The following is a 144179-nucleotide window of genomic DNA, read 5'->3' on the forward strand; positions in this document are numbered from 1 at the left end:
CGACCGCCATGTGGTAAACAAGTTAACTTCCTTAAGAAATCTTAAGAAATTTTATGTCTCAAATGAGTAAACAAAACAAGCACGTTTTTTCGCGGGAGATACAAATATGGACGCATTATGTTATGAAAAGTTTGCAAACATAAAAACTTTTTCAACTTACTATTTGAATTTAATGTAATACCCACCATATTTAAACCCACGCGCATTACTAACCAATCATCTTCTGTGATTGACAATATTTTAACAAACAGTTCCCTAAATACTAAATTTGAATCAGGCCTTTTTATTGCAGACTTTTCTGATCATTTTCTGGTTTTCCATATAGCACGCGAAGTACTATCTAATATTGACAATAAAAAAATCTTTGTGACTTACAGAAATCTTTCTATAAAAAACCTGAATAATTTAAAAAAAAAACTCCAAATAGTACGATGGGACAACGTTTATTCATCAACAGATCCTAATACTGCGTTTGATAATTTCTCAAGCACATTTCAAAATATCTTTGATAATATATGCCCAAAAATAACTACAGAAATAAAAAACAAAGGATATAAGAATCCATGGATGACAATAACGTTAATTAAAGCATTAAAAAGAAAACAAAAACTTTACGTAAAATTTTTAAAATCCAAAAATAAAGATGATGAAAAAACCTACAAAAATTCTAAAAAGTTTTTTCAACATAATATAAAAGAAGCAAAAATAAGATATTTTTCTAATCAGCTTGATAACCATAAGTTCGATATAAAAAGGACTTGGGCTGTTATAAACCAACTAACAGGAAGAGAAAAAAAGAAGCATACTTGCTTACCACAAAAATTAATTTCCGATAAAAAAATTATAACAAGTAAAACAAATATATGTCAAGAATTTAACAAATATTTTGTTAATGTAGGCCCCTCTCTTGCTTCTAACATTGCGCAACCAAATAAAACATTTAATAACTTTTCGGGAGAAAAACCCAACACTAGTATAAATAATGAAAAGATAACTAAACTTGAATTTAATAAAGCAATTATTGAACTTAAACGCAACAACTCATGTGAATATGATGGTATTTCCAGTAATGTAGCTATTTATGTTATGGACAGCATTTGTAAACCATTATTTTATTTAATATCATCTTCATTTGAAAATAGTATATTCCCTGACAAACTTAAATTAGCCAAAATTAATCCCATTCTCAAAAAAGGTGATTGCAATAATATTTCTAACTACCGACCTATTTCTCTACTCCCAGTTTTTTCAAAAGTATATGAGAGAGTAATTTATAATAGAGTTAATAAGTACTTTACATTAAACAATTTATTATACAAAAATCAGTTTGGATTTTAAAGCAATTGCTCTACTGAACATGCTATTATTAAACTTGCTGACAAAATATATAAGCCGTTTGATAGAGATGAACTGGTATTAGGAGTTTTTATTGATCTTTCCGAGGCCTTTGATACAGGTGATGACATAATATTTTACTTTCCAAGCTAAAATATTATGGCATAATAGACTCAACATTTAAGTGGATTCAAAGCTACTTGTCTAACAGAAAGTAATTTGTACTACTAGAAAAGTCAGGAGCCCTTGATATTACGTGTGGAGTTCCTCAGGGTTCAATCCTAGGTTCATTATTGTTTTTAATATATATTAACGATATGCATAAAGCTTCCCAAAAAATATCTACAATTATGTATGCTGACAATACAAATTTATTTTTTAATCATCTTGATGCAAAGACTTTGTTTGAAACTATGAATATTGAACTCAAAAATTTTAACCTCTGGTTTATAGCAAATAAATTATCCCTAAATTGTAAAAAAACTAGCTTTACTCTATTTCATAAAAAAAAACAATCAATTAATCTTCCGTTAAAGCTGCCTAAACTGTTTATTAATAAAAATCAAATTAAACGTGAAAAATACTCAAAATTCTTGGGAGTACTTTTTGATGAAAATTTGTCATGGAAAAACCATATTAGTCTTCTTGAAACAAAGGTGTCCTCTGTAATAGGTGTTTTGTATAAGTCAAGACCTTTTCTCGATAGTAAATCACATAATATGCTTTACTTTAGTCTTGTACATAGTCAGCTTTTGTACACAAATATTGTTTGGGCCAGCACTCAAGACCAAATTGCTAAAATTGCAAAGCCTGCAAAACCATGCATGCAACGCAATTAATTATTTATATAGGTTAGTAAACCCGGCCCCAGTGATGAAAAGCGTGATGGTTCTAGATATTGAGAAACTTAACACATTACAGATATTAATTTTTATGTATAAGTATAAAAACAATTTTCTACCAAGCGTTTTTTGAGATAACTTCCTGATATCATTTTCTGAAAAATATAATCTGCGTTCAAATACCAGGAACGACTATCAACTAGGAAAAACTAATCACAGGAGTCAAGTTTTCTAATTACAAACCGTGGTCGATCAAATTGGAATCGTTTCCAAAATAAAAATATTAAGGATCTAAAAAGCATTGCATTTTCATAAACAACAAAGTAAAATGCATCTCCTTTATTCCTGACATATATATTATAGTTTACAGTATTTGTTTTCAGATTTTTTTGTATTTTTTCTTTTTCTTTTTTTTTTTTCTTATACTTATGTGTTTGAATTTTTTTTTGTTTTTTTTTTGTTTTCAATTTTTTACACAAAAAAAAACAAACGAGCTTTGCTTTATTAAATTTTTATTTTACTTTAAAAATTAAAGTGTTTTTTTATTTTTATTTTAATGAGTGACTAAAGGGGCGTCTATGAAAAGGTTGTGATGATAAACGCATCATCCTTACCTTCTTTGTGTCCCTGACTGATTATAACAGTATATATATATATATATATATATATATATATATATATATATATATATATATATATATATATATATATATATATATATATATATATATATATATATATATATATATATATATATTATAAATTAAAAAGATTAAAAACGTTTTTTATAAAGGTTTTTTATGTTTACGATGTTATTTATTTTATATGAAAAATTGTAATATTGTTTAATCAGCGAAATAAACGTTAAATAAAAAATAAAATAAAAATGATTCTTTTAGTTGTAGTTGTTATTCTCAAGTCAAGTGTCTCATTTTCAAGATGTTAAAAAAAGCCCAAACTAAGAAACTCTTTGCAGACCTCATGTCCAACCTGCATTAAGAGTTTAATATGAACACGAAAGTGTGTTGAAGCAATTTATTCCAAAAACTGTCTAAAGATAACCGTTTCTAGTTTCAGAATTTATTTTGTAGATTTTAAAGTGTTTTCGTCGATTAAAGTTATTTTGCATAAGTAAATTACTTCAATCAGCGTTTTGTAGATTTCAAAGTGTTGTTGTCGATTTAAGTTATTTTGCATAAGTAAATTACTTCAATCAGCGTTTTGCAATAACTACAGACATTTGTTCAAACAATGTTTGCACCTGCAACAAGTTTTGTTTAGTTTAATAACAGAGAGAGAGGAGAAGGTGGACCTTGAGCAGTTCAACTCGACGCCTTTCTTTTTGGTGGAATTTCTGGAAAATTGCAATGATGATATCATTCTGTCAAAGCACCCTTGTTGTGCAGCTCTGACTATTGTTACTATTATAATTATTGTTATTACAAATATAATTGTTATTAATATAATTAATTAACAAATAATAATTAAATAATATAATTATTATTATTGCTATTACTATTATCGTAATAAACATCGTTCTATCAAAGCACCCTTGTTGCGCAGCTCTGACTATGACCTTCCTGACTAGTATAGATGGTGCCAAGTTTAAATTTGAACACCAGGCCACTGTTTTTAAAGTCAGCTGCAAAGACTCATGAAACATGGAATGTCTAAAATAGGCGGACTGTGATGGCAAACAACATTAAAGCAGCCCTGAGGTTGACGACACTAAAGATCACCACTTTGAACTCCTGCAATCAGACGTTAAAATATTCATTTCATATCAAATATCAGTCAAAGAACATAATTTTCTATATTTTTTTGTTGCATATAAATATAACAACCAAAATTTTCAATAATGTTTATTTTTAAACAGTATTTCCATTGTTTTGCGCATCCATATTACAAGCTGTCAGTTGTCAGCTACATCTGCCATGAATATGGCACAGTGGACGAAACTTTAATTGAAGTAAAAATATTAGGGACTTTTTGCACGTAATCAACACCAAGAAATTTTATTTAGTGGTAGAATCCAACAAGATTCACAAGGCGGATGCTAGCGACATTGATGTAGATTACCATTAACTCATGAAAATTAGCAACACTTAGTAAATTTAAATTTAGTGAAAACACGAGAAAATGTGTGAAACCATAAAAAAAAAAACGTCACTTTAAATCATCTCAAATGGATATCAAAAACTTAACGTGGGAAAAGAGGAAATTGAGTTTTTTGCTTTTGGATGAAAAAAAAAATAAGAAGAATATAGTTTTTTTTTATTTTTCGTTTTTTCGTATAGCATCTTATCAAAGGTAATTTTTCGCTTATGTAGATTCCGTAATAGCAGTAGTCCTATGCAGGCCCTTAGCAACCGGGAGAGGGGGAATGAGGGAGAGGGGCAGCAGGGGCATTTGCCCCCCCCCATCCTTTCTAATAATTTTTCAAATAAATAATTTTGAAAAATTTAAATGAAAAAATGACTAAAAAAAAAAAAGAAAAAAGGTCCGTAAAACTATTGCGAGGTAGATCTGCCCCCACTCTCCCATAACATTTTTTTGTTCCTACGGCCCTGGTCCTATGTGCTCCTTTAAAAACTGTATTCCTAAGGTTCCAAAAATTCTTATTCGTCTAGTTTTTTTTCTAAAACATTTCAGTTCTTTAGATTTCGCTCCCTTCATCTTATTTTCCTGATTTATATAACTTGGAATCTTTTTTCCAAGTCGTCTGTTAATCGTTATCTTGCTTTATGAACTTTATCTTTTCTCTTCCAGTAACTTCCAACTGCTTGCTGCTTTGTTGAAAGTAAAGATGTTTGAAAAAAAAAAGTCTTGTATTTCAGCGAACAACCGTAATTAAGATGTGCAATTGAAGAAACTTAAATTTTTTAGTTATTTAGAAAAAAAAAATTTTTTAACTTTTGGAAAAATGTTTTAGTTGTTAATTTAATGCTTTGTCATTATTCAAAACAATGAAAAAAAATTAACAAAAAAAAACTTTTAAAATAAGTAACTATCATCTTCCTTCAATAAAATTAATGTTCAGTAACTGAAACTGATAATTCGTAATGTTAATGCATAAAACTAAAGAATATAATTTTTTTAATGAGTTAATAAAAGTTATTTTTAAACATTAGTTACGCAATTAATACCGCAAGGACTTAAAGCAAACTTTGATATTTGAACTGAAGTTTACTGCTTTCATCTGTTTTATACTTCCATTGCTTGATTAGCTGGATTAATAAAAGGTTTGACTTTATTAATGAAAATTATTAATATAACGTATTTATAATATTTTTTAATATCTAGAAACTGACATTTGGAGCATTAATTGCTAAACGAGTTTTTGTAACTCTATTCTATAATTACATTTTTTGTAACATTTCAACATCTGAGTTCGCGATATCGATAATCGAAAAAAAAGACGACTAAGGAAATAAGATCTAATGTTTTATGCCGAAAAATTAGTACGAGGTGCATGTTTTACCATTGTTTAACTGATAACTTTAAGTAACTTTTTAATCTTTTTATTGCAAAAAGTAGAACCACAGCTTAACAATAATAATAAAACTGTTTTTTTTAGATTTTTTTTTTCAGAGATAATTTGATTCAAAAATTAAGGTCAAGAAAGGTTCAAAAACTAAAAGCAGTTTTAATGATTTGTTTATTTTGTTTGTTTTAGTATAAAAAAAACAAAAATAAACAAAAGGTTTTAATTAGGCACTTCAGTCACGTGACAAATTCCGTAGACAAAATTTGCAAACAACAAAGTTTTTTATATATAAAGAAAACTTTTTCAGATTAAATTTAGACCGATTTTTTTAATCTATTATGCCATAGTAAAACGTTTTACGAAAAGTAAAATGATTAATCTTTCATAAAATATCTGCTAGAGTTTTCAATATCAATTTTAGCTTAAAGTTATTTTATTTGCGTTCTGGCATCCTTTAAAATAATATATAACTATTTTTCTTTGTTTCTAGTTTTTTATTTTTTTTGGTTTTGCGATGAATAAGTTGGCCTAAAATAACTTTAAAAAAAGTTTTTGCTATTATTCGGGTATTCAGCTTAATTTTTAAATTTAAGTTAAAACCTGCTAAATCCCGTCCTGTTCTTCCTTTAAGTCCGTCTTAATATTGTTTCAAAAATTATTTCGGTAACTAATTTGCAAAAACAATATAATAATTTAATTGTATACAGTATTTGTATAAAATTAGCTGGTAAAGCTACAGTTAAGCGGCCTAAAATAATTTTATTTTTTCGCTTGTTGCGCTCTCGTCAGAGGATGCTTTTTAAACATTAGAAATATTAAGTGAAATAATAATAATAAAAAAAGATGCTGCTCCATGCCAAACCCTTAGTCGATGTAGCAGCACTTCCTTGTAGCAACAGGCTATAAGATAGTCGATGTAGCAGCACTCCCTAGTAGCAGCAGGCTATAAGATAGTCGATGTAGCAGCACTCCCTTGTAGTAGCAGGCTATAAGATAGTCGATGTATGTACTGAAGCCAATAAATATTTCTTATGTTTATATTAAAAAGTCACTACTTTGAGCAAGGCTTCACACGAGAGCGTAACAAGCGAAAAAATAAAATTATTTTAGGCCGCTTAACTGTAGCTTTACCAATTAGCCTTATCATAATGAATAATAAAGAATTATATGATTGGTATCTATGCTTCAGTGATAAATCTTTGAAAATGGTGTGCTCGAATTTCAGAAGCCGGTTCTCCAATTTTTGTTTTCAGTTACTGAAAATAATTTGAGCTTGTACAACAAAATAAAAATTGTTGTAGATAAATTTAAATCGTTAAAAAAAAACAATAAAAGAAGAGATATATATAAGCTGATGCTCTTTAAACCGCCTATTTCGGAAATTAGTTGTGAATTATGAAATCAAGTAAAAAAAATAAAACGAAGGGTAAAAAAAAAAATTGAACCAACAAACCTCGAAAAACTGTTTTAAAAAATTGAAACTTGTTTTATCTGGTTGTATAAATAAGTTCAAATCTGCTAATGTTCGTATTAGTAATATGAAAAAAAAATTACATCTAACGAGCCTAGAAGGACATATAAACTATTACATGCAAGTAATAAAGCAAAGATTCATCAATTAAAAAAGAATCAAAATAAGGAAATAAAAGAATTAAAAGATTTTTATAATAAAGTCATTAAAATCCTAATAAAAGAAATAAATTTTTGTTAGTTAAGCTTGAAAAAAGTGACAATAAAGTTGCACTCCTTCATGAGAAAAAAAGAATTACATGCAAAAAATTGTATTATGTAAACAAGAAGTTTAGCATGGTAGTAAATAAGCATGAAAATTTGTCTTCTAACAGTTTAAATAATCCTGAAAAGGATACTGACTCTCCTAACACTAGAGTATTAAGCAAAGAAGATAAAGATTTTAATTTAAGTTGTCTTCTACATGATCGCAGAATAATAGCTTTTCTAAACGGAAGGTATTCAATGGTATAAGAGAAGTTATTATGGAGTTAGTTTCTTTGAATGTCAGCATGAACAAAGTTATTGAAGTTATCACAATTGTTTTAAAAAAACTAGCAAAGATAGATATAGAGAAGCTTCCCTCAATTGGTACAAAATCTCGATTTATGACTGAGGCTTTAGCACTTGCTCAACTTTAAGTTGCAGAAGAAATAATAAACACTGTAGAAATTAATTCGGGCAATTATCTTCACAGTGACGGTACCACTAAACATCATAAACATTTTCAAAATTTCCAAGTTACTACCACAAATGGAAATACTTTATCTTTTGAATTATGTGAAATGGCTGGCAGTGATGCAGATTGTACTATTAATGCGTTAACCAAAACATTAGATGATATATTTGATATTTTAGAAAATAGCAGCAAGGAAAACGATTTTTCTAACCTTGTATGTTCTTTTAAAACTACCATGTCTGATCTTGGGCCAGTTTTAAGCACTAGTTATGAAAATATTTTTGCATTCAATACTGCTGAATCAGGTGCCACTAGATTAATAAGAACTACATGTAAAGCTTTTCATGTAAGGGGAAGTGATGAAGCTGGAGTTGCTGGGTATTTTAATGCATTTCTTGCTGGTAAAGGACAAAGTAAGTGTATGCTTGCACCCTTTGTTGGTAACAGATTTAATATATTATATTATAATGCTGCAGCTTTGGATTTTTATTCAAAAGATATTTTAGAGTTTCTTCAAAATTGGCCAAATCAAAATATTCTTTTACTTGCAGTTAAAGAAGATATTAGCAACAAATTATATTCAGCAGAAGTGCGGGCTCTTTGAAAAGTTGATAAAATAATTACAGGTCCACTTTGGCTGAATCACAAAAGAGTATTTTTGATATGAATCCATTTTTGTTAACCCTAAAAATGAAACTTTTAGATTTGTGTAAAAATGTATCATCAATTATGATCTCGAAAACACCTATATTCAGTCCAAGTGATGTTAATATTCATAAAGATATTTTGTATGATAAATTATTTGAAGAGACTAATGACACTGATTTAAATATTTTAACACAGCAGACATTAGAAGTAATTTGTCATTCTTTGTTAGTTGTTCTGGAAAGACAATCTGCTGATCAACTTCCTGGAGGTAAATATTAGAATCCTTCTGATAATATAAGTAAGGCTGCAAAGAATGTTCCAACAACAAACAAAGCGTCAGAAAGTGACTTTGCGGTATTGGATCTTTTAATTCGTACAAAGTCAAATGCCAAAATACAAACTATACAAGCTTATACTATGTGGTATAAAAAAAAAACTAGATTGGTTGGATAAAAAGACTTTAGATAAGCGTGACTCATTGCTAAAAAAAGCTTCAACAAACTTTAATAAAATGATAGATAATTACAAACAACGTCATTTAGAATTAAAGTTTGAAATGAGTGAAAGGTTGTCTGAAAAGCATAAAGCTAAAAAAACAGCTGAAGATAAAGCCTTCTTAAAAAAAGCTAAATCGGTTAATGAGTTGTTAAAATTGAGGACAAAGGTGTGGTTGACCTCAAAAGAAGTAGGTGATGAATATGTTTTGTTAGTTGACACATTTAAAAGCAAAAAAATATTAAGAGCACAGTTGGATTTTTATAGGTATGTTATGGAAGTTAAATGCGAACCTAAATATCTTTACAAAACTAAAATGCATGGTAGTAAGCGAATAGACTTAACAAACTATGAGTTGTTCACTAATTTACAATCAGTTATTAGAACAAGGACTTTTCCAGAGCCTATTGAGAGAAGAGTTATTCTTATTGAAAGAAAAGAACGAGATATTTTGATTGAAAGAAAACAGAAAGAAGAGTTAAGTGAAAAATTAAAGAATGCAAGACTGTCTCAATTAGCAAATCAACAAAAAACAAACATCTTGGCTGTCATTCTAAATGATGTTAATTATCTTGTTGGGAAATTTATTCAACATAAAATAATGAAAATCGACGCTAAAAAATACTTTTGGTGTACAGGTGAAGTTCTTCGAGTAAACAAGTCAACTCCTAACTTAAAAAAAACTTTGTTTGATGTGGTCTATGAGACTGAGGAAAATCAAGTATGGACTTTTCCATTGCTTGTTGACCTTGAAAAAGGAAAGGTTATAGTTTTGTAAAAAGCCTATTTTACAATTTATTTGAAATAATTACTAGATATATATATATTATTAGTAATATTTTATTAGAAATATATTACATATATTATAAATTATATAATATTATTATAAATTAGTTGTATATATTAATCTATAATATTTATATTTATAATGTTTATAGTTGTTATAATGTATCGTATATAGTTATTATATATCATTAGTAATATTATATTATAAATATATAATAAATTATATAATATTATTATGAATTAGTCGTATATATTAATCTATAATATTTATATCTATATTGTTTATAGTTATTATAACGTAATATATATAGTTATTATATATATTATTAATATTATTATAGTATAAATATATTATAAATTATAACATATTATTATAAATTGATCGTATATATTAATCTATAATATTTATATCTATTTCGTTTATAGTTATTATAACGTATCGTATATAGTTATTATATATCACTAGTAATATTATATTATAAATATATTATAAATTATATAATATTATTATAAATTAGTCGTATATATTAATCTATATTATTTATATTGTTTATATATATATATATATATATATATATATATATATATATATATATATATATATATATATATATATATATATGTATATATATTTATATATACATATATATATATATATATTTATATATATATATATATATATATATATATATATATATATATATATATATATATATATATATATATATATATATATATATGTATAGATATATATCGTTTATATTGATCTATAATATTTATAATATCGTATCTTTAATATTTAAGAAAATTTAAAATTGGGCAACCTTGTGTTTTATTTTTTCACAATTTAATGTTGTAATAGAGATATGACTATATTAATGTGTAATGTGTCTATGACTATATTAATGTATATATATTTTTCTGCTATATATATTTTTTCTAAAGATTAGTTGTGAACTGAAAGTTGTTTTATTTATCATTACTGCGTAAAATTTTTTATCATGCCTACACGCTTTTTATTTAGTTTTTTTTTATCATTACTGCGTAAAAATTTTATGCTGTAAAATTTTTGGAGAAAAACCAGAAGTGCTACAAAACCAGAAGTGCTACAAAATTGGTTAAACCCATTTTAAAACAAGATTAACATTTTTAATGCAATAAAATTAAAATTAACATTTTAGCTTAATTATATTACGAGATAATAAAATGGACTCAAGTGCCTATTTTAATTACTTTTTTTGTTGTAAAACCATTTTTGTATTGTAATTTTAATGTAATAACATTGCAGTTGTAGTGGCAATTGCAGTGCAGTTGCAGTAACAATAGCCATTACAATTGCAATTCAAATATATATATATATATATATATATATATATATATATATATATATATATATATATATATATATATATATATATATATATATATATATATATATATATATATATATATATATATATATATATATATATATATATATGGACGTAATAGAAATGTTTACTTGATTTTTAAAAACGTTAGTTGCTGAAAACATCAAAAGTCATTAAAAAAATCTTAAACTTTGTAGTTTATAAGTTGCTTTACTTTTCATATTAATAAACAATAAGTTTGGTATTTTTGGAACGTTAATATTTAGTTCTAACTTATGGTAAATGTATTGTTTTCATTTCACATTTAATAAAAATTGATGAAGTGTTTAATTTTAAAATTTTTATAACTGTATTATAGACGATGGGGTACACGCACTATTGGCAATTAAAAAAGGTGATTGAACCTTCAAAATGGAAAGAGTTTTTAGTTGGAGCCCATAAAATTATTGCTGCCGCTATCATTCAAAAATATCCCATCGAGGACAAATCTGCTGGAGATGTTATTTTTATCAATGGCTCAGGTGATGAGGAATACGAAGATTTTAAAATTACTTCCGATAATCTCAACTGGACTTTTTGCAAAACTGCCCGTAGGCTATATGACCCAGCAGTAACTGCGATCCTTATTTTGCTAAAAGAAATTGTCGGGGAGGATGTCAAAATAACATCTGATGGCAAATGGGACGAAGAAATGTGGGAGTGGGGTAGAGAACTTTATAAAGATGTGTTTAACAAACAGCCTGATTCGATTTTGGATTGACAACTTTAATCAGTAACCAACGATTATTTCTTAAACTTTTGTTTTTTCAGTATCAATAATAACTGTAGTGCATATATAAATAATATAAGTACATAAATGTTATGTAGGTTTTGTATATGTATTAAATCTTGTTTTAAAGCTTTATGCATTAGACGTTTTACGTACGCATTTCAAGCAATGTAAAGTTGGGTTTTGCGTCACAAGTTTATCAAAAAATTAATTTCCGCATTAAAAGTTTAAAAAAAAACTGTTTTTAAAATGTTAATTATTATTTTCTATACGCGTTTTAATCTTCAAATAAAAAAAATTATCAAAGATCTATTTTTCTTTGTAAAGTAAATATTTACATTAAATGACGGAATAAAACTATTGTCAAATAATGAACTCACCCGAGGCGCAGTGGTTAAAGTTCTGCCTCAGAACACAAAGGCCCAGAGTTGTTAACAAGGCCAAAAGTAGCAAAGCCAAGGCCAAGGGAAATAGTTACACGGCCAAGGCCAAGAATAAGAGTTTCAAGGAGATTCAAAAGAATTTTAATTGCTTACGCAATCATTTTTAAGACCAAAGACTTAAATTTTTGCCTAACGTTTAGGTTCTGTAGGTAACAATTGCTGTGACAATAAACCACATGTTGTAGAAATAAACCAAGGTTATGCGCAAAGTTCTACGAAGTCAATAAGAAATGTATGAAAACCGAAAACAAAAATACATAAAAGTATTTTTACATAAAAGAATTAAAACTTTTAGTCATCTAATTTCATGTATTTTTTTTTTTAAGACCAAGGCCAAAATTTTAAAGCCAAGACCTAGACCAAGGTCAACAGTTTCAAGGCCAAAATCAAAGCCAAGGCCTTAATTTTTAATCTTAAGGCAAGGCAAAGCACTAACAACTCTACAGAGACCCCAGAAGAAAAAAAAAACTAATAAGAAATAATTGCTAATGATTTGGGATTACCTTTTTGTTTTTAACAATTTATATTGAAAATTTTATTGTATTGTGTCAACTAAAATTTCATAACTTAGCTTATATGATCTTCTTAGATAGAATGTGTTCAGCCGTATTTAAATCTCTCCGTTAAACTAACGAAGAATTTGAACGTCCGTTAATAAAAAAACTCTAAACGGCCGGTTATAAAACGGAGAAAAGTAAATGGTATTCTAATCCGTCCGTATAAGCTCCGTGTATTACTCTCTCCGATAATTTTTTCAATTAAAATTTCTCCGTTAGCTAGCTCCGTTAACTAGTTTCCGTGCTGTTTTTATTACTGCATCTGAACGTTGCGATGCCAACAGACGATGATTTTGTTTATTTGGTAAATCGCAGCCGGTTATATTTTAATTTATGATTGCTGAGTAATGTTTGAAATTTAATTAAAACACGCTACAATAAGAAAAATTTTATGATTTGATAAAATATGATATGATAAAATTTAAAAAGTTTAAATTTTATGCTTATGGATTTAAATCTTATGGTTACACATTTTCTCATAACTCTATTTTCTTCAAATTTTGCCAACGGATCCAAATATTAAAACAGAGTAAATTTATTGTGACACATTTCAATAAATCGTGATCTTCTTTTTCGCACCAAAGTAGAGGTTTTATTCTCCTTGTGTTTAAACTATATATTAACCCCAAAACGAGTTATACCACTGTGTACCTTGAACTGTCTCTCTGTTTAAGAAATTGACAACTAATTATTCAAAATAATTTTAAAACTTTAAAATGAACATTTAAAATCAACTTTTCTTAGTTTAAAGAAGAAGAATAAAGGGTTAGGTTAAAAAAGAAGATTAAAGAACATTTCTTAGGCTAAAAAGATTTTTTCGTTTTTAAATGAAATTTTCTTAGGCTAAAACAAAAAAAATTTTAAAATGAACTTTTCTTAAGCTAAAATAAATCATTAGTAGAAAACGTACTAAAAATGTTATTCAGGTTTTTAATTATAATATATACATATATTCTCTAAAAACCAAAGTAGCACTTGGTTTTTAAGTAGCACTTGATATATTTATATATAACTTATCTTTTTAAGATCATCTTATTGTAAAATAATTATTAAAGGACGCAAGGCAAAAATCCATGCTGCTACCTTGGTTGCAGCATAGAGATTTTACAAAGGGTTTGTTATAAAATACCCTTTAGCATGTATCTGTTATAAAGTTGGTATTGTTAATTTTTTTATTTTATTTTATTGAATTTACATACAAACTAAAAAAAATTATGTATATTCAGCTTATATCATTTATTATAAAACCAAATGCAAACTTATTGAGCTATAAAATGTTTCAAAAGGAAAAATTTAACTTTTAAGTCATTACTATCTAAAAGTTTCTATATATATATATATATATATATATATATATATATATATATATATATATATATATATATATATATATATATATATATATATATATATATATATATATATATATATATATATATATATATATATATATATATATATATATATATACTCTTCCTGATGATCCAGCAATGGTGAAACTTCAAGTCGAAGATAAAAGTTAGATAAGTGTTTTTTACTAATTAATTATTGCTCTGTTCTTTAAGAACATTGAGCACTCTATTTGTAAAATACACTAACATCATTTACATATATATATATATATATATATATATATATATATATATATAATATATATATATATATATATATATATATATATATTTATATTTATATATAATTATAATCGTAATATAATTTTAATCAATAGCATTATTCTTAAAAAATTTAGCTTGATTATTAACTTAGAATCTCATTTACCAATTTGGCTTAATTTTTATTATTACATGGTTATCAGTTACTGTAATTTTTTCAAAAAGACTCACTTCATGATCTATACTTTTATTTAATCCACATAAGAATACATTTGTTTGAATTTAAAATATCCATAATGGACCAGTACTCATAAGCTATTAGTGAAACATGGGGGCTTATTTACTTCTGTGGTAATTTGTAAGTAACAATACTTCCCATTGTCATTGTTGCAAAGCAGTGAGAATCTTATAAATAATTGAAATCTGACATATTCATTTGAAAACATTTTAGTGACAATAAATTGCGTCTTTATTATCTTGGTACTAAATAAATAAATGGGGGCACTGTTTCTTAAAGGGGGCACTGTTTCTTATCTTGGTACTAAATAAATAAATGGGGCACTGTTTCTTAAAGCGCCCTTTTTTAAAAAATAATTTTACTAAATAAATAAATGGGGGCACTGTTTCTTAAAATGGGGGCACTGTTTCTTATCTTGGTACTAAATAAATAAATGGGGCACTGTTTCTTAAAGCGCCCTTTTTTAATAAAATTATAATCAAAAGAGGTACGTTAGATTTTTAATTATGAAAAAAAATATTGAAAAAACAAAACAAAAAAACTAATGAATATCCGGGTTTGACGAAATATTTTTACAACTGTTTCTAAATCAATCTCAACTGACATCAATTGTTTGGTAGTTTTGTTGAATCTTTCTAGCATATTACCCCATAATGTGACCATTATAGCTGTTTCAAGACTGTCCAATTTTAAATATAGTCCATAGTTTCTAATCTTATGATTAACTTTTCTGGTTTATCATCTTTTATAAAAGACAGCCATTAATTATTTAATTCCAATTTTTGCTTTAACTAATACTTGCACCAGATCATGCTGAGCACCTGGTATATGACTTGCACCAGATCATGCTGACCACCTGGTATATGACTTGCACTAGATTATGCTGACCACCTGGTATATGATAAGTTTTTTAAGTGACATTTTCTGTTTTTATTAAATTGTCCTGAAGTATTTCCCATCTAAATGTAGAAGCACTGAAAAATTTATAGATATTTTTAAGCAGAATGAAAAATTCAGAAGGATTTCTACAACAGTCCGCAGCGCATTCTCCTACAAGATTTAAAGATTGTGCCAAGCATAGTACAAATGTAGCTAAAAGATTAACTTCTTTAATGCGAGCTTGAAGTCCTGAATATCTACCATAAATGTTAGTCGCATTGCTGTAACTTCGACCACGACGATTGTTTATGTTTAATTCATGCGGTTCTAAAACTAAAAGTGTAGCATTTGCTAATTCTTCAGATTTATGACCAGAGTTGGGTAAAAACTCTAAAAATCTTTCTACCGGACAGCCATTCTTTTGAACATATCCAAAAATGAATACATTTGATCTATATGGGTAATATCAGGAGTAGTATCAATACTGATGGAAAAATTTTAGTTTCCTTTATTTCTTTTACATATATATATATTAAAAGATAGTACGATGTTGAATCTTTTCCTGTATTGCCAAACTTTTACAATATGCTGTGCTAAAAATGGATCAAACTGAGCAACGTGAATTTTTTATCAAATCAACGTTTTTTGCATAAATAATTCGTGCATAACTATGAATAACTTGCATGATTGCCTTTTGAGTCATAATTTCTTCTGCTAACCACACACACAAAATACATTTATAATGCTTATAGAGATGAATTTCCAATTTTAACAATCTCTTTTAAAAAAAATATGCGCGCATACACTTGTAGGCAGAAAAAACAAATAATTGAAAATTTCGCCGCAAAAAACTTGGGGATATTTAGTAGGTCTATGAGTCGGTCAATGCATTAAACATAATCTTATAAAATCGTCTGAAAGAATGCAAAAACTTTAAATAAAATTTTAAAATTAAAGGATAAAAGTGATGAAAAAACATGCAAAGCCTATAAACACTTTTATTCAAAAAAATATTAGGCAAGTTAAAATAATGTGTTTTTTTAAATCTGCTAAATAAAAATAAATTAGACATTAAAAAAACGATTATAAACGAAGTAACTGGTAACGAACTAACTAGTAACGAAGCAACTGGCAACGAAGTAACTGGTAGAGAAAAAAAGTTATCCTATAGCATACCTCAAAAAATATTTTGTGATAGTAAACACATTACAAATGAATCAGATATTTATCATGAACGTAACAAACACTTTGTAAATCTTGGTCCCAGTTTAGCTTCAAAAATAGTGATGCCAAATAAGAAGTTTAATGGCTTTATTGGAGAAAAATCCCTATCATGCATATCAATAGTAAAAATATCTTATAACAAATTTAACGAAGCTCTGACTGAACTAAAGCGAAATAAGTCATGGGAATATGAAGACATTATTAGCAATGTAGCAATACACATCATTGAATGTATTAGAAAACCCTTATTTCATTTAATATCATCGTCTTTCGAACACAGCACTTTACCTGATAAGTTGCTAAAGTCAATCCTGTTTATAAAAATGGAGATTATGACAGTATGTCTAACTACCGTCCAATTTCCCTCCTACCAGTGTTCTCTAAAGTTTATGAAAAAGTAATCTACAATCGAATTTATAATTACTTTAAGATAAACAAACTTTCATTTAAAAGTCAATTTGTTTTCCAAAAAAGTTGTTCAACAGAGCATGCTATCATTAAACTCACTGATAAAATATTTCAACTTTTTGATAAAGGAGATCATGTACTGGGAGTATTTATAGACCTTTCAAAGCCATTTGATACAGTTGACCACAACATCTTGCTATCAAAATTTAAACATTATGGTATCAAAGGATTAATGTATAAGTGGGTAAAAAAAATCTGAGTAAACTGAGAAAGCAGTTTATAATAAACAAAGAGTCAAGTGTTCTTGATATTGAGTGTGCAGTCCCTCAAGGCTCAATATTTGGACCGTTATTGTTTTTCATTTACATCAATGATATGTATAAAGCATCATCTATAGTATCTTCAATAATGTATGCTGATGACACAACTTTGTTTTATAATCATAGTAATTTATAATCGACGTTTGAAACAATGAATACTGAACTGGAAAACTTAAATTTATGGCTTAGAGCAAATAAACTATTCTTAAACTGTGAAAAAACTATCATTTTATTTTATAAAACAGGTCAATCAATGTCTCTACAGTTAAAAGTTCCAGAGTTGCTCATTAACAACATAACAATAAAATGGGGAAAATATGCAAAGTTTCTTGGAGTTCAAATTGATGAAAGTTTATCATTGAGAAATCATATTGGGCACATTGAATCATAAATTTCATCTGCAATAAGTATTTTATACAAATTTTGCCCGTTTCTTGATTTCTGTTCAAGAAAAAACTTTACTTTTGTCTAATTCATAGTCATCTCACATATGCTAATATAGTGTGGGCTAATACACACAAAACAAAAATAATCAAACTACAAGGCTTGCAAAACCATTTTTGTAAATCAATTCATTATCTAAGTAGAAAATTAAGTAAATTTAGAAAAATTATTTCTAAATTTACTTAATTTTTAAGAAAAATTAAGTTTACTTAAATTAACTTTTTACATAGATGTACGCCAAATGACGCTGTTTAGCGAAAAGTTTTTTTGTGTGGAGTTTTATACCCAAAAATACTGAATCTTCTTTGATTTCCTTTTTTAAGGTATTAAAGTTTGGAAAATTAAATATATATAATAATTATTATACTTTTATATATATGTCGAGTACAAGATTTGAGTAGGTGTCGTCGAATACAAGAAGAGCTGACATTTTTTCCATTTGCTGTGTTAATGTCTTTTGTCAACTCGGTTGATGCTTTTTTTTTATTTCTCAAAGAAAAGGTTTTTAAATATTTATTGTCATCTTTTGTTAGCTTAGGAGGTTTACCACTTTCCTTTGTATCTTCAAGGAGCCAGTTTCTCTAAACATTTTAATGATTTCTGTAACAGCAGTCTTCGAATATCCTGTTTTGGATGAAGATATTATGACACATCGTTTTAATAAATAAACAAACAAATCCCTCATGTTTCCTCGTCAATTTTGTTTATTTGTTCAAAATAATATATTCTTTCAACTTTTCTTATATATAATTAAACTTAAGTACGCTTAAAAAAAATTACTTAGGAAAAAATTGTAAATAGATCTAATTATACAAAACATACTCACAGTCCTGTATATATATGTATAAATGTATATCTCGATTTATCAAAAATAAGCTTTTAATTTATTTCTCACCAAAGCAGAATTGTTAGTCCTTGGCCTGACCTTAAGGCTGAAAATTGAGTCCTTTGCCTTGGTCTTGGCCTTGAAACTGTTGGCCTTGGTCGTGGCCTTGAAAATTTTGGCCTTGGTCTTGGCCTTAAAAAAAAGTACACATTTTCTGATTGACTTCGTTTAACTCTGCGCATAACCTTAGTCTTTTTTTACATAATAAGGTCGTATTTTTACAGCACTTGCTACTTACAGTTTTGTTAATAATTGGACTGAACAACTCGCCACCTCACCCTTTTATTCCCATCCTCCTTTGTATTAAGGTTCAAAAGTACACGCTTTGCTCTAATATCTTTGTTTTGTTCTGAACATCTGTTTAATATATACTTTTTTATTCTTTCTCTTATCCTAATTTTTTCATTATTTCACTTAGGCTTGACAGCTCGGTCCTAGTCCTCTGATGCATATTTTTGTATTTTTTAAAAATATTTATGTTGCGAATAAGAAGCCATGACTATTTTTTTTAAAAATATTTATGTTGCGAATAAGAAGCCATGACTATTTTTTTTAAAAATATTTATGTTGCGAATAAGAAGCCATGACTATTTTTTGGACTAGACTAATATACACATCTATCACGATTATGTATTTTTTGACTTATCACTTTCTTTGTTTCTTCATATTTAATATTTATATAATTATCTTTTCTTATCAGTGTTGCATGATGCTTTCAGTATCATTATAGCGTATCACTTATGCGGTTTTTATCACTATTTAACAAGCCCTCTTAATCGTCGCACAGAACGCAATCTAAGTTGCCACGGGTTGGAACGTTAATCTAATATTCTATATTTGGTGTATCAGAAATGAAAAAATTTTTGACTAGTGAGCAACGACTATATTTTTATACGCTAACATGTTATTTTTTCAAGGAACATACATACCCAGCGGGTATACTGACGCTCTAAGGACGTCCATAAGACGTCTCATTTATCGTCCATAAGACGTTCTGATTAGAGTGTTTCCTATTTTATCAATTTTTGAAATTGAACTTGCAAATCAGTTTATAAATTGACCATTTATATGAAAATAAGTTAGAGCAAAAAAATGTATATATAATTTTTAGGGTCCCCGCCACTTCGATTTTGGGCAAGAATGTTGGGTGTTTTAAACGGGAACCTTAAAATTTATCCTATAAATTTTTTATTCTTTTAAATAATATATGATGGACTGAATATTAATTACATAAAAGAAACATGTGGAAAAAATTAAGAAAATATTCTACAGAATCTTCTGAAATTGGTTAAAAAAAAATTAAATAATAAAACACCCAACATTTTTGCCCAAAATCAAACTGGCGGGTACCCTAAAAATTATATATATATATATATATATATTTTTTGTTCAAACTTAAAAGTTTTTTAAGTTTGAACAAAAAATATATATATACAATTTTTAATATATATATTTTTTGACCAGAATATAAATGTATGCTTTAGTGTACCTAGTTTTTGTTAAAACTAGGTACACTAAACATACATTTATATTCTGGTCAACTGACTTATTTACAAAACTATATGCAAGTTAAGTCAGACCTGAATTAGAATTTTGTGAACCAGTTTGAAATTCACATTTGAAAAATGAAATAAAAAAATTTGAAAGAGTTCAGCAAAGAGCTACAAAGCTTGTTCCAAGTTTAAATCGCAATTCATATGAAAAACTTAGGGTTAGGAAGTCTCGAAACCAAAAGAATTAGTGGGGACCTCATCCAATAATTTAAAATAATAACTAATCTAAAAAAAATACAGATACACAAAATATCATTATTACTCTATAATATACACAGTGAAATGTCATGTTGCAACATTTCACTTTTATCTTTTATCAAAATTGTCTCACTATACTGGCAACTTATTTACACTTATTAACTAAAGTCAGTTTTCTTTTATTTAAAAATTGTCTAGCAAATCGGAAAATAGCTTTAAATAATAAACAACCTAGCAAAATTAAATTAATCAACCAAAATAAGCAGCCATTTTTAATTACCCAATTTAGCGCATAATATTTTATGCGCTAAGTTTGTATGTAAATTTATCTATTAAAAATTAAATTTTTTTTAAGACGTCCTTTAAACGTCTTTTAGACAACTTATCTCCGAGGTAATTAGGACGTCTAAAGTAGGTCTTAGGGACGTCAATAGGACGTCTAAATATGGAAGTCCTAATAACGTCTTAATGTTGACGTCATTAGGACGTCCTAATAAAGACGTCTTCATTGAACGTCTTTAGGATGTCTTTTTTGGTCTGAGACGTCGCGACCTAATCAAGACTTCTTTAAGACGTCTGATTGACGTCTGTGCCCGCTGGGTATGCACAACATCGATTATTATTATGTATTTCGCCATGAAGAAAATATTTACAAAATTAGACTTGAATAAAATGTATATGCATGGCTAGGGCAAGAAGAAGATAAATTTAGCCCCTTAAAAACAAGAATATTAGTAACAAAAAGAAATAATATCGTTATCACAATGTAATATATATGTAGTACATATATAAATGCAAGTATAAAGATACTTTTTATATATATACAGAATTTTTTTTTTTTTTAAACTTTTATTTATTAAGATTTCGAATTTAAAAATATATAAAAATGCGATAAAATATGAACATCAAAGAAAGGTAATGGTTCAAATAAAAATCAAAAATAAATATGAGCAAAAATAAATTAAATAACAAATATAAAAACAAGTGATTACACTATTTCAAAGTTTCAGAAGAACTCCCGTTCGTTGTCAATTGTCAAAAGTTTATTTTTATTATTAAGTTGATCAAAGGTAGAAATTTTTTTTAACTCATTATCTAATAGCGTGTTCCATAATTTGGGTCCCCTGATTGCAATCGAGAACTTAGTCGCAGAATAATTTGCTTTTGGTTGAGTATAATTGTTATTTGAAAATCTTGTTGGGTATAAATGATTTATTTTTTCAAAAAATGAGTTGAATAAAATGGGTGCCATCCCAGCAAACTCGCCATGCTTGGCCTATACAAGACCCACTATCGGCGTCATTACTGGCCCACCATCGGCCGACAAGCATGGTCCAATCCACGTCTTGCTCACCGTATTAGGCATGGTCCATGCATAGCAGCCGTTTTTCGAACGGCGTTTAGCCGATGCTTTGCCATTGTCTTTTTTTATGCTACTTTTTACTGCTATTTTCATAAATAACCAAAACTTTAATAAACGCGAGATTTTAACTCAGAGACTTTTGGGAGACAAATGCAAAATTTTAACTTAAAGATTTTAAATTAAAACAAGTCAGAAAGAAAAAGGTGAGGCGGGGTGATGTTTGCCTACCTGAAAAAGTCGCATGGATGATATAAAATGGAATGTGGGATATTTTAAACTATATAAAATATATAAGTTTTATATTACCGAATATTTTTATTTCAATAAAATTGCCTTGCAATACAATAAATATAAAAGTTTAAGGTTAGCGAACGGTTAAACCTCTACCATCATTTTAATTTGATGCTTGCATGAATTAACGTTTGGTACTTTTCGATATCCATATTTTTCTGCCTGTCAAGCTGATAGATTTAACAATTAGCTAAAAGTAAAGTAGTTGTAAAATAAACTATAAAAGTTAGTAATAAGATTGAATAAGAAAGTAATAGATTTATCTTTTTTACGTTAATTAAGTAATACATATTTTTATAAGAAATACAAAAAAAATAAAAGAAGTATGAAAAATAAAATAAAACAAAAAAAAACTTATTAAGTGCATATATATATATATATATATATATATATATATATATATATATATATATATATATATATATATATATGTATATATATATATATACACACTTAATGAGTTTTTTGTTGTTGTTTTCTTTTATTTTATATATCAATTTCTATATCAATGAAATTTTTTTGGGATGCAATATAAAAAAAAATATCTTATGTTGCTTATCCACTAAATCAGAACTCTTTGACTACATAATAATATTAGACAATCATGTTGTTTTCGAAAAAATACTCTCAATGAAATAATACATATAAAAATTATAAAAACATATTCTAATATCTTAAAACTATAAACACATTGTGATCTACACAAATGTAACTATAAATATTCTGTATTTCAATAAAAGATTTTAATACATTAAACACGTTTAACTTGCAAAGGAATAAAGCAAAAGCATAAAGGAAGATCATCATTACTATTTGATGTCTTCATGTGCTAACGCTTGATACTACTCGGCCTCCAATTTTACTGCAATCTTTTTCTCCTGACGATGTGCCAGGTGATTTAAAAGTCATTTAAACAGCTTTGCACCTAATTTCTAATAATAAATAGATATTAAAGCACTAAATTTACATTAAAAAGTAGCAATATATTTATATATTATAACTTATCTATAGATTAAAAAATTAATTAACCCACAATATTGTGTTATCTTTATTTTACCTTTTTACATTACTAGTTTTCATCATTCTTGATTACATTGTTAAGCTAACATCACTCAATTTAATTCTAATAACATTATTCAATTTAATTCTAACAATTAACTCAATCACATTGCTTTTTATGTATGTAAAAATATTTTAAAAAAACTGAACAAATGATAATAATGATGATGAGAACAATTATGATTCTACACTTATTGGCATAGTTAAAAGGAAATGTTTAATCTACATATGATTTAAACCCAGTCAAGCAAAATGAATGTTAGGTCAAACTCGTAAAATAAGTATGATATTGTAACCAAAATAAATAAAAATAAGTGAAGTAAACGAAGAAATAAAATATAAAATAAACTGTAAAAATGAGTATAAACTATAAAAATTAGTATATAACTATAAAATATATAACTATAAAAAAAGTATATAACTATAAAATCCAATACTCTGTAATGCTTGACTAATACAATAAAAACATTGTAACAATAAAACATTTTATTTCAAGAAAAATATATAAAATATCAAAGAAAAGTTAGAACAAATAAAAAACCATCAAGTAATTTTAGCTTACACATTTTGGCAAATTTTGCACAACCACCATTTCTGTCAGAAGCTTACTTTACCCATCGCTGTATGGACCTCTTGACATCTGTATTACATGCTCCTTTTTCATGTTTTTGAACTGCAACTGTTAAATTTAAAACAAGGTATTTAGATGTGATCCACTTAATTACCACAAAGTAATTGTCAATTAATTTACTTACTGTTGATTATGCTAGGAATTTATTTTAACTACAAGGGAGTGCTGCTACATCAACTACCTTATACCCTGCTGCTGCAAGGAAGTACGCAACATCGACTGAGGGTTTGGTTGGGGCAGACAGTCTATTAAATAATAAAAAAAAATAAAAAGTATATTAAAATATTCCTTATGTATATGTTATATATATATATATAAAAAATTTTTAAACCAATGGAAAAATACCACTGATGCAATCAAATGGTTTGAAAATATACCAGATAAACAACATTGTGTTTTCATTCAATTTGTCGATTTTTACCCAACTATTACATCAGAAATACTAAGTAATGCAATACTGTTGGCAAAAAAACACACAAGTATTAGCGAAGAGAACATCAGAGTCATTAAACATTGCAGAAAGTCCTTGCTATTTTTTAAAAACGAAACATGAAAGAAAAACTTAGCACACGACTGCTTTGATGTCACAATGGATTGCTTTGACGGTGCAGAAGTTTGTGAACTGGTGGGCCTATATATATAAGACTCACTATCTAAAATAATAAATAAAGAAGACGTTGGACTATATCGTGACGATGGTCTGATGATACTTCGTAAAAAAACTGGATCACAAATTGATAGAATACGAAAAAACATAATTAGAGTTATAAAAACGATCGGTTTTAAAATAGAGATCCAAACAAACCTACCCACAGTCAACTTCTTAGATGTATCCTTTAACTTAGAAAAAAGCTCCTACCAACCTTTCAAAAAACCAAATGAATATCTTCGTTACATCCACTCTGATTCCAACCACCCTCGGCAAATAATAAAGCAAATCCCCATCTCTATCAACAACAGATTATCACAAAATTCCTCGAATGAAAAAACATTTAATTTATCTATACCAGAATACGAAGATGAACTAAGAAGAAATGGCTTCACTAATTTTAATTTAAAGTATAACCCCCAAAAAAGAGAAAAAAAGACAAGAAAAAGAAATATAATATGGTTTAACCCCCCTTACAGTAAAAGCGTCTCTACCAATGTCGGACATATCTTCCTGAACTTAATCGACAAACACTTTCCAACATCCCACCCCCTAAGTAAACTATTCAATCGAAATACCATCAAATTGAGTTACAGCTGCACCAAAAATATCGAAAGTATAATAAAAGGCCACAACAAGAAAATTAGTTCAGAAAGACCAAAAGAATACCCACCCTGCAATTGCATAAAGAAAGAAAACTGCCCTATAATAGGAAAATGTAGAGCCTCTAATGTTATTTATAAATGTATAGTATCCCCCCCCCCTAACACCCCAGAAAAAGTATATATTGGCCTAGCAGAAGGTGAATGGAAGAAAAGATGGGCTAACCACAAACACTCATTCACAAACAAAAAGATGAAAAATTCAACCACCCTTTCAAAGTATATATGGCAGATAAAAAAAAACTTAAAAATAACACCAAAATTAACTTGGTCAATAATTAAACAAGTCCCCGCCTACAGCAACGTAACAAAAAAATGCTTGCTTTGCCTTCATGAAAAACTTTGCATAATATCATACAAAGGTACGCAAAAATTATTAAATAAAAAAACAGAAATTATTTCTAAGTGCCGTCACCAAAACAAGTTCTTGCTTGACAACCACGAGCCCAAAGATAAAAAAACCAAACCACGCTCGCAAATAGTTATAGTTTTATAATTGTTTTTGAACGCCACGATGTTTCTTAAGTATATTTTTTAACGAAAAAAACAATGTATTTTTTACCTAATGATTGCTAAACGCATGAAACTTTTAGTAGTAAAAATCATGTAGTTATTTTTATTTAATCTCGTTAAAAAATCAATTATATAGCTCTGATATCATTCATCGAGCACACTTGCTGAATATATGCTCACAGCAAAATTAAACTTATATATATATATATATTTATATATATATATATATATATATATATATATATATATATATATATATATATATATATATATATATATATATATATATAATCTTTGAAAGTCATTTTCTTGTTAATAAATACGGCTGCGTATAAACTTTTTTTAAAATATATATATATATTTAATAATATATAATTATTTCGATATTTCGCTGATCTATCGTGATCACGTCATCAGGTATAATAAATAAAATAGTTACAAAGAAATCGTTATAGTAAAAACAAACCGTTAAAAAGATAACACTAAAAAGCCAAAATATAATACAAAAAATTTTCTCAAATAACTGACGTCACCAGATTTTATTAAAAAATGGCCCCCAGGTTTTAGTTGTCACGTTATCACCGTCATACCGATTGAGAACCACATCACCATTTCTCAACTCCTGTCGAACCCTAGCTTTGCTTATTTCGAATGATTCTCTGATTTTCCGAGTTCGATATTCTGGAGCTACAGATAATGTTTTGGGGTGCAACCAATCAAACTTACCATGGCATGTTTTGGAATGTTCAGTTGCACTCGAACTGGACCATTTTTCTTTTAAGCTGTTTTTCTGGTGTTCCATACATCTCGATATCACCTTCTTTTTAGTTTCACCAATGTATGTCGAACCGCATGAACATTTTAGCTGGTATACGCCAGGGTCTGTGTTTAGTGGTAGTTTAGTTTTATTGTTGCAAAAAATATTTTTTAAATTGGGAGTTGATGTGAAAATAACCTTTATGTTTTGTTTTCGAAATTCTTTATAAAGTTTTGGACCAACAATTGGTATCCAAGGTAGTTTTATAAAGGGTTGGGTATCTAATGGTTGACATGTGGTGTTTTTTGAACCGTTTTTTAAATAGTCTATAGTAATATTATTTAGAATGTTTTTGTCGTGGCCATTTTTAACAAATATGTCTATAAGAAAATCAATTTCTTTTTGAAGGTGTTTTTGAGAGCAAATTCTTTTTGCACGACATAAAAATCCTTTGAAAACGCCAATAATAATGTTAGGATTAATGTTCGAGTTAGGTTTAAGTTGAACATTTGTAATAGCTTCTTTTCGACGTATTTGAAATTCATAAGCTCCAGAGCCTGTGTTTGTAATATTAATATCTAGGAATATGAGTTGTTTGAGGTCGTTTTCAAGTTCCACTGTGTATTTTATGGCAGGATGTTGTTCATTAAGGATGTTCAGGAACATTTGTTGTTGTTTTATTGAAGCGAAGCGAGCGTGACAATCATCTACATATCTCTTGTAAGTTTTTGGTTCGGATGTATAAACAATTGCTATGTTAAGGGCCTTTCTTTCTATATTTTGTAAAAACGCTTCCGCCATAACAACCATTAAAGAGAGAAATTATAAAGAAATATGTCTGTTTCTGGAATATGTCTGAGCTAGCTTTTAGAACCAGAAAACAATATAAATCCAATGTATAGATTCTAAAGCCATCATTGGTAATTTGAAGTATGGCTGCGTTAGCTGAATATAGTTCAGGGAGGAAATTTTTACGCTGATTTCTAGTAATATGACTAAAATATATAGATACAGTTACATACATAGCTGCTGTTTCCGCAGGAGAATATTTTTTTGTCTGGATCATTTCTGAGCTAGCTTTTAGAACCAGAAGATAATATAAACCCTATGTATGGATGTTAAACCTATCATAGGTAATTTGAAGTACGACTGGGTTAGCTGGATATGATTCAGGGATAGAATTCTTTACGCTGGTTTCTAGTAATATGACTAAAATATAAAGATAGAGTTACAAATAAACCGAATATAAACTTTATAATTTATAGACGATTCCAGAAAAATTTCGCGAAACTTTGTTCATATTTTACTTCAAAATTTGTCTCGCAAAACAGCAGTTTTAATAAAGTTCTTTAGATAATAGTTTGGGATGTCAAGCATTTAAGGTAATGGCATCGCTTTAAAATGGAAAACAAAACATTTTCTTTTTGTTAAAATAAGATTAAGTAAGATAAGAAACCATTCCTTATAATTTAGCTAAAGATCTAGAATATTATTTTTATATTTTCATGTTCATAAAGGGAAATTTTAATAGTTTGGTGGACATCACAAAAAAATTTCAATGTTCACCAAAAATTAGATAGATCAGACATGCTATCTAAAAAGATCATAAAAGCTTAGTTTTGAAATTTTTGTTCACACAGTATAATAAAATTTTTCAATAAAAATAGCTAAAAACGGAAAAGTGATCTCAAATCATTAGCAATTATTAATGTTACTAAGGTGCACCCAAAAGTCCTTACGGACTTAAATCACAGAGCACCGCAGAAGAGCATATAATAAGGAAGTTTCGTGCCACTTTCCTTACCAATATCGCTTAAAAGGCTAGAGCCGGTGTCGATTTCTTTCCGCAGTGGCTAGAGCCTGTGCCAAGTTCTTCCGCAGTGGTTAGAGTTCTGCCTCAGAGGCCCCAAATGTCTCTGAGGCAGAACTCTAACAACTGCGTCACGGCTGAGTTCATTATTTGACGACGTTTTTATTCCAACATTTATGTAAATGTTTATCTTACAAAGGAAAACAGACCTTTTATACTTTTTTTATTTGAAGATTAAAACGCGTATAGAAAATAATAATTAGTATTTTAAAAACAGTTTTTTTTTAAACTTTTAATGCGGAAATTAATTTTTTGATAAAGTTTTTGATAAAGCAAAACCTAATTTTACATTGCTTGAAACATCCATGAATATGCGTACGTAAAACGTTTAATGCATAAAGCTTTAAAACAAAATTTAATACATATACAAAATCTACATAAAACTTATGTACTTCTATTATTTATATATGTACTACACTTATTATTGATACTGAAAAAACAAAAGTTTAAGAAATAGTCATTGGTTACTGATTAAAGTCGTCAACCCAAAATCGAGTCAGGCTGTTTGTTAAACACATCTTTGTAAAGTTCTCTACCCCACTCCCACATTTCGTCGTCCCATTTGCCATTAGATGTAATTTTGACATCTTCCCCAACAATTTCTTTTAGCAAAATAAGGATTGCAGTTACTGCTGGGTCATATAGCCTACGGGCAGTTTTGCAAAAAGTCCATTCGAGATTATCAGAAGTAATTTCAAAATCTTCGTACTCCTCATCACCTAAGCCATTGATACAAATAACATCTCCAGCAGATTTGTCCTCGATGGGATATTCTTGAATGATAGCGGCAGCAATAATTTTATGGGCTCCAACTAAAAACTCTTTCCATTTTGAAGGTTCAATCACCTTTTTTAATTGCCAATAATGCGTGTACCCCATCGTCTTATAATAAAGTTATAAAAATTTTAAAATTAAACACTTTGTCATTTTTTTTTTTAATGTAAAATGAAAACAATACAGTTACCATAAGTTAGAACTAAATATTAACGTTCCAAAAATACCAAACTTATTGTTTATTATTGTCAAAAGTTATGCAACTTATAAACCACAAAGTTTAAGATTTTTTTTATGACTTTTGATGTTTTCAGCAACTAACTTTTTTAAAAATTAAATAAGCATTTCCATCACGTCCATTTTTTCACAGCCTCACATCAAAAGTAACTATAAACAGTAGTAAATAACAACAGATTTTTTTTTAAAAAAAAAAAAACTATTTGAATTGCAATTGTTATGGCAATTGTTACTGCAACTGCCACTGCAATTGCCACTACAATTGCAATGTTATTACAATTGTAGTGGCACTAAAATTACAATGAAAAAATGGTTTTTACAACAAAACAAATAGTTATAACTTTTTTTTTTTTTTTTTTTTTTTACAAAAACAAACAAAATAAACAATTCATCAAAACTGCTTTTAGTTTCAAGTTAAGAATTTTAAATTTTTTTCAAATGTTAATTTAAAAAATCTTTCATAATTATGCACACTAATAGGGTAATTTAATCAACTTTGTTATTAAATTAAAAAAACATCAAATACTTTCAAAAATATTTAGGTTTAAAAAATGACCTTAAATTTTAAAAAAAAATCTAAAAAAAAAATGCTTTTAGTTAAGATGTGGTTCTACTTATTGAAAAAAAATAATGAAAAAGTTAATGCGTTTAAAGTCATCAGTTAAACTATGGTAGAACATACACCTAATACTAATTTTTCGGGATAAAACGTTGGATCTCTTTTCCTTTGTCGTGTTTTTACGATCATCGATATCGCGCTCTCAGATGTTTAAGTGTTACAAAATGTAATTATAAACTAGAGTTTCAAAAACTCGATTGGCAATTTATGCTTTAAATGTCATTTTCTAGATATTAAAAACAATATAAATACGTTATATTAATAATTTTAATTAATAAAGTCAAACCTTTTAATAATCCAACTAATCAAACAATGGAAGTATAAAACAGATGAAAGCAGTAAACATCAGTTCAATAATCCAAGTCGTTGCGGTATTAAGTGCGTAACTCATGTTTAAGAATTAAACAACAAACGAGTTTCATTGGACAAAAGTCACTAAAATAATTTTTATCAACTCATTAAAAAAATTATATTCTTTAGTTTTATGTATTAACATTATGCATTATCATTTGTAATTACTGAACATTAATTTTATAGAAGCAAGATGATAATTACTTATTTTAAAAGCACTTTTTTGTTAATTTTTTTTTATTGTTTTGAATAATGACAAAACATTAAATTAAGCACTAAAACATTTTTCCAAAAGTTAAAAAAATATTAAATAAATAAATGTTTTCTAAATAACTAAAAAATTTTAGTTTCTTCAATTGCTCATCTTAATTACTGTTGTTCGCCGAAATACAAGACTTGGAAAAATTTCGTATCTTTACCTTTTTTTTTTGGATGATATAAAGTGACGGTTTTTTTTTCTTTCGTGTTGTTACTAAATTTAAATTTATTTAGTGTTTCTAATTTTTATGAGTTAACGGTAGTCTATATCAATGTCGCTAGCATCCACCTGGTGAGTCTCGTTGGATTCTACCACTAAATAAAATTTTTTGGTGTTGATTACTTGCAAAAAGACCCTAATATTTTTACTTCAATTATAGTTTTGTCCAATGTACCACATTCATGGCAGATGTAGCTGACAACTGGCAGCTTATAATACGGATGCGCAAAACAATGGAAATACTGTTTAAAAGTAAACATTATTGAAAATTTTGATTTTTATATTTATATGCAACAAAAAAATATAGAAAATTATGTTCTTTGACTGATATTTGATATGAAATGAATATTTTAACGTCTGATTGCAGGAGTTCAAAGTGGTGATCCTTAGTTTCGTCATCCTCAGGGCTGCTTTAATGTTATTTGCCATCACAGTCCACCTGTTTTAGAAATTCCATGTTTCATGAGTCTTTGCAGCTGACTTTAAAAACAGTGGCCTGGTGTTCAAATTTAAACTTGGCACCATCTATACTTGTCAGCAAGGTCATAGTCAGAGCTGCGCAACGAGGGTGCTTTGATAGAACGATGTTTATTATGATAATAATAATAGCAATAATAATAATAATTATATTATTTAATTATTATTTAATAATTAATTATATTAATAACAATTGAATTTATAATAACAATAATTATAATAGTAACAACAGTCAGAGCTGCACAACGAGGGTGTTTTGACAGAATGATATCATCATTGCAATTTTCTAGAAATTCCTCCAAAAAGAAAGGCGTTGAGTTGAACAGCTCAAGGTCCACCTTTTCCTCTCTCTCTGTTATTCAACTAAAAAACTTGTTGCAGGTGCAAACATTGTTTGAACAAATGTCTGTAGTTATTGCAAAACGCTGATTGAAGTAATTTACTTATGCAAAATAACTTTAATCGACGAAAACACTTTGAAATCTACAAAATAAGTTCTGAAACTAGAAACAGTTATCTTTAGACAGTTTTTGAAATAAATTGCTTCAACACACTTTCGTGTTTATATTAAACTCTTAATGCAGGTTGGACATGAGGTCTGCAAAGAGTTTCTTAGTTTGGCCTTTTTTTAACATCTTGACACTTGACTTGAGAATAACAACTACAACTAAAAGAATCATACCGTTAAACAAAAGTGCAACGAAAAACTAAAAGCAAAAAGTAACAAGAATGTGCATTACTTACATAAGGAAATTTCAAATGTAAAACTATCAATAACTCATTTTTTTCGAAAAGTGGAGATATAACAAGATAATTCTGACGCCGAAACTTGTCACTAAGAGAAAGTTGCAGGTATTTTGTAATTGTATTATTAAAAGTTGCTACTTAGCTTTAGATAAAGATTACTTCAATCAGATAATAGAAATGTTTAGATTAAAGCATATGTATGTATTATATAAATAATGCATTAAGCTAGTTGCAGACATTTTACGTAAAGCACTAATACCGTTTCTTCAAAGTTTTTTAAATCAAATTGCACAGATCAGAGGTTATTTTGATACCACGGGATAATTTCTATATTTAAAAGGGTCAATATTTTTTGCTTTTTTTTTAATTTAGGTATACCATATTGATACACCATATGGCGCTAATTCCCTAAACAGCCCTATATGGCGTATATCTATGTCAATGTAAAAAGTTAGCTTAAGTAAATTTAGAAATCATTTTTTTTGTAACTAGCTTTGTAACTACTATTTCTACTGTTATTATCATTTATTTTTTTTATTAATATATATTTTTATTTATTTTTATTTTTTTATTTTTATTTTAATTTATTACAATCATTTTTACAAACCAAGAATATGCAGTTTTGCTTGCCGTTTAAACGACGGTATTCTATCTAGTCTTTTAATTTTTTATTCGTCTTATATAGTCTTATTTGTCTTATTCCATCAAGTTTTTTAATTTTTGAACTTTCAAGGTTTTTCATGTTTTGGGGCTTTATGACATTATTGAAAAATCAGAAAACCGGGTTTAAGTTTTTTTAATATAATAGTTTTGGAAACTATTTGATCGCAAATTATAACTTTGAGCAAATGTTGACGAAAATATGTCTAAAATAGAATTCGGTAGCACATCATTTTTATAATTGAACATGAAAAAAAGAATCTGATATAAATTAAGTTTTTCCAAGTTTAAGACTTTCATATTTGTCATTGCATTAGAAGGATTGTCCATTCTACTTATATTATGAATCGCTTTGCAAGAATGGTTTTGCAAGCCTTGTAGTTTGATTAATTTTGTTTTGTGTAGATGATTAGGAATTAGACTAAAGGAAAGTTTTTTTCTTGAACAGAAATCAAGAAACGGGCGAGATTTATATAAAATACCTATTGCAGATGATATTTATGATTCAGTGTGCCCAATATGATTTCTTCATGATCATCAGTTTGAACACCAAGAAACTTTGCATATTTTTCCCGTTTTATTGTTACGTTGTTAATGACTCTGGAATTTTTAATGATAGAGACATTGATTGACCTGTTTTATAAAATAAAATGTAGTTAGTTTTTTCACAGTTTTAAGATGGTTTATTTGCTCTAAACTATAAATTGAAGTTTTCCAGTTCAGTATTTATTGTTCCAAACATCGATTTTAAATTGCTATGATTATAAAACAAAGTTGTGTCATCAGCATACATTATTGAAGATACTATAGATGATGCTTTATGCATATCATTGATGTAAATGAAATACAATAACGGTCCTAAGCTTGAGCCTTGAGGAACCCCACACTCAATATTAAGAACACGTGACCACTTGTTTATTACAAACTGCTTTCTGTTACTCAGGTAGTTTTTTAACCCTTTTATACATTAGTCCTATGGTACCGTAATGTTTTAATTTTGAAAGATGTTGTGGTCAACTGTATCAAATGCCTTTGAAGATTCTATAAATACTTCCAGTTCATGATCTCCTTTTTCAAAAAACATACATTCAATGACGCGTATTGCTACATTGCTAGTAATGTCGTCATATCAGTATAACTTTTTTTGCTTTAGTTCAGTCAGAGCTTTGTTAAATTCTTTATAGGATTTTTTTCGTTTGATGTACATAAAGGGATTTTTCTCCAATAAATTCATCAAACTTTTTATTTGGCATCACTATTTTTGGAGCTAGACTGGGACCAAGATTTACAAAGTGTTTGTTAAGTTCATGGTAAATTTCTGATTCATTTGTGATGTGTTTATAATTACAAAATATTTTTTTAGGTATGCTATAAAATTTTTTTTTCTCTACCAGGTATTTTGTTCATAATCGACAATGTTTTTTTTTTTGTCTAATTTATTTTTATTTAGTAGAATAGAATAATTCATTAGTTTAGCTTGTCTGTTTATATTCCTGTTATTTATTTTTAGTAAAAATAAATTTCTGTAATTTAAACAGTTTCATATTCTAAATTTAAATTGTAGTGGAGTAACGCTTTGAATTTTTTTTGGTAGTGACCTCAAGCTGCTACCAAGTTTTTTTAGTATAAGCGTTTTTGCAACTTCGTTATTAAATGGAAAGTCCACATATTGCGTTGCGGAGTAGCGGGCCGAGTCGCCAAGCTCTAATATATATATATATATATATATATATATATATATATATATATATATATATATATATATATATATATATATATATATATATATATATATATATATATTTATATATCATGGGCCATAGCAGGCAATAAAACTCGGGAGTGGGGCCAAAGTTAAATATTTATCTTGAATTCAAATGTTTTTAGGGTTTCAAAAAAAATTTTTTTGCCCTAATTTTGAAAATAAAACCTTTGTTCGGAAATTTTCTTTAAATGCTGAAAAAACTGAAAAATGTGATAAATAGTATAATTATATTTTATAGTAAATGTTTCAAACTCACTCCTGTGCTTATCCAATGCAACAGTAAATCTCTTGACTACTACTATTAAAGGTTGGCTATTGATAATAGCAACGTGCGTATTTTGCATTGACCCGGAATTGTATATATTTTTGAGCTTATGTTGATATGAGCCATGTTTTGACCATCCTCTTTATTGAAAAAGTGCGTTCTGGTGTGACCACTTGTTAATACAATTTTGATAATAATCCAAATATTCTGGATTCTTGAGTGAATCTCTTTATCCGAATTCTGATGTTTTTTGCATATATCTCGAAAATCAACTGGCATAGAATTTTAAATAATAATCGGTATAAGAGCTCATTTTCTATTTAGTTCAAACTGAAATCTCCATGGATCAGATTCTAAAACTTTAAGCTTCTTTAACAGATCCATCTTATTAATGACTTTTCAAAAACATTTCTTCATAAACTTCATAAACTTCTAGAATGCTGGTTGTTGGATACGTAATAGACACTGCTTCTTTGTTCTTCGTAACTAATGATGTACTGAAAAATGGAAATTCAACTTTTTTCGTTTCCTCGGCAAGGCAGTTTTTCAACTGATTTGATTGAATTTGCTGCTTTCAAAAAACAAGCAAAAACAAATGGAAGTTGCCATCATTTCTTTTATTTTTTATTTTATCAATTACTAATATGCAGATTTTCTCCCACTAGTTGCGAACATCTTTGTCAATCGAAGGGATTTTTACAAGTTATCAGTCATTGCGTAAACCTTATAAGAGAGATTGATGCCGAAAAAGAAGGAAAACGATTCCATCTGGCTCTTGAAATCAACGATTCTTGTATTTGTCTCTTGGTCAAGTTTTTTTTCATACACTAAAGTCCCAAACTTGCAACGTACGGTCCACCTTGTTGTGGAAAGTATCTGCCGCTTTTTGAATGGTTTAGAGCCTTGGTCTATCTCGATTAATTAAGCTATTAATCGAGATAGTGATTAGATTAATGTTTCTAATTGTTCTCGCTTTGATGAAAACTTAGATGATGGGGTACAGACAGTCAGAAGAAGATTTAGAGAGGAGTTCAAGGCTGAGTGTCTTAAGAAAACATTGAAGTTCCCCACTATAATCATGGTACTAGGAGGAATATCCATGTATGGAACAAGCAGTCTACATATTGTGGAGAAATGATGAACTAGAAAAACTATAGGAAGAGGTTAGAGAAACGTTTTGTTCCTCAAGTCAGAGACGGTTTTAACAGGATAGTGCTCTATGTCATACTAGCAAATTGTTAATGACACGGTTTTGTTATTTTGAAGGACAAAATACACAAAGTTCCATTACAAAAACGCAGCTTATAAAGAAGTTAATCCTTGTCTGGTTCCACAGAAAGACAATCACCAAACTATGCCGTGATTTTATCATAGACTTATATACTCTACTTCCCTCGTATCTATTTAAGTCAGTCGACGTATGTAACTACATAGTGACTGCAGTTATATTAGTAAATTTATGTACGCACTGATTATTATTATTCTGTGTAACTGTAAAAAATATAAATAATAGATAAATATAGTTATAATTTAATGATGAATGTTGGATTTTCTTGACTCTAGTCATAGATTTTTGCTTGTGTCTCATTGATGGTAGTTATGCAACTCTTCCTGTTATCTCCTAATGGAGGTACAGCTCTAACACTACGTTTAACGGTTCTGAGGCCGGTTGGTATTAAGGTTTCACAAACTTTATGGTTGCTTTCAAAGAGACTGATTCTATCGACAGCTGTAAAATGTAAGAGTATTGCGCATGGATGGTCACATAAGGAACCCTAAGCAACGGCTTTTAGTTAATTAAAGGGATAACTGCATAGTTCATTGTTTTATGGAACTGCAAGATTTATCTGATCACTCTGTAGATAGTTTGACTATAGATTCCTTGTACAATATTAGAGTTAAACAATAAATTTTATATAGTAAATGGGGTTTTGATGGTTCCACTAACCAGAGCGAATACGAGCAGAAACTTCCAGAGGAATCTGAACTTATTTCTGATGCAAATTTATTTTTAGTTCTCTGGTAACAGTTAGATTAGTTGATGAGATAACTAGTGCAACTATTTGGCTACATCCGACTACTTTGTCTGTTTGTTTTTGTCAACCTATATGCATAGAAGTTTTCAAAGAGACTCCTGAGAAAACTTAGGTTATTGTAGATAAAATAAAAAGCAAAACATACTCTTTGCAGCCATCTACAATTAACAAAAGTTGTAAAGGAATACAAGTGAAATTTGCACTTTTTTTAACAATGATAGTTGAAAAAGTGGCTTTGTTATAAAAAGATATTCCTTCTGCGTTTAGATTTATAATATGTGGAGCTACTCCACGACAAGTGAACGTCTAGACTAAAGTGATTGTAAGGCCTTAAAATGAAAATTTTTATCAAAACGGAATGTCGACATTACATGCCTGGATTTGGTGTGTGGAAATGAATGTAGTAGAATAATGACTACTTAATTTAAGCCAGTTTATGAAGGTTATATATTTGGCTTGAAATATTCAACTGAAAGCAACAGGTTTAATGCAATGTTTTTTTCCGTCCTATAAGTAACACAGCATTTAATTAACTATAATTCCTAAACTTTTAATAATTACACGAATTTGCAACATACAGGAAAACAAATAAATGATTTTGGGATGATTCCTACATATATAAACATCCAATCTGTTAACATGAAAAATATATATCTAAAATTGTGATATTACAAAAATCAAAATGTCCGGTAAGTAACGTTGGAATTGCCCGGTATGTATTTTATTATCAGTATATATTTTGCTGTTTAATAAAATAAGTTACATAAGAGTGTCACGTAAAAAAATAAAAATTGATAAGACAATTAAAAAACAGACCGAGACTCAAAGAAGATATGGGTGATACCTACCTACCTACAAAATTCATCGGAGTTATTAACCCTCCGAATTAAAAATGTATTTTTTTTGCTTGAACTTAAATGAGTTTAATGATTTTGCTATGATATCTTATTTAGCCTTTTTTTTTAAATGTAATTCCATATATTAGGTGCTTGAAACGATATTGAAAACTCTGTATATTTATTAACTTAACTTCTTTATCAATTTGAAGAAAAATGATTGATTTGTTCTTAGGATATTTATACGTGAAAACTAGATGTTGATAAATATTTATTTCATAAACATTCATCATTTTGATGTCATTTATTAAGGGTTTAGTGTGCTCCTCTTTTTTGCCCGTATACATAGAAGGTTTATTTTTTGCAATTTTTTATGAAATGATTACTTTGTTTTTAACGTTTAATGAGAGTTTATTTGTTGTAAACCAATCATTTATTTTATTTAACTCCAAGTTCATGCCCGCATAAAGTTGCTTGATACTATGGTTGGAAAGAAAGCAATTTGTATCATCTGCAAACAATATTGGGTTTAATTTGTCTAATGCATTACTTAATTCATTTATATAAACTAAGAATAAGAGAGGACCTAGTATTGATCCGTGTGGTACTCCACACGGGATTTTAAGTATTCCGTATTCCTTGTTTTGAACATGTTGTTTTCTATCAGTAAGGTAACTTTTATTCAGTTTGCATTTCACCCCATAACACTTTAACTTTTCTAACAATATGTAGTGTTCAACGGTGTCAAAAGCTTAAGATAGATCAATAAATAGACCTATTAGACCTATTGGACAGATCAATAAATACACCTAAGGTAAACTTATTTTCATTAAAGCCATTATTTAAAATCACTGGAGTAAATAAAAATTTGATTAAGCTACTTTACAGAATTGCACAACTTCAGGTGCAACTTCAAGTGCAACTTCAGTTACAACTTCAGGTGCAATTTCAGGCGCAATTTCAGGTGCAACTTCAGGTGCAATGATAAATGCTAAAAGTTTTGGTACATATGCTACAGAAACTCCCCACATTTATGTGAGTAATTATGGATAGTACTATATGCCGTACTTCGGTACACAAAACTTTATTTTTACGGAAAAAATATCATAAAGCATTTGGTAGTTCTTCCTATCGGTCAACTTTCAGAAGATGCGCAACAATCCCGTAATAAGGACCATTAAATATTTTGCATTCATCATGCCAGGAAATGTACTAGATTAGATACAAATGAGGAGGTTTTTCATACTCTTCTCTACACTTCCGATCCCTACATCATCACCATGAGAAAACTGTGCAATAAAAATGTCTAAGAACTTGATGAAAATACTTTGCAATTTTTGAAAGTCAACCTATAATTTATTCCATAAAAACATGCATAAAAAGAGCTTTGAAAATATATGTTGAAATATATGCAAAAATAGTTTTTTTCCTCACATGTTAATGTATTGGAACTCTCTCTCTTATATTGATGTTTTCCCAGCTCGTAAAATTTACAGTTTTATAAATCTTCTGTTAATGGTTTTCATGCTTTTTAACATTTTTTTTTCTGGTTTCCCAACTTAAAAATTTAACAAAACTTAAAAATAAATATGACCTGCATGTTAGTAACATTTATATAGATTATATAATAATTATAATTATAAATAAATTAGTAAATAAAGAAAATTAACTAGTATGTATATATTAACTTTATGATGTATTGACTAGATTGGTGAAATAGACAATGATACTAACTGTGGTGAAAACAATAATGAATATCAAAATATGAAAGGTAATTTGTTTGACGATTACCTGGTTCTGCAATTACAGTTGGCGATGCAATTGCACTTATAAAAGGTCTTGATGTTTTTTTGGATTCATTATGTTGTATTAATAATTATTTTTAATTTGTTGAAACTTGAAGTTATTAATTATCAAATTTATATATATTAATTTTATTAAATAGTTAATATAAAATAGTAAACATGTAAATTGTTATATTTTCTGTAGAAATTGTTTTCTTTATCAATTTCAATTGTTTATCACTGTATGTATATCACTTATAGTATGATATTACTTGTAATTTTTTGTTTTATTTATTTTCAGTATGCTTATACATATGCATGCGTTAAATGTTGAAATGAAAATCTTTAATTTGATGAACTATATTTGATGCAATACTTATTTAATTTTCGAACGTTCTAAGTTTTGAATTTTAATTAATGTTTTTGACTTTTTTAAAATTTTATTATTGTATTAAATTATATATTATATTATTGTGTTAAATTACATTATGCGCACTTATATGCAGTTCAAATAAGCGAAGCTTTTTTCCGAAGGGACCTAAAATAACAGTACGAGTTAGCAAACGGTCCGAATTAACCAGGGTACGACTTAAGCGGATGATCTTATACTAAGTTGATATAGAAAGTTTAAGGGGAATTGAAAGTTTATTTTTGTCTTAGTTATTCTTTGTTGTCTTTGTTTGATATGCTTTGTTATTCTTTTTATTTTTGATCGTTGGATTTTTGTTTTGTGTTCTGAAGTTTATTGTATTAAAAAAAAAAATTAAATTTATGATTTTTTAATAAATAAAAATTGTTTTTTAGAAGAATATGTTAACCCAATAGCGCTTATTGCTATTTTTTTTAATAATAGATGTTTTATTTTTTATTTTACCACTTTTTTACATTTGTTTATTTATAAAGTTAACTATTAAACTATTTACGGAATTCATCAAGGGGCTAGGCGATAAGACATATTAGTCTGCTTCTCGCTGAACCCTGCTATCTATATATCTTGTTAGTAAATCACGGAATGTATATATTTACACGACAAAAAAAAAATTCTTTTTAAATACGGTTTTTGTTGATGTATTCACCTATAATCACCTTTAACCCTAAACGGCGCTTGGTAACGATATCGTAGCGCACTGGTTTTTTCCCGGTAAAGCTGGGAAATGATGTGGTTGGTTGAATTTGTTAATGCCCACGTATTTCATTGGCTTTAGAGAAAACATGTGATGCTGGGCAGCCAATTATAATGAGAAATGCATATTTGAGCTGTCATCATCAGTGAGGCGTGAACAATTAAAGTGTTTTGTGTGTTTATCCTTTGTTTGTGACTATTTGGAAGCCAAAATTTTAGAGGTAAGTGTTTGATATAATTATATCTTTTTATGTACTGCTCGTAGAGTATAATGGTACAAAAAAAAGTTTATTTATTATATTTTTATGAACACAATGACTAAAAATGCATTCGTGACGAATTCGTTGAGGTGGTAAAAAAAGGTACTTTTTATAGAAAATTTGGTTCCTATTTTCATAGCTGTAGTTATATCAATTACCATGGAATGGCTGCTGTAAAAACTACAATACCGCATTTTTAAATATTGTAGGGATTATACGATTAGTGTATTTATGTTTTTGACAGTTTTTTTTCCTTCACACCTCCTTCCCCCCTTATAGGATTTATTTATGTTATGTCATTGAATTTTTTGAAGATGGTAAAGATTGATGGATCAATATTTTCATACAATATACTGTGTAACTAAATAGGCTAACTTTGCAGGTTTTGCATATTATTATATACTATTGAAGATTATTATATAGTAATAATAAATATATTCCCAACATTTTTTTCTATATCGATTTATTTTCAATATTTTCTAAAAGTACTTACTATAAACGTAGGCAACCTGCGTATGTATGCTTTAAATTATTAGAATAGTCTTCTATAAAAATACAATTTTCTTTTATTTTTAGGCAAACAAGTTAGGGATACTATGGCATCTTTCAATTCAAAACTCTTTTACGGAAGGAGGAAAGGAGTTGCTGCGCCAATTCCAATTGACTCTGATCCTGATGATAGCTCATCCTCTGATGAATCCGAAAATGAAGCTGAACCTACAATTCCTTTTGAAGCGTTAGAACAAGATTCAGACTCTTCCGGTAAGCATAAATTAATTTACTTCAATGACACAATTTAATTAGTTTCCGCATTATTTACCTATCATAGGCCTATTTCTGAATATAGAAATATTTACTTATAAATGGCATTTTTTTCTGTGTAGATGATTCAGAAGTTACAGAAGAAAGTGAAACCAAAGATCCAGATGAACCTGATGAACAAAATGGTCCTACTGCGGCTGCCACATTGAATGGTCCTAGAGATAATCGTAATAAAAAAAGAACCCAAATTTGGAGAAGAAAGAATCCGGATGAAATACCCACTATCAATGTTCCATTCACTGGAAAACTATATAAAGGTCAGCCCGTAAAAGAACCAATTCAATATTTTCGTGATATATTGGATGATAAAATTTTATCAAACATTGTTGAGTCAAATCGTTATGCCCTACAATGTGATATAAATAGGCCTCTAGATGTAAATGAAAAGGAAATTGAGCAGTTCTTTGGAATAATTTTATTGATGTGTATTGTAAAAATAAGTTGTAGTCGAATGTATTGGGTGCATTTACCGAAAAGGGTGTCTACAATACGATAATCCTGCCGATCCGATGCAGTAAAAGCTCTCATCGTTGGATATCATCCTATCCGCAATACACTTCAAAATATATCGGAGAATGAAAATAAAACACTTAAAGCACTTTCCGAGGCAAATGGTCTTCATGGCAAGATGTGGAAACTGGTATCTATGCTGCATTTTGGCACGACATTCTTGCTCGAAGTAATGCTACAAGTCATATACTACAAGATCCCAAACTCAATCTGAACACAGCCATAGCAGCACTGAAGTCTCTGCAGTGTTTTGTGAGTGAAAAACAAGAGCATTTTCGTGATTATGAGGAAAAAGGGAAGTAGATGTCTGGAACTGATGAATATGTAAAAGCACGCGAGCGTTATCAAAGCGTGCGGCTCACTCCATTAGATTATGGAGGATCAGGAGAAGCCAGACTTACGGCATCTGAAAAATTTCGTGTTCAGAACCTTCTCCCTGTAATAGATCAATATCAAACCTCTTTGAATCAACGCTTAAAAGCATATGAGAATACCGGTTCTTTTTTCGGTTTTTTGAGAAAACTGGATTCACTGGAGTGCAATGAGATAGAAGCAGCTGCAAGAAAATTGGTTGATGAATATAAATATGATTTAGATCCAGCACTTAATGGTGTGCAGTTTACAGTTTTCTTCACTGAATTCCTTCTTGAAGAAGATGATAAGATTGGGAGGGAACGTTTTCTTTACAAACTATTGGTGAAGAAACAAGTTGTGGATACATTTCCAAATGATGCGATAATGTTACGAATGTACTTGGTCCTAATGATCACAAACTGTTCTGGGGAACGTTCGTTCAGTAAAATGAAGTTCATAAAGAATCGACTCCGCACTACAATGACTCATGATAGGCTTAGTTTTCTAACTTTGATGAGTACTGAATATGATATTCTCAGAGAGATTGACTTTAACCTATTGATTCAAGACTTCGCAAAGATGAAGTCTCGTAAAGTGCCGATCTTGTAATTATAATTTCAATTTATCTGTTTCCCTTCTCCAGATATCTTCGACTTTGCGTGTTAATTGTGTTTAACTATTTGCTTGTTTATTAGTTAAGTATAAATATTTTATAAATCTGTTGTGCATGTACAGTTCCTAATATAATCACATTATTATGAATAAGAATGCTACCTTTTTGTGTTTTTAAGGTAGAGTGTTTTATTTAACTATATGGTTCAACTATGTTAATTAAAGATGCTTAAGAAATGCGCATCACTATTATTAAAAATATATAGAGTTATCTTTTTTGTGTTTTTACGTTAGAGTGGGCCTCCACAAAATATATGCCCAGGGCCTCTACATATCTAAATCCGGCCCTGCATGAAACAATATATTTTCGTGTAACTTCGAGTAAATATTTTATTAAAACCGGTGTGCGAAAAAAGTGAAGAAGCAAATAATCAAGAGCTTGTATAAACTAATAATAATAAAAAATATTTCACTCGATTTAATAAAATAATTTACAGTAATTTGATTTTAATGTAAAAAGTAACTCGAACAAAAATTACTTAAAAGCTCGAAAAGCCTCGATTAATTCATTTACATTTACATTTGCAAAAAATTACACAAAGTTAATAGGCCGGGTGAATAAAAATAAGCACTTACTTTTACTCAGTCATTAGTCACCTTTGAGTGCATAAAAACTTTAGATATTTTGGTTAAGTTTTTTTTCACGTAAAGCTGAACAATTACTGAGTAAATTGCTTAACTTCACGTGAATAAAAATTAAAGCAAAACTCCTAACGTTTTTATTCACGTAAAGCTGAGTAAAAGCAATTACTCATTTTCATTCACCCGGCCTGAATGGCTTGAATTTTGAATGGCTTACGAACAGCAGATGAAAAATGTTACATCACAAGCTTTATGTAAACATGACCTGGTTTCGATACCTGGTTTCTACGGATAAAAACAAAAGATTCAAGTTGGTGCTAAAAAAAAAAAAAAAAAAATTGGATAATCTATAATTTTCAGTGACTCCATAAAAAAAAAAACTTAAACTTTAACCGCGCTATTTTTGTAACTAGAAGAGAAAAATTATATGAGTCTTGAAATTAACTTTAAACAGTCCCTAAAAAGCAAACAAACAAACATATAAAAAAAATTTTTTTTTGGGGGGGCGAAAATTTGTGTGCGTGACTTTTTCGTCACAGTGAACAGAAAAGGAAAAAAACATATAAAAATTTGGAAAATAAAAAAATAGTAAATTCATATATTTTTATTGACACTAGTTGCAGTAATTATTCAGTTATAAAAACTAAATTATGCAAAACATCATAATTGGTCCTGAAAATTAATTTTATTTGTAACAAAATTGCAAAAAAAATTTGAACAACAATTCATATTGACTAAATAAATAATAAAAAATTTTTGATTCCTTCAAGCACTCGTGATATTTGAACTAGCTCAAACTGTCTAGTAACAAATACCGTATATATTGACTTGGTAAATTATAATACTGTAATTTGAAATCTTTTTTCTAAAACAAGCTTTTTATAGGTCTGTTTTATAAAAATATTTATAATACATTAGGTTATACTCCATGAAATTTCATGAAACAGTTAGATGTCGAATTAAGACAAAGATGAGCATCGCACCTAGTGCACTTGATTACTGGCGCTGCCTTACAACTTGGAAATCTGCATCTCCCTCTTGTTGTTACAATTGGCCAATGACCAAAGTAATCATTTCGAATAGGTTTAGGAGGAATTTTAGTTGCAGCTCCTCCACCTCCCTTAGAAACCTTTGCTCTCTGAAGCTCATCAGCATCAATTGATGGTCGACCTCGCTTAGTTGGAACTTTGTTTTTACGAGTAAGAAACAGAACTATTTGATATTTAAATGTTTGAAGTTTTATAATCTTTCTAGGATCCGTTATTCCGCTAAGTCTTGCGTCTCACCTGTATGTGTTCCATGCTTGAACGATTATGGTGTCAAGTAAATGAAAAATTATCTGATGATACCATTTCTTTGATCGTACTGGATTTCTATAAAGGGCGATGAGCATGTCTAGCAGGTCCACCCCTCCCATACACTTTTTGTAAAGTTTCACAACATCCGGACAATCAACATCAATTCTTCTTTTAGTCACTCTGTCATAACGACTTATTTTGCCAAGGGGTGCTATACCATAAGTAAAAACTAACATTACCCCACGGTTATCATACCACTTTATTGCTCGCACCTCAACATCATTGAAGAGAGTTGTATGAATAACAGACGTACCTCTCCCTTTCTTTTTGAGTTCCTTACCATTTGGCACATTGCAACTAGGTAATCTATTCAACCGAGCAGTGCCAACATAATGAATACCTTCTTTTTCACAAATTGATACAAGATTCATACCTGTGAACCAATTGTCACAATATATTTTGTGTCCTACATTCCTAGGAATGTTTTGAAGAAGTCTCAGTACAATATTTCCTGATGAAATAATATCAGGTTGACCAGGACAAGTTTGTATAGCCCCATCATAAATCTCAAAGTTATTGATTAGTCCATCTACCCCGCATAACACAAATATTTTATAGCCCCACTTCTAGGGCTTCTTTTGATTATACTGTTTTAGCCCCGATTTACCTTTGAAAGGCACAATTTGTTCATCACAAGATAAATGTTCCCCTGGAACCATTTTTGAGAAGTTTGCATTCAATGCATCAGCTAAAGGCCTAATTTTAAAAAGTTTATCTGAGCAGTTTTCAGGACGTTTCTCATTATCAACCACATGAAGATTTTTTTTATTGTTTCAAATCTCCTACGACTCATGACATCTGCTACTTTATCGTAACGCATCTCTCTATCCCACACTTTTTAGAGAGTCTGTGAGAAGTGCATAACGATTTGTGGAAGCTGTGAAGAACACATACAGTGCCTCAAGAAAGTCAAAAAATGCTACTGCTGAAGCACAGCATTCGCTCGCTGCTACTCCAACCAGATTTAGTGAATGTCCAGCACAGGGTATCCAAGTTGCGTGATGATTTATAAGCTGACACTTTAGCTTGAAGGCCATTGTATCTCCAACTCATAGCTGAAGCGTTATCGTAAGATTGCCCACAACAATTCTGAATGTCAATGTCATGGTCTTGAAGGAAACTCATTAATCCACAAAACATTTCTTCCGCTTTGTGTCATTGATTTGGCAAAAATTTCACGAATCTTTCGGGTCTATCTTGTTTCATATATCTGAATATTAGAGTTAGTTGATCAACATGAGTTTCATCAGCAGTAGAATCAAGAGGCACTGAATAGTATTTCGACATTTTTAAGCGTGAAATGATTTCGTTTAAAACTCGATTGCCCATTAGTTTAACAAGTTCTTCACAGACAGTAGATGACAAATAGTTTGTATGACCAGAACTACGACTGTCAAGATTTTTTATGTGCTGTCCTAAGAAATCATCGTATTCTACCAAAAGTTTTAGTAACCCTAAATAATTGCCATTGTTAGGCGATCCAATCGTTTTATTATCTCCACGAAGAACGAGGCCTCGTTCACATACAAACTTAAGCACACTGGTTAGTCGTTTAAGTAGACTACGCCAATAATGTTCATGTCGATCCATTTTATGGGCAAGTTCAGAGTCTATACGTCCAGCTTTTTTAGCACGACTTGCTGTTTTCCAAACAGCTGCAATATGATCTTTGGATTGCTTATGTAAACTGAGTTGATCCGTAGCATGTTTCTAATCACAGAAACCATGGTGTGTAAATTGGGATCTCACAGTACTCATTAACTTACAGAAAAAACAGTAAACTCGACCATTTGCCGGAGAAAAGCAAAGCCAAGAACGTTTTACAACTTCTCCATTGCAATTCGATCGTTGAAACATTGTTGGTGTACATTTCCGACTGACGCTGTTTGCAGCTTTCTGGATTGCTGATTTATCATTCAAAGATTTGACATCACTGTGGTAGAGATCCATAGGGCCTCTGCCAGCCCAGTAATTGATGAATTCTGCTGTGATTTTTTCTGGCCACCTGCTGATGTCATCAGCTTGTATATTCACTTGACTGCCTTGACACTCAGGCAATTCTTGCTCTAAAGCAATGTCTGTTTTCTCAACATTCTGGCTGTCCTCTGGATTTTTGTAAGCAATATACATACTGCATGATGAAGCTGGTGTCTCACTTTCTGTAGCTGATTGACCAATTAAGAATTTAGTAATTCGAGGTGTTTTGTTCAATTCTCAAGCCTCTCGTTCAAAACAATCCTTTGATGCTTTCCTTTTTGCAGCACCACTTTGAAAATGTCGTGGACCTTTGTGTCTGTCAGTGTCCATTATGTTTATCTAAATACAAATTAAAATAAATATCACAAAAATCAAAAGTTTATTTAATTATTATTTATTTTAAAAAATACATTACATTATTAAAAAACATTATAAAATAGGAAGATTGCATCTGAATATTTAATAAAAAATTGGGAAGGGAAGGCTTGATAACTATTTCATTCTGCCCGCTATATCATTTTACCTTGTTTTACTCTATACATCGTTTAGTTAACATTTTATTTTATTATTATATTATATTATTATATAAGTCTCTAGACAATTCAAACAGAACAGTTTTTTGTAACCACCGCAGACTAAAAACATAATTAAATCTTTTGGTAACTGAAATGTTTAAGAAGCTCTACGGTGAGCGCAATTAATTATTTGATCGTTCATTATTCAATACAGATATTTTTTTTAACAGAAAATACTAAAGTAAAGGTAAATTTTTGCCTTATAAGAGGAAGTATAACGGCAAAACAATAAATGCTTTTGTTAATATCTCATTCAATAATATGTTTTACAAAGTTTATTATTAAACTTATTTTACAATGTTTATTTATGATAAGAACCATTATTCCACCAAAGCTTTTCGCTTCATTTTTGTTTTTGCATTCGAAAGATTTTCTTTCATTGGATTCGCATCACAACAATGTTTAATAGTTGGATAAAAAGAATTATTCTAAATAAAACCACGACCAGCACACTTAAAAACTGAATGTCTTGCATATCTGCATCTGAGAATTGTTTTTTGGTTGTAAAATTTTTCTTTTGTGTAGGTTCTGTTGCGGCCCAATACCATTCACTGTTATTCCGTCCACCTTCAGTAATTGTAAAGTTCATTTTTATTTGAAACCTTTTGTTGAAAAACTCTCTTGCGTGAAGTAAAGAAATTAAACAAACTTAAAAGAACATTTCAATCTATTAATGGGCAAACACTTACCACAAACTTGTGGTTTATTATCAGGCCTGACATGAGTATTTCTGATGGCGATAAAGAGGTTTCAATGATTGAAATTAAAGCCAAAATTAATAAAAATATACTTTTGAGTTATTGTTATTACACACCTTCAGGCATAATTGAGTAATTAAATTATTTTTTAAATACGGATATTATAAAAAAAATTCCAAGTTGATGATCCCAAATGCGAAAGGGACTCTAGACCGTATTTCATAGTTTGTATATTGTTATATATTATAATTTATCCCCTCTTAGAAAAGTATTGCGAAAACGAAAAATCTCTTCCATTGATTTAGTGGCAAGCTCCAATTTAACTCAGAAAATTTCTGTAACCAATACATGTAAATTCTTGTGGTGTATAGTTTTCGAACCATTTTTTATAAGTACTTCTTCAAAAGGAGATTTATGGTCTTGATAATTCTAAGGGCTCTTTCGTGTATTCTGTTAATACGATAGTTAAGTTTTCTGCTATGAAACAACCAAACTAATGGACAATAAGGAAAATGAAATGTAATAAAAGCGTTAAGTATAAGTTTTCTTTGATTTAGAGACATAAAATTAGCGAGTCTGGAGTGCGCGTTAACTTTTTGACTTGCTGATTTACATAAATTGTTAACATGGTGATCAAAGGAAAGTTTATTATTAAACATTTAATTTTTCATTATCAGATGAGACAATTTATCTATTACAGATGTTAACTTTAAGAGAGCTTGTTTTACTCATAATAATATGATATTTATCTGGATTAGCTTTCATACCACTATTTTCAAACCATGAAAAAAGTTGATATGCAGCGTTTTGCAGGTCACTCACAACAGAATTTAAGTCATTTTTTGCCCTGAAAGAAGTGTTATCATCAGCATATCCTGCAATATCATCATTGAGTAAAAATAATAATAGATTACTTATGAAGATATTAAATAGTAATGGATCTAAAATTGAGCCTTGTGGAACGCCAAACAAAATATTAGATTAAGAGCTGTATCGATTATTTATTTTTACTCTCTGCTTTCTATTACTAAAGTTCGATTGAAGGAGTTTTAATGCGTTTTTGCTGAAACCATACGCATTCAATTTGGCAATAAGTAAAGTATGCGGAATGCAATCATAAGCTTTTGAAAGGTCTGTAAGCAAAGCCCCAATTGTTTCTTTTTATCTAGGCATTTGCTCCATTTCTCAGTCATAGTTTATAGAATAAGATCGAAATAGCTCAAAAAAGAACAATCTCGAAAAGGGACTTTCCAGAATAATATCGAAATAGTAAATAAACCGAAATTGTGAAAATAGGAATATTATAAATTAATCAAATTAGTGCCCGCCTTTTTTATTTTCTATAATCGCTATTTGCTTCTTTTAAAATAAAGTAAATTAACAATAACAGTTCAATTGAAAACATAATAACAGTTTCTTTAATTTGTTACGTAATTATTGACGTTAAGGCCTTTCCTATTTCAGTTGCTGAGTAGAAGACAACATGTCGTTCAAGAAGAGCTCTTCTAACACGGAGAAGAACAAGGAAAACTAGACAAAGAACTTAGTCCAGTTTCAAGCCCCATCAAGATGAGGCAACGTGGCAATTTATGAAGCACCCTTGAGCAAACGGAGTCGCATGCCCCTGAAAAACCACGTCATTGGACGCTTCAAATTTCTTGAATCCACTGCCAAAGAACGGAGAGAGAGGATCGGTTTAATTGCCGTAGAGCTTAAAGGCCTACGGAGCAAAACGTTGAACTTCCGCATGTATCTGATCAAGCCATTTGTGCAAAACTAGCAAAACTTCTGAAGACTACGAAGCAGTGCAGAAAAAAACAAAACTTTGATTCATTGAATGAACTGTTTGATATGACCAAGATGAAAGGCGAATGGTTGTGCAAAGAGGATGAGAACCTCAACAAACTGCAAATTGAGAGCAAAGGTCACGTTTGTTATTCGACTGGCAAACCTGCTTGTGCCAATACCATCCACCCATCCAAGCGAAAGATGGCAATAGAAACGACTGTGTTTACACTTACCAGGTTAGAGCTACCTGATTGTTCCGAAAGTAGCACGGACTCATCTGAGAACAATGCAGTCCTTGGGATGATGACAATGCAGCATGAATGAACAAAAGGAAGTATAACCCAACAGGCATTGCAAGACGTCTTGTTACATGCTAAAAGCTGTCGTCCCACGGAGCAGCAGTGGTGTGCCGCCAGCTTTCTGGTGAGGGCATTGAAATCCCAACCCCATGTCAATCAGCAATTCACAAGACTATCTAAGAGCTGCTCAGGTGAAGAAACAATTTGGTGAGCACGCTTCGTCTGGAGAAGTAGAGCATACACTTTGATGACAAACACATTGAGGGCTTTGAATATCAGGCCGCGGTCCTCAAGAATGAATCTAAAGAAATTAAGTTGACTGCGCTAAAATTGAAAGATGGGAAAGCTCAAACAATCGCAGAAGGGCTCCAGGATTTGTTAGAGGAGTTCAACCTGTGGAGATCAGTTGTGATGATTGTTGCCAACACATCAAACGTGAATACCGGCAAGAAGACAAGTGTTGTTGTTCGGCTGCAACAAGTGTTCGAAGAGAAAGGTCACCCCAAACCCAAGTTCATAAGTTGCCAGCGCCATGTGCTAGACCGCGTTCTTTGTGTTGCCATAGACGATGACCTCCATGGGTCGACTAAATCACCAAACATCGATTATTTCAGGATTTGATGAGCAATTACGATAAATTGAAAGCAGCCTTCAGCAACGGTTAAACTGAGATTTAGGAAACAGGCGGCTGGAGAGATGACATGAAGTTTCTCTACCACCTCACTCGTGTCTTACTTCATTTAACTGAGAGGAATGAGATTCCCTTCGTTAATTTCAAACAGATCCCAAGCATCAACAATGCACGCTGGAACTCTCGTGCCATTCTAGCCGTTCTTGCGTTTATTCTGATGCCAGAAATCCGGATCAGGTTGCGTAAAATCTGTTCATTCATTTACTCATGGGCTGACCATTGGTTCAGCAGTTAATTATTTCGCGTTGAAGATTTTGAAGATCTATCTGAAGCTCTGAATGACTACCCAAAAGCTCTGAATTGCTTGAAAATCCACTGGAAAACAGATGACTCTCCAATCAACATTGCCCGAAGCAACCAGTGCTGCGAGCGTGCCATCAAAGTTATGCAACAATTGCACGACTCCTGCCGCAACAAGGACAACCTCCCACTGAGTGAGATACATCCTCTCTAAAGACATTATCGTGAATATTTGACTTCCTTGTGCGTTTGATGATCCTATACAATGTTGTATGCATGTGACTCTACAGCTTGTTTTCAATTTTGCATTTGCTTACAGTGACTTCAAAAATTTGGCCAAAATAAATAAAATTCGGCTAATAAATAAAATTCTTAAAATCATTTTGTGCGTGATGCTTTTTTATCAAATCGCCTTGAATGTAATATTTTATTATAAGCTCATCAAATTATGATACAAGAAAACGAGGTTGTATAAAAGTCATCACCCTAATGTATATAGATGCAAATGAAAAAAAAAAAGACTAAAAAGTGTATCTTTATTTATACAATAAACATACAAATATCTTTTTATTGATATAAATATTATATGAAACGAAATCATGAAAATTAAAAATATCAAAATTAACGAGCTTTTTTAAAAATGGTTTAAACCAAATATTAAACTTTTTTTTCAACGAAAAAAAAAAAAAATCATCTTTTTAAAAAAAAACCTTCATTAATTAAAATTTCTATTTTCGCTTCCGCTTTGTAGCAACCTTTTTAGAAGTTGCATTTGCTGCATTTTTTATAGGTGCATCTGTAGTTGATTTCTTGGATTTTTTAGCTTTGGGTTGACAGTACTTGGCTTCGAGATTGTTAAAAAAATTGTTCATTTCCTTAGATCGATCAACTTGACGTTGCAATATCAGATTTTCTAAGGTATCATCTGTTTTTAAACCAATATCATTTGCATGCTGCTCTGCTTCTTTTTTCTCTTTTTCGGCCTATTTATAAAAAAAAAAAAACTTTAAAAATGAATAAAAACCAACAATTCATCTAAAACATTCTATCTTTAAAAAAAAAAAAAGTCTGATTTTTAGGTGTCATTCAATGTAAATTAGGGGTGTTCAAAAAAAAAATTTTCAAAACGCAAATACACAAGAAGCCAAATTTGGGGCAAAATATAAAAAAAATACGATTACAAAAAAAAATTCCTGAAATATTGACATTCGCTCAAGCGGTAAAATACCTCGAAAAATGCCAGATAATTATTCCTAAATTATTTGGCATTGAGCGGAAGGTAAATCTCAATATCTTGTAAAAAAAAGTTTTTCTAATGTGATCATAATGGTTTTAAGTTTTTTTTTAGATTGTTGTGTATCCTAGTCATTTCATAATTATTGTTTATATTAAAAAATAATTTCACAAAAAATATTTCAGCGTAAATGCGCAAAAAAAGAATTTTGCGCAAATATGCAAAAAAAAAAGAATTTTTTTTTTGCATAAATTATGCAAAATCTTTTTTTTATTTTAAACAACACTTATGAAAAAACCAGGATACACAACAACTTAAACAAAAAAATTTGGACCATTATGATCACATTAGAAAAAAATTTGCTACAAAATATCGAGATTTACCTTGCACTCAAAGCCAAATAATATAGGAACAATTTGAGCATTTTTCGGGAAATTTTGCCTCTTGAGCACAAGGTAAATGTCAATATTTCTGGAATTTTTCCTTTGATTCGCACATTGTGTAACCATTTTGCAATGCAGTATTACAAACACAACATTTTGTAATAAATAAAGGTGATGAAATTGATTGAGAAACTTATCGCATGCTTTATCCATCTTTACAATACTAAGGGTTATCCCAGTTTATACTTAATAGAAGTGTAATCATATTTTCGGTGGATTTTCATAGTTTTGTCGTGTAGTAATGCACATTACAATATGTAAAAACCAGGAAAATCAGAGATGGTGACCCACAGGTTATTGGTTGAATTTTAATGATTTGATCAAATATTATATTATTTTATTTAACATTTTATTTATTTGACATATTTTTAACATTTTATTACAGGGAATAATGTCTGAGTATACAAAACAATTATTTCTTTGGATTTTAACAAGATTAAAGAGCTTAGCTTTAACATTTTTATTTTACTACTAGCATAGTGTTATAGTTGAAAGTGCATTATTATAAAAAAACATTTTATAATAATGCACTTTCTTTTCCACAAGCCATTTAAAAATAGTTTGAAAGTGTTGACTTTTCCCTTGGATTTAGTAAAGAAGCTTTATCTGCTCTTTAAAACAAAGTAAAATCAAAAAATATCAAAAAATTGATTGGTGTGTTGTGTGTTAATTGCTGGTAGACAAGATGGCCATTACAAAAAAAAATTAATGGGCAGGGCAGGCTATAAATTTTCTGATTATATTGATTTTGGTGCTGATTTTAATAATGATAGTTAACCCAAAATGAAAAAAGAATCTTATGGTGACTGGAGAAGCCTTATTTTTTATGATGACTGTGTGAATGGAGATCGTAAACTTCCTGTTGCATATTTTTTTTATTGATAAATTAGGTTTCTGTGAAAAAGCTAATGTTGTTAAACATTATTTAAAATTTATTTATGATAGCAGTGTGGAAATTTATCACTCACATTTGATGGACCTGCTTCAAATATTAGTATGGCAAGTTTTTTCAGGATCCAATACTGTTATTGAAAATATAAATTTTTTTAGTAGCAAGTGGACCAGCCATCTATGACACTAGTGAAAATCCTATCGAGTTGAAAATAAATACTGAAACTCTGCACATTGCTACAAACATGAGAAAAATGAAGATACCGGTTTTTGCATCCATTTAAAACGAACATGACATCCATTTAAAACAACCATAACATTTATTTAAAACATTGTGACAATCAATTAAAACAATCGTGATTAAAAATTAAAACATTTAACGCATGAGCAATCACAACATTCTATATTATTCAAAAAAAAAAGGTTTTATTTATATATTTATTTATTTAAATTTATTTTTTACTAATATTATATTAATTTATTTGAATTTCATGGAATTTATTTTAAATTTAAATGGATGTCATGTTTGTTGTAAATGAATGCGAAACCCGGTACATACTTTTATACAAGTACTGTATTAGCAAAACAACCATGACATTCAATTAAAACATGCATGATGATAATTAAAACAACCATGATTTCCTATAAAAACATTTAACGCATGTGCATATTAGATTTTTATTAAAACATGCAGCGAAATTCTGTTTGCCAAAATACGCAAAGAACATTTTTAAGATTGGTCGTTGATCAAAGAAAAATTTAATTTGAAACTTCATTGCCGCAAAAAACTCAATCTGAATCTTCATGCTACAAAATTCTGTTTCCCAAAACATGCGAGATCTAGTCCTTGATCAAGAAAAAAATCAATCTGAAGCTTCATCGTTAACAGGAGTTAATCGAAACACAATACAACCAATTTTAAAAAGGTACGATCAAATGAATTCAACACTTCCTGGTTCTAGAGGTGGCGCTCATCACATTATTTATAATGAAGAGATTAGTAGAAGAATTGAAGAGCTTATAAATGATAATACAACGACAACTATAAATGAAATTAAATATGCTCTAAATGTTTATGTATCGATTACAACAGTCTGAAGATGGGTGATCAATCTTACAATACATATATACACATATAAAATTACTCAACCAATTTATGAAAGAAGAAACGACAATGATGTAAAAAAAATCTTTGAATTGAATATATTAGGTGGTATATTTCAGTCTCAACTATTCAACGCTATCAAAATATTGTTTTTATTTATGAAAATCCATTTAATTTGCACATGTTTCACAGTCATTCATGGGCAAGAAGAGGAGTAACACCAAACCCCATCATTTGCTCTAGGCAGCGTAATGTTTTGATATTGGCCGTCAATGGTTTAAATATTATTCACTGCAAAGCTGTCAGTGTGTCAGTCAACACAGTTTTGTTTTAAGAATATATTGATGAAGTTGTACGAGTTTTGGAAGAAGAATTCACCCTGGTGATGGCTAATGTCAGAATCCATCATAACGTTGAGATGAGGGCTCAGAACATTCAAATAAAATATTTACCACCATATTCACCGTTCTTGAATTTGTGTGAAGAGATTTTTTTATCTCAAGAATAACCTGCAAAGAAATACGACTCCAGCTGGAAGAAATGAACTAATTACAAGAATGCGCGAGGCATATCTATTTTCTATGGTAATTTATCATACTATAACACGCACTGTGAAAACTTTTCCGAAATGTCAAAATCTTAGTTTCGAAATCTTAGGTCAGATGACATACCTCGACAGTAATTGGAAATTAAAAATTATATTTTAAATAAAATAAAATTTTAAATAATTTGAAAAAATTGAATAAAAAAAGTAAAAATATATATTACAATAAAACCTCTTTTTTACGAATAATATAGAATGTTGAGATTGTACATGCGTTAAATGTTTTAATTGAAAATCACGATTGTTTTGTCACAATATTTTAAATGAATGTCATGGTTGTTTTAAATCGATGTCATGTTTGTTTTAAATGGATGCAAAAACCGGTAAAAGCTGCAGCCCAGACTATAAGTTTTAGTGAGGCGAAGGCAATAAAGTATTCAAGGCAAACAAATTACCTTTTAAATTTTAAGAACAGTAAAATTAACTAAAACTTTTGTTACTTATATTATTTGATATTTTAAATAGAATTTAAATTATTAATCCCAGCCCCAGCCCCAAGGGTTGATAGCTGGGACAAGGAAAAAATTTAAAACATTTTACACTAAAAAATTAATGCATTTATTTACTATTTAGTAAATACTGGCATATATATATATATATATATATATATATATATATATATATATATATATATATATATATATATATATATATATATATATATATATATATATATATATAAATTAACCATGAGCGAGATCTCGCCTTGTTCTCGTTTCTCGTGAGAAATGGGACTTCTTGTGAGAAACGAGAAATAAAAAATTCTCACGAGAAGTAGAACGAGACTTAAATATTATATTATTTTCCTAATTAAAAATTATTATAATTTACAAAATGCCTAATAATTTGTTTTTTTAATTAATTAATATTTTGACTCCGTGATTTTAATAAATCTAATTAAAAATTTAATTTGTTTTTGACAAAAACAAATTAAATTTTTTTTGACAAAAACAAATTTAATTTAATTTGTTTTTGTCAAAAATTAATTAGATTTTAAATATTTTTAATTAGATTTTAAATACAAAAACTTTTTGTATAAAATGGTGCACTTTCAACTTAATTTCATTAGTTTACCAGTGGAATTCAACTTGACACATATTGTTCATATTGAAAAGAAATATTCCTGCCTCATTTCAACGATCAAAAATGTCACCAAGAAAAAACAAAATCTGGAGATATTTTCAAAAAACAAGTGACGGTGCTAAATGCAAGGCGTGCAAAAAGTCTTTGAAAACAAAAGATGGAAACACAAGCGGACTTCATCGTCACCTCAAAAAAAAACACAGCCAAGATTATGTTGAGTATTCTGAAAAAACTGAGGACTCTCTTCTTCCTCCTCCTAAGAAGAAACAACGAACCATAGTCGAAATGCTTAAAACAAAGTCCAAATATGACAAAGACAATTCCATTCAAAAACAGTTTGACTCTGCAATGCTGGATTACTTTTGCACATAATCTGACATCCTTTTCAGCAGTCGAAGGAAGAGGTTTCAAGAAACTGTTTGACATTGCAAACCCTAAACTGAGCCTTCATCACAGAACAACATATTCAAGAAAGCTTTCATTTCGGTCAAGAGAAGTTCAAGCTAGAATGAAGAGCATAATAACGGAGATTACGCCAAATCTAAAAAGTGCTGCATTTACTTCTGACCTTTGGACTTCTAGAGCTCAGGACAGCTACATCTCTTGGACTTTTCATGCTCTTGACGAAAATTTGAGACTACATCACTGGACACCCCATGTCCAACAGTTCCCAGGCAGACACACAGGTATCTTAATTGAAGAAAAGCTGGATTCTTTCTTAGAAGAACTAAATTTGCCTGCTGATTTGCCAATGTACTGCATGAACGACCAGGCAAGAAACATGAAACTTTAAGTCAAATTGTCAAAGCGCTTTGACCAATACTTGTGCAACAATCATATTTTGCAATGTGCAGTTCGAGACTCATTTGGAATGACTGCTGGAATGGATGATGCGTTGCAAACATGCAATGATTTGGCTTCTTTAACTCACTAATTAACAGTTGCAGCTGAGTTGCTTGAATCAGAATCAGATGCTCAAGGAATCAATTTTAGACAATTATGCCAATCTGTTGACACAAGATGGAATAGTGAACTGGATTGCATGGCTTCTGTCCTACATCTAAAGAGTGCAATTATCAACTTATGTGTAAATGAAGATATTTTTTCTTCAAAGATCATCAGTGCATTACAGTGGAAATCAATCAAGGGAGCAGTAGAAATTTTGGCACCACTTAAAGTAGCTACAGAAACGTGGTTGGCTGAGTCTATTCCAACAATTAACACTGTTGCCGATTTTCTTTATTTAATCCATGACAAAAATGATCAATTTATTGAGACGGATGGAAAAAATGGCTACGGTGTCTTGTATGCAAAAAACTTGAAAAGCTGCATTGAGAAAAGATTTCCTCTTTGTCACACTGGAAACTTATTGAGTGCTGCAGCAAACTACTTAAATCCTGCTTTAAAGGGACTTCACTTGAAGCTCTTCAAAAAATTTCAAACAACAAAAGAATGGTTAGCCTCACAGGTTAAGGATAATGTTGAGTGCCAACCTGTTGCCAGAGTCCTTTCAGCAGATTTGTCCCCTAATTTAAAACTGAAGCGCAAGTTAAACGTCAGACTTGAAACACAAGAGCCAACATCTGAACTGAATCCTATTTTGAGCGAAATGTGCCAGTATGAATACCTCCCTGATGCCAAAAAAGACTTTCCGATTCTTGATTGGTGGAAATTGTATTCAAATACATTGCCAGAACTCTCTTCATTAGCTAGACAAATTTTAGCTATTCCAGCAAGTTCAACTAAATCAGAGAGAGTTTTTAGCTCAGGTGGAAATGTGGTCCGATCATCCAGACACAACTTACACCCAGAAAAAGTAGATCAAATCATCTTAATCAGAGAAAACATTGTCTTGTTGGAAAAGTTTGGCAAAAAAATTCTGAATTAATATTTGAAAAAGTTGTTTACATTTGACAAATGTCATTTGTGTCTATTTGTCAAAACCATGTTTACATTTATTTTTTTACTTGGATTTTAATAAATTTGTTTTCAAAAATTGTTAAATTTCTCATCTCGTCTCGTTCTCACGAGAAGTACTAACTTCTCATTTCGGTCTCGTCTTGGTTTGAAAAAACCTAGTCTCGCTCATGGCTAATATAAATATATATATATATCAGGCCTTCTGAGAAGACACGTGCAATCGCACCTCTTATTTGACCATGCATATAATTTTTTTTTTGCTGATAACTTGGCCACGATTTTTTTGCATATATTAAAAATGGCGTGTTTTAAAAAGGCACTAAAAATCCAAACTAAACTAAAGAGAAAATTAAAATATAAATTAAAAAATAAAATTAAAGTGAGATTAAAAAAAAATATTAGGCTTATAAAAAAAACTTTTAAAAACAAATCTTTTTTTAATTCTTTTTTTTTTTTCAACCTATCATTAAGATTTTTCTTTCGTAAAAAAGATTTTAACGTCTTATACAGAAATACATTAAAACCAATTTCTTTGTGCTAATGATTTTTGCTTTAAAGTCTCCGATTCCTATTGTTGCAAAAAATGGAGTGACTTCACAGCAAAACATTTAAACTTTTAAAGTGATTTTAAATTGAAACATTTCAAGTTTTAAATAAAGTCGTTGTTTATAATTTTTTTTTACGACTTTAATCAACGCATTGATTAAATGTTCTTTATAAAATTAATCATAGAAATAGTTATAAACGATTTAAATTAGTAAAAAAAATATTAAGATTCAATATAAAATAATGTAAATATTTATGATTTACTGATTGTAGATGAAAAAATAAATAATAATAATAAAAAAAAATCGTTGTATTTATTAAAGAAAATGTTTTAGTTGAAAAAGGTTTTAGTTATTTCGATAAAGCACTAAAGGTTTTTCGCATTAAAAAAACGGAAATAAATCAAATTATAGAAATATTTATAAAATTAAATCTATTTAAAAAAAAACATAAACAAAAAAATAAAAATATAATTACATATATTATATTTATTTTTTATTAAAACATATTAAAATGATTATAAGAATATATATTCCTTAATTTTAATGTGTTTATTGTAAACAGAAGTAAATTGCAACGCTAAAACTTTATTTAAAAGCGTTTCGCGTAAAATAAAAACATTTATATAGATCAAAGTTATTTATTTTATATATATATATATATATATATATATATATATATATATATATATATATATATATATGTTTTTATTCAAGTTATTTATCCAAACGTAATTATAAGCATAATTATAATTTATAAGCATCATTTTATTTAGATTTTCAGCGCTTTTCTGAAGACAAACCATTTTTAATATATGCAAAAAAATTGTGGCCAATTTATCAACAAAATAAATTATATGCGTGCTTAAATAAGAGGTGCGATTGCACGCGTCTCCTCAGAAGGCCTGATATATATATATTTACTTTAGTTTTAGGAGTAAAGAAAAAGGAAACGGTTAACTAAAGACTTAAAAAGTTTTAGCTTGTATGAGTCAAGGAAACATGAAGATGGGTGAGAGTTTTGAGGTTTTATTGATGTGCAAGGGAATGACTGCTAAAACTAGATAAATAAAAATTTTTATGGAACAGGTACAGTATAAATATGCAACTTTGCTGAATGACAAGCCAAGCCAGAATGAGTTTTATTTGATCGAACTAGAGATGATGGCTCATTTGAGCAGCGTCTATGATGGTATTTCTAGGAGAAAAAAAAAGAGATATAATGTTACAACAATGGGATAGTTGCTAAAGCTTGGCACATAAAGCTGGTCCGACTGCATTTTCAATGTGTTTACAGACTTTATCTGATAGTGAGAGGGTTGCTATTTTTCAATATAGGGATGTCAATAATATTGAGATAGTTGTTTGCAGTTAATAACTGAGTTTTGTTGGAGTTAAAATCCATAAGCCACTGCATATCCCAAGCTGTTGCAAAAGAGAGATCAGATTAAAGATCTGCAACTTGTTCTAGGCAATTAAAAAGTGATGACTTTTTGTCAAGACACAAGGATAAAGTTGTCAGCAAATAGATTTTTACTTTAGATTGTTAGGAGAATTGTTATTGTAGATAAGAAATAATACACAGGCTTGGTCGGGAAGCGGGAGCGATTGCTCTTGATTACTGATATAATATTTAGTTGCGAAAAACTGGCCAGGTTTTGTAGTAGATATATGACAAGATTTAAGTTTATGTATGTCCATAAAACAAAAAATTTTTGTTTTACGGACATACATGTAAACATACATAAACTTGAATGTTCTCAAAACATCTTGGTGCAGAAGAATAAAAAGAATATTCGTAAACACTAAAAACCCGCCAAATCTATGAACAAACTAATTCTATTGGTTCAAAAAATACGCTGACTAAGCGAAATAAAGTTCTAGAGTTTTCTGTTGCATTGTTTTAAAAATTGTATTATTCCAAATTTGTTGATGTTCCTAGCATAAATTGTTTTAAGAATATCAAACGAACTAATACTTTAATACTATAGCTTATTCTTGGAGCCACATCTGCAAAGCCGTAAATCTTTTAAACTAATATTATTTGTTTACAAAAATAAATGTTGTAAATACGTATTTTTTAAATTGTCAAAATTTTGAAAGTTTATTATGTATTATTGATTTTTATTAGTATATTTTTTATTTAAAAAGTATGTATTTTTTATGTAAATGTAATTTTGTGTATCTGTTTTTTATTCTAATGTAATCTTTTAAAGCAACTTTTACGATTTACTTTGTAAACAAAAAGACTTTCAACAATAATTGCATTTTCAATGAAATTGTTAATAATCATCTAAGTTAATAAAACTAATTATGAAATAAACATAAAAGAAGTTTCTGATTACTAAACACAAACATGCATACAAAGTTATTGGTTTACTAGCTCTAAATATTTTTAACCTTTTTAGTTGATTTCTATCTAGTTAATCTAATTTCTACAGTAACTCAAAGATTTAATTATTGCACATTAATTGCTTAAGCCAATTATGTGTAGTGCGAATTGCACATTCTAACATCTCGTGCAATATCTGTCTACTTTCTCTATGCTATCTTTCTAACTCGACTTCTTCTGACTTTCACTTTAACTTTTTTCATTCTTCCTAAACTCACTTACTCTTGGTCAGCGAAGCGGGTGATGATGCTCTTTAGTGAGCTGAACCTGTCTTCGCTGGCCTGGGTATTTAGCCTCTATATGGCAATTAGCCGGAGGAGGATAAACCACAATACTGAATGATTTAATTATTTGATTTGTTAATCTTACTAAGGAGAATTGTTTTAAATATGTTAAAATTTTCAAGCGAAACATAAAATTATTATTAAAAAAGTTAACTTTTTTTTTTATAAAATAAATTAACTTAAATAAAACTAAAGCTAGCGTTAGTTTTATTAGAATCTTGTAAGACTTTTCTGGGCCGGAGGCTATTTTTATATTGGAGGCCTTTTTATGTGCCACAGCGTAAAAATGACTAAAAAAAAAGTTTTCTTGACTATTTCAGGGCTCCTAACATTGCAAGGGGCCTGGGACTATAGTCTTCTTTAAACCCAACCCTTCTTAATCCAGCACTGGAAATAAGACACAAGTATATAAATAAAAATTATATTAAACTCTTTAATAAATAAAAGAACATTTGTTTCCTTATTAAGCAATCGTAAGATGTTACTTTATATAAAAAATGTTGCTTAATTTTATAAAAAATTTATAAAAGAGCGACGTTTCGAAAATATTTGTTCTAAATATAATTTATTTTGCTTTAAGTTTTTTTCGCATTATAAGTTATTTCCTTTTTCAAGGAAAAAGGATCGCTCCCGCTTCCCGACCAAGTCTGAATACAGGAGCAAAGATGGAATCTTGGGGTACTCCTAAAATTACTGGAAATGAAGAATAGTGAAGACCTTAGAATATGACTTAAATTTTTAGTCATAGACAGGAAAGGCGTGCGATTGTACTCTATTCCTGACCATGCACTTATTTAATTTGCTACAACTTAACCACAGCTTTTTAGATTTTTGAAAACGCTTTAAAAATGCACTAAGTAGATTATAAGCTAATAAAGCGAGAAATTGCTTTTAAAGATATTATATTGCTAAAAAGTGTATTTTTTACGATGAGTGTAAATGTCTTTAAAACAATTAATACAATTAATTTTATAGATAACAACAAAAATAATTGTTTTAATAAACTTTTTGATGAATCCATAAATTTAATAGTCGAAAATGTAACAAAGTTTTTTTTTTGTTATGCTATGTAAACTTTCTAATAAAATTAACGTAATTACAAAACATTAGTAAAAATAATCTTTTCTTTCTAGAGTTTTATTTTTTCAGATTTATATTAGTTGATTTTTTTTAGAGCAATAGATTTTAATTTTAATTTTCAATTTCTGTTTTGTTAAGATTTCTTTCTTTTTTATATAGTTTAGCCTGTTTAAATTTTTTTTCCTTTGTCGATTTTATTTAGCGCTTTTTAATTATCTAAAGAGTCGTGGTCAAGTTTTAAAAAAAACAATTACATGCGTGGTCAAGATTGGAGTGCAATTGCACACCTTTCCTGTCCATGACTGACTTAAATGCTGCAGTTAGAAAGAAATCATTTATTATTCTTAAAACTTTTATTGATAGAAACATAAGAAAGAAAAGTAATCATAGAATAGATTTGGATATATAACAACAGTTTAATCTGTTTAACTGGAATGGCACAAAAAATATGGCCATTAGATTCAAATAAGAGAAAAAGTTCTTTCAAAATAACTCTGCCCTATTCTAGGGGGAAGTAGATCAGATACATGATTTAGAGAGAATATTAGACTTACAATTACACTGTTGCAAGCCTTTCCGAGAAGTGCTTGTGGTCGCATGCCAAGTTTGTCCACATTTAAAGTTATTTTTTTAGATACACTGACCACAACAGGCCTTGTTTTAAAGCGTTAAGCGATTTACGAACGCCTTAAGCGATTTTACATAAGCATTAAGCAGTTTTGGTTAAGCAACTTTTTATCATTTTTTAACTTTTAAACTTTTCAATAAGCAGTAAGATAAAAGAAGCAATTAAAAAAAGTCTCATTAACATTTGAATGATGTTTATGCAAAAATATTTCCTACAAAAGTTTGAATGACAATTATGTTCGATATAAACGCTATTTAAATAATAAATTTAAGTAATAAATTTTTTCAATAGTAAAAATTCAAATAAAATTAAAAGTTTTATTTTATTTTGTTTTTATTTTATTGTAATCTAAATATTATTCAATATTAAAATTTTATTTGTTCTTAAAAAAAAATTATCTCATTTTTAATGCAATGGTTTCTTTGGTTTTCCTTCCTTTTATAACGCAAGTTGAATCGCAGCAATCATTTTTTAATAAACGATATATACAGTGTTATAATTTTAATAATAAAATAATAAACTTAATAAATAAAGTAAATAAATTAACGTAACTTTTTTATTTGTTACTCACTAATTTTTTTTAAATAAAAAACCATTTGGAGTTGCAAAGCCGCAATTAGAAATTTAAGAAATAATAATTTTAAAAATTCAAAAATTAACATATTTTAATTCATTTATGCATTTGTCGAGAAAAGAAAGAAATTTGTTAATATCAAATATTTTAAAAAATGCAATATTAAATTTAATTATTTAATATTAAAAAAATTATTATAAATAAACATTCCTTATAGTAAATAACATTTAATTCGGTTTACGGTAATTAATATTATTGCAGTAATTTAAAAAATGTCTTTAAAAAATAAAAAAATTAAGAGAATTTTTTGACGTCAAATATTGTGTTAAGCTATTGCATTAAGCATTTTTTATTTAAAACAAGGCCTGCCAAGGCATTTCACATTTTTTAACTTTTAAAGTGTTTCAATAATTTGTGACAAAATTCGCGATAAAATGCGTAACTGAGAAAAAAAACAATACTAAAAAAAGGCAACAAAATTGTTATGAAATATCAAATTTAAATTAAATAAACCAGAAAAATGTAATAATTGAAAAGAGAAAATTAAAAAAAAAAAATTTTATATAAAATTTTTATGCAACTTTTTTTATTATTAGGGTGGTTGTTATTTTTAGCTACAGAATTTGATACAAGTCGAGGAAAAAAACATTTTATAACAACAATATTTTAACAACAATTGAAAGTTTTGATATGCAATTTATTAACTATTTTTATGAAACTAATTGGCTATGTACTCAAGAACTATGAGTAACTTTGTTAATTTTTTTTTTTATGTTTATTCGTTTTCACGTCTTTTAGTTTTTAAGAATGTTTTTGCTATATTTGACATTTTTTATCAATACTTATATAATAGGAAAATCAGAAAACAAATTTTTATTTATCTGTAAAATATATTATTTGATTCATAAATTTTGTAATAAAGGAAGAAATTAAATAAAATAATACCACGGTTTCTTTTTTAAATGTATTTACAATACTTGATGCATGTCTTAATTTGTTTCCTTTACATTGCTAAATTTTTAACGTTAAGATGAGTTACTAGAAATAATGAACATAACGATTGCTCTGTTTGAAAAAATGTATTTAAAAACTTTTTAAATACATTTTTTCAAACAGAGCTTATTTAAAACATTAAAAAAAATGTTTTAAATAAGCTCCTAAAAGCAAAAACATTTGAAAAACAAATTATAAAATTGTCCTTATTTATATTGCAAATAATAAAGTGTTTCCTTAATATACTGACTGATTAAAGTTAGGAATAAATTGCATATCAACAAATGTTTTTGTTTTCGTTATATTCTTATCTGCTTTCTTTCTCGACTTATTATTAATTTTTGCAGTAGAAAATAACAAATTTCCTTAAAAAAAAAAGAAAAAAAAACAGTAAAATATTTAGGTATATTTTTTGCTTGTTTTTTTGTTTAGATATTCTATTTTGTATAATATTCGTTTCCTTTCTTCGAATATTGCTGTTTTATTCTCTGTAGTTTCTTATATTTTTATTTTGCCGCAAATTTTTAAAATGTTTACTTTATAAAAACGTGGTCCAGTTGTCTAAAAAAATTACTTTGAATGCAGACGAACAAGGCGTGCAGCCACACGCGCGTCCTGGGAAGACTTGCTGTTACAGATTTTTCAAAAATCTCTAAAACCTAAGAACAATGCAGCTTAGCATCAGACAGCACAAAAAGGTGAGAAGTAATAAAGTACAAGAATTAATGAAAGCTTATGATTAAAAGAAAAAGATTACCACCATAAGTTGTGGAAAATTATTCTGTGAAGGATCAAGGGTTTTTACTGTGTAGTGTTTGACACAATGAATACATTTTAACATTAAACGAAAAAAATTTATTTTGGAACTTAGACAAAATATTATGTTCATATACTTGATGAAGATCCTTAAGGTAATCATATAATATCTTCAGTCAAAATAAAATATCTTTAATCAAAATATAATATCTTTAGTTAAAATTATTATTGCTGAATATTTAAAGATACACTTACACCACAAAGTTAATTCAATCAACAATTTAAAACATAACAAATATGTACAAAGTGTATAAAAATTTATTTTATAATTAATAAAAAACTATTTAGTATATTATTATAAAACACATAATAAAACACAGAAAATTGTACTAATTGTTAAGTTTTCAATTCTAAAATTTCATATTATTTGTATTGACAGTATTCCCCGAATGTAATATCACAGGCTAAAAGATGATAGTTTTAAAATATTCAATGCAAAGCGCAATTATTAGTTTATATTATCTAAAATTGTGTATTATACGGTCTAAGAGTTTATATGGTCTAATACTCGTTCAACAAACACTTTAGTTATGATTCATGATAAAAAATTAGCAAGTACACCACAATCATAGAATTGAGATTTTTCAACATTTGTCATTTATTTTTTGTTTTAACTTTTTTTCAATCGTAACTCACTCCCAACAAGACTGCAAGCAACCACTATTAAGTTGGGAGTTACTAGTAAAAAAAAGAATATAGTTATAAAGCAAGGAAACGGTTGACAGAAGACTTGAAAAGTTGTAGGCTGTATGAGTCAGGAAAACATAAAGCTAGAAGAGAGTTCAAAAGGGTTGAGGTGCGGAGAAAAAAAGGACAGATAGTGTGAATAAATGACACTCAGTTGAATGACAAGACAAACAAGAATGAACTTTAGTTGATGGAACTAGAGACGATAACTCCTTTGAGCAGCAACCATAATAGTATTTGTAGAAAAGAGTAAGAATTGCAACTTTACAACAATGCGAAAAAAGGCTCAAGCTTAGCAGATAGAGCAGGTCAAACTATGCTTACAATGTGTTTTTTTTCAAAATTATTATAAATATAAAATGTTAAAATTATAATGAAATGAAAAAGGATACCACTGTCAAATTTTTTTTTAAAGATTATACCCTAAGAAAATAGAAAACCAAACATTAGCAACAAGTTTCAAATAAATCATTATTAAAAAAAAAAAAATGAAACTATTTTGTAGGACTCTACTTACATCTAATCAAAGGAAATTTAAGTTTTAAACAATCAATAATAATATCTTTTTTTTTATAATAGTACAATTTCAAAATATTTTTACCCTTATCTTTCTTGACTTTATTTTCTGTGGATCCTCTTTTGAGAAGTTATCGAATTCAGGCACTTCTTTTTTTTCTATTAAATCAGTGATGATTTTTCGAAACCTTGTTTCATCCTCAGCAGTTGAGCACATAACATTATTTAAAATCTCATCCATGTCCCCTTCAAAACGAATGTAATATGCCTTTATTTCTTCTGCTTCTTTTTCACTCCCTTTGAATTCTTTTTCAAATTTTTCTATATCTTTTTTTGTAATCTTTTTAAAAAGTTGTCTCCAGTAAGAGTCCCAATCACAGTCTTTATTTTGTAGACTGTCATCATCAATAAGTTCTCCTGTTTCATCATAAACTGCTCTAGATTCTTTATTAGAAAGAATAGAATGTATTTTTGATAGTGTTTGAAATTTGCACTTGTTAATATCTTTGTCTTGCACTGAAGATCTATCTGGATGATATCTTAATGAGAGTTTATGGTATGCTTTTTTTAATTCTGCGTTATCAGCATTTACTTGAACTTCAATAGCTGTGTATAAGCATCTTGTATTAAAATATCGTTCAACATCATCAAAAAATGACATTTTTTAAATAATAACCTAAAACTAAATTAAAACAATACTATAAATAAGGATGTATTAAATGCCATCTATTGTTTTTTTTTAAATTGTAACATTTCAGGAAGTTTTTATTGGCAATCATTAGCAATTCTATAAAACTTTTATAAAATATATTCACTTCCAAAATAAATTTAGAGAGGCTACCTAAAGTCTGATTGTTGTTTTATTATTTATTAAACCACCTTAAAAAAAAAAGCGAAAAAATTCAATTTCTTAATCTTTTTATTAAAAAGATGGCATAAAAAAGTTTTTCATAATATTTTTTACATGCAATACTGAGTATAAAACAAAATAAAACTTTTTCCATTTCTGCATATTACCTTATTATCAATAAACTAATCAAATAAATTAAAAAAATAAAAACTATTACAATAATTATTACTTTTTATACTATAATCATTAAATATTAAAACAGTAATAAAAAATTATAACAAAAAAAACTTATAAAATTATAAGTGTTTATCCAAAAAAATTAAGTTATTAGCAACTATTATTTGAATAAAACTGTAGATATTTGATTGTGTGTGTTTGTTTATATAATAAAATTGTGTTTGTGTGTGCGCGCGCTTTACAAATGTATTCCAGCAGTCTTTGGACAAAAAAAAGTCTTAAAATATTTAAAAGTTTAAATCTTTTTTGTTTAAAAATCACCAATTAAGTAAATTACATTGATGAAACTATCTTTGTAGCTGACAGCAAATAAATATTAAAAATCATCTTAAAATACTCATTGTTTTAAAAAAAAATTGATATTATTGTATTCAGAAAAATTTGCTATAGAGAAAAACAATATAACGGGGGAAGGAAATAGATTAGCTATTAGCTTACACAAAATAGAATCAAAGCAATAATTTCAAAATAGAATCAGTGCACAATCTAAAGTATTTAGGTAGCATCGTATTTGCATTTATGCTGCTGTAAATTTTGCAATCATGTATTCTCAAGATTAGGAAATAGTTAAAATTTATTTAGCAAAACAAGAATTTATTTAGCAAACAATGTTTTAAAATATTTTCTTTTAATTGAAACAAATTTCGTTTGCTTCATTTGAAGAAAAAAAAAGGCAAAAAAAAAAACAATTATGTCTTAAATAATAGTTTTTTGCTTTTTTAAAAATATTTTCTTAAGTTAAAATATAATTACAAGATAATCACTTTTATTTTATTATTAAAGTCAATATTTTTAGATAAGACTTACAGCAATATTTAGGCTTTGCAAGAATTTAATTTAAAAAAAAATTTTTTAACTACTTATTTTTTGACAAAATTCAGGAAAAAAATTTATGGGAAACAACTTCAAACAATCTAAAAAATTGATTCAATTTGAAGGAACAAATTGAATTTACATTAACTTGATTTTGAGTTTAACGTTTTGAACAAAATAAACAGATAATTATATATACTCTTCTTATAAATATTTATAATACTAACGGATAAATCTCTACAACTGGAAATAATGTTTTATATATATATAGTTTTATTTTACACAAGTAATTGCTCTGATTTTTTATTGATCTCTTTTTTTCGTCTAATATTTTATAAACAAAATTTTATTGAAATAAAAATATCAAGTAAATTCGCGGCAATTACGGACAACTTATTTCACGGAAAATATAAGGATTTTTAATATTCGGACTGACACGAGATATATTAGTTTTTATTTTATTATTTTACTACTTTGATTTACATCAAATAGAGTAAAATCCTTATCCTTATAAGGGGTCGTCCATAAAGAATGTACGTATTTTCTTCGTCCCCCCCCCCCACAATTTGCAATACGCGTTTTTGAGGACCCGCCACCTCCCTAAAAGTACCTATGCTTTAAATCTATTTATGCAACATTATATGATATTTTTTTAAATTTAGTGTCTCCTTTCTTTTACAATTGACTCACTGCCCTCCCATCTCATATACCCTATTTGCAGACCCCCTCTTCCCCTCAGAGCGTACGTACTCTATGGACAATCCCTAACAGGGCCTTCAAGATTAATTTTAAGGGGCAAATTAACCCAGACGCCAAGCTTTAACGGGCGTAGAACAACCCGTTGTTTTTTTTTTTTAGAAAAAAATGATAACATTTTAATGACTGACATAAGAAACCTGCGTAGTTTTGGTATTTAAGGTTGTAACTTTACTATTCATAATAAAAATGCAAATGATAAAAAAAACTAATTTTTAATGTTATTGTTAAAATTAATTACAAACTATCTTTTAAGGAAAAAAAGGATTTAGTTTTAGTTGAATTAGACGGAATCAAACGTGTTCCGTAAGCCCAGGTGCAGTCGAGCCCCGCTAGTCATGCTAGCTCCTGCTTGATTGTACAAAAGATGATGTGTTGTGGTATTTATAATAGGTGTTGTGATCAAATTTTGTTTTGAAGAATTAAACACTGATAGCACTGGCAACTTCGTTAAGTAGTGCGTTTCCTGGGTGAGAAACATGGTTGTTAAAGAAGTCAAAGCAAACAAGACATTTGTTGACGTTTTCACGGTAAAAAACTCTACTTTTTAAGGTAGTATTTGACTACAAAGCTAAACCAAAGCTGGAATTTTTTAAGGCAAAATACTTTTCCAAAACACTGGGACAACAAAATATCTCAGTACTATAAAACTACAATTGAAACTTTAGATAAATACGGGTCCCTGATTAACATCCCCCTAAAATCAAAAAAAAAACTTTTACTTGGAAGTGACAAAAAACAAAAAGACAGTTGTGCCAGCCGAACTTTTCTGGAATAGTTCAACAAAAACAACAATGCCGTGGACCCAGATTTGGAAAAGAAATTTTACCTCCCACACATATGCACCAATGCAAAACATCCTCTTCCGATTTCTCCATAACAGCTTACCTTCTGCTGCCTTGCTCGCCAAAAAGCACAAGGCAACTGATCGTTAAAAACAACAAAAACTTGCGGAAAAATTGAGGACAATCTGCACATCTTTGCCTACTGTCCTCCTTCTTTTACTATATGGGAATACTTTAAACATGTTTATAACTCCTTGATTTCCCAAAACAACTCTTCTCCAATAAATTCGATATTCTTGATGGAGACTGCGAATTTATTGGAGAAAAACCCTACCTCGCAGCTGCTGTTGACAGTCACTCAAACCATTATGATTGAAATATGGAACAGCAGATGCCACCATATGTTTAACAATTCAAATATTGACCCAATGGCAGTGATCAGGATAATTACCAGAAACATCGTTACAAAATATAGTTATTTATGATTAGAAAGTCACTGCCGAAGCTTAATATATAATATATAATTTACTATTCGCATGTTTTTTTGTACCTTTCGTAACGTGGGGTTTGTGTAAAAGTTCCGTATTTTTTTATTTTTACTGAATAAAATCTTTCATTATTAAATATGCTTAATTATTCTTTACCAACATCATCTTCAACCTTTTTCCATATTATCGATTTCTTTCCGCACTACGGCTCAAAAATAAAAAATAAAAACAAAAAAATTAAAAATTAAAAATTAAAAATACAAAAAAATTAAAAATAAAAAAACACAAAAAAATTAGAATACAAAAAACAAAAAATATATATATATATATTTTGTTTTGTTATATATATATATATATATATATATATATATATATATATATATATATATATTTTGTTTTGTTATATATATATATATATATATATATATATATATATATATATATATATATATATATATATATATATATATATATAGAGAGAGAGAGAGAGAGAGAGAGAGAGAGAGAGAGAGAGTTACGAAGTTATTTAAAAAATATTGGCAACAAACTTCTTTACATAAATTTAACGCCGATCAATTCAATATTTTTGAATTGATCGGAGTTAAATTTATGTAAAGAAGTTTGTTTTTTTCATATTATAAATGCGTATTATAAAAATATTTAGAAATGGAAAAATATATACAAAGAGGAACAAATGTTAAACTTATTGTAAATAATAAATGCGTATTTATTATGCTTGTAAAAATAGTTGTAAATATTTATTATTTTGTAATAAAAAATAAAAAAAAATAAAAAGAAAAGTATTTGACTGTTGAAGCTAGGGAGAGAACCATAGCATTGTGTTTTTTAGGAAAATAAACCACCTTGCCTCTACCAGAACCTTGTTAGTTATCTAGAACTTGAGTTTTTACATTGTATTTAAAGCAGACTGAATACTTACTTTAAATGTAGTAGGGAAAAAACAATTTTTTCCCTAATACATTTAATAATACATTTATTTTTCTTAAATCGTTGCACAGTGCCTCAAAGAGGTCAGAACACGGCCAAAACTATTTTTCCAAATTATTTTTTATTTTAAATTTTATTTATACCAATATTTATTTTATTTTTTTTAAATTTTTTCCGTACTATAACCTTAATTAATCTAAAAAGGGTAGGAAGAAAAGCATAATGATACCTTAGCGTTTACGAACATTCAGGGCAACGGGGCAAGTTTGAGCATCTGAATTATTCAGGAAGTTATTTAAATTGCTTCTGACAATCATAAAAATTTATAGGGAGAGTAGGCACTTGTAGGCAATTTGAGATAATGCCTTCTATATTTCTGAAAAAAAATGGCTTAAACTAAATAATCTTCGTGGTTTTTTATTATGAAAAAATCAATTTAAAATTAAAAATAAAATTAAAAAACATCTCAATTTTATTTTGGAATGTTGCTCATTAGAGATATACCGACCTTTACGAATCTCAAAATTATGCTTCTTTTGGTATTTTCAGTCTGTAATAATAATTTGACTATGTATAAAAAGTTTCCAAAATTTTGGCGAAATTTGAAACATTTTTTTGTTTTATACCTAGACACACATTAGGGGGTGTTTAAACACGTTAAGAAAGAAAACCGATTCATTTTTATGTAATTTATGGTAAACTATAGCCATTTCCATTGTTTAGCGTGATTTTTTATATTAAAAAGAATTTTTTTAAATTTTGGATTTTGGCTATTTTTTTACCTTTCTGAGAAATTTCAGTTCGATGCATTGGTGAAAGTTGCTGAAGTAATTTAGTTTTGGTTACGGTTAGAATTTATATTGGTGTTGATTATTAATGAACCCTTATTAAATAATAAACTCCCTTGGAAATTGGTGTAACGGTCTATCGCGGATTTATTTTAATGAATTGAATAGAACAAATTCGCTGAAAATTAAACTACTTTAAACAGTAATTTTAATAATAAAAAATAAAGCAATAGAACAGTTTTTAAACAAAAAAAAACCAATACACAAGAAGCAGCGACTGTTGCAAACACTTTAACGCTAAAACCATAAAATACAAGTAATTTATGTTCTTTTATCTAACTATTAAAAAAAATTGTTTTTTGAGTAAAATTTTTGATCTGGTGCTCAAAACCGTGCTAAAACTACTAAAAAAGCAGCAGAAGAAGGAAAAATAGACCGGCTTTAAATGATATGGGATTTATAACCATAACACAGACCAAAGAAAATGCCTTTTCTCCAAAAGAATGCGTTTTATCAATCTTTGCCTATTATGGAGAAGTAGAAGGAGAAAGTAGAAAGAAATAAGGAGAATGTAGAAAGAGATTTTTTGGTTTAGGGCTCGACTACCGAGGCTTTCTACTGTTTAAAGTTCATCGCGTTTAAATACTGCGCGAAAGCAGTATTTAAACGCGGTGAATTTTCCCTCCTTCGTTGAAAGGAATCAATGGAGGAAACTCATAGATCGTGTGAAGCAGCATCAATTCAGTCCATTGTACCAAAAGTTCTACATAAGTTGGAAGCTCAAGTGCTCTAGATCAATTCTAGGAAAGCTAAATGGAGTACAATTCATCGTGGAACTTTGGATGTGACTCTTTTCTTGGCTTTCAGGAATTTAGCTTTTCTAGGTAACTTATTATAAGGTTATCTCAATATTAATTTTTATTTTTTTATATAGTTATTTTAATAATTTAATTAAAATTATTATACACACTAAAAAAACTAACGGCATTATAACAGCATTTATGTACGCAGATTCTTTAATGCCGTTATTTATGCTGTTATATTCACGGATCCAAAGATATAATTGAAAACCAAACAATTTTGGCGTTATAATGGTGCTATATTTGCTGTTATATTATGCTGTTATGTTATGGTGTTATATTTAAAGATGTTTGCTATATTTTTACTGATAGTCTTGCATTTATACTTGCTATTATATTTGATGTCACACACGTGACAGCAAATATATTAGCAAAATATCACTGCAATGCGAATTTTACGTAGGGGAGAAATACTCCCGACGTAAACATTAGCCCGTAAATTGACCTGCATAAAGTTTGTCAAGTTTGTGGTTCAAAATGATACTACAAAAATTAACGAAGATTATTTAGGAGCTTTGGCATTACATTTACAAGGAAAGCACAGATGTGCTCAAAATGTTTTAAACATTATTTTCAGTAATTTAAAGGAGATGCTTTCTGTATTGAATGTTGACATAGAGGCTTTAAAAGCAACTTGTGATAAACTTTCAACACAATATTTACTTGAAAAGTATTACAAGAATTATTTACAGACTCCAACCACAAAAGTGATTGGTCTGAATAACCACGGTTGTATTATTCCTTTTATTGAAATATTGTCTTTCCTATTACAATCTCAAGAAACTAATAACTTTACAGCAGTGAATGGGGACACAAACCACATAAAAATTGGAATATATTATGATGACCTTGGAATAACAAATTCTTTAGGGAAGGCGTGTAAAAAGCAAAAAATGTTTGTATTTGTATTTACTTTCAAATTTTGAACATCCCTTCATTGTATTGCGGTAGAATGTCTACTATCTTTCCATTAATTTTTACTTTAACTAAATGGGTAAAAGATAAAAATTTTTACAGTATTCTTTTCAGTGATTTTATTTCTTCGATAAGCCAGCTGAAAAATGGAATGGTAATTAAAGTTAAGGGTGTTTCCAAAAAAATTACAGTTAAAGTAGTATACTTCTCAGGAGACTCTCTTACTGCAAATGCAATTGGAGGTTTTAAAGAAGGTTTTAGTAAAAAGACATAGCGCTGTTGCAGAAGTTGTAAATCAACCAGACAACAAATGAAAGATTTTTCTAACCATGAAGAATGCAGTATTCGCAATGCTCCTGAACATATGATACGTTTAAATGAACTAAACTCTGGTTTAAGCAAAGGTGATAAATTAAAATGGCATAAATACTATGGCATTGTTTCAAAAAGTATACTGTCAAACGTTCCAGGATTTGATGTGACAAAACAGCTTTTATTTGATCCTATGCATGATTTGTTGGAAGATCTCATTCCACTTCAGTTAGAGTTATTTTTGTTGTACACCATTGAGAACAATTTTTTTTCTTTGCAAGAAATAAATGATTGGCTGCAAGGGTTTAGCTATGCTAATGGTATTGAAAAGCCTAATATGATTCATTCCTCAATAAAAGTTCATGGTAGTTATGGCAGTGGTCAAATGTTGACTCTTTCTTGTGTTATATTATTTTTTGTCTAAGAGCCCATGGGTCAAACAGATGTCCATTTCATTTGTTTGTCAAAAATTATTCAAGTGCTTTAACTGTGCTTGTCTCCTGTTGTTACTCCCCTTTTTTTATCTGATTTAAAAGCGTTAATTCAAGATCATCATCGCTTATTTTCGTATTTGTATCCTGATAAATTCATTCCAAAGTTACACTTCCTTATTCACTACCCTGCTCCTTGCTCACAAATGACAGACCCAATCATTACTGAAGTTGGATGCTTGACTGTTGCACAATGCAGTCAGGATGAAACTTTTCATTTGTTCTACGACGAACAAAAGCTGTTTTGTCCATTATTAATTTTAAGTTATAATATATATAAAATAATTCAAAATAATTTAAGAATATGAATGTAAATAAAAAAACTTTTTCCCATTCCTCAACAGACCAGTGAAAATAGTTTCAAGCCCACTTCAGCCTTTTTTTTTTTTCTTCATGATTTAAGTTAGTTTTGGTTTCTCGGCTGGACAATGACACATTAATCACTCTTCTTTCAGCCTGTAGAATTTTTTATAATTAAAATTTGAATTCTTTCATTAAGTCTGACGGTCTGCTTGATGAGTTGAAGATACCTGCAAAGTATGGTCCGCAAGTGCTTTATAACTCAACACAATATGGCGTTCATAGTAGATCAGGATGCGAAATGATCAACACAGATATACGGATGATTAAAGAGGTTTTATGCGTTATTGTTTGCATTTACTACTTGTTAGACCTCTCTTATCTGTCATCTTTTTCACAACTGATGGGCCTTTTCCAAGAGATGCTACTAAATGAATGTTGCGAAAAAAAATCAAAGAAGACTTACTCTTATATTACATGTATAAATAGTTAACTTAATTTTTTTTAATTAAGTTATTCTTTAAATTTTTTATAAAATATTTCATTTTATATTTCATTTTTTTTATGCCTAAAAATTAAGGGATATAAAGCTTTTTTTGAAATTACAAAAATAATAAACTGATTTTATAAATTTTTGATAATTGGCACGTCATTAAAAATATGACACCTCATCCTTGTTTTAAGTGGTTACATAAAATAACCAGATTTATTAGTAGACCATTGATCTAAAATTATTTTTACAAGGTATATTTATGGTGTTTTATTTACAATTATATTAAAATGTCATTGGAGATATTAGAAATAATTTACAAGATATATTTTATGCCTTACTAGTAATAATTGCATTGAAAGAACTTATAATGTTAAATAGATAAAACAACTGCTATTAATTATATATTTATAAATATTAATGATTAGTTTAGATCTTACTTGGATAAAGACAAAACATGTAAAAAATATATATATATAACGGCATATTATGCCGTTATCTTGGTTTTTGAATATAACACCAAATATAACACCATTGGATAACGGGTATAACAGCATTTTACTGTTAGTTATATTTAAATAACAGCAATTTGCTGTTATTCATATTTAAATAACAGCACTTTGTTGTTATTTATAAAAATATAACAGCATAAGTGAAAAAAATAACAGCATAATAACACCATAACGACAAAAGATAATGCCATTTATGCTGTTATACCGTGTCCCAATACTGTTATATTTAAATATAACAGCACAATTTTTTAGTGTGTATACAATTATGTTTGCAGGTAAAACAACACACGTAAATGGGAAAAGAAATAGATACTTCCTTGCCGGTTTAGCTTATCCCAATAACCACAGATTGGTTCAGAATTGGTCAATATTTAGTCAAAATTGGTCGAAAAATGGATAAAATGTTTAGCGTCTTATTATTGACTAAGAATCGACGCTTGATTTAAAATGTATATTTCAAACTTTTTTATATAAATGTTTACTAAACGTCGATCTAACGTTTAGAATATCGACTTTAGTCAATATTGTAAACCTTTAATCGACCTAAATTAAACGTAAACATTTTTAGATTTAAAATCTACCCTTTAAATCTTTTAAAATATACGTTTATTAAACGTCGATCAAACGTTTACAATATTGACTAATATAAGTCGTTATTCTAAACGTTTGATCGACCTTTAATAAACGTTTATTATATTATAATATAGTAATATAGCCATTGGTCAGAAGACTCACATTACAGCTTAAGTCACGCGGTTTAAATAGGCGTAATTAAAACGAAATAAAAAACTTATTAAAAATTATTTTTTTATGGCTAAATAATTAAATGCGTTTTCAAGATTCACTTCCTTACAACAACTGAAAACAAAACGACCGATAAATAAATAATAAACGAGTGTCGGGTGCGCCGTTTTAATTTATGAAGTTAAAAAGCTCTTATCGCGACAATCTACCTTCATAAATACCTTCTTAAATCAATGAACTCCGACGTTTTAGAAATTATTGATGGCGACATTGACACAGTTAAAAAGTTTGCTGGTCTCTCATTATGAAAGTCCTGCGAAAAAATCCATAGTGATATCTACTTCACCGTCACGTTCTGTGTTAAAACTTTCGAGAAGAAGAAAGTTAAATTAGCCAAGTTTGAAAGGCATGTTCATGTAATTTTAAGGCTAGGTTTGGATATTTGAAACAGTTGCGGTCAGGTATACAATAATGGATTTAATATGTTAGGCTTCAACAAGGCAAAATTATTAGGAAGCTCTGTATGTTTCCTGTAGCGCTGAATTTGACTGTTGTGTACTCAGTTGAATCGGCAATTGAGATTAAAGTATTCTTTAGAAGTCTCAAATTTTTGAACGCATTTTTAGTGCAAGTACTGCCTAATGAAGATTCTCACTAAAGGAACAAGAATTTCACTGCATAGATTTTCTATGACAAGTTGGAGCTCTCGTACCAACGCAATAAAACCGCTTGCCGAGAGGCCAAGAGAAATGGTAAAATAGACCATGCTATCGAAAACCTGGATCTAAACAGTGAACAGCTCAGCCAAGCAGAAGTTTTTAAAAAGTAGTTATTATCGTCTTTTACAATCTGAAGCCATTACCATCGATGATAAACTACGTTTGATTAGAGAGGTGCTGAAAGATTTTAAATGGATTAGGGGCTTTTAATTGCAAATTTTCTAAGAGGCTGTAGCTGTTGCTAGACCGCTAGGATTCAAAACTAGCCTCTCTATGAAAGAAAGCGTAAGTTAAAGCGCTTTTAAAATAAGGCATCAAGTACAGCCTATTTCCACTAAAGCCAAACAAAATAGTTCGAATAGAACGTTTTTAATGTTGGTTTATGTAGTCAAATCCACCAGATTGATTTAAAATTTGAGACAAGCAAGATTGTTGGCAATATGTTTTCATTCAAATGATTGGATAATAATGATCTTTTCATTCAAAATAAAGCTTTCCAACTTGCACGGTTTTATATGAGAGATATGAACAAAGAGGATCTTATTGAAGAGGTTGGCCGTTTTGACAATGCCCGCAAAATAATTTTCAAGAAAGGAAATTTACTTCAGCTACTCAATTAAATTTTTAAGCACTTTCTTTACCTTTCTCGGAAATTTTGTTGGTTAACTAATCGTTTAATGGTTTTAAAACTAATATTTTGATTCTTATTTCAGTTTTGGTTTATGAACCGTTTCTTAATCCAAAGAATTAATATTAACATAGAAATGCAATGCGCTATATCAGAAATAGACAATCGCTGCATTCACAAAACTTTAAGTTTTGTAATTTATTGGTATTATATAGGGGTGCCGTTCTCCATTTTTGACCCGGGTGCAATAGGTGTTCTCAAAGACCTGGTATCATGCTATATGAAGTAAAAATAAAATTATTTAATCCAGAGTGTACTGTAAATTGTGTAAGGTCTCATCAACATTCCACTTGTTACTAACTTTAAAAAAACTGCTGTTAGAAAAAAAAAACATTTATTCTTGATTTATTCTTGATTATATACATATTGCTGACATTGACTTTGATAATCCTTGGATGGCTGGGAATCTTTGAATCCTTTGGATTATTACAACCAACTTTTTTAGTGCAATTATTGTGCAGAATTTAATTTCAATTAAAAGTGGAAAGAAAAAAGCTCAACCAAGTGGCTCAGATAGTAAAAAAAGACGAATAGATCGATTGGAAAATCAAAACAAGGTTTACAATACCAAAAATTACCAAAGTTAACAAAGTATTTAAAACCTACAGCTAATGTAATAACAGAACTGCAGCAACAAGGATGTGCATCAGATCAAAATCAAAATTCATCAGTAACATCAATACCAAAGTAGAAAATGAACAGCAAACACTAGATCTAGAGGTATTAGATGTAGACACGTTTTAATCTAGCAATGATGGTAAAAAAATGGTACAGAAAATGAAGGTTTTATAATCAAAGAAAGCTTCTTGGCTGACTGTATTCACCGTCAACGCAAGCACAGTCAAACAAGAAAATTATTCTGGTCTGTGGTATGAGTTATTTGAAGAGGATAAAACCTCCTGAATTGCTGCTGGACCAAACAATTGCCAGTATCATAAAGGTCCTTTTAATGAATTATGTCATGCTTTAAAGGACGGAAAACAGAAAAGATTAATTATTACCAAAAGTTTTTGTTAGAGGAAAAGCTGATTTCAAGGAATATTGACGGCAATGGCTTTTGTATTCTAATTGTATAGAAACTCTATATTGCTTTTAAACCTCACTACCAGACAAAGTTAAGGATTACAGCAAGCATATAATAGGCAGATGAAGAAGGAGTGTGAGTATTGGAAACAGTGCAGGTGCAAGTCTTTGCCGTCATCCGTACACTGGCTGAGCGTATAATTGTCTTTCGTGGTACCGAAGAGAAGTTTGATTCTTTCAAAAATGAGAATTACTTTGGTCTTCTAGAGCTTATAAACCAGTTTGATCCATTTTGAGATTAAAGTATTCTTTAAATTGAGAATTAAGTATTCTTTAATCTCAAAAAACCAGAATTGAGATTAAAGTATTCTTTAAATTGAGATTAAAGTATTCTTTAAATTGAGATTAAAGTATTCTTTAATCTCAATTCTGTCACATGGGGATCAGTTATCTGTTGTTGTGTGATAGATTAAGGATAGTCAACAAATAGAACTAGGTTTTTTAGAACTGAAAGGATATTCATAGGAATGTAGTTTTCTCGCAGAAATGTAACATTAATACAAGATGTTTTCTTTTCTTTACTCAATGAGAACCTCTTACAAAATTATAATCACAATTTTCAAAGTCTCTTACAAAATTATAATCACAATTTATACTAAACCATATACCTCAAATATTATCATTACAACCCACATAAATATGTTTACAATTTCACATTAACCATATAAACACATTAGCAATTACATACAAAACCGTATAAACATATTAACAACAGTTATCATATATAAACGCACTTTAATTACAAACTACTTGACGTCACGGAACACTGTAACATTTAACTAAATATAATTACACTCCTTCTTGACCCTATAGGGCCATATGAACAGTAATGAATAAATTTTTTTGGCATGCATTACTCTAGAGCACTTCTTTGCAAAGGCATGTCTATTTCCTGGGGACTATCCTCAACATCGATGTCCACTTCGTTCACGTCCGCAATTCCTTCAACTTGGTCCTCATTATTTTCAACAATTTCTTAGCAATTATTGCCCATATCTCTTTTCAGGTCCGGAATGAAGCATAAGGGCTGAATTTCACATCAAGATCTAATATGTTTCACGTGGCGTGAAACACCATTCACTTCATCAACTTGTTCCGACCCGTCTTTGGTTACTTGGTATAGCACTTTGCATTGGGTGGTTTCAACCAAATTTTATCACCTGCTCCAAATATTTTGTTTGTGCCATTTTTTGCCAAAAGATTTCTTGTTTTTAATCCCTTGATACCAATTTGATAACTACATATTTTCCCATCGGTCGTACGTCATTTTTGTCGACAGCAACGTTGTACCAATATACTGCTTCCGGTATTGATATCTTAGATCGCTCTGCTATTCTTTTTATTGTACGATGGTTTCTTTCCACAATTCCGTTCCCCTCAGGGTAATAAGCGCCCTTAAACGTGATACGCGCTCTTCAAACTTTCAAAGAAACTCCTCATTTCTTCAGTCTTAAACGTTGCCTCATTATCTGTTAATATTTCAGATGGCGCTCCTCGTTCACAAATGATAAGACGGAGAATTCGAACTATGACAACACATCCGTATGAACTTGACAGTTGTCGCCACAAAGCGTACCTTGAAGGTCCGCAATCGATTACACTTTTTCAGTTCCATAATGCGTAATAATCGATTAAAATTTTTCAGTTCCATAATGCGTAATATCCATGGCCAATTTTTCCCAATTTTCTTTAACTTTAAAGGTACCTTTCGACCACTGTACAAGTGCTGGACCTATTGACTGGCACGGCTCGCAATTTTTTACTACCATTTGAACTTTGTTTTTAGTTGCATTTGGAAATACTTCACAAACAAAGTTCAATGTTCTACTCACTCCAAAATGTCCAGTTTTCTCGTGTATACTCAAGATGGATTCAGGCTCCGCAACTACTACTCCAATACAATTTTTTAAAAGCTCATTCCCAGTCAACTTATTAAACCATCTGTTAATGCATTAGCTAAATTATCTTTCAATGGGACAAGATTTACGTCAACTTTCAAATCGTATTCTTCAACTAGTTGTTGCAGTACGCTTATTCTTCTACGAATTAACATTTCACCCGTAGCTTTTGACTTCAACCTTGATTTTCCAGTAAGTACGTTAGAAATCCAATGGAATACTGTTGCAGAGTCTGTAAAAACTGTCATTTTTTCCTCGTAGCACTGCGTCTAACTCTGCCATGTTTATATGAACGTCCGACTTTTCTTTTCGCAGCCATATTGCATCTTCCACAATCGTATTACCAATTTGAACTATTGCACCCATAGCTAAAGAACTTGCATCAGCCCACACCTTTCCCTCATTGCCATCCACAGCCCAATCCCCACAAACTGGCTCGCAACTTTCAACCTAATCATAAACATCTCGAAGTACACATTTCCCATTTTCATCACAAATTTCATCGTCCCAGTCCTTCATCAAAAAAACAACAACAACAAGATGACGACAAATCTGTTGCTAGTCGATGGCTGCATTTCTCAGCTTTGTAATTAGCGATATCTTTACGAAATAACGATAGCTACAGATTGTAGGTAAGTTAACTATGACATAGTGGTAGGTATGTAGTTAACTATGACATAGTGGTAGGTATGTTAACTATGACTTAGTGGCAAATCTGAAGTTAGTAAATCTTTAGTTTATTAGCTATCAACATGAATGCTTCAGATAAAACAACCGAAATAATAAAAATTAAAAAATGATACAAGTTTGACTGGTTTAAACATTAATCTGACGATTTTTTTTTCAGTAACGTGTGTTGTGTTAATTTGGGTTATAGGCTCTGTATGGCAGTTAGACGGAGGAGGATAAACTACAATTTCAAGTTAGTTATCAAGTTTACATTTACATTTTTTGTTGGTACTCTGCTTGTCGAATCACGCATTCTAACATCTAGTGCAATATCAGTCCACTTTTCTCTATGATGTCTTTTCAACTCGACTACTTCTTACTGTTAGTCTTGTTTACTTCTGTTTTTCTTTAAAACTCACTTACTTTTAATCCATCAAAACGGGTTATGATCCTCTTTAGTGAGATGAATTTGTCTTCGCGTGCATTGGTGTGTGGCCTCTGTGGCAATTACCTGGAGAAGGATAAACAGAAAAATACCAAGTTGTCTTATCACATTATTATTTTATATGCTTAACTACAGAAACCATATAAAGTAATAATAATCGTAAAATAATAATCGTATAATAATAACTTATAATAAACATAAATAAGAAATATATAAAAAGTTTTTCTGGTTAATCGCTAGCTAGCGACCCTTATGGCCAAATCGCTGTCTTTATCGCAACGAATGATGATAGCTAATTGCTAGCCGATTTCCCACCGGGTAGGCGTTAAAAGGTTTTTTCAAAAAATTTTCAAACTCTGATGAAAAATTCGAAAGACGGTAATTTTACTTTGCCTTTAAGCTTTCTGATGTGTAGGGGAAAAGGTTTTCATTCCTACATATAGTAGAATAATAAGTAATCATAGTTAAAATAATATGATTATGATGTAATAAAACTGTAATATTTAATGTCAAAGTCGGGTAGGCGAGACAAATACTGTTATTTTTATTATATTATGTTATGCTTGATGTAAACATAACTCAAACAGAAAGCTGATGACTATAAGTAAGATAGCATCTTATTTGTTCTTTACTTATATAATGGTTTTAAAAATAAAAAAGTATATAATAATTAAGGGTAACTATTATAGTAATAATAGTTTAGGTATTGTATATTATAGTGGGGTAATCAATGATTATAATATGTTATTATGACTGTAATAACTTTGATTCAATTTTAATAGCAACTTATCCATAAAAAGTTCCAATAAGACTATTTATTTTTTCCCCTTTAACTCAATAAAAATCTAAAAGACTAATAATACCATTATTAGTATTTTTTTTTCTTTTTTTCTTTTTTTTTTTAGTTTTTTGTTGCTTTTTTGTTTTTTGTTTAGTATTTTTTTCAAGACTTTTGTTTTAAACTGGTTTTGTATTACTTACAATATCTCTTTTCAAAAATGTCTTATGTAAGACTTCTTAATGGTTTTGCTAGAAAATATAAAATAAATAAAAATTTGCTTTATTTTCCAGAGTATATTTTTAGTTATTTTATAAAAGTTTTTATAAAATAAATAAAAATATACTTTAGAAAAGGTAATTGTTACAAGACAGAAGAACCTAAATAAGAAAAAACTTATTTTTAGTTACCTTAGATAAAAATTAATATATTATTATAAAAAAGTTTACTCTCAGAAAAAAGTAAAGAATCTTGAGTAACAATAAGTTGAAGTATGTTAGATTTTAATTTTTGAACTACATTAGCTTCTTCAAGTTAACAGCGTTTAAAAAATGGTTCAAGAGTATCAAAATATGCTAGGAAATAGAAAGTATTGATTTGTGGTAAAGTTTTTTAAATCTTTCTGTAGATTGTCAATAACTAAAACAACAATGTATATACTGCTTATCCCTATATATAGCAACTGCTTGCACCTTCCCTATTTGCTTGGGTGTCAAATAAGCAACAATAGTAGTCTTTTCTGGGAATAAGGTTTAAAAAACCTTTTATTCAAAATGTTATGTTTTCTAATAAAGTAGATGGCATTGTGGTATGTTAATTAGCAGAATTGCTCCATTTCGTAAATATAGTTGTATAAAATATTTTAATGTTGCTATTAATATGGTATTTAAAAAAATTTCAACTGATATCACCAATTAAAAAGTTTTTTTCCTCATTACTTTGAAAAAAAAAAAACTTTATGCGGAGCTGTATTGGCAATTTGAATTCGCTCAGTGGGCAATATAAATAAATTGTATTTTGTGTGTTTCTAATTAAAATTTAAACTGTAAAAACCTTTTTATTATCTTTGTTGAAATACTTAAGATATAACCAACATACGTAGTCATGCCAGTCAAAGATTTGAAAACTTGCTTAATGAATTAAGATTTCATTGAAGTATGTGAATACATCAACGGCCTGTATTCTGATGTCATGTTGACATAAATTGCAGATATTCTTTTAAGATTTGAATTAAGTTGCCGGAATGGTCTTTGATGGGGGATCAGTTTTGAAATGCTTGGTAAAACTGAAAAAAGCATTTTTAAACAGAAGGCATAGTATTTTTATTGCTTGGCACATTGTAATGAGCTGATTATTAAGTACTGTCAGGTTCCCTTGGCATCTTCCATTAATTTACGCAATAGATGTTTAAATAAATTTAAAATATGTATAAGTTTATTTCAATCAATTGATGGACACCACAAGGAAAAGTGATTAAAGTGATGTTAGATAAAATTGCAGAACTCCAGACAATACTTAACAGTCTTCAACCTGTATAATTATTACCAACGTAGTTCCTCAATCAAGTATCAAAGTGTTTGCAGAGTGGCAATAATTGCAAGTGTTTCCATATCAGCCTTGCATGATATGGAAACACTTGCAATTTGGACAGATTTAACATTGAAAAAGTCTCCAAGCAGTTTGTGAAAATAAATGACAATAGATCAAGTTATTTCTACTAATACACTTTTTATTGTTATGTGTATACACTTCTTATTGTATTGAATTATACTTTCTCCATTTAGCAAGTAACTAAGAAACAGTGAATTTATTTGGTGTAGACTGTTGTTATAACCATTCATGTAAATTTGACTTTACACATAATTTTTAATATTAAGCAAAGTTGACAAAGTTTCATTGTATTTTATATTTTTTGGAAAATTGAAGAATTATTTGAACAGTTCATTTGTATTAATTATGCAGTATTAAAGCACTTCCTTTGTAAATGAAAAGTCCCTGGTAGTACTGATCTTAACTTGTTTTTCTGTACAGCAATCTAGTTAGTCAAATTTTTTTTTGGGGAATAAAAGAGTGGAGAGTGTAACCACAATATTAAAAAAAGGCAGCCTCCTCGACTGTAGTGGTCCCCTTGGGCTTGGGGAGGTAAATAACATTAATATATATATATATATATATATATATATATATATATATATATATATATATATATATAATATATATATATATATATATATTATATATTAGATATAGTATGTACTAAAAGTTTTTGCAAATGCCCTAGTGTCTTGGTTTGCCACCTGTTTTCCTTAAGCCCTTCCTATGTGACTGCTATTATTACAAAGTTTTAGGGTTGAAGCTATCCATATTTTTTAACTCTTTTTCAAAGCAATACTATGTTAAAAATTTTATTATGAAATTATGTTAGAATTTAATTTTCTTTAAATTTAAATTCATATCTTAATTTTCATAATAAATTTTAATCTATATTAATTTTTACATAAAAATTTTAAAAATATATCTTAATTAGTAATTAAGATATATTTAAAAAAAAAAAAACTTTTTTATCTATGATTTTCTTATTGAAAGTATTATTATTTCCTATTGAAAAAAATTATTAATTTATCAAATTATGGTTAAATTATACAAGAGAATTATACAGAGTCTTGTTTAAACCTTTTTATCTTCTTGTTTAAATCTCTTTAACCTTTTTTAACCTTAATTTTTTTCCCTTGATTTAACAACTTTAAATAATTTAAATTTGTTTTTATTTATTTTAGTAAATCGTACAAAACAATGAGTTCATTCTTAACATGTCCATTAAAAAAAACTCAAGCAGTTGATATAATAAAGCCTATTTCAAACTACATAACTAATACATTTTCTGGCAGTGTGCTTAATGAAAATAAAAACGTAATTGCAGAATTCAGCCAGCTTCGTGGAAATGCAGTTGTTCATTCTTTAGATAAACATGAAATATCAATAGAAACTCTACAAAGGTACTTGTGTCAGATATATAATAATAATAATAATAATAATAATAATAATAATAATAATAATAATAATAATAATAATAATAATAACAATAATAATAATAACAATAATAACAATAATAATAATATTGTATCTAAAATAATGTTAGTTTAAAACAATTTGAAGAAAAATTTGAAAAATGATTTTTTGTAATCTAGCTGGCAGTGTACAACTTTTTTTGAAGTCTGTCAAAATTAATGTTTCTGAGTTATAGAGAAAAAAAAAGAAAAGTCTATTTTTTATAATATTGATGTCAAAAGTATTTTAATGGGTTTTACTACTTTTGTTTGTTAGAGAATTTAAGGTTAAGGCAGATATTATAAAAAAGTTGCTTTTTTAAAAAAGGTTTTAGTATTGCATCTTGTTAAACCTTGAGCATTATTAATTTAAGTTTTTTTTTTAAACATAATGAAATTATTTGCATTTATTTCAAAGGTATTATGATCAGTTAGTAGCCATGGAGGGAAAATTGCCAATAGCAGAAGATCAGGTATTTTTTAGGTCTATATTAAATTTAGAAAATGTAGTGTATAGAAGTGTTTCATTTCTCTTATGTTACACTTAACTTGGTCAAATATCTCCTAATCAAAATTCTAATATCAGGCCTTGTTAGAAAGTGTTATGCAGCTCGCATTTTGCCTGCGAAAAGGCGATTTGCCTACGCGTTCAGCAGTTTTGCGCTACGCAAAAACTTTTATCTTTTAGAATATTTAAATTATCTTTTGATGTTGTTAACATGACGTTTATTCAGAAGAAATAAAGTTGCAAGTAAAAGCATTTAACCACAATTCTAAACTAATAGATTTTTTGTTAAAGAAACAGTTTGTTTAATAATTTTTTTGTTGTTGTTAAAAATTAGTTAAAAGAAATAAAGTGTTTTAAGCTTTATCTTAAGGAATTAGATATATAAATTCCTAGTTTAAAAAAATTCACGACTTATTTTGATATAAATAATTTATTTATAAGATATTTTGTTTATTTTTTATTCAATTACGTAAATTTTTAATGATGTTTGTTTAATTTACGAAAATAAATTATGATCACGAATATGTTATCGGTAGCTGATAAATAATAAAAAAAAACTCTTTATTGTTTAAAAACATTATTAAAAAGAGTTCACAAAACAAATAAGAAAAAATTATAAGAAAATAAACAAATATTATTTTACATTTTATGAAAAAAATATATTTTTCAAATCAAAATTTAGTTTTTAATTATTTTAAAAAATAATAAAAATGATTTTTCAAATAGGAACATTTTATTTGTAACTTTTGTTATAGTGAGAAAAAACAATTGTTTGTATGATTTTTAAGGCGTTAATAAAATAACTTTAATTACAATGAGGTTCTTGAAAAGATGCTAGTGACGCAATATATCTTCAAACAATACAAAATATATTTGCTGAGTTGAGTTACTCAGAAATGCGTTATGCGTTTTCGTTACACAGCAAAATCTTGTAACAAGGCCTGTAATATATATATATATATATATATATATATATATATATATATATATATATATATATATATATATATATATATATATATATATATATATATATATATATATATTGTAATTTTGTATGAACTGATACTCTGAAGATATTGTTGTTCTGAAGAGCAAAGTAAGCACATAAATTTGCCACACATAAGGATGAAAAAGAGAATTTATAGGTATTAAGGATGGAATCAGGAGTAAGAAAATGGCAAGCAGGATAAAAGATGCAACTTTAGCAGATGCTAACTTTGTAATAGATTAAATATATGGTTTCTATGAGAGGTCAGTAGTGAATAGTATTCAGAGAAGATTATAGTAAATGACACAGTAAGAGTAGTCTAGCAAATTTTACAAAATGTAAGGTTTAAGGCTACTTCAAAGACCATGAATATATATATATATAAAGTCTAAGTTAAAACAATTTGGTGGTAATGTTTTTTGTTTTATTTTTTCGAATAATAATAGGCACTTTGTTTGTGTTTTTAATATTTAAAGGAAATGGCCCAAATATAGTGTATGAAATCTTAAGCAATAACCTATGTGGTTGCATCCTACTAATTAAAAAAAAATTGTAACTAAGGGCCCCTTATGTGGTTTTGACAGTGCTCAATAGAAGTACAACAGGTGTACCTCCATGCACAACATGAGTTAATACCAGGCCTTGTTACGAGATTTTGCTGCGTAAGGCAAATCAAAGTAACTCAGCTCAGCAAATATATTTTGTATTGTTAGAAGTTATATTGAGTCACTAGCGTCTTTTCAAGTACCACATTGTAATTAAAGTTATTTTATTAGCGCCTTAAAAATCATATAAACAGTTTTTTTTTCTCACTATAGCAAAAGTTACAAATAAAACCTAAGTTCCTATTTGAAAAATCATTTCTATCATTTTTTTCAAATAGGAAGTAAATTTTATTTTGAAAAAAATATTTTTTTCATAAAACGTAACATAATATTTATTTATTTTCTTATAATTGTACGGTTGGTTTTTTGTTTTTTTATTAACTATTAATAAATTTTTTCTTATTTATTTTGTGAATTCTTTTTAATAGTGTTTTTAAACAATAAAGATTTTATCAGTTACCGATAACATATTTGTGATCATAATTTATTTTCATAAATTGTCATTAAAACTTTACGTTGTTGAATGTCATTAAAACTCTACGTTACGTTTACGAATGTCATTAAAACTTTAAGTTATTGAATTGACAATAAACAAAATATCTTATTAATAAAATATTTACATCAAAATATATCGTGCATTTTTTAAACTCTTATGACAAAAAATAATTTATATATTTAAAAGGAATTTATATATTTAATTCCTTAAGATAAAACTTAAAACACTTTATTTTCTTTAACTAATTTTTAACAGCAACAAAAAAGTTATTAAACAAACTGTTTCTTTAACAAAAAATCTATTAGTTTACAATTACGGTTAAATGCTTTTATTTACGACTTTATTTCTTCTGAATAAACGTCGCATAAACGATATCAAAAAATTCTAAATTTAAATATTCTAGAAGATAAAAGTTTTTGCGTAATGTAAAACTGCTGAACGCGTAGGCAAATCGCCTTTTCGCGGGTAAAATGTGAGCTGCGTAAGCTTCTTAACAAGGCCTGTAATACTCTGATATTTTATAGCTGTTGATGGAATTAGTCTCTCTCAGAGCTACCACAGAGTCTTGGAAAACCCAGCCTCAAAACTATTAACTGAGTTTTTGAGCTGTACTCATATAAGGAAATAACAGAAAGAGTTGTATAGCCAATATCAAGTAAACGTAAACAAAAACTAATGAGTTATATATATTATTATAAAAAAGATACTAAAATCAATAATTAATGGCATATCCTTTACTTTTTAGGATCATGGCACATTTTTTGGCATTGATGAGTTTATATCATTCCATGTGGCTTCAATAGCTTTATATAGCTCATCAGCATTTTTAAAGAATTCTTTGCATTTTAAAAGAAGCTCAACTCAATGCCATAAATTATCAATTCGATTGAGTTCAGATAATTGAGCTTACCACTTCATTACTTCAATTTGATTTGTTGCAAATGTTTAACAAATTTAGAAGTGTGTTTTAGGTTGTTGTCTTGCTTAAATCTCCATATAAAAACATATTTTTATCAGCATGAGAAGCCATCATTTTCTCAAAACTACAACAATAAACAACAAGGGGTCTTTAAACAATGTCAAAATGGGCACTTTTGAAAATGTCAATTTAGAAAACCTTGGAAAATCCATTCCTTAAGATGCCCTATTCGCTTTTTTGTTCTATTCAATTACCTTGAAAAAAAAAATGACTAGTCACATCTTAATTGGTTATATAAATGTATAATGGTTAAATATAAAATAATATACATGGAGTATAAACTTATTATATTTATGGAATATGTATATAAAATTTTATATACCCAGTGGGTACAAGTGTTGTTTAAGACATCTAAAAAACATATTAATATGTATTAATTTGTGTTTTAAACGTCTTTAACTCAACTTTTATGAAGCATAAAGTTTAGGTTCTATATAAAAAATTTTATAAATACAATCATTCATTAATTGTATAATTGATTATACAAATGGCTATAAATAGATTTGATTAATAAAGTTTTGTACAGAGCCACCCTAGTGCAGAATTTAGCGTGCTTGCCTTAGAAGCTAGAGATCTATGGTTCAACGCCACCTCTGGCCAAGTTTTAAAACATTGGTTATGAAGGAGGCTTCATAACCAATGTTATAAACTTCCGTACAGATGCTTTTCTGCTGTGCTCTATGATAAAACCGTAAGGACTTTTTAGGGCACCTAAAATTAAGAAAAAAAAAAATTTTAGGGCTAAAAGCTTAGTATATATTTTAATAAAAGTTTTTATTAACTAAACAATACAACTAACCTAAAAATATTTTCATTTTCCATTTTAAGTAATCTTTCTGATAAACATTAGATACTGTTACTGTAAAGATATAAAAATTTCCACGCTATCAGCCATTTTTATATATTTTTTTTGCAGCTAAAAGCTTTTTTACTGATCAAAATTGTGTACCAAAGTTATTTTGATTACTCATTGGTTAATGGAGAGAATTTTTATGTTTTGTAAAAGAAGTTACACCATTATAATTTTAAACTTATCATGCACTATGGAGAGCTTTAACAAACATTGACTTTCTCTTCAAATATTTAGTTTATAGTTAAATTACTAATACAGTAAAAGATTTATTAATACTAATACAGTATAGAGTTACTAATACAGTAAAGAAGTTACACCATTATAATTTTAAACTTATTACTAATACAGTAAGAAGGTTTCGTAGTAAGTTACACAACAATGATTAGTAACTTAAATTTACCCAAAAGTGGAGATAGAATTTTACTATTCTAATGTTGCAAAATGGATCTATAATGCTATTTATTGTATGGATTGATCCAAGTCCACTAAAACCAGAAAAACAACCCTAAACCATTGCACTTTTTCTGCCACCATGCAGGTTCTTTTTGTGTATTTAGGATCCAAAGATTTAACCTTAGGTCTATTTATCTTCAAATTGAAATTAGAAACTTTCAAATTAAACTTTGATTTATTGCTCCACAATACTCTTTTCCAATCAGTAACAGTTCAGTATCTTTGAGAATTTGCAAATTTAATTCTACCTTTTGGATTCCTTGGAGAAATTCAGAGCAGAAATAAAGGTCTTTTTTGCTGCTCTGAAGGTCAGAAGTCCTGAATGTTGTAAGTCTGCAAACTGTATTTTAAGACACTGAAAATTTCAGTTTTTGAATGATATCACAGGTTTTGTTATGAATAATTCTTTAATTTGTTTTGTCGACAATTCTTTATATTTGTTTTTCATATTTATTGTCATTAACTTTTAACTACCAGAATTTACTAAATTACTGAAAAGTTAGTTTAATTAAGTAATTAACTTAAAACATTGTAGAAATGTTATTATGTAATAATATTATTGAATGCTCTTACAATCATATTCTGTCTATAACTAAATGAATAAAAAAGATTTTGTTTTATTTGTGAATAGTTATAAACTGGTTATAACAATTATTTTTTATTTTTAAAACGCCAGCGAGTAATTAACTAAAAACATTTGTTGTCAGAAAAAAAAAAGCTAATTTTTTTACTAGCAGTTTTAAGTTGTTTTTTTTGTTTTTTTTTTACAAAATGATTGATATAGGCTTTTGTTATTAGAATTTGTTGATAACACTTGTGTTATTTTTAACTTTAATGTAAATATTTTAAATGTTTACAAGAAATTTCATTTCCAGTAAAATAAAAGCTGGTATAAAAGCCTTATAGGTTTAAACAATAGATTGCTTATTGAACAGTATATTTGCTTATTGAACAGTATATTATAATAGTTGCGCTAAAATTGAAAATCAATCAGGCTAAACCTAAGCATCACATAGTTAAATACAGAGTTGTTAGTCCTTGGCCTTGGCCTTGTCTTAAGGCCAAAAATTAAGGCCTTGGCCTTGAAAATTTCAGCCTTGACCTTGATTGTTTTGGCCTTAGCTTTCAAAAAAAATGCATAATATTAAAGAATTAAAAGTTTTCATTCTTTATTTTTATGTATTTTTTTTGTGGCTTTTATATATATCTACAAGTATGTTTTCTTATTGAATTTTGCGCATAACTTTGGTTATTCTCACAACATGTGGTTTATTGTCACAGCAATTGTTACCTACAATTTTGTTAATAATTGGCCTTGACATTAGGTAAAAATTTAAGTCTTTGGTCTTGAAAATATTTGCGTAAGCCTTGGCCTTAAAACTCTTACTTTTGGCCTTGACCTTGAAATTTTTGGCCTTGGCCTTGTAATTTTTGACCTTGGTCTTGGCCTTAGCCTTGTAACATGTGACCTTGGTCTTGCTACTTTTGGCCTTTTTAACAACTCTGGGTAAATATGAGAAATACATTTTGTATAAAGCTATATACAAATATAAAAATAAGTTAGCCTAGACTAGCTTTTTTAAAGCATACATAGTTTTAATGAACGCTTTGTCTGTCAAGTGATAAAATTAACTAACTATTGAGTCAAGCTAAGTTAGTTAAATGTAAAGTTTTTTAAAGTAATGTTTTATTGCTTGTTGTCACTGTATTTCTGATATCTGAACAAATGTAACTTATAAAACTAACATTGTCTAAAGAAATATTCAGATTATTTTGCTTAGATTAATTTTATTTTATTTATTTTATTACTTTTTTTTTATTTACGTTGTATTAAAACAATATTCAAGTTTTTCTTCTGTAGCTGAATGTTTTAATTGTTTCAATAAAAAACTAAGTTTTATTAAAATTTAAAGAATAGTTTAATTCAAACAAAAAATCAAACAATTAAAACAATAGACAAGTTTTTCTTTTTCAGCTTCTGTATTTTAAATATTTTGATATATTGATAAAAGTTTTATCAAAATTTAAATTTTATTATTTTTATTTTATCTGAATTTGTAAATAAATAAATAAATAAATAATGAGCATATATTTTATGTATTTGCTATTAAAATTTTGTCACAGCTGCAGTTTTTAAAATGTTAACAACATCAATTGTAACGATGTTTTAAATTGTTACAATAAAAATTAACTACTTCATTAAAATACTGCTTAAAAATATCTATAAATATTATCAAACAAAAAAATTTTTAGCGTAACGTAAATGGCATGGCAAAATGTAAAAATGCTTTTTGTGTATGTAAAATGTTCTTTTCCTGACGCTTTATAACATGTCCTGGTATCATTAGTGCTGTCAAAAGAATTCTTTTTGATGTGACAAATAATTTTTCAGTAAAACAACATGTTTTTTGTGGCCCTTGTGTTCTGTTTTTAAGTCACTCATTTTATTAAATTGTTTGATTATTCAATATAAATTTAACTTGTTAATGATGAACTTTGTTGGAATTTCTTATACATAAAAACTAATAATCAATCAATCAATCAAATTTATCGACAGGCTCAAGCCCCAATATAATAAATATAAAATGAGTAAATTAAAGTGGATTAGAATAAAACAAAGTCTAACGCACTTGAATATAAACAAGACCCCAAATAAAAAAAATTATATATATATATATATATATTTATATATATATATATATATATATATATATATATATATATATATATATAAAGATAAGAAATTAAAGTGTTATAAATATAACTCAGCTCTCCATTTAAACATCATTATAAGTATTTTTACCAATTTGATTCAATTTAAAGAGTATTTTTTCAGAAAAAAAAAGCTGTAATTGAAGTTAAAGAAATATAATTTTTATTTGATTGCTTATGTTTTAGAGAAATTGTGTTCTAATACTAAAGTATTTGCAACACTTGTTAATGTTATTATCTAACTGATTTTTCTGATTGTATATAGTCAAGTCTTTTCAGGCTTTTTATTACTTATATAATAATTTATAATTATATAAGTAATAAAAAACAATTTTAAAGAGATAATATTTTTTTATCTGTTATTTTTAAGTGCATACTTAATAATACAAATAAAATGATGTTAAAGTATGATATTATTTAATACTGGTTTTATCTGTTGAAGCAATTATTTTTCTCTGTTTCATTTCTTTGCCTTGTAGGCATTAATTGATTATTTTTACTTTCAAATAATAAAGACATAAAACATTTTATCAATCCTAAAAACAAATGTTGAGGAGCAGATTGACTTGTGATTAATTTATAAAAAAAAAGCCCATTAAGTAATTCTGATTTGTGATATGGCTCAAAATAAAAGTATGTGTGTGGTATTTTCTTTTTTTTTTATAAAACTTGACATTACGTTGTTTTGAAGCAGATTTTTCAAACTAAATGCCTTACCAAGCATAAAAATGTTTTATACAATTTAAAACTAAGTATTTTTATAGTGACACCATCTCTTGAAAGATTTGATGATGATGATGATGATGATGATGATGATGATATGCGTTGATAGTGAAAAACAATATTTTTAGATCCGAATATCATTCACATGGTATGATGCCTTTAATAAAGGTTCTATTTTTGGATCAACAAAATGCTGTAAGTTTTATTTGGTTTTGAGTCAGAAATTTGACTTGTTTTGAAACTATAATATTTTGTGTAATTAAACAATCAAGTTTGTATAATAAAAATAGACATGATATCTAATATCATATCTATTGTGATAAACAAGCAATCCAAAGATTTTATTGTGTTAGAGCTTTATTTGTGCATTAGCCTTTCTTCTATAGTTATGCTAGTGGTAGTTCACAAGTCAGCATATTAAGGTGGTGTGCTAAATGCCCAATGTAGCTTATGTTTTTCCCTTCCTCCATTAACATAATCAGAATAATGTTTTCACTTAAAATGAATCTCACTACTCTTCTGGATGTCTAATCTTTTAGATTTTCACTCAAGGACTCTATCTACTATCTATTCTTAGAATCATTTGTTCTATGTCACTTGACTGGATTGCTTTGTTGGTCACTTGTATGCGATCATAGTGTTGTAAAAATATTATTTTCTAATTTATAAAAGTGTTACTTGGTTTCCTTATATCTAAATTGTTTTCATCAAAAAGTTACAGAGTTATAAAATACATTTTTACTAATTAATGTTTTAAAAAGAAATCATTTAATTTATAATTGTTTATATCCCATTTTTATACATACAATGGTTTTTATTGATTTTAATGAAATAATATTTTAATTGTATGGCTTTTTGAGCAAGAAAATGAATTTAAAATAATTTTTTAAGTCATAAAATTGTATTTTTTTGAAATTAGGCTTGTGCTGAGCCTGGTTTTTCGAAACACTGAGTCTGAAAGAATTCTAAAAGAATTCTCATAAACAATAATACTTCTTCCTTTTAAGTTTTTTTAAGTATTCTTTCTAAAAAGTTGCATCTACACGTCTATAGAGGGACTTATATTTTACATAATAAATTAGTTAGCAGATGATAAGTAAAAAATTTCTTTCTAAATATTGCAAAACTATTTTACATTTCTTTGAAACTAAATTTTTCATTATACTAACTATTTTACATTCTCTCAAAACTGAATTAAAGTTTTTAATTAATTTTAATTCAAAATTATATTTAATTTAAAGTCATTAAATTAAAGAAAAATACACATACGCAAGTTGACATTAAAATGCAATGTAAGATGCAAGCAGCGCAACGGTTATTACTAATTCAAAGAATTCCACAGTTATATAATAAATTATTTAGTTCAATCGTAATGTAATTGGATTGCAAATAGTTTAAATGTTGCCTTTGAAGTTGTGATAGAAAACTGAGTAATAAATTTTCTCAATAGAGAGCATCAAAATTAAAAGCGACTTATAAACAACTTGGTACTAATAAGCAATATGTTGCTACAAGATGATGTAGTTTCTACAATATGGTTGAAAAGATGTTTGATGCCAAGAGTACTATTATCAATTTATACAGTTGATATGCTTTCTATTCAACACAGAGTTCATTCCAACTGGGCTTATTAAATAAATTTTTTAATGTTTTAGAATCATGTAAAACTTCAACTCTTAGCAAATATAAAGATTCCTTCAATTTTCTAAATGTCAATATGAAGATTCCTTCAATTCTCTAAAAGATTTTTTTAATTAAGAGTTTAAGTTTGCAAGACTTTCTTTAGTTGTTCTAGTTGAACAAATATCAGTTGACAAAAAACTGAATACATTTTTACATGATAAGTGTTTGTCTATTAATTTTTTGTGACCCTAGATACAAATTAACATATGTCAGAAGAACAATGAGATAAAAATAAAAAATTGACTAAACAACGAGATGCAAGAGAAACAGTTTAGAATCTTCTAGTTCTGACTGTTATAAACCTGCAGTAAGTGAAAGAAATGAACCTTTTTAAACGCAGGTTTAAAAAAGAGGTTTCAGAGTGTTTAAAGCTCCTTTCTGTAATGAAAAGTCTCTTTCTACAGTAGAAAAACTGTGGAACCTCTTTAGCTCAAACGTTTTCTCCAGCACTACCTTTTTTATTTGAAAGTGAAAAAACCTTTTAGTACAGGTGGCAACATTTATAAACCAAATAGAAACAGGCTATCACCTGAAAGTAGTAAAAAATTAATGTTCATACATTAATGGATGAATGATGTTTCAATGTAATAGATATATTTTTATTTACCTATGTAAATAAAAATATATCAATTACATTGAATTTTTTTCATTTAAATGAATGAATTTATTTATTTGTCTATTATTTATACTTTTGAATATTATCTTATAATATAGAGCTCCAATTAACACAAAAAATGTAATTGTAAAAAAAAAACTTTTTTTGCACCCCATACCCTGCCCTCATTCCTGGCATGGCCTTGCGGTAAAGTAGTATAGTTATTATAAAATAGTATCTTTAGTACATTAGTTCATAATTGTTATTTTTTAAACATATATCTCTAATTAAAATATCATCTTATAATTTGGTAGAGTTTAAAATAGTGTTACTTTTATAGTTTACAGCTTGTAATAAGCAAGTAACGTATTTAATACTATAACTATATTACTTTTAATGTTTTTACTTAGCATGATACTTAACATGATACTTAACATGATACTTAACATGATACTTAACATGATAATTAACATGATACTTAACATGATACTTAACATGATACTTAACATGATACTTAACATGATACTTAACATGATACTTAACATGATACTTAACATGATACTTAACATGATACTTAACATGATACTCAACATGATACTTAACATGATACTCAACATGATACTTAACATGATATTTAACATGATACTTAACATGATACTTAACATGATACTAATAATATGATATTAGTGATGATAATATGACCCTTAATAAAAAATTTACACATAAACAATTCTTTTTAACTTTTTTTAGAATGGTAAAAAAAATATGCTAAATTAGAAAAAAATAAGTTAACAAAAAAATATAGATTTTGTTGTAAATGAAATATACAATAGTATTTAATACATGTTTAAAATTGTTTACATACTTACTATATTAAATAAGTAAGGTTAAAACATTTTTTGTTGCTTTTTTAATAAAAAATTTATTTTAACTTTTTTTTTCACCCCACTAATATCAATTTACATTTTTGCAGCACTTATTTCACTAACATTAATTTACGTTTTGTATTTTGCATAATTGCAGCGCTTATACTATATTTGACATTACCAGTTAGAGTGGCAACTGCAAAAAGATCTTTCAGTACATTAAAAATAATTAAAAGACATTTAAATTTAAAGACATAATGGCATAAGACCATTTAGATCTGCATTAAGATGTTGTTGCAGTCAATCTGGAGGATCTGCATTCATATGTTGTTGCAGTCGGTCTGGAGATTTTTTTAGTTTATTTCATATCATTAATTATGAAATTATTTTTTTTTCTTAAGATAAATCTCACTTTAATAATTTTGTTTAATACTGGTCAAATAGTTCTTTATTGTCTACTTCTTCTAATATACAAGAATTCTATTTGACGCCACTATCAGATCTGCTACTATATCAGATAATGTAATTTGATTTTTCTTAATTTTTTGGTTTGTTTAGTTATAAAAAAGCATCTGTTATCTTTATAATAATTGTAAGATAACATTTAAAATTCATTTGTTAAAATAGATTTTTTTAGAGTTACTAATAATGATTCACAAAATTCTAAAAAATTAAACATCCTAATCTTGCTATAAATAATACTTTAAAAAAATTAAAAACTTTTAAATTAGTTTAATTTAGGATATAACTCAGTTTGATAATATTTAAAATGTTTAAACTTTATACAAGTTGCAAAAAGTATTATTTTTTGTTAAAATATTAAAAAAAATTTTTAAGCTCTTAGTTGTGGGGATTATGAGCGGTTCTGTGTTTTGTTTAATATGGCTGCACTGTTATCACAGCTAGCAAGCATACAAAATCTTTCTACAGATGATGGATTAAAAACAGCAGCAAAATATTATCAGCAATCAGCTGGCTTGTTTTCATATTTAAAAGATAATGTTTTCCCAGCTCTTCATACACTACCAACACCTGACTTTTCTATAAGCTGTTTGACTGCCCTTGTATCTATTATGCTTGCACAAGCTCAGGATTGTTTTTATCAAAAAGCTTCATCAGGTATTTTTTATTATTGTTATGTATTATCCAATATGTTTTTAGTTATTTTTATTTTTTTTATTTGCAAATTTTTTTTTCAATTGATGTTGTTTCTTTCTGTACGTGATTGGTTTTATTTAATTTTTGAAAAAGTTCACCCACCATGACCCTTGATTACACACAGGCTCCCATATCAGTGAGTTTTTTTTTCTTCCAAAGCGTATCAACCTGGGTCTCAAAAGAACCAGAATTTCATAGAGATTTCAGAAATAATAATTGTTTTTAATAAGAATAAATTGCTTAAACTTTTATATACAAAAAACAACAATTTTAATTAAAAATTGAAAAGATTGTTTTTCATGACATTTTGTTTGCAATATTTTTTTTTTAAATGTTTCAGTAGAAAAAATTATGAATTTTTAAATCAATATAAAATTCTGGTTCTTTTGAGACCCAGGTTGATATACTTTTGAAGAAAGAAAAATTCACTGATATATGGGAGCCAGTGTGTAATCAAGGGTCATGGTGGGTGACCTTTTTCAAAAATTAAATAAAACCAATGACTTTTCAGTTACTTTCAAACCAAAGTTCATCTGTTTTTTATATTGGAAACTGGACATACCAAAAATTTACCAAAAAGTCAACACCCTAGTGCCACAGCCATTACACATTTGTACTTAATTTTTTTATTATTATACAGATAAAATGAAAGATGCTGTTGTTGCAAAAATTGCAATGCAAACCTCAGATTTTTATCAGGATGCCAATCGAAATGCGGCACACTATGAAACAAAAGGATTGTGGGAAAAGGTGAAATCTGTTTAGGTATTGTAGAATTAGCTGCCAGAAGTGTTGAAATAATAATCTAGTAAATTAATAGTTTAAAATCTAAGTTATTTTTAGGATTGGATTCCAGTTCTTCAAGCAAAGCAATCTTATTTTGCTGCAGCTGCTGAATTTCATCAATCAAAAGTTAATGAGGCTTCAAATAAATATGGTGAAAGAGTCGCACGTTTGCAGGTTTGGCTATGATTATTATTTACTCTGATTATGCCATTTAGTTTATACATATTATTTTATTTGTTATCCATATCTATTATGACTATTTATTTTACTTATAAATGTTATATATGTGTGTGTCTGTGTGTGTTAGAGATGTGTTTCAAGGCTTAAGTCTTGGTCTCGAGATGTCTTAAGACTTATATTTAACTGTGTTAGTCTTGTTTTGAGAGTCTGGAGTATTGGTCTTGGTCTCAGATATTCACTGTTTTGTACTTTCTTGATTCTTACAAAAAGTATCAACACAATGGATGGATTAGTAATTAATAATAAACCATTGATCACTTTTCTAAATGTGAGGCATACTTTAGGCTGAGACAAAATACTTTCTCTATGACAGTATTGTTTCTTTGACAATTTACCAAATATTTGATAATAAGAAATCTTTTTTAGAAAGCTGAAAAGTTAATAAATGATGGTATAAAAAATGCTGGCAACCTAAATATTCCTGACCTAAAGGTAATTATGTTTTTACATTTAAAATAAATAACAGTTTGTGTGTGTGTGCGCGCGCGCATATATATGTGTGTGTGTGTGTGTGTGTGTGTGTGTGTGTATATCTATGTGTATATATCTGCGTGTATATATATATATATATATATATATATATATATATATATATATATATTTAAACATCTTCGCTTCCAATAAGGCTGCAAGCAGCCACTAATTAAATTTGGAAGTTACTGAAAGAGAAAAGACGAAGATTGTAAAGCAAGATAACGATTGACGGATGACTTGAAGGATTGAAAATTATATGAATCAGGAAAGCAAGATGGGGGAAACGAATTCCAAAGAGCTGATGTTCGAGGAAAAAAAACTAGACGAATAAGCATTTTTGGAGCACTTAGGAACAGTTGCAGTAAAAGAATGAGACTTAATTGAATGACGAGTAACAAGAGAATGAATTTTAGTAGACGGCACAAGAGACACTAGCTCTTTAGAGCAGTGCCCATTATAGTATTTGTAGAAAAGGGAAAGAGAAGCAACATTATGACGATGTGATAATGATTGGCTGCAAGAGCAGGTCCAACTATATTTACAATGCGTTTTTGCACCTTGTCTAAAAGAGAAAGGGCATCATTAGAAGAACCACCCCAGATATGGCAACATTATTTCATACAAGGCCGGATTTGAGATTTATAGAGAATAGAATCCGAAGTACGAAAGTGACGAGCTCGATAGAGAGATGCAACCTTAGCAGATGCTAATTTTGCAACTGATTTGATATATGGTTTCCAAGAAAGATTGGAAGTAAGAGTTAATCCTAGAAGATGAAGAGTAGATGACTCATCCAGTACATCACCATTCATAAATATAGGAAGATCTAAATTATTGCGATAACGATTGGCTAAAAAAAGTTTCGAATAGCAATTGCAGCAGCACAGTGTGAGGAAAACCATGGAGGAGAGTGATGCTTGACCTGAAATCGTCGAGAGGGAACAAAAGATTCCGTGCCAGCCTGAATCCACGAAGTTATGTAAGAATCACATTTGTCGACCGGAAGACAAAAGATTTCTACACAAGGGCCATCACGAAGAAAATCACGGAAAGAATCCCAGTCAGCTTTAAGAGGTTCGATAATAGGGGGATTCAGGTGATGAAGAAGAATGAGATATTAGTTTTAGGAGAAACTGAGCACTGACTAAGATCAGAAACAAGACATAAGTTGAGTAGAGAAGGTAAATGATTCGGGTTGTCAGGAAAGCAAGTTGGAAAGTTGACTATTTGAGTTAGAGATTGAGAAAGGCAAAAGTTGTGGGCTTTAATGCCTGCAGAATCAATGACACTAGAGCCAAGCCATTCAGAGTGGTGAGCATTAAAGTCACCGACAACAACTATATTAGCTGATGGATAAAGAGAGAGGGCATGGTCAATATGATCAGAAATAACATCAAAAAGAGTGCAATCTTGAGATGAAGGAGAGCGATATAGAACAAATAGAAAGGCAATAGAGTGAAGTGGTGCTAAACAAAAGCACATGAAAGAATAGTCTGTAAATTTATTGTTTTTGGTACTTTATTCATTTTTAAATTAGATTGAAGAACTTGACTCAAAGCATAGATAGTACTCAGAACACTGTTTAATAGCCTAAGCAATTGCCTCATTACTACTAATAAACCCTAAGCTGTAAGAAAGGGCTGCAAATGTGGCCTCCGCAATGCACACCAAAAGTGAAAAACATGGCACTGTTAATACTTTGATATTTTTCAGCTGTTAATGGAATCAGCCTCTCTGAGAGCTACAACAGAGTTCAGGAAACCTGACTATCAGACAGCCTCAGAACCATAAAACTGAGTTTTAGAGCTGTACCCTCATTAGGAGATAATAGAATGAGTTGCCTAGTCATAAAAACAGAGACACAAGCAATACCCATGCATTGAGACAAGAAAAATCAGCATTCAACATCCTAAACTGGAAACAATGTATTAAAAATACATCTGCGCTAGCCTAATAAATGAAGAAGGGGTGCGAGGCTGGTCAACAGATAGAGTCTGTTTACTCCTTAAGTCTTTGCCTACGAGGCCTTCTACAAGACAGTAGCCGGGTGCATTTAACATCTGCCCAAGATGAGTATTTTTATCGAGACACCATCTCTAGCCTTTACTCAACCAAGAGCCCCAAGGCAGGGGGTGTTTTAAGTTGGAATTGGCATCTCCTAGCCTTTGCCTAAAAAGGCGTATCCTACAAGGCAGCAGGACATGAAGCAGATTGTACTGGATTACATGTTACCAGTAGCAGGATAACCTGACCTGACTGAATATATATATATACATACATACATACATACATACATACATACATACATACATACATACACACTTTATATATTTAATACTTAGGCTTTCACAGGAAGCATGTGTGGTTGCACCTTTTGTCTGACCACACATATGTTATGGTTTGACAACTTGGCCATGGCTCTTTGCATGTTTTAATAATTTGCGCATAATATACTTTAAATTAAGTTATTAATTTTTTTATAATAAAAGAATTATAAAAGAATAACCGAAAATAACAATAACAAAAAAAAATCAAAAATGAAACTTGAATTAAAATGTATTGTTTATGTTATATTTGCGTAAAACATAAAATATTTAAATACATAAATTTTTATGTATTTTTTCTATTTTATCACCAAAGTTTGATTTTAAAAAAACAAGATTTATAAATACAAAAACTAATTTTTTTTAACTTACAAATACAAAACTTTGTGCTTGTAAATTAACAATATATATTTAAATACATATTTTTTAAAATTGAAATACCTAGTATAGTATATATTTAAATGTGCCGATGAAATTTACTTGCTGGCCTCGTGTGGTGAATGAATCTCACTCTGCCCTTAAATGCCATTGTTGCTTATATAAATACATTCTAAAGCTTTAAATATCATATTTAATGCAATTTTAAATCACTTTAATTTTATTTAATGATAAAAGTTATAATAAAAAATTAGATAAACAAAAATACAAATATAAATGTGAATATAAATAAAAATGTAAAAAAGTTTGAAAGGTTTTTTTAAGTGTTTAAAAATTTTTGATTTTAGTTTTTTAAGTATTTAAAAGATTTTAGTTTTAAAATACTAAAGTGTTTAAACTTAAATATATCAAAAACTTTCCATACAATGTATAGTGTTTTTATCAACATGTTTTTATCGACAGCCAATTAAAAACTTGTTTCAGCTATTTAAAAAGTTACAAGAGGATTGTAGAAATTGACAAAAATGTTTTTTTTAAAATTTAATATTATTGAGCATTTTTTTTTTACATTTATAATTTAAAAATGAAAATAAAAATAAAAGAAGCAATGCATGTAAATGATCATTTTAACTAAAAATATATATGTATCTTATATTTCTATTTGTATATGTATGTGTATATATATATATATATATATATATATATATATATATATATATATATATATATATATATATATATATATATATATATATATATATTAATCACATCATGTTCTCATTAGGTTGATGCCCTATCTATTATTCAGTTATGTAACATATTATTCAATACAAAATGTTGTCTTGATAAGTAACCATCATGAAATAAAAAAAAAAAAAGTTATGATTAATTAAATTATAAAAAATATAAAAATTAAATAAAATTTTTTATTTTTTTCTTTATTCTCATGTTTTATATTCAACCTTCATTTAAAGTTTATCATTGTGTTTTGAATCAATAATGATAATGTTGATAGAAATCAATTCATTTTATTATGCAACATTAAACTTATTAGTGTACTCTAAGTTATGTAACATAAAATTTTGAAAATGGTTTTTAGTTGTTTTTATTTGAACTATGAATTAAAGCACTTTTTGTTGATTGTCAGGTCTATGTTTTTATATGTTCTTAATTAAAGCTTGAAATTCTCTATTATAATTTATCAATTAAAAAAAATAGAGGAGGTAAATACACTTGGGGTCCTCATCTTGTTTTCAAAAAAATGTGCAATTGGAATATTTTGACTTAATTCAACCTTATTATTTTTACAGATAAATACTCAATAACAGTTGTTTTTTTTCTGTTTTTTTTTGTAGAACTTGGCCGGCCATATTTCTAAAAACCTTGTACAAGCTAAAAAGGATAATGAATTTATTTACTTGGATAAGGTTCCAGCTCAAGATCAGCTAACACCTGTTGAACGTGCTACACTTGTTAAAGCACTCCCTATGTCTTCACCAATGTCAAGTAATTTCCAGGATTTGTTTACAAAACTTGTGCCAATGTCTGTTCATCAAGCTCTCTCAACCTACAATGGTGCAAAAGGTGCTCTCATCAATAGTGAAGTTGGAAAACTGAGAGAAGCTACACACTTTATGAATGGGTATGTTTAGTGAATTATAATATTTAGGAAATATTTAAAAAATAATTAGCCTAATTACTTATTTAAAAAGTAACAGTTGTCCACATATTTCAAATAGAGTTTATGCCATAATAATACATAAATGCCTATTAAGCTAGTATCTCACAATATTTACATATATCTTTTGTTTTTATGTGGCCCTAAACAGTGAGACAAAAGTTACATGAAAGTTACAGGTAAAGCAACACACAACAAAACTAAAGTGTGTCCTCAGGTGATTGACCAAAATTCTGTTTTGATAAAAAATAAAAAAGTTATGTATTTTTATAAATTTAGAAAAATAAATTTTTTAGTTAGTAAATAGCACGTATCTTTCTGCATCTATATAAAATATATATCTGTATCTATATGAAAATTTCAAAATCGCAAATAATTAAACCATTGCAGTGCGCATAATATTTTGAATCTTGTACTGATAACATTTTGTTTATAGAAAATAAATTTGTTTTAAATAGTTTAAATAGAAAGTGAACAAAGGTTTCTTGGATGTAAGCTTTTAGTTATTTATATAGATTTTTCTATTTAGTATTTTTATTTTTTATTGTTATTAATTGATGACTACAATTTTATTATTATTGTATAAAATTGAAAAATGTTGTCGAAAAAATAAATAAAAAATGTAAAAAAAAACACACATTTAAGTAAACAAAAATTGAAAATTGCATTTTTAGATAACATTTTCTAATGAAATTAATTTTATTTAGCCAAAGTTTTGCTTTCAGTTTTAGTAAAATGTTTGCCAAAATGTCAGTTTTGGTATTGAACTAGTATACCCGAAATTTTGGTTTATTTCATTTTTGGCATATTTCCTATTTCAGTTGATCACTAGCATGGAGTCTTTATCTTACTTTGATAACATAGGTTGAATCCAAAAGCAAAACATTAGGTTGGCTAAAAATTGGGTAGGTTAAAAATTGGGTTGGCTAAAAAAATTAAAAAAGAAAAAGATATGAGTAATTTTTCAGGACAATTAGTGTACATTTCCTTTAAATGGTCCAAATCCAACTTGATTGGTCTGCTAGATCTGGGTTGATCTTCCAACTTCAAGTTGTTATTGTTAAATTGTTAGAACCAACAATATGCTGTTGCTTCAAATACCAAAACCTATATAATCACATTTATCTCATGTTGTTTTGGCTGCTAAGTGTCTTAACTAAAACTTAAATACCAACTAAAATAAGTTAGACAGTGCCATACACAAACTTTAAAATTTTCTTGTTTTTTCCATTTTGTTAAACATTTATAAGTTTAATAAAAATTATTGATGTTGTACTTTTGCAATTATTAACACATTCTAGTAATAGAAGGCATGATTAGAGCATGGTTCTTAGGGTTCATATGTGAAAGTTTTTGCAAAACTTTTGAAGAAACTAAAACCAAATAATCAGCTTAGCTAAAACAATTTATTTATACCTTACATGGCCAAAACTTTCAAAATCTAAAAGATTATTAGATGAAATTTAAAATTTTTCCATGAATTTAAATTTAGCATGAGATAGTGAGTTAATACTTTACCTGTTTGTACTTTTGGTGTGCATTGCGGAGGCCACATTTGGAGCCCTTTGTTACGGCTTAGGGTTTATTAGTAGTAATGAGGCAATTGCTTGGGCTATTAAACAGTGTTCTGAGTACTATCTATGCTTTGAGTCAAGTTCTTCAATCTAATTTAAAAATGAATAAAGTACCAAAAACTATAAAACACAAAAAACCATCATCATCACCAAGTTCTCTAAACCTATCATTCACTAATATTCGTGGTCTTCGAAGTAACTTTTCTTCTGTTGAGTCTTATCTCTTGCAAAGTTCACCAGACCTACTTGCTCTTTGTGAGACTAATTTGAGTTCGGCTGTCTCATCTTGTGATCTTAGTGTTGATGGTTATCTTCCTCTGATTCGTAAAGACTCCAATAGTCACATGCTTGGCCTGGGCATTTACATTCGTAAGAATTCACCTGTTTGTCGTGAAACTAGGTTTGAATCCACAGACTATTCTTTCATGTGCTTTCGTTTAGCACCACTTCACTCTATTGCCTTTCTCTTTGTTCTATATCGATCTCCTTCATCTCAAGACTGTACTCTTTTTGATGTTATTTCTGATCATATTGACCAAGCCCTCTCTCTTTATCCATCAGCTAATATAGTTGTTGTCGGTGACTTTAATGCTCACCACTCTGAATGGCTTGGCTCTAGTGTCAGTGACTCTGCAGGCATTAAAGCCCACAACTTTTGCCTTTCTCAATCCCTAACTCAAATAGTCAACTTTCCAACTCGCTTTCCTGACAACCCTAATCATTTACCTTCTCTACTCGACTTATGTCTTGTTTCTGATCCTAGTCAGTGCTCAGTTTCTCCACATTCACCCTTAGGTGCTTCTGATCACAGTTTGATCTCTTTAAAACTAATATCTCATTCTTCTTCATCACCTGAATACCCCTACTATCGAACCTCTTACAACTACAGTAAAGCTGACTGGGATTCTTTCCGTGATTTTCTTCGTGATGGCCCTTGGGTAGAAATCTTTCAACTTCCTGTTGACAAATGTGCTTCTTATATAACTTCGTGGATTCAGGCTGGCATGGAATCTTTTATTCCCTCTCGACGATTCCAGGTCAAGCCTCACTCTCCTCCATGGTTTTCCTCACACTGTGCTGCTGCGATTGCCAATCGAAACCGTTACTTCCATATTTATCAGCAAAACAATTCTCCAGAAAACAGACGTCTGTTTATTACTGCTAGAAACAACTGTAAAAAGGTTTTGTCTAACGCCAAAACCCGCTATTCTCAGGTCATGAAATCTCGTATCTCATCTCAAAAATTAGGCTCTCGTGACTTCTGGAGAATCTTTAATAATATCAATAATAAGGGCAAATCTATAATTCCACCTCTCTTGTATGGTTCAGACTTTGTCACCTCACCTAAAGACAAAGCCGAACTGTTTGCTAAAAACTTTTCATCAATATCATCTCTTGATTCCACTAATTGCGTTCTACCTGATATTGCCAACAAACAGGTTGATTCATTGCTTGACATTCATATCACTTCAGCATCTGTATCTAAAGTGATTTCCTGTCTAGACTCTTCTACAGCTTGTGGCCCAGACAACATACCTGTTATTGTCTTGCAGAAGTGTTCTCCAGAGCTGTCGTCTATACTCTCAAAACTATTCAACAAGTGCTTATCAGAGTCTTGTTTTCCAGCCTGCTGGAAAGCCGCATCTGTTATCCCTATCTTCAAAAATTCTGGGGAGCGATCTGATTCGTCTAACTACCGTCCCATAAGTCTTCTTCCTATCATAAGCAAGGTTTTTGAATCTTTAATTAACAAACACTTAATTTCTCATCTTGAATCTAATAACTTACTTTCTGACCATCAATATGGATTTCGATCTTCTCGTTCTACAGCTGATTTGCTAACAGTAATAACTGACAGGTTTTATCGTGCATTAGATGAAGGTGGAGAGGTTAAGGCCATCGCTCTTGACATTTCAAAAGCGTTTGATAAAGTTTGGCATGCTGGTCTTCTCCATAAGCTTTCTTCTTATGGTGTATCCGGCAACATCTTTAAGATCATTGAATCCTTCCTTTCCAATCGTAGCATAAAAGTTGTCCTCGATGGACAACACTCTTCTTCTTATTCTGTAACTTCAGGGGTTCCTCAAGGTTCTATCCTTGGCCCTATACTCTTTTTAATTTACATTAACGATCTTCCAGATATTCTCACATCTAAGGTGGCATTGTTTGCTGATGATACTACCATTTATTCTTGTCGTGATAAGAAACCAACACCCTCTGATTGCCTGGAGGGGGCATTTGAGCTTGAAAAGGATCTCACTTCTGCTACAGCATGGGGCTCACAGTGGCTGGTGAACTTTAATTCAGATAAAACTCAATTTTTTTCAGCCAATCGTTATCGCAATAATTTAGATTTTCCTATATTTATGAACGGTGATGTACTCGATGAGTCACCTACTCTTCATCTTCTAGGATTAACTCTTACTTCCAATCTTTCTTGGAAACCATATATCAAATCGGTTGCAAAATTAGCATCTGCTAAGGTTGCATCTCTTTATCGAGCTCGCCACTTTCTTACTCTGGATTCTATTCTCTACCTCTATAAATCTCAAATCCGGCCTTGTATGGAATACTGTTGCCATATCTGGGGCGGATCTTCTAATGATGCCCTTTCTCTTTTAGACAAGGTGCAAAAACGCATTGTAAACATAGTTGGACCTGCTCTTGCAGCCAACCTTCAACCATTATCACATCGTCATAATGTTGCTTCTCTTTCTCTTTTCTACAAATACTATAATGGGCACTGCTCGAAAGAGCTAACGTCTCTTGTGCCATCTACTAAAATTCATTCTCGTGTTACTCGTCATTCAATTAAGTGTCATCCTTTTTCTGTGACTGTTCCTAAGTGCTCCAAAAACGCTTATTCGTCTAGTTTTTTTCCTCGAACATCAGCTCTTTGGAATTCGCTTCCTTCATCTTGCTTTCCTGATTCATATAATTTGCAATCTTTTAAATCGTCCGTCAATCGTTATCTTGCTCTACAATCTTCGTCTTTTCTCTTACAGTAACTTCCAACTTTAATTAGTGGCTGCTTGCAGCCTTGTTGGAAGCGAAGATGTTTAAAAAAAAAAAAAAAAAAAAAAAAAACTTATTTTTTCAATTTTAATCCACTCCCGATTGGCTACAAGCAACTACTATTAAGTTTGAAGTTACTAGAAAACAAAGAATAGAGTTCAAGAGCAAGGAAACAGTTGACATAAGGCTTGGAAAGTTGAAGGGTTCCAAAGGGTTAAAGTGCAAGAAAAAAACTAGATAAATAAAAGTTTTTATAGTATGCAGGGACAGATACAGTAAAAGGATGTGAGTTTGCTGAATGGCCAGTCGAGCAAGAATGAGTTTTGGCTGATGGAACTAGAAATAAAAGCTTCTTTGAGCAGTGACCATGATAGTATTTGTAGAAAAGAGAAAGAGATGTAACTTTACAACAATTAGAGAGAGGCTTAAGCTTTTTTTTATTAATTCATCTCCCCAAGGCTACAGACAAGTCACTACAGACAAGGAGGCTACTAATCATGGTTAGAACCATCTCTTAACTTTATAACTTCAAATAGTGAAACAACCTTAGCAGATGCTAATTTAGCAATCCGTTGTATATATGGTTAATGGAATTGGAGGCAGAGGCAAATTAACAAATGCTATAATTGACTGCCTTTAAAACTACTATGAAACTGCTGTTTAACAAAATGCCAATTATTTAGAAGGTATGAAAAAAAGTTTGTACCCGCAACATAGTTTCACGTTGCATCATCAGTTGAAAATTATTGGCATGCTCATTGCTCTAAAAAAATGCCTTCATGGTAATAAAAATTTTTAAAATAAAGTATGTGTCATTAATGCAGTTGGCTGTTTTAATTTTAAATATTGAAAGAAAAGCATACTTTTATTTGAAAAGTTTAATATGATTCCTGGTATATATACTCTTCAAGGCTGTTCAACTATGAGTATTTAAAGGCTTTTTTCTCAAACTGTTTATTTTTAACCTACCAGACATCCTATCTCATCAGGCGTATATCAGTAGTAGAAAAAGGGGGGTCCTGGCTCATTTCTTTTTCAACCATATCCTTAACCATAATCTCATATCATATTTAGCTATAAGCATATCCATATTCTCATAAGTCATTTAAACTAGTATGAAATGCTGTTTCTATCATCATAAAAATTCTTCCAATTTACATGGATCCGAAGGATCTAAAAAATCAAAAGATTTTTCTGTAGATCCAAAGGACCTTAAAAAAAGTGTCTGAACCAAAATATAAAGGTAATGGTAGTATAACAACCATAATATATTAATATATTATGGTTACAAACTATAAACTCTAAGCTAAAAAAAATTTTTGTAATTTTAAATCAATTTTTAGGTCTTTCAGACCCATGTAAATTCGGAGAATTTTTCAAGCTATAATTTCATAACTGAAATCTATAATAATAGATTTCATAACTGAAATCTATTATTATAGATTTCATAACTGAAATCTATTATTATTGATTTCAGTTATGAAATCTATAATAATAGATTTCATAACTGAAATCTATAATAATAGATTTCAGTGCTCCTCCAGAGTCATCTTTAAACATTCCAATTACTTTTTTATTTATTTCAACTTTGAATCCTACAAGTTGTATAGCTGGATACTTTGGATCAAATTCACTTGTATCAAATTTGCTTTCAACATCTTCAGAAATATCTGCATAATAATCTTCTGTTTTTATTTCGTATGCTAAAGAATCAGTATCTGTAAATAATAGTTTTGCTCGATCAAAATATTTATTCTTTATATAATCGTAATGAAATTCGTACATTAGAGTTTTACTTAAATCTAAAACACACATGTCTAAGTAAATTGGTTTGTTATACATTAATTTGGTTCTCTTCATGTGAATCGCTATTAAATTTTCATCAAATATCGTTCGACTCTCGAAGTTTGGTCTTGAAGCTAATTTAACAGCTTCATTTCTATTCGTCACTAATCTAACATCAACTCTGTTCTCAATGTTCTCCATTGTTTTTCCAAATACTGAGTTGTTCATCAGTTTGAAAAAGTCTTTTTCAAAATCATTCGTTGCCTTGGTTCTTAGATTAGTATTTAGCTCAATGTATTCGCTTAACCAAGAGCTTTGTTCAAAACTTAGACTTCTATGAATTTTTGTGATCTTTAGACCTAATCTTTCATACAATTTAAGATTTTCATAATGGGTAACATAATTTTTCTTATTTTCCAAGTTAGGGACTAGTTTTTCAACTTTATCAATATTTAATCTTTCAGGAGCAAGTGGGTAGTCAATATGATCATCATGTAGGTGTTCAGGGTAATCTAAATCTACCTCTATTATACATGGAATTGGTTTCCAGTTTTTCAACTCATCTTCATCCATCCATTTAAACCCATGTGTTGGAAGTGGCCTACTCATTGCCCATCCATATAGATTATTAGTGTCTAGATATTGGATGAATGTTGATTCTTTGCTTTTGTCATATGCGTCATCCATGTACTTATTATTAGATGTTCCTAATCTATTCGATATCATACTGATTCCACCTCTTATTCCTTTCTTTATCATTAGTATCATATCGTAATTGCCCCATCGAGTTCTAATTTTACTTTTGTTTTCTTCAATGCTGCATCCCAAGCTAATCCTAGTGATGTATAATACCAAGCCGGATCTAATTTATAATTTTTCATGCAAACATCTCTAAAATTTTAAAAACATCTGCTAGTAAAAGCACATCTGAAACGTTGTACAAGTCATGATAATCTCTAAATATTTTGCAATTAAACTCCTTCCATACATTTTGTGCATGTGAGTAATCATCATCACTAATATCTTCATCGTTCAATTTAGAAAAGAACGATTCTTTTGTGGGTAATTGAGTTTCATTAAATTTATCAACAGAGTCTACCCAATCATAGGGATATACGCCTTTTTTTAGTAATAAATCTAATTGTTTCCCTGAATACAATTTTCTGATATTTTTACATTGCTCTTTTGATAAACTTTTTGATAAAGAATCTAAACTAGAAGGCATAAATCTATAACTGTCTAAGAAACGAATCTGACGCTTTATTTCAACACTCTTTCCATCTTTAACAAACTCTCCAACTTTATACTCTATCTAGAAAAGCTAATATACTTTTCTTCGTTGTTTGGGATACAGCTCAATTTACCTCCTAATAATTTCTTGATAAATAAGTGAGAATCATAACCAGATAAATTATGAAATAGTACTGGGAAGAAATCTGGAATTTTATATTTTAAGTTACAACTATTATAAGCAGCACCTCTATATTTTCCAGTAATGTGACAGTGATCACGTACTTTATCATTATCCAAATCTTTTCCGCAAATGTGACATTCAGTTGCTGCATCGAAATCCGTCTTATTTTCATGTGTATATACAATATTCTTTTTAAATTTAATCCTGTTACAAATTTTTATGATATCTTCTTGTAATCTGTCAGCAAATATTTGTGCAACATCATCCGTTTCATTACTTGCAGTAAATGAAACTGGATTGCTTTGGTAAAAACTTTCATCGAAACATTTAATATAGTAGCAGAACAAACTTGGTATATGCTTTTAATACTGTTTAGTATAGGATTCATTAGGATTAGGTTCACAAGTACTGAAAGGTTTGATGAAACTTTCAAAGTCAGCATATACTACAAATGGTACTCTCATCGATCTATTGTGATTAGTAAACTGCATTGTCGATTTTGGTGGTGGAAGTTCAATGCGTACTGAATCATGTGTATTACAATACGATTTGTGTTTAGATAATGATTCTTCAGAATTAAACCCAAGTAAGCAATTTCTACAACAGTGAATAGTACATTTTTTCTTGGATGTTTGTGAAGAAAGTAATTTGCTCAAACTTTTTATTAAGCAGTAATGATTGGTTTCACTATTTGAGATTAATAATAAATTATTAAATGCTGACGATCATTATTCTTTGAAACACGTAAAGGATAAACTGAATTCTCGTATCCGTATACATTCACACTTATATCTTTATTGTTATTCTCGAATTGCGTAATTAGATTTAAAGATATTGGAAATTCTATTTTTTCCCTTAATTTAATTTTTATAAAATTTTTTTTTTTTTAAATGGAAAATAAATATAAAAATTTTAAGCCAATCGAAGACAGCGGCCTTTTTTTACTAGATCTTCTATCCTTATAGCTGTTGATTTTATTGCAGACCCCATCATTATATTATTTATATTTGGTGTAACTTCATCAGCTTTTTTATTTAAATTTGAGATTGTCATTAATTTATTATTAATGACTGTATTTGGTTGAGAAACTTTAGTAGATGCTTTTCTAATTAATTGTTTTCCTTTTTCAACTGCAACATCTTTAGCAGCTTCTATTGCTGATGTTGAAAGTTCTTTCCCTGCTGATTTAGCAGCAGTTATTGCAGTTTTTCCTAAATCGCTAGCAGCTAACCTCTTCAACATAGCTGATGACACTCTTGTTACATTTGATGATGCTGCTCGTTTAAATAAATTTATTAAACTGTCAAATATACCACTTCCTCCAACAACTTACTTCTTAACATATCTCTTATTTTTAACAAATAGCATTTTTCTGTACGTAATTTTTTTTATTCATATTATCATATTCATATTATCATATTGCTAGATTATTTTGTATTGCTTTATACTGATCACTATTCATAACACCTTTTCTTAACAATTCATCACAAATTGCAACAGCTTCAATTCTTGATCCAGTATTACCTGCTCTCCGTGCAGCTATGCGTAATTCAAGCATATCAAGAAGTGCAATAGGATCGCTAGGAAGAATTATTGGTCCTATTCCTGTTCCCTTTGATTCTCTTTGATACTCAAGCATTCTAGTTCTCTTTAACTCTCTCCAAATGGGAGCTATTATTTCTTTGTATTTTTCGTTCCAAGATGACTTTAGTTTTCCTGAATCAGTAGTAATTGCATCTGTTTGTATTATTATATCTCGATAATTGTGAAGATCGTCTATATTATATATTTCCTTATTAGGATTAGACTTTGTTAGTAATTCCCAAAGACCAGGAGTACCAATGTATTTTATTCCATTTATATCTATGTCATCATTATTAATTAATATTGGAACTTTTCCTATAAAAAAATTTACCCTCTTTAGAATGTATTCCAAATGTAGTGTCTGTAGACTTTTTACCATAAGTATACATCCTAAGATAGTCTGTTGCAATTTTTCCCAACTTTAAAAATTCATCAGAAGGCATTATTTCTTTAGATCCATAAGTAAGTATTTCAGGATATGCATTTGAAAAGGTAAGAGCAAATTGATTAGCTTGATCTTGCAATTTAGATATATCCTCCTTTATTCCAGATTGACTATCAATTAATGGCTTGTACAATTTTGACAAGTCTATCTGCAAATTAGAATCTCCAATCTTTTCACTAAGATCATTCTGCTGTATTCTTTTTTTACTCTCTGATAATTCTTTTACAATTTGATCTCTCTTTTCAGTGTCTGTAATTTTTAAAAATGACATTTTGTTTTTATATAAAAAAGATTAAAAAAAACAACATAAAAGTTTATGTTGTGTTTTATGATTTACGTTTTATGTTTTACGTTACGTTTTCCTTTTCCAAATCCAAAAAGTTCCAAATATTTTTTTTTACTCAAATCTCTTTCATGTTTACTACATTCTAAAAAGAACGGATATAAATGTCGCATATCTTATTATTTGTCAATAAAATGTTAAGTGACTATTTTTTTATTAAACCTACTTTGAATTACTTTAATAGCTTCTTCTCTCCCTTGGTCGATTAGTGACAACTTTGTTTGTTCATCAATTTCATTTTTAACTTTTATTCTAATTTGCTCCATCATTGTCTGAAATTTTTCAAGTTCACCAAGTATTAACTCAAATTCCTTGTCATCTATATGCCCATCTACTAAAGCTTTAGAAATATAATTGCTTATTGTATTTAGTTTTGAATCAGCAAGCACTTAAATCTTTTCATGCTTTTCTGCTTTTAAATTCATTTTTTTATTAATTTGTCCTCCTATTATTGATAACACACCTGCACCTAATGCTGCACCTTCACATGCAATAACTACTGGTGCTGCAATGATTGTTGATAAAAAAATCAATTCCAATAGTTCCAAGTGCTATAGTGCTTGCTAGTAATGCATTATCAATTGCAGAAATTATTTTTACAGCTCTATGATATTTTTTACTTAGCGTTATTCTCTTTTCTCTCTCACGCTTTCTTTTTGAATCTTGCCAATTTTTTGTAACCGATATGATTGATCTTGGTTTTTAATAGATTTTTCTTCAGGTGCATTAGGAAGAACAGGGTAAATATTGTTATTTTCAGTAGGTATAGCTGAATAAATGTTATTGTTCATTTTATTATTGTATTCCATTTTTAATAAAAAAATAAAAAAATTAACACAATAGATTAACAGAACAAAAACAATCTCCTTTTTTTATTAACACATCAGAATAAGATTTATTTACAATTGTTACTATAATAGTTAATAATAAATGTTAATATAATATAAATCAACAGACTCTGCTATTATACAATCTTGTAAACTTAACATTTTTAATCTAAGTTCATGTTTTAATGAAACTAACGCAACACCTTTATTAACTACTACACCAAACTTTAAAAGAATATATTGATGTAATAGAGATTTTATTGTAATGTCGCATTGTGCAAATACATCATATCTTCCATTTATTAATATTGCAGGATGCTGTAAATTTTTATGTGGTTTAAAAACTATAGGAGATAGTTCTGGTTGTTTATATTTGTTTATAAATTTATGCACTGGCATGCTATTTGTCATTTTATTATATATAAATTTTATTATATATAATTTGAAAATCAAAGAATCATATTTAAAAATGGAATATTAGCAAATGGAGAATTTGGTCCTAATAATAAACCTGAACCTGTTGATGTATAACCATTTCCACTACGTAAGTACAATCCATCACCTACAGAACTTCCTTTACTCCATGGTCTCAAATATAAACCAGATCCTGCACATGTTAATTTAACTCCTTGTCCATTCTTTTTTATGTACACAATACCATTTCCAGCAATTTTATTAATCATAGTTGATTCAGCTGCTGAGCCTACTCCTGAAAGCAGTCCTGTTGCAAGTGGTGGTATAACTCTTGATGCTAAAGAACCAAGAAACGGTAAAAGTGCACCAATAAATCCACCTTCTATTTTAGAATTGTGTACTAGTTGTGTTTAACTTAAAATAATTGATACACCAGTACCTTTTTCATATGATTTTCTAATTCTATTCAATTGTGTTGTTGTTACAGCTAATACATGCTCACCATTTAAATCTGAATGCGATAACTTAATACTAGCTCCAATACCACATTCAATTGCATTTTTAATTTTTTCTATTTGGTTTTGTGAAAGATTTACTTTAATATTAGTATATTTACTCATTTTGTTTTTATATGCATTATAAAAAAATAGATTATTTTTTTTCTCTTATATGATATCTAATAGCTAATTTTTCTCCTTGTAAATTTATCAGATTTCCATCTTAATCAACCAATTTAGTCTCCATCTTTGAAATTGTTTTTAGTGTTATTGGTAAGTAAATTAAGAGTAATGGCTCTTGAAGAATTTTATATCCAGGACCAACACTTGGGAAAAATGAATATATAACGTTTTCTGTTGTTCCATTTACATAGGATGATGCTATTATACCATTTGTTACACTTATGCTATTAATACTTAAAATGTTTACTATATTATCTGATTCATGAGATCATGTTGAATATACTTGATTGTTAAAACCAAGAATAGATCTAATTGAATTTATAGGTTTAAAATCAACTTTATAACCAGCTTCAATATTTAAAGTTGTTTTCAATGTGTTATTATCTGCTGAAAATATAATACTAGTTTCAACTCCATTATTAATTTTACTATTTTCAGTAATTTTTTCCACAATATACTTATTTATATCATCAATCTCATAACTACCTTCTGGAATGTTTATATCTATCCAAGTTGCTCCATTATCTGAACTATATCTAAAATTGTTATTTGAAGAATCAACATTTGGAAAACTGTAGAATGTATCAAGACCAACTAATGCCATTTCATAATCTTTATCTTCACTTAGTTGTATAATAGGAGCAAACTTCTCTTTTATATGACTACTTTTATCATTCAATATTATATACATTTTTTATATACAAAAAAATTATTTTAAACTTTAGATGGAAAATAAAAATTATCTAATCCACTTCTATATTTTCCATTATCTATTTTAGAAGATAAATCTATAACAACAAATCCATGAGGTTCTGACCAAGCATGCTTACAAAATCTTTTAAACTCATCTTCGTTCATATCACTAGAAACATGATCTCTATAAATATGACTAAAATTCTTTGAATCTTGAGGAAATAAGCAAATAAAATTGGCATTTTCTCTTATAGTTTGTCTAGGTAACATAAAATAATTTTGTGCTAGATAGAAACAATCTACATTACTATGTCTTCCTCTTATATAATATTTTTCACACTTATTTTGTTTTGTTAATTGCAAATCATCAAATATCATCAAATTATTCTTGTTAATATCGAGATCCTCAGGATTTGGTACATCTTCATCTGTTTCAAAAAACTTATACTCCATATCTCCTTTATCTTTCAAATTTTTTGAAACTTCTTCAATTACAAAATCTGGATTTGCATTTAATTTTTCTATTTGGTCTTGTAGCTTAAATAGTTCAATAAAAATTTCTTTTGGCAATTTTTTTATTCTGGCTTTTTTGGCATTTTTTTATTCTCTTATTTAATTTATTCTGGTTGAAAAAGAGACTTTCCAAAAACTTGTAAATTATTATAATCTAACCAACCAGGTCTTAAAAGTAGATTTAATAATAAAGTAGTTTTTCCACAACCCGACTTTCCAACAATAATTCCTCTTATACTTTTAGGTAACAACTTGTTATTACTTCGCTTATTTTTATTTACTTTCCATGAATAATCTATAATATCCATTTTTATATATAAGATTTTTTTTAGTATATAAAAATGTACTGTGTCAAATGTAGAAACAAAACAAATACACTAAACCAGCGAAGCGTCGTGAGCAAAAATAATAGAAATATGTCACGTGGAACTTGCGCTATTTGGGGAACAACAAAAACTAAATTTGTGTCAGCTTTGCATGGAGGTGATTTAGTTAGTTCAATTAATTCAATAACTAAAAAAATAAAATTACCATGGGCAAAATTCCCTGGTGAAATGCATTTACCTGGAATGAACTTTGCTGGTCCAGGTACTAATTTAGATGAACGATTAACTTCTACTGATGCATATAAAGAATGGAGTAAACCTATAGATAGAGTTGATAATGCAGCTTATCATCACGATCTTGCTTATAAATACTTCGATGATACTGCAAAAAGAAATTTAGCTGATAAAATTATGATCGAAGAAATGGATTCTATAAAAAATCTAACAATACGTGAAAGAATTGAACGAGGTATTATAAAACCTATTATATCATCTAAAGCAAAGTTTGGGTTAGGTCTTTCAGACTCATATGACTTAGGTCTTTCAGACCCATATGAATTGGGTGTTAAAACTACTCAAAAAAACTACAAACGATCAGTAAAAAATCAAAGATTTTCCATGGATCCAAAGGATCTAAAAAAGAAAAGGGTAAAGAAGTAGGTCTTTCAGACCCATGCGAAGTAATTCTTATGGATCCAAAGGATCTGAAATGGACTGACAAACTTGCAAACGAACTTCATAGACCAGTTGTAAAACATTTCAGAAAAAGAAAAGTGATTGTAAATGGAATCGATGAGATATGGGCTGCTGATTTAGTTGGCATGCAATCTTTCTCCAAATTCAATGATGGTATAAAATACTTATTAATGGTGATTGATGTTTTTTCGAAATATGGATGGATTGTTCCATTGAAGAGCAAAACTGGAGTTGATGTTGCTAATGCTTAGAATAAAATCTTCCACGAAAGAAAGTGTCAAAAAATATGGGTAGATAAAGGCTTAGAATTTTATAATAAGCATGTTAAAGCATTAGGAGTAGAGTTATATTCAACTGAAAATGAAGAAAAAAGTTGCATAGTTAAATGTTGGAATAGAACAATGAAAGATAAAATGTTTAAGTACTTTTCAGCTAATTCTACTAGAAAATATATTGACGTTTTAGATGAAATGGTAAGTAAATACAACAACACAAAGCATTCTTCAATTAAAATGACACCAGTTGAAGCTAGCGATAAAAAGAATGAGAATATTGTTTGGTTTAATCTAAATGGAAATGTATGATCAGAGTCTGTAAGACCAAAGTTTTCAATTGATGATAGAGTTAGGATAACTAAAAAGAAAGGAAGGTTTGAAAAAGGAAACACACTGAAATGGACTGAAGAAGTTTTTACTGTTTCAAAAATTCAGTTTACAGATCCACCAACTTATAAATTAACTGACGATAATAATGAAGAAATACAAGGTACTTTTTATGAACAAGAAATGCAAAAAACTGATCAAAATATATTTAGGATTGAAAAAGTTATTTGTAAACTTAAAAACAAATCATTAGTAAAGTGGTATGGATATCCTGAGTCGTTTAACTCATGGGTTGATAATAAAGAATTGATAAGTCTGATTTAATAGGAGTAATTTACTATTATGCGTAGGACCTCAATGAGCTTAGATTTCAGTTATGAAATTATAGCTTGAAAAATTCTTCGAATTTACATGGGTCTGAAAGACCTAAAAATTGATTTAAAATTACAAAATTACAAAAAAATTTTTTAGCTCAGAGTTTATAGTTTGTAACTATAATATATTAATATATTATGGTTGTTATACTACCATTATCTTTATATTTTGGTTCAGACACTTTTTTTGAAAATGCACTTTTTTTAAGGTCCTTTGGATCTACAGAAAAATCTTTTGATTTTTTAGATCCTTCGGATCCATGTAAATTGGAAGAATTTTTATGATAATAGAAACAGCATTTCATACTAGTTTAAATGACTTAAGAGAATATGGATATGTTTATAGCTAAATATGATATGAGATTATGGTTAAGGATATGTTTGAAAAAAAAAATGAGCCAGGACCGGCTATTTTCTACTACTTATATCAGATTTGCATGAAATTTTTGCCAAATGTTTATTGCATCTGGTTGTATAATTAGAACTAAAAGTTTTACAATACTATTAAGAGTTTTTCATTTTTAGAAGATTTAAGTTATAAAAAATGTGTTTTTTTAAATACGCCATTATGAAAATTTCAGCATAGTTTAAATACTTTGTTTTTTAGAACAAAGTAAACATTTTAGTTCAGTTTGTTGATTACTATGTTGTTAACAATTTGCCAAAAAATTATATCCTATATGCTTTCGATAACTGAGATAGTATGGCCAGGGCGGCCTAAATGTTTTTGAATGTCTGTCATTTTTCTTGGTAACTATGGCAATTAATAAATTTATTCTGCATTATTTAAAATCCTGTTATTTAGTTGCTTTTCAGGAAATATTTGGTATTTTGTTAAAAATATTTTTTTAATACAATTTTTTTGAGGGTCTTATACTTTAATAATTTTATAACAGTAATTTTTAATAGTTATAAATATTTGTTTTTAGTCATTTTTTTTATAAAGGGTGTTAGCTTCTTTAAATTTACCAGCAGCAATTGAAGATCTCTCAGGTGAAAAGGTTCCTCAATCAGTATTGGAAAAATCATCAGAAATAAAAGAAAAGGGTGGTTTGCAGATAATAGACCAGATGATTCAGAATCTCCCTGATCTTTTGGAAAGAAATCGAGAAGTTCTTAATGAGGTTAAAATACTTAATTAAATCATAAAATCATAAAAAAAAATTTTCCGCATAAATACTATTTTGGAGTATTTGTTCTCCCTATAAACACTCACCACACATTGTGCAATAAAAATGTATGCATATAAATTTATGTATGTATATATATTATATGTATATGTATGTATGTATAAAACATTAAATCTTATTTAATGTATGTTTTATATATCTATATATATAAAATGAGTGACAACAAAAAATTGGTACTAGGTTTAAAGAGACACAACTCAAAAGTCTCTTGAAGTATACTGTAAAACAGAAAAATCTTTTAAAATTCTTCTATTCTAAAATTGTTCTAGTTTTAATACAATTAGTTATTTTTGATTAAGCCAGTCCTTCTGACATTAAGCCATTCTTTCATTGATATTATCTATCAGTCTTGCTGTAGACTAAGATAAACTCTGTTTGAGTTCAATATCAACTTTATCAAGGCAATCTTTGGCCCTAGAACATAATTTTATAAGATTTTTGCTTTGCCAATTATTTTTGTAGACCTTTAAAAAGTACTTCAAAAAGTACTTGTTTGATAGGGCAACATTCTGGCAAGTTTGCAAAGTTATATGTTTTCTCAACATATTGCACTATTTTCTGGTTTAGGCATGTGGTGGCTGTTTTTGCGTAGTAAGATAATACTTAATTTGGCCAAAATATATTACCTCAAAATACATGTTAAAAATACAGTTTAAAAATGTATAACTTGTTATACATTACCTGAAAAATACTTATCAATGTCTTTACTTTATGCATTTGTTTAAATAAATTTCTTGATTTAAGAATTAAAAACTTATGTTTTGTATTTATTTTTAGATAGAGTAGATTTTGCATCCCCAATATAAAATATCATTTCCATTGATACTAGGTTGATTTAGCGTGAATTGTGATTCAGCATTTGAATTAGTGTGTAACTGCTTATTGCTGGTCTGAATGTTTTGGAATGAAATTTTTAGTTTTTAGCTTTTTTTGTTACTATTGTAGCAATAAGTACATTTGAATTTTTAGTACTTTTAGGTACCAAAAAATTTTAGACACCATAAACTTAGGTATTCTCAATTTTAAAGTGGTCAAAAGTAAACTTTTAACTAATATATCTGTAATTTAAATAGAAATCAAAGACACAATTTTTCTAATTTCTTCAAATATTTTACGTAGACAAAATTTTCTAATTTCTTCAAATATTTTAAGCAATTTTTTAAAAAATTAAAATAAATACATGTATATATTTAAAATCTAGAATAAAAATACATTCAAAACTATTTTTTAATTTTGTTTTACCCTATGTTTTAAGTAAGTTTTCTCTTTAAATCCAGTCTCATTTTTCAGTCGTTATCCTCTTGTATAATTCAAGTTATTGTCTGTTATAGAATTATATTTCAGTTGTCACCTGTTATAACATTATTTAATTAAATTTATTTTATTAAAATTAAATATATTTAAAAGGTTGCTATTCAAGTCTAAAGTTTTGGTGAAAAAGTTTAATATTAGTTGTTGATTATCAAACACAAAAAATTGTGTTTGCTGTTATTTAAATTGAAACTTAAACAACTTTTTAAATCAAAATTAAATTGAGAGTTTATCTAGCATTTAATTATTTTAACACTGATTAAAATTGTCATGATTAGTTTAATTGAAAGTTTATCTAACATTTAATTATTTTAACACTGATTAAAATTGTCATGATTAAAGTTGTCATGATTAAAGTTGTCATGATTAAAATTGTCATGATTAAAGTTGTCATGATTAAAATGGTCATGATTAGTTTAATTGTATTTTATTAGTTACTGGATATTGGTGAAGTTCTTTTAAAAAAAAAAAGTCTTACAAACAAAAAATAGTAATTTCAATAATTTGATTAAAAATCGTATATATTTTATCATTATATGTTATTTAACATGAGTTAACTCTCTCTCTCTATCTCTCTCTATCTCTCTCTCTCTCTCTCTCTCTCTCTCTCTCTCTCTCTCTCTCTCTCTCTCTCTCTCTCTCTCTCTCTCTCTCTCTCTCTCTAATGAAAACTAATATGAAAACTCATTTTATGAATACCAAAATAACTATTCTTTTCTCTCTTTTTTTTCTCTCTCGGTTTCTGTAAAAATATATAAATGCACATTTATATACAGATCATATAAATTGTTTCAATTTTATTTGATAATTATGCTTCTATTTTTTAATTTTTTAGGCATTTCGCATGATGTCAGAAGAAGAGCAAGAAGACCAGAAAATGCGTGAGTATTTTAAAGAAAGATGGACTCGTACACCATCTGCAAAATTAACCCAGCAGTTAAAAGAGGAAGGAGCCAAGTACAAAAGTATCTTAGATAATGCTACAAATGCTGATAACATAGTAAAAGCAAAGTACAATGAACACCGCAGAGGGTTGGATATACTTTCAAAATCAGATGTAAGTTTGTTTTATCTTTTTTTTTTTTATTCAGTTATTAATAAAAAAAATTCTGAAATCCACATAAGCATTTGCAAAATTTATATACATTGCTTAGTATTCTGCTGTAAATGGTAATATGACCACTTTAAAATTAAAAATTAAATTACATTTTTGCTGGCTTTTATATATATATATATATATATATATATATATATATATATATATATATATATATATATATATATATATATATATATATATATATATATATATATATTTTATTAACATTAAAAAATAACGCTGCTTGGATTTATATTATATATTTCTTATCAAATGAATAAACAAGATAAATATTTGTTATTATTTGGCTTTGATGTTAATGTAGTTTTGAGTTGTTCTTTTATTGATAAAGTTTTTCATTACTTAAAAAGGAAGAAATTGCTAATTCTCTTCCAAAAGTTGGGGCAACTACATCAAGTAGTGGCATGGAAGCCGTCAAAGAACTACGCTTTCATATGCAACAGGTGGAACAAATAAAAAGAGCCCGCGAAGAATTGGAAGAAGAGTTTAAAAGTGCCACTGTTGATATTCAAAGCAAATTTTTACAAGCTTTAGCCGCTGAAGGTTATCTTGATTGCCAAAAAATAGTTGATCAGAATATAGAAGATGTTTATGCTGGTTTGAGAACACAAGTTGAAAAAAGTATAGAAGACCAAAAAGTGCTCTTAGATAAAATACAGGTGCATTTAAGTTCATGTCTTAAAAAAACTTGCTAATGCGTTTATGTTTAATTCATTTATATCAAGCAACATTTTTATAGGCAGCTTATAATAATTTTGCTGCAGCTTCAAACGGAACAGGTGCTAGTCCACGTGATCAAATGCTTAAAGACTTAGCAAGTGCATATGATGCCTATATGGAGTTAACAAGTAATCTTCAAGAAGGATCAAAGGTTGTTTTATGTTTTAAAATGTTTTTTTAATTTTTAAACTCTTAATAATGTAATCGGTATTATATTTGTTTTATAAGTATTGTATTAGAGTGTATTTTTTCATTATATTTCATTATATACATGTCTAGGATTTTTTTCTTTCAGTTCTATAACAATTTGACAGAGCTTCTGTTGAAGTTTCAGAATAAAGTTGGAGATCTTGTTTTTGCTCGAAAAACTGAAAAAGAAGATCTCACCAAGTAAGTAACCAATACATACACTCACCAAATATTTTTTGCATTCTTTTAAAACTATTTTTCTAATGGAGTAAATAGTTAATCGATTTCTTTTTTTCTCTCCCTATTATGAAATTATTATTTTCTTTTATTAAAAATAATATTTTTAATTTAAAGAGATCTCCAGCTTGAAGCAGCAAAGGGTACAACGGCTTCAACTCCTAGTATACCTGTACATTATCAACAACAGCCAGTTAAGCCAGATAGACCACCTCCTCCTAACACTCAGCCGACCCCTGCGCCTCGTGCTTCACCACAAAATCAACCTTCTAGTAATCCTCCACAGCAGCCGCAATATAATCCGTATCCTACGCAACCAACGCTTATGCCTCAAACTGGTTATTATGTGCCTCCTGGTGCAATGCCATATCCATCTTTTCCGTTTCATCCGAATTACGGAGAGTATCATATAAATCAGAGTCAAGTAATGCCTGGACAATACATTCCTCCGTATAACCCACAGCCACCTATGGGATACCAGAGTTACCAGTGGCAACAAAGACCATCTCAACAATAAAATGTTCTTAAAAGATTTGAATAATTAAAAAAAAATACTTTATCCTTAGTACGGCGGATACAATTTTTCTCCACAATGATTCAACTTCAACTTATTTATTTTTTTTTTTTTTTTTTTAAATTAATTAGAACAAACATTCCTTTAATTATAATAACTATAATTAGAACGAACATTCGATTTTCTCAATTATAGATTTTATGTTTGTTTTTTTTTAGTTTTTGTGGTCTGATGGGATTGCTTCTTTTTTTTTTTTTTTCTAAAACAAAAAAATTAGGTTTGTATTTTATGTGAAAAGTAATTTGATAACGTGTTCTTTTGTTTAATATGAGATTTTAGCTCAAAATTCGGCTTTAGTTGTGATTTTTTTATTGCTTTTGTATTAAAATGTCTTTGACAACATAAAATATTCTAAATTAATCTTATTTACTTACTTTGTGTTCGACGCTAAAGAGTTAGGAGATGTTGATAGAAATTTTAATGATCAGAGTTTGAGCTCAACCATCGTCAATAGCAGTCAATATTTAAATCTTATTACGCAATTCTTTTTTGAATGTTTCCTATTCCATAGGTATATTTCTCAAGACTTAACAGTTTTCTATTTTAAACATGTTTTTTTTTTATCTCTGGCGTGATCAAATTTAAAATAAACTTATCAACAACCTCTTTTAACATTTTGAGTAGTCTGACTTTCTAGGTGAGGGGGATAAAAGTTTATAATAAAGTGTTTTGTTTGATGTTTATATTATATAATAAGAAGAAATGTAAATAATTTAAAGTTGTTGCAAGTCTATTTTTAATTTTTTGAAACGACGGTAGAAAAAGATACTAGTTTACATCATATTTGCTCAATTTGGACCTAGCACCTTAAAAAGATATTGTTTAACAGTATATTAACAGTAAATGTAAAATTAGGTAAAACAGGGTTGATCTTAAAATATAATTTTTAATGTTTACATAACGTGATCAAAATCTTTGTGGCATGTGAAGTAATTTGAATCTTTATGGGCTTTTATAGAAATTTCCGTTACTTCAAAAAAGCTGGAATTACAGGTACCTGTTATTAAAAATATTTAATAACTGCTTTTAATAGATGTAGGTTTGTCACTGTCGTAGAACCTATTTTATTATCTTTGTATTTTTTTGTAATAAAATGTTGTTAACCTCCCACTCACAAGCAGCTGTACAAAAGTATTTCAAAAGTTTGCAGCAAAAAGTGAAGCTCATTTGAGAAACTGCTCTCAATAGCTTATATTTTGAGGAAAAAATTAAATTTTTAAAAACCTGAGTAAAAACTTGCTCTTTATCTCCGTCAAGCATCTGCCATGCATAACGGATTCTAAAAAAAAAACTGGCAATAGCAAATTAAAAATGGTATCAAATCACCAGAAAACGGGAAAAGAAATAAGAAATTAAGCACAAACTACCTTTTTTTTAAATGGATTATCTATTTGTTTGCTAGAATCTGCAAGAGGTTCAATGCCGTGGCCCACTTGATCACCAGAAATTAATCAAAATAAACCTGTTTGAGCTTGGACGAACAAATAACTAATCATAACTTAAAAACTTATAACTACTCTACAAATAGCTTAAAGCAAGAACTGGATACCATTTAGAAAAGAATTTCAACCGCAGTTTGATCGGTGATAAAAAAATCCATAGCTTGCAAAAATGGACCCCGTGGAGTTATAAAATATTTGTTCTGTCTTTCTGATATATCTTTTTTTTTCTTCCAGGTTTTATTACTACAATAACTTTTCTTACGTTGAATAGACCTGTTTAAGCATAGATTTTTTTTCCTTTTTCTTTTTAATAAGATACTTCAAGATGCTTTAACGGTGTTGTCAAACAGCACCACAAAAAGATCAATTACCGAGAAAGTTTACACCATCCTTTTATACCGGTATTGCATATATAGTCAGACCAGACATTTAATTTTTGGACCACCGACCAGAGCTTCTTAATTCTGGTATATGGTTCAGTTCCAGGTTTAGAATTGATAAGATCCTAAGCTGTTTGAAATATGGTGCACTTTATAAGTCCAGTTATTCTACGACAGTACCAGGTGTGAAAAACGCACCATTTACAAAGACTTATTTATTTCTTGAAACTTGTTACGCAATTTAAAAAGTTACTTTAAAATTTTTCTTTCTTGCTTTTGGCAAAGTCACTGATATATATATATATATATATATATATATATATATATATATATATATATATATATATATATATATATACATATATACGTATATACTTTTAAGGTTTTTCAGTTGCTACCAGAAATCCTTACGGTCTAATCACAGAGCACTGCGGAAAAGCATATAACTAGGAACTTTACGCTACTTTCCTTACCAATGTCGCTTATTAAGCTAGAGCCGGGGTCGAACCTCGGACCTCTTGGTTCTGAGCCAGAACTCTAATCACTGCGCCACAAATTACCGGTTACACAAGTTATCATGTCATAATCTTAGTGGTTTTTAATTTTCTGAGCGCATGAGACTGGAGAAACTATAACTAAAGAAATAGAGACTTAGAGAACATAGTTTATCTTGAGTAATTTTTTTAAAGCATTTCCCAACTATTATAAAATGCAATCATAATATTGCTTCTGCATTTGGGAACACTGGTTGGACACAATACCTTTAAGGGTCTAAAGTGTTAGAAAACCATGTTCCGTTGAATCATGGATTAGACTAGGGATGACTCTTTTACTTACTTTTTTTATACTTACACAAGTTAATTTTTATCAAAAGTAAATAACATAAGTAATTTTAAACGTTTTATGTAAATTTACATTTCCGTATAAGTAATTAACTTTTTTGAAACGACTTTTACTTTATAATGTACGTTTTTTTACTTTTAAAAGTAAGTTATGTAAAAGAAGATTACATCAAAAAGTAATTTACTTTTACATGTTAAAGTAAGTCACATGAAAAAGCTGTTTACTTTTACATTTAAAAGTTAATTACTTTTGAAAGTTACGTTACATAAGATAAAAGTTCCTTAAACTGTAATTTACATTTGCCTATAAAAGCAACTAACTAAAAAAAAATTATATTACTAAGTAACTTACATATGAAAGTAAATTACATAAAAGTAATATGCTACCAAATGTAAACTAAATTTACAAATAAAATAATATTATTTAAGTAGGAATTTTTTATTTTAAAAGTAATAACAAATCTTTATTAAAAATAAGGGTAGGGTATTTGAAAGGAAAATAATTGGCATAATTGTTAGTTCTTTTTTACACGTTTATTGCGTAAATGTATTTATTATTTAAATACTAAGGAGAGAATGTTTAAACCTGTTCTGAATTATGGGTGTTATAACACCATGCACTGAAGATTAAGGAGCCCTGGACTTTTTAAGAGGACACTTTATTTTAGTGAAGATTTTTTGCCACTTTGATACGAAAAAAGTCCACCTGCTCAAGAATATCCAATGAATCTAAAAGCCTTGGTTTAAACAACTACGGTACTTTTATATGGGCATGAAAAACTAGAACTTTTCACGTAAATATCTTTATTTGCGTGTAGTATCAGTGGCCTAGCTACCGCAAGGCCAGTATAAGCAAAACTTACGGTCACACAAGCAACTAAACCTATAGCCGCAAGGTGTAGGAGCCTTAAAAAATATTTAAAGAGTTTTTTTTTTTATTTACAAAAGTTATTGTTCGAGGGAAACAGAAGTTGGGCACCTTGGCCACGTATGTCTACTGACCAAAAGTATTTTGCTACGCCACTGTGTAATGTACATATAACCCGAGCTGTAGCAAAGCAATGATTTATACGTAGATTAATAAATAAAACTTGCGGTGATTGGAGCCTGGAAAAAAAACAACCTTAAAACATTTACCATCTCTACCCCAGATGTGAGGGCAACAAATTTGTAACTTATATTTTATATTTTCTTACTCTAAATTTAAGTCGACGGGTTTTAAAATTCAAAATTCAAAGGTTATGATTATATAAAGTTTACACCTAAACCGAATAAGGTGGTTGTTTCACATTTTCCTAAACATTCTAATGTGATATAAACAAGAACATACTTAAGTTTGGCACTTAAGTATGCTTAATTTACCAAAAGTATGTTTATTAACCAAAATCATTGGTTTTTCATAATTATGTTAGTATTACATCTCAAAAATTTTCAAAATTATGTGCGGATATTTAGGAGCTTATCAATAAGAATATTTTTGTCATATTCTTGCCCCCGCTATTCGCATATTTTACAATAGAAAAGAAATAATTTGTAACGGCAAATTTAGAAAAATAAAAAATTATAAAAATTAAAAATTAACCATTGCATTAAAGAATGTCTTTATGTAATAAAAGAAAAAAAATCAATGACGAAATTAAATTTGAAAAAAAATTAATTTGATAATTATCAAATTAATAATAATAAAAATAAGAATAATTTGAACAATATTATAATATTGTTTAAAAAATACAAATGATCTTGTAGACCAAAGCCACTTATAAAAACTTAATTGTATTCATTATTCTTCGACCAATTTTAAGTCATTTGATTACTTATTCACGAAAAAAGAGTTAAATTAACTTTCGCTCCGAACTTTTGAAAGAAGAACCATATTTGATTGTCAGACGAACTTATAGCTTAATTAAAGATAATATTTTAAATCCCCTAAATAATTTGGGAGGTGGCTTAAAATTTATGTGGTCAAAATGCTTAAAATTTTTGAACACTAAGAGATTATTGCATGACATTAGAGACTTGTTTATGAACTTAAATTTAGTTTATAATGTTAAATAATGTATATATAAATGTTATAAATACATCGCTCACACTAATGGCATGAAAGGGAAATTAACATTTTAGGACTCCAATTATCGCAATACTTTTGAAAAGCTTTACATAAACATGAATATATAAATGTTTGGAGTTTACTTAATGTCGTTACATAAAGTTAATTCTCAAACAAAAACAAAGAGCCTGCTTCGGCCTTATTTTAAATATGCGATTGGAATCTGGTTGTTTAAATACTGTGATTTGCACTTTTGTTAGTTTTTTTACTTTAAATTTTTGAAAATTTAAAGTAAATAAAAGTAACAAAAACTTACTGAACTTAAAGTTATTTCATCTGTATGATAAAATACCATCAAGACACTTTTCTTCACAATCGACCATGTAATTTTAAATTTGAAAAAGTGTGCTTTTTTGAACCATCCTACTAAACTTGCTATATTAAATAAATTAAAATAAACGGTTGTTCTGTTTATGAATTGTTATAAATTCTTTTTAAGTTAATTACTTTTACTTTTTAACTTTAAATTTTTTTTTTTTTAATTAAATTTGATGTTATTTATATCACTTATTTAAAAGTTTTTTTTAAAAGACTGTCTGGTTTATTGTTCTTGCTTTGGAAATTAATTTTTTATTTTTTTTTACAGTTTACAATGTTTAGTCGTGTTACATAATTCATAATTCGTAATACATAAATATAAGTCGTAATACTATTACGTAAATAATACAATTCAGCGTACTAACAATATAAAGCTAGGTTTCCGAAAGATCATACGGATCTTATCATCGGAACCTTAAAAAGTAAAAATATTTATTTATAATTATTTACTGGTTTTAAAGAAAAAAGATCGTTAAAAACAAATAAAGATAAATTGTTTTTCCATATAAAAGTAAAACATAAATATGTTCAGTTTATAAACATCTAGAACCTTTATATAATCAAAAAAACATTTTGAATTTGAAAAGCGATCCGCATAATTAACTACGCGGAAAGCATGTTTCTGACGACGATGAAGATGTTGTAATTTACTTTTATCCATACTTCCCCAGGCGATGATTGCATAGTTTATATAATTGTGTATAAATGAATAATAGAGTTAAGTTAAATTTTTTTTTTGTTTAGATAATTTCGGGCTTTGTATAAAATGCCAATATTTTTGGAAATTTTTGTGCTTACATGATCAATATGTTTTCTCCAAGTAGTATTCTCATCAAGATAAACACCTCGAATTTTATAACAGTATCTCTTTTTATCAACGTTTCATTAATTTAAATTTAAGGCATATTACTTGGTAAAAAACGTTTTTTTGCGCAGGAGTAAAAGATAATCCATTTTGTTTTGTTAATATTTAAAATTATTAATTAGCTTTAAACCATTAGAAATGTGATTTAGTTCTTTGTTTGTAGTTGAAAAGAGATCATAAATTTTAGAATGGGATAAGAAAAGATTAATATTATCTGCGAACATTATACTTTTCAATTTGGAAGCTTTGTTTAAGTCGTTTACATAGATTAAAAATAGTAGTGGTCCGAGAATAAAACCTTGTGGAACACCACAGGTTATGCTCAGGGTTTTTTTTTTTTTTTAGGTGCCCCAAGAAGACCTAACGGTCTTGTCACAGAGCACCGCGGAAGTGCATTTAACCTGGAAGTTCACGCCTCCTTCCTTACCGTGACGCGAAAATATGTCCAAAGCTCGTTTCGAACCTGGATCTCCTGCTTCTTAAGCAAGCGCCTTAACCACTGCGCCACGCCCGTATAATTACTTTGCTGACCATCATTACTATACACAAGTTGTTATCGATTTATTAAATAGCTTTTCAAACCATTTTAAGATTCTATTGTTTAAACCATAATGGTTATTTTTTTGGATTAAAATGTGATGATCAACCGTATCAAAAGCTTTTGATAGGTCAATAAAAACACCTAATGTATATTGAGATTTTTCAAAAGATTCAGAGATGTTATGTTTAAATTGAATAATGGCATATTCAGTTGAACTCCCTTTTCTGAAACCATACTGATTGTCATGAAGTAAGTTGTTTTAATTAAAATAATTGTATCCCCTAAAGATTTGAAAGCTTTTTCAAACTCATCAAATGATAGTTCGGCAGATAATTCTACAGAACAAATATCTTTATCAATAGGTATCAAAAAATGATAAAATGAGGTTTAGGTTTTTGGTATTTTACTGGCAGAGTTGATCCAATTTCAGTGAAATATTTATTGAATTCATGAGCTATTATTTGTGTTTCATACAAGCTATTGTTATCGACTTTAAGCATTTGTGGCAAAGAGTTTGAGCATGTTTTTTGTTTTCCAGTAATTTCTTTGCAAAATGGCTCTGTATTTTGGCTTCTTTTATTCAACGTGGTTATTGTTAAAAACCAAAATGAAAGTTATTTCTGGAAATGACTAACTAGAATAAAAGTTAGATAATAGAATAATAAAGGAATAATTGTTCTCTGGAACAGACTAATTGATATTTGTTTATTCCAGACAACAGTTTTATGAATAGCTATTAATAAATAAACAAAAAATTAATAATTTTCATTTCTGTTAGAGTGGTTGTTACGACCAGGGCCAACCAGGGCTGACCCGAACGGGGGTGAAGGAGGTATCCCCCCAAAAAATACATACAAACCCCCTCTTCTCCTAGTCAGAGAACTCTTCGGGACGGCCCTGACAACAACCACACTGAATAAGAGAAGTGAAAAGCAGCAGCATCGCGGCTGTTTCACTCAATATAAAAACGAACGTGACGTCATGAGTTTATCAAAAATAAAAGTATTTCCGCATAAAAAGTATAAAAACTCACAAACTTTAAAATAATAGTAATTTTTTTCTATAAATACTTTCATCTTCAATTTAAAAAAGTATAAAAGGTCCATCTTTCCTTGTTAAATAAATATTTACATTAGGTGGAATAAAAATAAATATTGTTAAAATATTTTTAATGATTAAGAATCACTTTTCTGGTTTTCGTATATTTTGCGGAAAACCTTAGTTGGGCCAACTAAGATTCGATTACATAGCTCTGTGCTTGATAGTTGAAATTTGGAACACTTAGCCATTGTCCATTCTATCAGATTCCTACGTCATCCTGGTAATTTTTCAATAAAAAGACTGTTTTTGAAGCATTTATATTTTTTAATTTATTGTTTTTAAATGCAAAACGTAACTTTTTTGATGGTTGACGTAAGTTATTAAAATTTCAACCTTTTATGATAATGAAAATAAAAAAGTTATTTTATGTACTTTCAGCTATGTTATCAAATATGTTTTCAAAATTGGCCGATTTAGATAAAATTTATCTATTTTTATGCGTAAACTTTTGTTTTCATTTTAAAACAATCAAATTTATAAAATGCTGGAAGCTTAAGAGCTCTAGCTAGTCTGGAAGGTAGTGAAAAATCAAACGCAAGATTCCGCGACAACTGATAGCCGACAAACATCTTGTGAAGTTAAACGTCTGAAAAAAAATACAAGTTTATTCTTTATATTTATTATTTTTCTAATCATCCTTCTGCGGGTTGGACACCAACGCAACAAAAAGGAGGTTATTAGGGTGCCCGCAACCTATAGTAGAAAATTGAACAGCTTTTCTTACCATCTTTTTTCAAATAGATTATATATGATAAAACGCAACAAAAGATTATATCTGATAAAGACTCCTTTAATCAAATAAATTATATCAGATGTTTAAATAACTTTTAATTTTTTGAAAACTGTTTTAGCAGTCGATGTCCTTGCGGATACCAAAAATGTTGTTTTGCGTCATGTTACCATAACAAAATACTTGATTGAAAAGGCAAATACGAAGAAAAAAAACTGAAGAAAAAGCGCCTTCTAACGAACAGTGACTTAGTAAAGGTTTACTTATGCATGAATTACCCATAGCTTAGAAATTATGCCCACTCCCCCCCCCCCCACCAAAATTTCATTATGGCCATTAACCTATTTCCGCTCAACAAAAAAAAAGAAATTAAAAATCAATGTTTAAATAATCATTGATTTTTTTTATTTCTTTTTTTTTTATTCTTATAGAGTCTAGTATAATAAAAAAATGCATTTAACAAATTGCATAAATTAAGGGTAGGCAACCTTTTAAGACAGAGGAGTCCCTATTAGCACTCATGCGGCAGGAAGGCCGTCTTAACACTACTGGTACACTTACCGCATGTTGAATATATTTGCCCCTAATTATAATAGAACTTCCCTTTAAGATACACGTGAAAAAAGATCCTTTCCCTATGCCCCACCACCAACACTGCCCACATACATCAGAGTATTGCCTGAAGTATTACCTAGAAGTGCCCTCAAACAGACAGTGGATTTGAATACGCTACCTATCTCAAAATTTATGTTAAATCAACATAAAATGAGTGTTCTTTGAGAAAGTAAATAATATAACTTACATTTTACTTACAAAGTAAAGTATAAAATTTAAAAGACAAAATTTACTTTTATTAGTAATTGTAAATAACAATTTTTTTCAAATTACTTTTATGTAAGCTGTTATTGCTAATTAGTTACTTAAACACGTAAAAGCAATTGTTGTTATGACGTAGTTTTATTTTACTTTGTAAAGTAATTGTTATGTTTTTTAAATATTATATTGACGCAAGTTTACTTCATAAATAACTTTTTTTACATATAAAAAGTAAATAACATTCCGATGTAATTTACTTTTCAAAGTAATTTAATTTACACGACTTACCATTAAGAGTAAGTTACATTTAGAGGTAAAAGTAAAAATGCAAATAACTTTTACTTGTAAAAGTAAATTACTTTGTCAAGTAGAGCTACTCATTTAAAAACTTAGGTAATTAAGTTTTACACGTTACATAATTTAAGTTAAAAAAAAAACGAATTACTTTTAAATGTTTACGTAAGTTATTTTTATATGAGTTATGTAAAGTTATTTACGCTAAAAAGTAATTCGCGTTTTTACATCAAAATATGTAAAAACGCGAATGTCGATTCCTTCACAAATCTTTGTATTAGAATCAAGTCTAAAACAGTTATGCTCTAAAAATATAATTTTTTTGGAGCATAATTGTATTAGACTTAATTCTAATACGTCTATCACAATTATAAATAATTTGATTCTGAGCTCGTCACTTGGCTTAAGGTTCTTTAAAGCGTCATCTTTGCTATAGAGTAATGCTAGATATAATTTTTTCTCAAATAGCTTAAGATAGTAGATTTAAAAAACCAACTTTTCCATTAATTAGGTATTGATGCCTCCATTTTTGGATATTCTTCTTCCCAGGTTCTTTCAGATTTCCTCCCCCCCCCCCCCCTCGTTCTCATTTTATTTCTAGAATTTTATTTCTAGCCTCTGACTAAATTAATAAAAATGAAAGTAAAGAAATAAAGAAATTAAAAAAAAAACTTATTCATAAAAAAACGACAACCAGGTTACTCTCAGATTTACTTCGACCTTTAGTTTTCTCTTTTATGTATATCTCTAGATGAAATATTTTAAGAGTCGTTTTCTATAAGAAAGAGGCAAGTTGAAATAATTTTCTTAAAAATTTCAGGGATATCTTTAAATCATTTCATAAGAAAAACCCGAAAATTTAGGACCATAATTCAAAGCGGTTCAAAACTACGATTTAAAGTTTCATAAAACATTTGCTTTGTCATTTTTCAAAGTTTTCCATGTTTCAATGTAGCAATTTCATACAGGTTAAAAAATTGTTTGAAATAATAGGAAGTGCTGAATTTTTATAAACGAATATAATATCAAGTTTAAAACATCAATGGAAAAAGTTAATTTTTTAAAATATCTGAAACATACTTTTTCCCGTTAACCAAAACTACCTCAGGAACGTTCAATAGCGCAGATTCTGCTTTAATAAGCACCAAATCTCTGGTTAATCAAGGCTTATATTATAAGCTTATATTATATTATAGGCTTTATTGATTTATAGATTATATTTTTATAGATTTAACGATAAAATTTATGCTTACTTTGAAGGGCAAAAGATCGATGTGCCAACGAACTATTGACTTATAGTTTTTAAAAAATGGTTATACACCTATATACTTTCAATAAATTAAAAGACTTCAATGTGTGGTTTTGCTTAAATGAAGATATCTTTGATATAAAATAACTTTCGAGAGAAAAAAAAACTGCTATTAGAATCGGTAGCTATTGAATAAATCGAATTTTTCAATTTTGGTTGGTCTCTGGTAGTTGTTTAATATTTTAAATTTGTTTCTTAGTGAACCCTGAATTTAGATACCTAATTTATTTTAGCCATAAAAAAGTAGATTTATTATTTAAGTTAAATAATTTAATACCTTTAAAAAAAAAAAGTCAGTGCCGCCGAAGGGAGCGAAAGAGACAATTTGTCCTTTTTTGCCGGGCAGCAGATATCCAAGGGGCGCCAAATATTATTTTTTTTATTAGTGTGCATGTTATCATAATACTTATCAGTGCCGTAACTAGGCAGGTGCAACAGGTTCACTTGCACAGGGCCCGTAGATTAGGCGGCCGTGAAATGGTAAACTGACGAAAAATTATTTATTCTATTAATAAATACTTCTATTAATTTTTTTTTTAATTTTTTAAAATTTTTTTTTCCTATTAAGTAGCACTGTATTGTATTTCAATACAGTGCTGCTTAATTCTATACTGCAATTTAAAATTTCTATATTCCAATTCCAAATTGTAATATTTTGGCGCGAATTCAATCAACGATATCTGGTGGGCAATAGAATAAAACGTATTGTGTGTGTAGTAATGTGGTGAATTTAAAAAATGTGTGAAGCAATTTTCATTTTTAATCAAAGCAACATAAAAAAACTTATTGTCATTATTAATGACACATTATTAATGACACATTATTACAATTTATAATTTCCAATTAGAATTTAAAATATACTCGTTTATAAAAACATCGTAAGTTTGTTTTATTTAAATATAGATTGGTTAAAAATAGCTATAAAAAAACTAATTATTAAACCACATCAAGCCAATTATTCTATTAATTACATTAAACTAAATCATCAGGTAAGCTTTCTAAAATAATAAAAACTTAATAAAACACTTGAATCGTAAGATAGCGTTGGCAAGCACATATTTCAATTTACCGATAAATTTTTTTACAATTTTTTATTTTCGATATATCTGGTAATCTAGTAGCTCCAGAGATAAATCATAAATTTATATTTAATATTATTATTTTTATCTAGTCAAACAATGTCAAAACAATTATCGAGTGCTTAAAAAAGAAAAATTAACAAGCAAAAACAAGAAGAATGCAAATCAATGTCGCAGCAATTTACTAAATGGCTTTAAAAAAATCCACAAATTGAAGAAACTAATATATCTAGACCTAGTTCTGATTTACAAGATGAAGATGCTGTGCTACAATTGCAACCTATAAGTTTAATTGATCATACTGATATTATTACAAATGTCGAAAATAAAAATGTCGAAAGTACAAATGTCGAAAATACATGTACTACTAATGTTGAAATTGAAAATATTGTTATAAATTTGCCATCTATTACACCAAACGTCAATATTATTCCACAAGAAATAATGCTAAATTACAACGACCCAAATTCTTGGCCTGCTATTTAAAATAATGTAATATATTCCCTTGTCAAGCATGGTCCAGAACAAGACAATAATGTAAACGTTAATACCATTATATCAGCAGACAATACAGGGCGAAAATTTACAAAGGATTGGTTTTTTGTGAAACATATTAATGGAGAAACGGTTATAAGAAAATGGCTGTTATATTCTATTAATCAAAACGCAATATTTTGTTTCCCTTGTATTCTTTTTGGCCAAATCTCATAATATTACAGACCCCCATTAAGGATTCCGTGATTGGCGACATCTTCATCCTGTTATTCCACAACATGGAAATTCATCTGATCACAGAAACAATTATGTAAAATGGAAAGTGATGGAAACAAATATAAGATCAGGGAACACACTCAATGATTATTTAATTAATTCAATTAATGAAGAAAAAATGGTATGGCGTGAAATATTAAAAATTGTTGTAGATGCTATTCTATTCTGCGCCAAAAATAATATTGCTCTTAGAGGTTCAAATGAAAAAATTGGAGATCCAAATTGTGGAATTTTTTTAAATTTGATAGAATTTGCTAGCCATTATAATAGAACTTTAAAAGAACGTATTGAAAAACATAAAAAAGGTTCTGTTTCATATTTTTCACCCATTATTTAAAATGAAATAATAAAATTAATTGGTGATAAAACTAGAAACGAAATCATATCTAGAATTAAAAAATTAAAACTAAAAGGATATGACAACGGTGCTAATATGGCGGGAAAATACAAAGGAGTCAGAGCGCGTATTTTGGAAATTAATAGTTTGGCAATATTTATACCGTGTGCAGCTCATAACTTAAATTTAGCTGGTGTCCATGCTGGCTCTACATCACCAGAAATGATAACTTTTTTTGGTACTGTGCAAAGATTATTCAATTTTTTCTCGTCATCAACAACACGATGGGAAATTTTAATGAAGTCTTTAAAATTGACACTTAAAAGTTTTTCGGACACAAGATGGTCATCAAAAGCCAATGCAATAACATCACTAAGTTTACATCTATCAGAAGTAAAGAAAGGATTGGAATCGATTTCAAATGATTTATCAAATCCAGAAGCTGTATCAAATGCAAAAAGTTTATTGTTACTAATTAATTATAGATTTATCTGTACCCTTTCTATGTGGAATAAAATTCTACAATGCATTGACAGAACAAATAAGGCATTACAACGAAAAGATATATCGATAGACCATGCAGCAAAATTAATTGATGCACTACGTTTTACATTACAAGGACTACGAGAAGCAGATTTCGAACAAAATTTTCAGGAAGCAAAGAATTTAGCTGAAACAATGAATTTACAGGCTGGATTTCCTGATAAACGCAAGAAAAAAGTTAAGAAAATGGCAAATTATGAGGCAACAGATGAAGGAAGTAATATGACTCCAGAACATTTGTTCAAAATGCAAATTTACAAGATTTTTGATACTTTATTGTCTCAACTAGATTGGCGTTATGAGCAACTGCGAACGATTTGCAATGATTTTTCCTTTCTGTATGGTATGTCTTTGGAATCGACCAGCGTTTTGGATTTAAAAAAGTCGGCTGCAGATTTAGCAATTAAGTATAGCAAAGATTTAAATATGTACCAGTTCACCTGTGAGATACAAAGCTTTAAGTTTGAAGCATCGACAATAATACCTAATATTAAAACTGCAACTCCACTAGATATTTTGCAAGCACTTCATGACTTTGGCTTAATTGAGTCTTATCCGAATATTAATATTGCTATCCGGATAAAAACGCAGTAGTTACTGGAAGAGTGAGAAATCACTCTTCCAGTAACTACTGCGTCGTGTGAGAGAAGTTTTAGTAAATTGAAATTGATTAAAAATTATTTAAGATCTACTATAGGACAAGAAAGATTATCTAATCTTTCAATAATATCTATTGAATATAACATTGTTAAAGATATTAAATATGACGACGTTATAAATGAATTTGCGCAAATGAAAGCGAGAAAAGTGCAATTTTAATAAAGAAATTTTTAAAAATAATAAATTAAAATATATTTTTTATTTACAATTTTTCCAAAAAAAATGTTAGGCTTAGGGGGCCGAAAAATGAAATTTTGCACAGGGCACTAGAAAAGCTAGTTACGGCGCTGATACTTATAATACCATTTCTTTAATATATTTTTACTATTATGTATAATTTAATACTATACATATATAGTATAATAGTCCGCTAGTTTTTATGATACAATTCATGAAAAATCCACACAGTGGTTACTTATAATTCAACATCTAAATTGTGGAAAACGTAAGAACATTTTTGGACGTTTCATAGTTTATGACTTCTATAAATTTACAAATATTCTAATTAATTGCTATAAAAATGATTAATAATTAATATTTTTTATAAATATGTTAAGAGATTTTCTAATGATATTTTTTATGTCGATATTTGTGCATTGTTATGTAATAAAAATTTACAAGAAATTTGTAAAGTGCAGAGTTTGAATCGAAGTAGTAGAAGAGTTTGATTTAGGGTCAAAAGAAAATAAAACAATCATTTGATAACATGACTGAACATAATAATGTTGATTATACAAAGTGCTGTTTATTTTCTGAATGTTCATGAGAGGAATATTTAAGATCGAGACGAACTGAATTATTTAAATGCGACGAGTTAACACAAGTGTTTGCTGATGGTTTTACCAAAAATCACATAATTTAGGCGCAAATACATGTATAACTAAGTCAGGAACAAGTTATATGTACTTCTCAAAAACAGAAGTATGCCAGGCACTGGTATGTACCAAAGCAGTACTTACATTAATCCCATGAAGCTCCTCCGACAAATAAAGAAACAGACAAATAAAAGATCTCCGAAAAGCAACTAGAGACCAGTATGAAAATATTAATAAATGTTTTCCTGGTTCTTTTCCAGTATCTGGTCTGCTGTGCAGAATTTACAGAGATAGCATGTTTATAAATCATGACCAAAAAGAGAATGATCCTACTTACACACTTGATTTAGTGTCTCCAGAAACCTCTTTTTCTTCAAAAAATGTTAATAACGCATACCAATGAGGCATCAACTTCTACAATCAACTGCCATAAAAGAAAGTTCCATGAAGCTGTAGATTACTTCAAAAAAATCTATTCTGAAAAAGTAGCACCAGGACAAGGAGGCTAATTTTTGGAGATTATGGAAGACTCAACGCAACCATTATCAGTTATTCCAGATGATTTGATATGTTACATAAAGTTTATTAAAACACTCAAACATTCAGCCAAAAAGTACTTATTATATTCGCAATACCACCACTACAAAATTATTCAAAAGAATATCTCATGAAAACTTTTAAATGTAACAAGTAAGACTATTTAATTTAACAGCACTTGATTAATAATTTTTTTATCCTCAAAAAATTGTGACTTTTTTTTTTAGCTACACAATTGATTTGGCCAGGAAGCAAAGAAAGGAAACAGGAGCACTTAAATTTAAACAAAACAAGAAGTTAAACCGTCAAAAAATAAATATGGACCTTGTAAAACACTTCCTAAAGTCTACATCAGGACTTATTCAAGATATAGGTTATGGGACAAGAAAAATTACTTTAACCAATGGACATCAACAAAAACATTATTTAAATCAACTAATTTTTCTAGATATCAAATTCAGGTATTTTACATTAAATATAATGTGTTTAATGATTTCTGATGTCGTTTACAAAACGATCATATTTTATGTTTTGACGCACAGCTTCTTATGCCTTGTTTTCAAAAATGAGTCTTTAAAATATCAATAAATTATTCTAAATATTATCTAATTTTATTTTAAATATTTATTTTCATTCCGTAGATTCTGCCGAAAGCTGTTCTAACAATGGCAAAGTGGCAAACCATAAACTCGTATCAAAACTATTGTAAATCAATAAACCAATCTGTTTTATTAGATTCATAGCTCTAGAAAATTCTTAAATCAATTAAACCAAGCCAACAGCATTCACTAGCAGGGCTTGATGATATGACATGTGAAGGTATAAATGGGTTTATTTCTCTAATGAAAGGTGTTACCATAGCGTCCACAGATGCAAACACAATAAAAGATATAGAAAAAAGTTTAGAAAATGCAAAGCGGTATTTAAAGACTACGTATGGTTTGCATTGGATAGAAAAGTCAAATACTGCTTCACACTGTATCGGCTGTGCTTTGTGTAATTCTGAAAATAACAACTTTAAAACTAATACTTGCTCATTTCATCCGGAAAAGCGTCATGAATGCACGTTACTAGCAGAATGTCTCGAGATGACTGAAAATCTAATCCAGAATATACCCAAAATGGAGAGAAAGAAGAACTTTTATATGACACTCTCAAAAGCATTGAATCTATATATTCTTGGATGAAGCATATTCTTTGATACGTACAACAAAACAAAGCTAAAGAGTATGCCATGAGCCTAATTAACAAAGAGACTTGCTTGTGGTTAAGTAATTGGCCTCAAAAAAAAAAACTTCCTGTAGAGTTCAGAGAAGGACAGAAAGTCTATTTTGGTAAGAAAAGTATATCAATGCATTTCGACTGCTTTTTTTACAAAAATGATGCTGGAGATTTAAAGAAATGAGTTTGCCTTACAATAATACAAAAAAGTTATCAGGATGTAAGAGACACTTTATGTGTGGCTGACCATGTAGTTGACCAGTTAACTCAAGATGTTATAAGTGTAAAACAGATATACAAAAAAATTGATAATGGTGGTAAGAACATAATTATTATAATTATTGCTAAAAAACAAAAGCTTTGCAATTTGATTGCATATTAGGTGGAGGGGTATTAATTTAGGCTCTTGTAACGTATAATGATATAGCTTGCTTTTTATCCACAACTAGATTTTATAAATCATTATCTGTTTTTATTTTAGGTTGCTATTCAGCTAACTCAGTTGCCGAAACGTTGTTTTATATTAGCAATGTGAAAGGCGTACGCCTCTAAAGATATGGTTACAATGAGCCGCAAAAAGTTAAAGTCCAATGTGATTGCAAAAGTGCTGTTGCTAAGAGATACATTAATGCATATATCAACGTTGCAAATTAGCGCAGGATATTAAGAAAGGAATTTATTGAAGGCAAGTGTAACATCCTCAAGATATTAAACATTCCTGAGCAAGGACTTATGGAACATCTTGGCTTTTAGCATAGACGGCATGGAAGTGATAAACAAATGCTGCAGAGAATAAACTAATATTTTTTATTATAGATTTATTTGTAGATTTTATAGTGTTTTCATAGTTATTATTTTACTATCAAAAGTCTTTTTGAATTAAAGATATCTTCATTTAAGCAAAACCACCCATTTAAGTTTTTAATTTATTAAAAATATCTAGGCGTATAAATTGTTTTCAAAAAGCTATAATTCAATAGCTTGTTGGCACATTGATCTTTTGCTTCTCAAAGTTAGCATAAATTTCATCGCTTTTAAAGCAGATGAGGTTTTAAGACATGATTTTTAGACTAAGGTTGTGTTTTAAATTAGTTCGGCTATAATTGCAGTAAAAAAACAGTTTTTCTTTCTTAAAAATTTATGACATACTAATATAAGCCTAGATTAAACAGAGACTGAGTGCTCAAAAGTACAGAATTTGCGTTATTGAACGCTGCTGCGGTAGTTTTGGGTAACGGGAGATAATTTGTTGGAGATAATTTAAAAGCATAACTTTTTCCATTAATGTTTAAAACTTGATATTATATTCATTTATAAAAATTTAGCACTTCCTCTTATTTCAAACAACGTTTTAACCTGTATGAAATTGCTACATTGAAACATGGAAAACTTTGAAAAATGACAAAGCAAATGTTTATGAAACTTTAAATCGTAGTAACTTTTGAACCGCTTTGAATTATGGTCCTAAATTTTCAG

The 144179-nt window shown here is 28.6% G+C and overlaps 5 protein-coding genes and 3 long non-coding RNA genes across 12 annotated transcripts in view; 4 read left to right on the forward strand and 4 right to left on the reverse strand.

The window, feature by feature from the left end:
* Positions 1-1338, forward strand: part of LOC136087038 (uncharacterized) — a 2048-nt gene extending 710 nt beyond the window's left edge. The window contains exon 3 of the mRNA XM_065809545.1: positions 293-1338. Coding sequence (XP_065665617.1) covers positions 293-1338 — 1046 coding nt within the window. The remainder of the gene's footprint in view (positions 1-292) is intronic.
* Positions 1339-5226: 3888 nt separating this feature from the next.
* On the forward strand, positions 5227-12055 carry LOC136087653 (uncharacterized). Its single transcript, XR_010641966.1, has 2 exons — positions 5227-5419; positions 11510-12055. It is a non-coding gene; the product is annotated as an uncharacterized LOC136087653 (long non-coding RNA).
* A 10302-nt stretch (positions 12056-22357) lies between these two features.
* Positions 22358-26021, reverse strand: LOC136087654 (uncharacterized). Of its 2 annotated transcripts, XR_010641969.1 has the most exons (4): positions 24152-26021; positions 23959-24075; positions 23148-23269; positions 22358-22527 (listed from the first exon to the last, which is right to left on the reverse strand). It is a non-coding gene; the product is annotated as an uncharacterized LOC136087654 (long non-coding RNA). The 2 variants fall into 2 exon arrangements; XR_010641968.1 differs by having other exon boundaries at positions 23148-24075.
* A 359-nt stretch (positions 26022-26380) lies between these two features.
* On the reverse strand, positions 26381-27409 carry LOC136087039 (uncharacterized). Its single transcript, XM_065809546.1, has one exon. It carries the CDS (start codon positions 27407-27409, stop codon positions 26381-26383), a length of 1029 nt encoding a protein of 342 aa, XP_065665618.1.
* A 1405-nt stretch (positions 27410-28814) lies between these two features.
* On the reverse strand, positions 28815-30548 carry LOC124813666 (uncharacterized). Its single transcript, XR_010641967.1, has 2 exons — positions 30395-30548; positions 28815-29360 (listed from the first exon to the last, which is right to left on the reverse strand). It is a non-coding gene; the product is annotated as an uncharacterized LOC124813666 (long non-coding RNA).
* Positions 30549-40804: 10256 nt separating this feature from the next.
* Positions 40805-43447, forward strand: LOC136087655 (uncharacterized). Of its 2 annotated transcripts, XM_065811109.1 has the most exons (3): positions 40812-41095; positions 41467-41652; positions 41775-43447. In XM_065811109.1, exons 2-3 carry the CDS (start codon positions 41487-41489, stop codon positions 42206-42208), a joined length of 600 nt encoding a protein of 199 aa, XP_065667181.1. In that variant the 5' UTR covers positions 40812-41095; positions 41467-41486; the 3' UTR covers positions 42209-43447. The 2 variants fall into 2 exon arrangements, with proteins under 2 accessions (XP_065667180.1, XP_065667181.1); XM_065811108.1 differs by having other exon boundaries at positions 40805-41652.
* Positions 43448-51976: 8529 nt separating this feature from the next.
* Positions 51977-67945, reverse strand: LOC100215663 (dnaJ homolog subfamily C member 9). Its single transcript, XM_065811110.1, has 2 exons — positions 67337-67945; positions 51977-52439 (listed from the first exon to the last, which is right to left on the reverse strand). Exons 1-2 carry the CDS (start codon positions 67910-67912, stop codon positions 52185-52187), a joined length of 831 nt encoding a protein of 276 aa, XP_065667182.1. The 5' UTR covers positions 67913-67945; the 3' UTR covers positions 51977-52184.
* Positions 67946-83336: 15391 nt separating this feature from the next.
* LOC100203706 (programmed cell death 6-interacting protein) lies at positions 83337-126355 on the forward strand. 3 transcript variants are annotated; one of them, XM_065811112.1, is made up of 16 exons: positions 84170-84263; positions 84321-84422; positions 86598-86816; positions 87286-87340; positions 95316-95382; positions 99169-99450; positions 100130-100239; positions 100333-100449; positions 100882-100947; positions 105047-105333; positions 121601-121778; positions 123991-124212; positions 124626-124934; positions 125015-125146; positions 125291-125385; positions 125539-126355. In XM_065811112.1, exons 3-16 carry the CDS (start codon positions 86614-86616, stop codon positions 125936-125938), a joined length of 2523 nt encoding a protein of 840 aa, XP_065667184.1. In that variant the 5' UTR covers positions 84170-84263; positions 84321-84422; positions 86598-86613; the 3' UTR covers positions 125939-126355. The 3 variants fall into 3 exon arrangements, with proteins under 3 accessions (XP_065667185.1, XP_065667183.1, XP_065667184.1); XM_065811113.1 differs by lacking the exons at positions 84170-84263; positions 84321-84422 and adding an exon at positions 83337-83420; XM_065811111.1 differs by lacking the exons at positions 84170-84263; positions 84321-84422 and adding an exon at positions 83434-83646.
* The last annotated feature ends 17824 nt before the right edge of the window (positions 126356-144179 follow it).

This window comes from Hydra vulgaris, chromosome 11, assembly GCF_038396675.1.
Source record: "Hydra vulgaris chromosome 11, alternate assembly HydraT2T_AEP".
Taxonomy (NCBI): Eukaryota; Metazoa; Cnidaria; class Hydrozoa; order Anthoathecata; family Hydridae; genus Hydra; species Hydra vulgaris.

Bases quoted from the DNA above. Each gene is read 5' to 3' on its own strand.
- LOC136087039 (XM_065809546.1), bottom strand. From the start codon at position 27,409: ATGGCGGAAGCGTTTTTACAAAATATAGAAAGAAAGGCCCTTAACATA.
- LOC136087655 (XM_065811108.1), top strand. From the start codon at position 41,487: ATGGCATCTTTCAATTCAAAACTCTTTTACGGAAGGAGGAAAGGAGTT. The intron at 41,653-41,774 runs GTAAGCATAAAT...TTTTCTGTGTAG, and splicing joins ACAAGATTCAGACTCTTCCG to ATGATTCAGAAGTTACAGAA.
- LOC100215663 (XM_065811110.1), bottom strand. From the start codon at position 67,912: ATGTCATTTTTTGATGATGTTGAACGATATTTTAATACAAGATGCTTA. The intron at 52,440-67,336 runs GTAAAAATATTT...TTTTATAAATAG, and splicing joins TAAAGTCAAGAAAGATAAGG to GCCGAAAAAGAGAAAAAAGA.
- LOC100203706 (XM_065811113.1), top strand. From the start codon at position 86,614: ATGAGTTCATTCTTAACATGTCCATTAAAAAAAACTCAAGCAGTTGAT. The intron at 100,240-100,332 runs GTGAAATCTGTT...AGTTATTTTTAG, and splicing joins CAAAAGGATTGTGGGAAAAG to GATTGGATTCCAGTTCTTCA. The intron at 124,213-124,625 runs GTAAGTTTGTTT...TTACTTAAAAAG, and splicing joins ATATACTTTCAAAATCAGAT to GAAGAAATTGCTAATTCTCT.